This window comes from Pecten maximus, chromosome 7, assembly GCF_902652985.1.
Source record: "Pecten maximus chromosome 7, xPecMax1.1, whole genome shotgun sequence".
NCBI classification, from domain to species: domain Eukaryota; kingdom Metazoa; phylum Mollusca; class Bivalvia; order Pectinida; family Pectinidae; genus Pecten; species Pecten maximus.
In genome coordinates this window covers 4,061,583-4,205,761 of record NC_047021.1, presented here as the reverse complement: position 1 = coordinate 4,205,761, position 144,179 = coordinate 4,061,583, and the positions used below count along the sequence as shown (strand labels likewise).

The window sequence follows — 144,179 nt, the reverse complement described above, 5'->3', positions numbered from 1 at the left end:
CATCATAACATACCTCTGGTCCTACCACTGACATCATTACATACCTCTGGTCCTACCATTAACATCATTACATACCTCTGGTCCTACCACTGACATCATTACATACCTCTGGTCCTACCACTGACATCATTACATACCTCTGGTCCTACCACTGACATCATAACATACCTCTGGTACTACCACTGACATCATTACATACCTCTGGTCCTACCACTGACATCATTACATACCTCTGGTCCTACCACTGACATCATAACATACCTCTGGTCCTACCACTGACACCATTACATACCTCTGGTCCTACCACTGACATCATAACATACCTCTGGTCCTACCACTGACATCATTACATACCTCTGGTCCTACCATTAACAACATTACATACCTTTGGTCCTACCACTGACATCATAACATACCACTGGTCCTACCACTGACATCATTACATACCTCTGGTCCTGCCACTGACATCATAACATACCTCTGGTCCTACCACTGACATCGTTACATACCTCTGGTCCTACACCTGACATCATAACCTACCTCTGGTCCTACCACTGACATCATTACATACATCTGATCCTACCACTGACATCATTACATACCTCTGGTCCTACCACTGACATTATTACATACCTCTGGTCCTACCAATGACATCATAACATACCTCTGGTCCTACCACTGACATCATAACATACCTCTGGTCCTACCACTGACACCATTACATACCTCTGGTCCTACCACTGACATCATTACATACCTCTGGTCCTACCACTGACATCATGACATACCTCTGGTCCTACCACTGACATCATTACATACCTCTGGTCCTACCACTGACATCATAACATACCTCTGGTCCTACCACTGACATCATAACATACCTCTGGTCCTACCACTGACATCATGACATACCTCTGGTCCTACCACTGACATCATGACATACCTCTGGTCCTACCACTGACATCATTACATACCTCTGGTCCTACCACTGACATCATTACATACCTCTGGTCCTACCACTGACATCATAACATACCTCTGGTCCTACCACTGACATCATAACATACCTCTGGTCCTACCACTGACATCATGACATACCTCTGGTCCTACCACTGACATCATGACATACCTCTGGTCCTACCACTGACATCATGACATACCTCTGGTCCTACCACTGACATCATTACATACCTCTGGTCCTACCACTGACATCATTACATACCTCTGGTCCTACCACTGACATCATAACATACCTCTGGTCCTACCACTGACATCATAACATACCTCTGGTCCTACCACTGACATCATAACATACCTCTGGTCCTACCACTGACATCATTACATACCTCTGGTCCTACCACTGACATCATTACATACCTCTGGTCCTACCACTGACATCATTACATACCTCTGGTCCTACCACTGACATCATTACATACCTCTGGTCCTACCACTGACATCATAACATACCTCTGGTCCCAACACTGACATCATAACATACCTCTGGTCCTACCACTGACATTAGAGATTAACTGATGTACAGTGGTAGTGATGTACTGATGTACAGTGGTAGTGATGTACTGATGTACAGTGGTAGTGATGTACAGTGGTAGTGATGTACTGATGTACAGTGGTAGTGATGTACTGATGTACAGTGGTAGTGATGTACTGATGTACAGTGGTAGTGATGTACTGATGTACAGTGGTAGTGATGACTGATGTACAGTGGTAGTGATGTACAGTGGTAGTGATGTACTGATGTACAGTGGTAGTGATGTACTGATGTACAGTGGTAGTGATGTACAGTGGTAGTGATGTACAGTGGTAGTGATGTGCAGTGGTAGTGATGTACTGATGTACAGTGGTAGTGATGTACTGATGTACAGTGGTAGTGATGTACAGTGGTAGTGATGTACTGATGTACTGATGTACAGTGGTAGTGATGTACTGATGTACAGTGGTAGTGATGTACTGATGTACAGTGGTAGTGATGTACTGATGTACAGTGGTAGTGATGACTGATGTACTGATGTACAGTGGTAGTGATGTACTGATGTACAGTGGTAGTGATGTACTGATGTACAGTGGTAGTGATGTATTGATGTACTGATGTACAGTGGTAGTGATGTACTGATGTACAGTGGTAGTGATGTACTGATGTACAGTGGTAGTGATGTACTGATGTACAGTGGTAGTGATGTACTGATGTACAGTGGTAGTGATGTACAGTGGTAGTGATGTACTGATGTACTGATGTACAGTGGTAGTGATGTACTGATGTACAGTGGTAGTGATGTACTGATGTACAGTGGTAGTGATGTACTGATGTACAGTGGTAGTGATGACTGATGTACTGATGTACAGTGGTAGTGATGTACTGATGTACAGTGGTAGTGATGTACTGATGTACAGTGCTAGTGATGTACTGATGTACAGTGGTAGTGATGTATTGATGTACTGATGTACAGTGGTAGTGATGTACTGATGTACAGTGGTAGTGATGTACTGATGTACAGTGGTAGTGATGTACAGTGGTAGTGATGTACTGATGTACTGATGTACAGTGGTAGTGATGTACTGATGTACAGTGGTAGTGATGTACTGATGTACAGTGGTAGTGATGTACTGATTAAGTAGTAGTGATAGTCACGTTTGTCTTGTGATATTACGTACGTTCTAGGTAGAATATAACGATTGGTATTCATCCTTATAACTGGTGACATTCTAATAGGAGTACACCTGACTGATGACTTGTATATAATATATATATGCGTTACACACTTTATCATTGCTGATAAAACGATGTCGTCACACACACACAAACAAACAAGTATAAATATGAAAGCGAAAGTAGATTTATTGGGATTGCCGGATATCTCCGCGATGACGTTATGTCAATTATATGTAAACAAAAATGATGCAAGAGTATGAAGGCGGCGAAAACCACAGGAGTACAGTAAAGGAGGGTCAAGTCACTGTTAAATAAAGTAGTTATAGTCATAGGGGCGCAATACGTTTTAAAGACCAAGAATGAAAAATTAACTCCAGAGTCACTTCTTATTCTGTGTCACTGGAACGTGTCAAGCCCCTGTGTCAGAGAGTGGTCAATGGAGCGTGGATATATTAGTTATCTGGGAAACCCAGTAAATAGTTAACTCTATTAGATAAGTGCTGAGTTAGTTCTACATCATTAAATACTTTATGATAGTTTTCTGGTACTGATATCCTCTACCCTAGACACAAAACAACAGCAATTATTGTATCTGTAGATCATATATCACCCTTTTAATTTGTATGTAATATATGTTACGTAGCCATGGTGAAAATCCCTTTAAAGTGTGGTTATATCAGACACACAAACAGGAGCTTTAAAATTGTAATTAATCGGGTTAATACATTATACATGTAATGACGAAATGCTCATATCCTCTGCCGTCACAGATAAATATAATGCTATTTGATGATTGTGAAAAATAAAACTGTTTTCGTCATATTAGTGAAGAAGTGTATAGGGAACGAAATATTTCGGTGGAAAAATACAAAAAGGTCAAATTCTTTACCGTCAACCGACACTAATCTGTCATTTTCAGGTGTTTTATTAAATATTGTGTGGACAATAATGACCTTTATTTATACCTAGTAACACGGACCCCTATACTGTGAGGTGGCGTTGTTGTAGAGGACTTTACGTGACGCAGAACAACACAGTCCTTGTGTCATACACGTTACCTGTTGTTTTTGACAGTATGGAATGTGGCAACGAAATTAATTACTGATCAATCACGCCTCTGTTCTAACTTAATATTCCTCGTGTTAAACTTGTTAAGTCTGAACTTTTTAATATTCATCGTAGTTTGATATTAGTGCCAATCCTTAGCCAAGTCCGCAATGGAGGCAACATACCATGGTGTAGTTCGTTTTATTTATAACACTGCAAACTTTTGATCAATTATATTGCAGGTAATTTTTTTTTATTTATGTGACAAATTTCATATTACAGTTAATAAACTTTGGAGAGATAAACTGCTCATGCGTATATGATTACATGTATATTATCATAATCCCGATAAACGTATTAGCCGATCACAGCGTACGTATTGTAGAGGATAATCCGGTCATTGTTGATGACACGGCTTTATTTCATTCCTTAAAACTATGATACAATGTATTATGTCATGTTAATTATAGAACAATCTAGACCATCATCTGTCAGGTATGTGTTTAACCCTGTTTATACAAAACAATGGGTTAGTAGCGTAAACATTAATTACATAAGGGCGGGAGGAAACGGGGGAACGGAGGGCGGGAGGAAACGGGGGAACGGAGGGCGGGAGGAAACGGGGGAACGGAGGGCGGCCATTAGTCAAAGGTGGCTGGTTTAGAATGTCAAATGGACAGGAGTTTATGCCATCGACTTCCTCTTGTTTTAATGTCATATAACGGACGGCTTCCCTTGTGTTTGTAGTCTGGTGATGGCCAAGGTCGTCAACATAATACCACACTGATGTATACTGTCAAAGGTCACCATCATAATACCACACTGATGTATACTGTGTAAGGTCGTCAACATAATACCACACTGATGTATACTGTCAAATGTCACCAACATAATACCACACTGATGTATACTGTGTAAGGTCGTCAACATAATACCACACTGATGTATACTGTCAAAGGTCGTCAACATAATACCACACTGATGTATACTGTCAAAGGTCACCAACATAATACCACACTGATGTATACTGTCAAAGGTCACCAACATAATACCACACTGATGTATACTGTCAAAGGTCGTCAACATAATACCACACTGATGTATACTGTCAAAGGTCACCAACATAATACCACACTGATGTATACTGTCAAAGGTCACCAACATAATACCACACTGATGTATACTGTCAAAGGTCACCATTCGCAATAGTTACTGTCAAAATCGTCAACATAATACCACACTGGTGTATACTGTCAAATGTCGCCATTCGCAATAGGGAAATTCAAAATACGTCATAATAGGGTAATTCAAACTAAATGTTAAAAAAAAAGAGAAATTCGAATCACACGTCACAATAGGGACATTTAAGTTACCACGTTAGTGGTAAGTTGTCGCTGTAGAGAAGTGACAGGTGAGCAAAACGTAACATATATACCTAAACTGTAACATATATACCTAAACTGCTTCTCCATAAGGTTACTCTGTTAGAAGTGAAATGTTTATCCATTCGTTGTTTTATATGTGATGATTTAGCCATACCTTATTGATATATCGGTTATCACGTTGATTATTTCCGACATTCCTTATCATATCCGATAGTCAACATACATATTTCCTCTGTGTATGATTGATTGATATGACCATATCGAAGTAAACACTCGCCAATATTTTGCGTGATACGTTTTGAGGAAAATAACAGCATTGCACGTTGGTTATTGAGTCAAGTGAATCGTGAGGCGGTCAAATGTTTAAACTGACAGATTTGATATCCAATAATCATTTGATGATTTACCTATCACATGATTCATATTATCTAAATATGTGTAATCGCAAACTTTTCGTGATTCCGTGAGATATTTCATGACGGGATGTTTTTTTCGAATATCTTCTGCTTTCAACACCAGTAAACGACACAGATATTGAATAGAATTGTACACCGAAACAGCCTCGTATTGACAACTTTGTTTACATCCTCTAAATTAGATAACCAACAACAGCATTATAGTTATTTTTACATTCCATCTCACCCTCCCATTGTATAGCACTCTTTAGAAATAGAAATGGAAATGCTTTTATTGCTTAAACTGAAAGTTATTTGAACCAATCGTTTGCATCTATGAGCTATAAACGACGCAGAAATGGATATTTAAGTAACCATATGTACATGTTTGAGACGCGTATTAGTAGTCACGGGTGGTTTAGTGGAAGATTGACTTCATTAATTAGACATCTTGTCGGTTGATGGTTATTTTGAAATGCCATAATTTATGTATCTATTGATGTGCGAGAACGTTTATAAACACCAAGAGTTAATTAAAACCACTTTCCAACAGAATTAGATAATTTTGACAATACCTTGAACCTTTGACTAAATCTAATTAATATAATTTTTATGTGTCAAGTGATAATTGCTTAATAATGATATACCATGCATATTATCTTTTGTGTCAACAGGGGAAAATCACAAAACACTCAAATAACATTTTTAATATTTATTTATGAACAATGCATTGTATTTTCTCCTTGATGTGCGCCAACAAATGTGGTTACGAAAGATATTTCATCTATTTGCTAAATATAACTAATATAAATTACAAATAACTAGTCAAGAATGTGGCTGAGAGCCACCGGGTGATCCCTGGTAAAGTCGAGCTTTTCTACCTAACTACGACTTGTGTGTCTCGGACAACATAGACCAGGTACATATTACTTAAAATAGAAATCAGGTATCCTTGAGAAAAACGTACTTTAATCACACGCTTAGATTACACAAAGTCCGCGGTAAAAAGTTAAAGAGAATTCGTACTTAGTAAAATCACAGACTTATAATATTACGAAGTCCGTGGTAAAATATTAAAGAAAATTCGTAATTAGTTGAGTATTTTCACCGACGTATAATATTACAAAGTCCGTGGTAAAATGTTCAAGAGAATTCTTGGTTTAAAGTATAGACAATAGATATCGAATCGACGAACAGGGTCGTATCAATTATATAATGACGTAAAAGCGTCTAGGTGATAACGAGGCTGACCTCCGGCCAGTGGTGTGATCGGGTTTTATCGGAGCCGTTATCCAGATAACTATGTTATCGGGACTTTATCGATAGATGTCAAAATCTGGTTGTGTTTATTATTGGATATTGTTATCATTAAAAGATGTGTCTCCATCAAAACGACAACTTACAATGTCTAGATAATTAAAATGATAATGATCTCCTTCAGCATCGTAATACAGTTTCCTTGACTTAGTCCGTTCTAACCATGCATTAATCTTTCATATACTCTTAGCTTACATTGACTGTTCTTACAATCAGTCTTCGTGTTGTGTTCTGTAAGTAAACTCAGAACAAGTTCACGATTCCCCAAAGGTCCCTGTGTCTACACAAGTGTATGTATAGAACAGCGTTATTTGTTAGTCCACATCTTAAACCTCAACAGCTACTTATCCATAAACTATCATGGTCATTGCCTTAAAAAATATGCGCATTTTCAAATATATCTATCTTAATATGTTCCGGAACTTGGCAAACCGTGATGACTTTCCGGTTTCTCGAAAGTCGGGAACCGGAAAATGCTTGTTAAGATGTGACCTGGCGGACGGCGGTACATCATTCTCCTTGTCGTTGAGTTTGTCACATGTATTTATTGGCGTTAGTGAACTGTTCGGCTTCAAAAACAGGTGTTCGTTCGAGCAAAATAAATAACGGAAAATGGACATATTTTGCCTGAAAATATTACGATTCTACAGATAGCAGTCTCTTAGAATGTTAAAATTAGCGATTGCAGTCTGCAGTTATTAGTAATGGCAGTATGGCGTAATAAGCGATAACAGTATGGCGTAATTAGTGATAGCAATATACAACAATTAGCGACGATAGTAAGTACAAGTAATAGGTAGCGATGACAGTCTGCAGTAATTAGCGATGACAATCTGCAGTAATTAGCGATGACAGTATGGAGTAATTAGCGATGACAGTATGAAGTAATTAGCGATGACAGTATGGAGTAATTAGCGATGATATGCAATAATTAGCGATGACAGTATGCAGTAATTAGCGATGCCAGTATGCAGTAATTAGCGATGGTAGCATGCAGTAATTAGCGATGACAGCATGCAGTAATCAGCGATGGTAGTATGCAGTTATTAGCGATGACAGTATACAGTATTGGGTATTTTAATCTATTGTGTGTTGAAGCATATATAGATGTGCTTAAACGCGTGTGCCTATGCATAAGTATTGCAATATAAGCAACAACAAAAGGACAATATTACATGTCCTGACATTTCGGTAGAATGTTTACTGGAGCCAACAAACCTTTAACATTGCCACCATTTTCACCAGGTTCTCGTTAGCTAAGCGGTTTTCATTTTTTACATTCTAAATTTGGACCAGAGTCAAAATCTGGCTAAGAGCATTTTATCATTCAAGCGTCGTCTTCTACCTACATAAATTTGTATAGTATGCCCTTATGTCCTCAGGTAATACAAAACGTCACAGCTATAATACATGTATGGCCAGTGGAATGTATACAACGAGCCTCCGTAGGGTTCGGTGTATAAGACTGTTATTTAAATATTACAAGTGGAAAACTTCTCGATAAATGTTGGCTCCGTTCCAAATGGGATAGGCTCCTCTTATGTAGGCTGTCACGGTGTGGTTTCATAGCTCTGACATCACAAGATAATGGCCATATTTCAGATTTTGACATGAATTTAAGGTAGGAGATATCCGGCGGAGTTTTAAAGGCAGGGGGAGGGGGTGCTTATTTATTTACATCTATAAACTATAAGATAGTGGCTTGTTTGTGTGTAGGTATTCTGTATCAATATCGTAATACGAGTGACCTCACGGACGAGTGGAATGATTATGGCGAAGATACAAAATACACGTGTTGATTATATTTCGTAGACATAATACAACATAATCGGGTGAAAGATTTTCAATAGGCCGAGTTACTATATTTAGGATCACGCTAATAAAGTGGTATTGTAATTATCAAAGGAGTATTTCTTTACACGGTAATGGTGGACTGAGGACGACTCGTTCTCAAGTGTAAACATTACGTACCATAATGTATGGTCATACCGAACACAGACAACGCACGTGTAAATGGTTATGAGAAACACACACAACTCACGTGTAAATGGCTATGAGAAACACACACAACTCACGTGTAAATGGTTTTACTGAACACAGACAACACACGTGTAAACGGCTATACTGAACACAGACAACACATGTATAAATGGTTATACTGAACACAGACAACTAACATGTAGATTGTTATACTGAACATAGACAACGCACGTTTTTCAGATAAAATTATCACTACTGATGTTTGAGGTCTGGACTTCAGTCACACGTACATGACGGATGAATGGGCATACAGTGATACACTAACTAGTGTATAGGTAAATAAAACTGATTTAGCTCAGATTCTAACTCAGAGAGTTTCTGGATTTAACAAATGGTTCAAATTCGTTAAAAGGCTCAGATGGTGTTAGCGTGTCGCAATGAAGTGTGTCAAGGTTTAAAAACTCCATTAAAACTAAAAATACAATCATGAAAACTTGTGATTTTATCGAACGCCATTTTGAATCCTTCGCCAAAGATATTGATAATCATAACTATGAACACTCCAGGTATAAATTAAAGAAAAGAATGATTCACCAATCTAATATCTAAACAGACTGTATATGTGGATGATATCTAAACAGACTGTATATGTGGATGATATCTAAACAGACTGTATGTGTGGATGATATCTAAACAGACTGTATGTGTGGATGATATCTAAACAGACTGTATGTGTGGATGATATCTAAACAGACTGTATATGTGGATGATATCTAAACAGACTGTATATGTGGATGATATCTAAACAGACTGTATATGTGGATGATATCTAAACAGACTGTATATGTGGATGATATCTAAACAGACTGTATATGTGGATGATATCTAAACAGACTGTATGTGTGGATGATATCTAAACAGACTGTATGTGTGGATGATATCTAAACAGACTGTATATGTGGATGATATCTAAACAGACTGTATATGTGGATGATATCTAAACAGACTGTATATGTGGATGATATCTAAACAGACTGTATATGTGGATGATATATAAACAGACTGTATATGTGGATACATTATTAAACTGTACTACATAAGGAGACAAGCTTACACGGGTCTGAACTTACGTGTATCACGTGTATAAAGAGACATCAAAATTATCGGATTATTATAATACCACCGTATTAGAATTATAACAAATCTACTTAAATATAATTAAGCTTAATGTACACACATTACACCAGAACCCATAAATAGTAACGAACTACTGGGTAATTAATTAAAATGAAAGATGGTGTGGGAATAGAACATACAAACCCAGGAACAAACTCAAACTAAACAACACATACAAACTCACACTACACAACATACATACAAACTCACACTACACAACACATACAAACTCACACTACACAACACATACAAACTCACACTACACAACATACATACAAACTCACACTACACAACACACATACAAACTCACACTACACCACATACATACAAACTCACACTACACAACACATACAAACTCACACTACACAACATACATACAACTCACACTACACAACATACATACAAACTCACACTACACAACATACATACAAACTCACACTACACAACATACATACAAACTCACACTACACAACACATACAAACTCACACTACACAACATACATACAAACTCACACTACACAACACATACAAACTCACACTACACAACATACATACAAACTAACTCTACACAACATACATACAAACTAACTCTACACAACATACATACAAACTCACACTACACAACATACATACAAACTCACACTAACAACAACATACATACAAACTCACACTACACAACATACATACAAACTCACACTACACAACATACATACAAACTCACACTACACAACATACATACAAACTCACACTACACAACATACATACAAACTCACACTACACAACACATACATACAAACTCACACTACACAACATACATACAAACTCACACTACACAACATACATACAAACTCACACTACACAACATACATACAAACTCACACTACACAACATACATACAAACTCACACTACACAACATACATACAAACTCACACTACACAACATACATACAAACTCACACTACACAACATACATACAAACTCACACTACACAACATACATACAAACTCACACTACACAACAGACATACAAACTCACACTACACAACATACATACAAACTCACACTACACAACATACATACAAACTCACACTACACAACATACATACAAACTCACACTACACAACATACATACAAACTCACACTACACAACATACATACAAACTCACACTACACAACATACATACAAACTCACACTACACAACATACATACAAACTCACACTACACAACACATACAAACTCACACTACACAACATACATACAAACTCACACTACACAACATACATACAAACTCACTCTACACAACATACATACAAACTCACACTACACAACATACATACAAACTCACACTACACAACATACATACAAACTCACACTACACAACATGATACAAACTCCACACTCATCAACATACATACAATTCACACTAACACAACATACATACAAACTCACCCTACCAACCTACACACGGTTCCTCACAAACACACATAACAAACGCACATACTACACAAAATACATACAAATCACACTACAACAACATACATACAAACTCACACTACAAACAACATACATACAAACGCACACTACACAACATACATACAACTCACACTACAACACACTACAAACTCACACTACACAAAATAGATACAGGACGCAAACTACACAGCATACATAAAACTCACACTAACACAACATACATACAACTCACACTACACAACAACCCACATACAAACCCCTCACAACACCCTACAAACTCACACTACACAACTACATACAAACTCACACTACACAACACCATCACAAACTCACACTCACAACATACATACAAACTCCCTACACAACATACACAACTCACACTACACAACATAATACAACTCACACTACACAACATACAAACTCACACTACACAACACATACATACAACTCACACTACCAACATACATACACACTCCACACTACACACAACACATACAAACTCACACTACACAACACATACAAACTCACACTACACAACATACATACAAACTCACACTACACAACACATACATACAAACTCACACTACACAACATACATACAAACTCACACTACACAACACATACAAACTCACACTACACAACACATACACTACACTAAACTATCACCAACTAACAACACAACAAACTCACACTACCAACACTACAACTCACACTACACAACACATACAAACTCAACAACTACACAACACAACAAACCACAAAATAACACAACACATACAAACTCACACTACACAACATACATACAAACTCACACTACACAACATACATACAAACTCACACTACACAACATACATACAAACTCACACTACACAACATACATACAAACTCACACTACACAACATACATACAAACTCACACTACACAACATACACACAAACTCACCACTACACACACAACATACAAACTCCCCACTACACACATACATACAACTCACACTACACAACATACATACAAACTCACACTACACAACACATACACACAAACTCACACTACACAACATACATACAAACTCACACTACACAACATACACACGGTCTCACTAAACAACACATACAAACTCACACTACACAACATACATACAAACTCACACTACACAACATACATACAAACTCACACTACACAACATACATACAAACTCACACTACACAACATACATACAAACTCACACTACACAACATACATACAAACTCACACTACACAACATACATACAAACTCACACTAACACAACTACATACAAACTCACACCTACACAACATACATACAAACCACACTACACACAACATACAAACTCACACTACACAACATACATACAAACTCACACTACACAACATACATACAAACTCACACTACACAACACATACAAACTCACACTACACAACATACATACAAACTCACACTACACAACATACATACAAACTCACACTACACAACATACATACAAACTCACACTACACCACATACATACAAACTCACACTACACAACATACATACAAACTCACACTACACAACATACATACAAACTCACACTACACAACATACATACAAACTCACACTACACAACACATACATACAAACTCACACTACACAACATACATACAAACTCACACTACACAACATACATACAACTCACACTACACAACACACACTACAACTCACACTACACAACATACATACAACTCACACTACCCCACACTACATACAAACTCACACTACACAACATACATACAACTCACACTAACAAACAACCATACAATACATACAACACCTACAAACTAAATCAAAACCACATACACACTCCACTACAACACTACTACAACTCACCTACACAACATACATACAAAACTCACACTACACAACATCATACAAACTCACACTACACAACACATACACTACAAACTACACTACACTACACACATACATACAAACTCACTCTACACAACATAGATACAAACTCACACTACACAACATACATACAAACTCACACTACACAACATACATACAAACTCACACTACACAACATACATACAAACTCACACTACACAACATAGATACAAACTCACACTACACAACATACATACAAACTGGCTCTACACAACATACATACAAACTCACACTACACAACACATACAAACTCACACTACACAACATACATACAAACTCACACTACACAACATACATACAAACTCACACTACACAACATACATACAAACTCACACTACACAACATACATACAAACTCACACTACACAACACACATACAAACTCACACTACACCAACACATACATACACACCCACTCCACAACACTACAACAACTCACACTACCTACACAACATACATCAAACTCACACTCACAACATACAACTACAAACTCACACTACACAACATACATACAAACTCACACTACACAACACACACAAACTCACACTACACAACATACATACAAACTCACACTACACAACATACACACTACACAACACATACAAACTCACACTACACAACATACATACAAACTCACACTACACACAACATACAAACTCACACTACACAACATACATACAAACTCACACTACACAACATACATACAAACTCACTCTACACAACATAGATACAAACTCACACTACACAACATACATACAAACTCACACTACACAACACATACAAACTCACACTACACAACATACACACGGTCTCACTAAACAACATACATACAAACTCACACTACACAACATACATACAAACTCACACTACACAACATACATACAAACTCACACTACACAACATACATACAAACTCACACTACACAACATACATACAAACTCACACTACACACACATACAAACTCACACTACACAACATACATACAAACTCACACTACACAACATACATACAAACTCACACTACACAACATACATACAAACTCACACTACACAACATACAATAAACAAATACAACTACACAACATACATACAACTCACACTACACAACATACATACAAACTCACACTACACAACATACATACAAACTCACCACTACACAACATACATACAACTCACCAACTACACACATACATACAAACCACACAATACACAACATACAACAAACTCACACTACACAACATACATACAACCACACTCACACATAACACAACTCACACTACACAACATACATACAAACTCACACTACACAACATACATACAAAACACAAACAACATACACACTCAACCACAACATACTACAACTCACACTACACAACATACATACAACTCACACTAACACAACATCATACAAACTCACACTACCAACATACATACAAACTCACACTAACACAACATACATACAAACTCACACTACAAAACATACATACAAACACACACTACACAACAACATAAAACTCACCTACACAAAACAATACAAACTCACACTACACCTACATACAAACTCACACTACACAACATACATACAACTCACACTACACAACACTACAAACTCACACTACAACAACATATACAAACTCACACTACACAACATACATACAAACTCACACTACACACAATACATACAAACTCACACTACACAACATACATACAAACTCACACTACACAACATACATACAAACTCACACTACACAACATACATACAAACTCACACTACACAACATACATACAAACTCACACTACACAACATACATACAAACTCACACTACACACACACAAAAACTCACACTACACACAACACAACAACTCACACTACACAACATAACACAACTCCCCACTACAAAAACACATACAAACTCCACTACACAAAATACATACAAACCCTCACACTACAAACATACTACAAACTCACACTACACAAACATACATACAACTCTCACTAACACAACATACACACAAACTCACACTACACAACATACATACAAACTCACACTACACAACATACAACAACTCACCTACACCACACACATACTACAACTCACACTAACCCAACCTACACAACACATACATACAAACTCACACTACACAACATACATACAAACTCACACTACACAACATACATACAAACTCACACTACACAACATACATACAAACTCACACTACACAACATACATACAAACTCACACTACACAACATACATACAAACTCACACTACAACAACACATACAAACTCACACTCACACTAAACAACATACATACAAACTCACATACAACACATACAACTCACACTACACAACACATACAAACTCACACTACACAACATACATACAAACTCACACTACACAACATACATACAAACTCACACTACACAACATACATACAAACTCACACTACACAACATACATACAAACTCACACTACACAACATACAGACAAACTCACACTACACAACATACATACAAACTCACACTACACAACATACATACAAACTCACACTACACAACATACATACAAACTCACACTACACAACATACAACAACGGTCTCACTAACAACACCATACAACTCACACTACACACAACATACATACAAACCACACTACACAACATACATACAAACTCACACTACACAACATACATACAACTCACACTACACAACATACATACAACTCACACTACACGACATACATACAAACTCACACTACAACACATACAAAACTCACACTACACAACATACATACAAACTCACACTACACAACATACATACAAACTCACACTACACAACACATACATACAAACTCACACTACACAACATACATACAAACTCACACTACACAACATACATACAAACTCACACTACACAACATACATACAAACTCACACTACACAACATACATACAAACTCACACTACACAACATACATACAAACTCACACTACACAACATACACACTCACACTAAACAACACATACAAACTCACACTACACAACATACATACAAACTCACACTACACAACATACATACAAACTCACACTACACAACATACATACAAACTCACACTACACAACATACATACAAACTCACACTACACAACATACATACAAACTCACACTACACAACACATACAAACTCACACTACACAACATACATACAAACTCACACTACACAACATACATACAAACTCACACTACACAACATACATACAACTACACTATCAACATACATCACCACACTCAACTTTTACACTCATATACAACATAATCAACTACAGCTACACAACTAATCAAACTCACCTCACAACATATCTATACAAATCATCATAACCATACATACAAACTCACCCTACTACCACAGCACATATCTACAACCCCTAATTACAACATATCACTGCTACAACTCAACTCAACCAGTACTCACCTACACAACATACACTACTACAAACAAACTCACTCTACACACATAATAAACTCACACTAACCATACATCACCTTCCAATACAATCAGACTCCACAACTAATACATAGATACATACCATATAAACATATAGCTATATTACCTTTGACAATAACAATACCCAATTACACCAAGTTCATAATAAGTACGAACTCTCACCCACATAGTCAAATAATAACGATGATCATATATTACACTTTACTACCCTAACATAAACCCCACTCACAACACACATACAACCTCACTACTACCAACACATACAAACTCACACTACACAACACATACAACTCACACTACACAACATACATACAAACTCACACTACACAACATACATACAAAGTCTTACAACATAAAATACATACGAGGACATTATATTTTGATACAAATCTAATTAGTTTCATTAGTTTTAAGATAAACGAGTGTAAGACTATCGGTTATTACTTGGTTATTGCACAACGCGGCCGACACCGGGTCAGTGTGTCATCATGTGTAGGCCACACACTTGTAGATTACATTACAGTCTAAACCGTAATTTAAAACTTCAAGTTCTTTATCACCAAACTATAAATAGAGTACCTACGCAATATGTTGACACATATCGCTGGATAACGTACCAGGTACGACAGCCCGTACACAACGTAAACAGAAAGTCGTGCTTACTACAATATATACAAAGCATATTGTAATTTTTCCTTGTTAATTTATACGACTGGTAATAAAATAATGTAGCTGAATTGTCTGTCGTAGTTTATATATTCTCCACTAGACGGCGCTCAAAAATTTTTAAACTTTTTCCAATATGGCGTTTTGTCGTTTTCGCGGGGAATTCGAACTTCTATTTTAGTTAATCGCTCCTATTCAATTTATTTAGACTCATATTAAATTCATTTTGGGTCATATTTTATTTATTTTGGGTCCTAATTAAGTGATATTGGCTCCTATTAAATAAATTTTGGGTCATATTTAATTGATATTTGGTCCTTTAATCAATTATAGGGTCCTATTTAATTGATATTTGTTCCTATTTGATTCATTTTGGGTCCTATTTAATTGATATTGGCTCCTAATTCATCAATTTAGGGTCCTATTTAATTGATATTTGGTCCTATTTAATCTATTTTGGGTCCTTTTTAATTTATTTTTACTAGTTACTGTCCCATAGTATTCGTGATCAAGGACAATCCTAATTCCTACTGATCGATCGAATCATATATTTATAAGAAGCACACGCTTAACTGGTGTACCAGTTACTTTTCACCTTGCGATATACAATTTACAGATACACACATATATATACACATGTATATACATATGTACCGATATAAAATAGTATTTTATAACAGTATTACGTTTTAGTTGATCTAAGTCGTTTACAAGGCCTTAATGTCGATATAAACAATAAGTCTAACCGGAGTTGGTACACGAATTCTACCAGAGTTGGCACAATATTACTAACCGGACTTGGTACAATATTTATAACCGGAGTTGGTACAATATTTATAACCGGAGTTGATACAATATTTATAACCGGAGTTGATACAATATTTATAACCGGAGTTGGTACACTATTTATAACCGGAGTTGGTACAATATTTATAACCGGGAGTTGGTACAATATTTATAACCGGGAGTTGGTACAATATTTATAACCGGAGTTGGTTCAATATTTATAACCGGAGTTGGTGCAATATTTATAACCGGAGTTGGTACACTATTTATAACCGGAGCTGGTACAATACATGTATTTATAACCGGAGTTGGTACACTATTTATAACCGGAGTTGGTACAATATTTATAAACGGGACTTGGTACACTATTTATAACCGGAGTTGGTACAATATTTATAACTGGGAGTTGGTACAATATTTATAACCGGAGTTGGTACACTATTTATAACCGGAGTTGCTACAATATTACTAACCGGAGTTGGTACAATATTTATAACCGGACTTAGTACACTATTTATAACCGGAGTTGGTACAATACATGTATTTATAACCGGAGTTGGTACAATATTTATAACCGGACTTAGTACACTATTTATAACCGGAGTTGGTACAATACATGTATTTATAACCGGAGTTGGTACAATATTTATAACCGGACTTAGTACACTATTTATAACCGGAGTTGGTACAATATGTATAACCGGGAGTTGGTACAATATTTATAACCGGAGTTGGTACACTATTTATAACCGGAGTTGGTACAATATTTATGACCGGACTTAGTACACTATTTATAACCGGAGTTGGTACAATATTTATAACCGGAGTTGGTACACGTACACTACTAATAACTGGACTTAGTACACTATTTATAACCGAAGTTTGTACAATATTTATAACCAGACTTAGTACACTATTTATAACCGGAATTTGTACAATATGTATAACCGGGAGTTGGTACACTATTTATAACCGGAGTTGGTACACTATTTATAACCGGAGTTGGTACAATATTACTAACCGAAGTTGATGAAATATTTATAACCGGAGTTGATAAAATATTACTAACCGGAGTTGACACAATATTTATAACCGGAGTTGGTACAATATTACTAACCGGAGTTGGTACAATATTTATAACCGGAGTTGGTACAATATTACTAACCGGAGTTGGTACAATATTTATAACCGGAGTTGGTACACTATTTATAACCGGAGTTGGTACAATATTACTAACCGAAGTTGATACAATATTTATAACCGGAGTTGATAAAATATTTATAACCGGAGTTGACACAATATTTATAACCGGAGTTGGTACAATATTACTAACCGGAGTTGGTACAATATTTATAACCGGAGTTGGTACAATATTTATAACCGGAGTTGGTACAATATTTATAACCGGGAGTTGGTACACTATTTATAACCGGAGTTGCTACAATATTACTAACCGGAGTTGGTACAATATTTATAACCGGAGTTGGTACACTATTTATAACCGGAGTTGGTACACTATTTATAACCGGAGTTGGTACAATACATGTATTTATAACCGGAGTTGGTACACTATTTATAACCGGAGTTGGTACAATATTATAACCGGAGTTGGTACAATATTTATAACCGGAGTTGGTACAATATTTATGACCGGACTTAGTAAACTATTTATAACCGGAGTTGGTACAATATTTATAACCGGGGTTGGTACAATATTTATAACCGGACTTAGTACACTATTTATAACCGGAGTTGGTACAATATGTATAACCGGGAGTTGGTACAATATTTATAACCGGACTTAGTAAACTATTTATAACCGGAGTTGGTACAATATTTATAACCGGACTTAGTACACTATTTATAACCAGAGTTGGTACAATAATTATAACCGGACTTGGTACACTATTTATAACCGGAGTTTGTACAATATGTATAACCGGGAGTTGGTACACTATTTATAACCGGAGTTGGTACACGTACACTACTAATAACTGGACTTAGTACACTATTTATAACCGGAGTTTGTACAATATGTATAACCGGGAGTTGGTACACTATTTATAACCGGAGTTGGTACAATATTACTAACCGAAGTTGATAAAATATTTATAACCGGAGTTGATAAAATATTACTAACCGGAGTTGACACAATATTATAAACGGAGTTGGTACAATATTACTAACCGGAGTTGGTACAATATTTATAACCGGAGTTGGTACACTATTTATAACCGGAGTTGGTACACTATTTATAACCGGAGTTGGTACAATATTACTAACCGAAGTTGATAAAATATTTATAACCGGAGTTGATAAAATATTACTAACTGGAGTTGACACAATATTTATAACCGGAGTTGGTACAATATTACTAACCGGAGTTGGTACAATATTTATAACCGGAGTTGGTACACTATTTATAACCGGATTTGGTACACTATTTATAACCGGAGTTGGTACAATATTACTAACCGAAGTTGATAAAATATTTATAACCGAAGTTGATAAAATTTTTATAACCGGAGTTGGTACAATATTTATAACCGGAGTTGGTACAATATTACTAACTGGAGTTGGTACAATATTTATAACCGGAGTTGGTACACTATTTATAACCGGAGTTGGTACACTATTTATAACCGAAGTTGTTACAATATTTGTAACCGGAGTTGGTACAATATTTGTAACTGGAGTTGGTACACTATTTATAACCGGAGTTGGTACAATATTATAACCGGAGTTGTTACAATATTTGTAACCGGAGTTGGTACAATATTTGTAACCGGAGTTGGTACAATATTTATAACCGGAGTTGGTACAATATTTGTAACCGGAGTTTGTATAATCTTTATTCAGTGTCAGAACATATGTTACTGAATTTATTTAGACACGATTGGCTTGAAAGGGCTCCGTACATTTACCATGATAAATTCGATTTGGTCTGTGTATTATTTACAAGCCAAATAAAGCCGTGGTATTTATAATTAAGTCATGATTTATGATTGGGTCCAAATTATAAATCAAACGCCTACAAATTATAACAAACTATACAACAAGTGTCTCATTGAATCGGATGACGATCTGAGGTCATCCGAAGAGTACCTTAACCCTATCACCACTGTTGACGTTTGGCGACTTAACCACTACCTCCCGGGGTCTCGAGTAATCCGGCCGTTCCGTGGTCCGCTTTCTGGATTGTTGTGACTCGGATCAGTCACCTACACATCCGGGAACTCCAATAACCACAATCTGATTGTAAGATTATTGATTACATATACAAATACTTATTAAACATCGGAACACCCTCGCCCCCTGGACACCGCGACCGCCGGCCAGCGCACGGTCAGCTCCCAAGTTTGGAAATCGGAAAGAAAACATAAAACATTGCATTAAAACTCGAACCAATTAAGTGTGAATTATTATCTAATAGATATTTGAGTTGTGGCAGAATACCTCTCTTCCGGAATGGCTTTGATATGTAACGATATAAGTAACTCAACACCGATCTTAATGTATTTCGGGTTATCGAGTTTTAGTTGGGCCTTGGTCCATGTTATACATGAAAACTAAAAGAACAATCAGATGTCATATTGATAATTTGAAGTTGATATTAATGTATATCACGTGTACATGATTTACCTGTAAGCTAACCAGCACAAACCTAGAAGGTCCGCCCACTGACCTAACACATTCAGATGATTATCGTCATTACACATTTATAACAGAGTACAGGTATATTATATCAGAGGTCACATGACTTTATGACGCGTCAAATGAGGATGGATCTTGATCTGATTGTTATGATAAAATAAAGTTTTAGGGATACATGTTTACCATTCTTGTTTACAAAATGAACGTACGTATGTACATTTATTTATGTGAAACACATGTCAATTAATTCAAATTGTAGTACTCAGCATGAATTTGTTAATAGGATATAAAACACCCTTCAAATTTTACATACCGATCAAAAGATTTCCACTATACATGTACCGCTATATCAGGGGTCTATATTGTGTACATGTACCGTTATATCAGGGGTCTATATTGTGTACATGTACCGCTATATCAGGGGTCTATATTGTGTACATGTACCGTTATATCGGGGGTCTATATTATATACATGTACCGTTATTTCAGGGGTCTATATTGTGTACATGTACCGTTATATCAGGGGTCTATATTATATACATGTACCGTTATATCAGAGGTCTATATCATATACATGTACCGTTATATCAGGGGTCTATATTGTATACATGTACCATTATATCAGGGGTCTATATTATATACATGTACCGTTATATCAGGGGTCTATATTATATACATGTACCATTATATCAGGGTTCTATATTGTGTACATGTACCGTTATATCAGGGGTCTATATTATATACATGTACCGTTATATCAGGGGTCTATATTGTGTACATGTACCGTTATATCAGGGGTCTATATTATATATACATGTACCGTTATATCAGGGGTCTATATTATATATACATGTACCGTTATATCAGGGGTCTATATTGTGTACATGTACCGTTATATCATGGTCTATATTATGTACATGTACCGTTATATCAGGGGTCTATATTATATACATGTACCGTTATATCAGAGGTCTGTATTGTGTACATGTACCGTTATATCAGAGGTCTATATTATATACATGTACCGTTATATCAGGGGTCTATATTGTATACATGTACCGTTATATCATGGTCTATATTATGTACATGTACCGTTATATCAGGGGTCTATATTATATACATGTACCGTTATATCAGAGGTCTGTATTGTGTACATGTACCGTTATATCAGAGGTCTATATTATATACATGTACCGTTATATCAGGGGTCTATATTGTATACATGTACCGTTATATCAGGGGTCTATATTGTATACATGTACCGTTATATCAGGGGTCTATATTGTATACATGTACCGTTATATCAGGGGTCTATATTATATACATGTACCGTTATATCAGAGGTCTATATTGTGTACATGTACCGTTATATCAGGGGTCTATATTGTATACATGTACCGTTATATCAGGGTCTATATTGTATACATGTACCGTTATATCAGGGGTCTATATTGTGTACATGTACCGTTATATCAGGGGTCTATATTGTGTACATGTACCGTTATATCAGGGTCTATATTGTATACATGTACCGTTATATCAGGGTCTATATTGTATACATGTACCGTTATATCAGGGGTCTATATTGTATACATGTACCTTTATATCAGGGTCTATATTGTATACATGTACCGTTATATCAGGGGTCTATATTGTATACATGTACCGTTATATCAGGGGTCTATATTGTGTACATGTACCATTTTATCAGGGGTCTATATTGTATACATGTACCGTTATATCAGGGTCTATATTATATACATGTACCGTTATATCAGGGTCTATATTATATACATGTACCGTTATATCAGGGGTCTATATTGTGTACATGTACCGTTATATCAGGGGTCTATATTGTGTACATGTACCGTTATATCAGGGGTCTATATTGCGTACATTATATGCATGTAGTGTTATATCAATGGTCTATATTGTGTACATGTCCCGTCTATACTTTGATATATCGGACGGCAGAAATTGATAAAATCTCTCTTCATTAATGTATATACTAAGATACATTAATATATAGTGATATGTAACCTACGTGATAAAGTTCATGTCAAACGCACGTGGGAACAATCGATTGTCTGGACTGTCGGCTATACGGGAAGGTTGTGTTCCGTACTCGTCCTCAGACGTGCCCCTCCCCCGGGGAATGTCAGCTGGTACGCGGGATGGGCTGTGCCCCAAATGACAACATATTAGGTAATGGTAGTGTGAACACACAATATTGATTCCCCTCGAGAATCCTCACCCGACCATCCTGGATCAATGACACTTAGCCATGGTGTATTGAGTTACAGTTTCATTTGTTGGGCTTCAACACCAAACTTTTGAAATATTTCGTGTAATTCAATAAGTAGTAATTATCTCGAGGTGTGATGTTGAACACCAATAGAGTGTGTAATTAACTAAATAGTAATTGTCTCGAGGTGTGATATTACATACCAATAAATTGCGCACTCAAATAAATAGTAATTATCTCGAGGTGTGATGTTGGACACCAATAAATTGTGTTAATAAATAGATACGCGCTATCCATTAAACATCCTCGCGCTATCCATTAAACATCTCGAGCTATCTATTAAACATCTCGAGCTATCTATTAAACATCTCGAGCTATCTATTAAACATCTCGAGCTATCCATTAAACATCTCGAGCTATCTATTAAACATCTCGAGCTATCCATTAAACATCCTCGCGCTATCCATTAAACATCTCGAGCTATCCATTAAACATCCTCCAGCTATCCATTAAACATCCTCGCGCTATCCATTAAACATCCTCGCGCTATCCATTAAACATCCTCGAGCTATCTATTAAACATCTCGAGCTATCCATTAAACATCCTCGCGCTATCCATTAAACATCCTCGCGCTATCCATTAAACATCCTCGAGCCATCCATTAAACATCCTCGCGCTATCCATTAAACATCCTCGAGCTATCCATTAAACATCCTCGAGCTATCCATTAAACATCTCGAGCTATCCATTAAACATCCTCGCGCTATCCGTTAGCGGAGTGGTAGCGCACACGCTCCGTGTTTTGCTTAAGAGAGGTAATATCTGACAAAAATATAATATCTACCTTATCGTTTTTGGCTTTATTTGAGAAGTTATCAAACATGAAGACATCTTTAATTGCGTCTATTTTTGTTTGTTTTTGCTTTGTTCGTTTCAAACAGTGTTTTTACAGCGTTTGTGGCGTTAACAAACAGACATGGACATTTATTTATACGGGTACTCATCAAATGACAAACTATTGCCACTATAAAAAACACTGTTTGACGGACTGTTGGTTCACAAGGGAGACAACTACACATATCCATATTTGCTATGTTATAATGACCAGCGGATTTGACGGGAGTGTTGAAGGGATCGGCTCTCAATGAGTGTGGTAAACCGCAGACTATTGGTAAATATAAATACTACATCAATCCAGTCATTATGTATACTTTATCGTGTCGATTCATGTGGATTCTGTAAAGAGCAGTGCTTTCATGCATTAAAGGAGATAGGAGGTTTATCAAACACAGTTGGTGTCATTATATACATTTTGCAAATTCATGTTGATTTCCAAAGTACAATACGAGCTGAGATATGAGATTAAGTAGATGAATTTCGGATGTGAAAACTAAAAGACAATTTTGTTTTATTAGAATGACACATTTCAACTCGTTTTTAGTATACTTAAAAATGATACTGATAATATTATGTTGTTGGACACAGGGACTTGGTATATACTGGTATGTTGTGGAACACAGGGAATTGGTATATACTTGTATGTTGTGGGACACAGGGACTTGGTATATACTTGTATGTTGTGGGACACAGGGACTTGGTATATACTTGTATGTTGTGGGACACAGGGAGTTGGTATATACTTGTATGTTGAACACAGGGACCTGGTATATACTTGTATGTTGTGGGACACAGGGACTTGGTATATACATGTATGTTGAACACAGGGACTTGGTATATACTTGTATGTTGTGGGACACAGGGACTTGGTATATACTTGTATGTTGTTGGACACAGGGACTTGGTATATACTTGCATGTTGTAGGACACAGGGACTTGGTATATACTTGTATGTTGAACACAGGGACCTGGTATATACTTGTATGTTGTGGGACACAGGGACTTGGTATATACATGTATGTTGGGCACAGGGAGTTGGTATATACTTGTATGTTGTGGGACACAGGGACTTGGTATATACTTGTATGTTGGACACAGGGACTTGGTATAATACTTATATGTTGGGTAATGGTCACCAAGTTCATGTCCTGTGGAGTTTTTCTACAACACATGGTATTCGTATTAACACATGTACATGTTCCTTTGATATTAAAGAAAAAGGTGAGAATGACGATGTTGTACCGGAAGGTCGATGATAAGCGATCAGCGGTAGACGACGTGGACGATAATTAAGTAGGCGGATATTGTGAGGAAGATTTACTCCGGCCCTTACTGACAAGGAGACTTCCTTCATTACAACAGAACAGGATCGGAATCATGTGTGCTGTCACTTCCCAATACATGGCAAGGTTTATCTAGCGACGAACCTCACAGACCCTATCACAATGATCAGAATTTCGCTGTCTGAACCACACACGAGTGATTCGTTTTCTTTTGCACGCATCTTTCGTAAATATATAGTTAATAATGTTTAGGCAAAACTAATCAATAACGTGACTTTGCCTAAAATGTCCAGGTTTTATAACGAAATACTGCAAAACATCAGGACAACTTTGTGGTATTGTTACATCAGGGTCTATCATCTTATTTCAGGGCCCTGTCTACATGTACTTGTTTCAGAATCATGTATTTAAATTGGTATGTTCAATGGAGCACTAATATGACCTGATATCAATAAAAATGAAGTTTAAACTAAATCAAAATTTAAAGTGTCCGCATTACATCATCAACGGTGTGGGGAACGTCTAGTAAAACACGACATTCCGATACAAGTTCTGCTAGTGACGTATGTGATACAAATCGATGACACCCTAAATTTAGTTCTGTATAGTAATTTATCGTTCCCACTTAAACAGATCTAATAAGATCGTTAACGTATCGCCATCAAAACGAGTTTATCAAAAAAAATGGTTGATATTTTCGGTCTTTGGTCATCGCCATTGGAGTAGAGTTATTTCTCTGTAGGGCTAAGGAAACCTCATATAAACACTAATAACAGCTCAATGAGCGACAAAAATAGAAACTCATATAAGGGAAAATTATAGAATGATTTCAGGAACCTTCGGAAGCCCCCTCTGGTGGTATTTATCACACGTCCGTGATCAGCCTCGTTTTCGAATTACTGGCTCACAATTTTGACAGTCTGGGCGAGATATTGCGAAACGGCTAATTAAAGTGGACCTGTGACGTGATATTGCGATACAATTAGTCTAGTTACAGTAGACCTGTGACGTGATATTGTGATACTAGCTAGTTATAGTGGACACGTGACGTGATATTGTGATACTAGCTAGTTATAGTGGACATGTGACGTGATATTGGGATACTATCTAGTTATAGTGGACATGTGACGTGATATTGTGATACAAGCTAGTTATAGTGGACATGTGACGTGATATTGTGATACTAGCTAGTTATAGTGGACCTGTGACGTGATATTGTGATACTAGCTGGTTATAGTGGACATGTGACGTGATATTGTGATACTAGCTAGTTATAGTGGACATGTGAAGTGATATTGGGATACTATCTAGTTATAGTGGACATGTGACGTGATATTGGGATACTATCTAGTTATAGTGGACATGTGATGTGATATTAGGATACTAGCTAGTTATAGTGGATCTGTCACGTGATATTGAGATACTACCTAGTTATAGAGGACCTGTGACGTGATATTGTGATACTAGCTAGTTATAGTGGACCTGTGACGTGATATTGTGATACTAGCTAGTTATAGTGGACAGGTGACGTGATATTGTGATACTAGCTAGTTATAGTGGACATGTGACGTGATATTGTGATACTAGCTAGTTATAGTGGACCTGTGACGTGATATTGTGATACTAGCTAGTTATAGTAGACATGTGACGTGATATTGTGATACTATCTAGTTATAGTGGACCTGTGACGTGATATTGTGATACTAGCTAGTTATAGTAGACATGTGACGTGATATTGTGATACTAGCTAGTTATAGTAGACCTGTGACGTGATATTGTGAAACTAGCTAGTTATAGTGGACATGTGACGTGATATTAGGATATTAGCTAGTTATAGTGGACATGTGACGTGATATTGTGATACTAGCTAGTTATAGTGGACATGTGACGTGATATTACGATACTAGCTAGTTATAGTGGACATGTGACGTGATATTGGGATACTAACTAGTTATAGTGGACCTGTGACGTGATATTGTGATACTAGCTAGTTATAGTGGACATGTGACGTGATATTGAGATACTAGCTAGTTGTAGTGGACCTGTGACGTGATATTGAGATACTAGCTAGTTATAGAGGACATGTGACGTGATATTGTGATACTAGCTAGTTATAGTGGACAGGTGACGTGATATTACGATACTAGCTAGTTATAGTGGAGATGTGACGTGATATTAGGATACTAGCTAGTTATAGTGGAGATGTGACGTGATATTGTGATACTAGCTAGTTATAGTGGACATGTGACGTGATATTACGATACTACCTGGTTATAGTGGACCTGTGACGTGATATTGTGATACTACCTAGTTATAGTGGACATGTGACGTGATATTGTGATACTAACTAGTTATAGTGGACCTGTGACGTGATATTGAGATACTAGCTAGTTATAGTGGACCTGTGATGTGATATTGTGATACTAGCTAGTTATAGTGGACATGTGACGTGATATTGGGATACTAACTAGTTATAGTGGACCTGTGACGTGATATTGTGATACTAGCTAGTTATAGTGGACCTGTGACGTGATATTGTGATACTAGCTAGTTATAGTGGACATGTGACGTGATATTGGGATACTAACTAGTTATAGTGGACCTGTGACGTGATATTACGATACTAGCTAGTTATAGTAGACCTGTGACGTGATATTGTGATACTAGCTAGTTATAGTAGACATGTGACGTGATATTGTGATACTAGCTAGTTATAGTAGACCTGTGACGTGATATTGTGGTACTAGCTAGTTATAGTGGACCTGTGACGTGATATTGTGATACTAGCTAGTTATAGTGGACATGTGACGTGATATTGGGATACTAACTAGTTATAGTGGACCTGTGACGTGATGTTGTGGTACTAGCTAGTTATAGAGGACATGTGACGTGATATTACGATACTAGCTGGTTACATTCTGGAACATTTTCTTCGGGTTGGTAAAGTAAATATAATAGAAGTTATATGGCACAACCAATATGATATTTAAGAGTGTGACGTTTCGATGACTACATGGTCACCTCCATCAGACTATTGACCAATATGAAGCGTACTATCAGTGTCCGAGATGGTAAAAGGTTCGATCTCCTCTGAAGGATGTTTCGTCTTTATCATGATCCTATTGACACCAAGTTCGAAATAGTGTGACGAGATGATAAAAATAAAATAGAATCAAACAAGTGTACGATATTGTATGATGTACTGTAGTCGAATCGGCCACGATTTGTTTAACACGGGCCCATTACACGAGGTTAAATTGGGCGTCGTACGAACCCTAATCAACAGATGTGAAGCGATTGTCACAGAAGATCAAGAAAAGAAACAAGTGTAAACTCACATCAATAACGCTGTTTGTAAACTACCGCGTTTTAACCTTTTCCCAGAGGAAGTTTCGCGTTCCGCCATATTTCTGTCACCGGCAAAACTCCGAATGTTTCTGCGCATTCCAGAATTACTGTTCGACGAGGAAGATTTATTTTCGTAAGACGGGGAGTTTTATAAAACAATTATTTATTTTCATTTCTTGAACTCTTTGGATTCAGACACCAGGGTCGTAACTACATCAAAGTTTATAACTCTAGCAGTTAGGAAAAATTACCAAATCTCGGAAACTTTATTTTTTCACTGTTTTATTGTTTCTGAAACCAAGTGGGGTTTTTAAAGACACAATGCTTTTATGAAAACTATGTAAAAATGGTGCATAACATTTAAAGATACATTGAAATGTTTACTTTACTAAGTGTTAGAATTTAAGAGATCTCGTTAATTTGGTAGTAGAGGTGTGTAATAAAGATATCACTCAAACGACTGGCCAATCACATTAACTGGAGGACGATATGTTATCAAACAAACAGGAATATCAAGATAGCGAGTTATTCCTCAGGTATCCTTCTTTCGATACAATATATAGCCTCATTTATTTATAACGACTGTCATTATTTATTCAGGAAGTGGGAATAAGTTAACCTCAATTTTCATTTAAAAACTACACGTATATATCTTTATTAAATAGATAAGTCATTAAACGGATAAAGTATTTTCATTAGTCAATGAGATAGCTTAAATCAATAAGATCTCAAAAAATGAGACATCAATATATGTATTAAAATTGGTGTATTATATAGAGGGTGAAGGGTCCTTATACACAATACACGACATTTATTTGTCTATTTGTGTCGTGATGTTACATTCGATTGTTTACATGTCTAACAAATACTGGACTATTGACACTACTACTCGGTATACATTTACGCCTACACTTGTTTGGGCACATATTCTTTTTTGAGTTTGAAGTTGATAAATTTAAGCCAACAATATACCTGAGATATCATTTTAGTGTTACACAACGGAGCAGTTTTCTAAATATAACAAACTCTGAAAATTTCCAATTTGTGACTCATTACAAACATGTACAAAACCGACCAGCATGGAGGCAGAATCGAAACCAGATAAAAACTACACCAGGAAATATTTGTGTCGCGAGAGTACGGAGGACTTGAGGCACCCAATAACGAGGGAGACATTGGAAACAGAGGACCTGTTCGTTTATGCGGACAAACCGGTTCGTCGGTTTTTAAATATAATATTTCAAATATATTATACATCAATAAAGTCGTCAGTTTTTAAAAGTAATATTTCAAACATATCTCTTGACGGACCTGCAAATGTTAAGACAGGCCTTGGAAGTCTTTTTCAAGGCTCGTCAGAAAACAACATAAAAGCACCAGGTCCGTCTTTATATAATGTATGTGAGGTTCTGGACAAAATACCAAATTATGGACGAGGTGTCTCCGGTAAACAAGTCTGTCGGACTGGCCACTAGATGTCCGGTAAACAAGTCTGTCGGACTGGCCACTAGAGGTCTGGACACATTATCTAAACTATGGACGAGGTGTCCGGTAAACAAGTCTGTCGGACTAGCCACTAGATGAACTAGATGTCCGGTAAACAAGTCTGTCGGACTGGCCACTAGATGTCCGGTAAACAAGTCTGTCGGACTAGCCACTAGATGTACTAGATGTCCGGTAAACAAGTCTGTCGGACTGGCCACTAGATGTCCGGTAAACAAGTCGGTCGGACTAGCCACTAGATGAACTAGATGTCCGGTAAGCAAGTCTGTCGGACTAGCCACTAGATGTACTAGATGTCCGGTAAACAAGTCTGTCGGACTAGCCACTAGATGAACTAGATGTCCGGTAAACAAGTCTGTCGGACTAGACACTAGATGTACTAGATGTCCGGTAAACAAATCTGTCGGACTAGCCACTAGATGAACTAGATGTCCGGTAAACAAGTCTGTCGGACTGGCCACTAGATGTCCGGTAAACAAGTCTGTCGGACTAGCCACTAGATGGACGAGGTGTCCGGTAAACAAGTCTGTCGGACTAGCCACTAGATGTACTAGATGTCCGGTAAACAAGTCTGTCGGACTAGCCACTAGATGAACTAGATGTCCGGTAAACAAATCTGTCGGACTAGCCACTAAATGTCCGGTAAACAAGTCTGTCGGACTAGCCACTAGATGAACTAGATGTCCGGTAAACAAATCTGTCGGACTAGCCACTAGATGTCCGGTAAACAAGTCTGTCGGACTAGCCACTAGATGTACTAGATGTCCGGTAAACAAGTCTGTCGGACTAGCCACTAGATGAACTAGATGTCCGGTAAACAAGTCTGTCGGACTAGCCACTAGATGTACTAGATGTCCGGTAAACAAGACTGTCGGACTAGCCACTAGATGAACTAGATGTCCGGTAAACAAGTCGGTCGGACTAGCCACTAGATGTCCGGTAAACAAGTCTGTCGGACTAGCCACTAGATGAACTAGATGTCCAGTAAACAAGTCTGTCGGACTAGCCACTAGATGAACTAAATGTCCAGTAAACAAGTCTGTCGGACTAGCCACTAGATGAACTAGATGTCCGGTAAACAAGTCTGTCGGACTAGCCACTAGATGAACTAGATGTCCAGTAAACAAGTCTGTCGGACTAGCCACTAGATGAACTAGATGTCCGGTAAACAAGTCTGTCGGACTAGCCACTAGATGTACGGTAAACAAATCTGTCGGACTAGCCACTAGATGAACTAGATGTCCAGTAAACAAGTCTGTCGGACTAGCCACTAGATGAACTAGATGTCCGGTAAACAAGTCTGTCGGACTGGCCACTAGATGTCCGGTAAACAAGTCTGTCGGACTAGCCACTAGATGAACTAGATGTCCGGTAAACAAGTCTGTCGGACTAGCCACTAGATGTACTAGATGTCCGGTAAACAAGTCTGTCGGACTAGCCACTAGATGAACTAGATGTCCGGTAAACAAGTCTGTCGGACTAGCCACTAGATGAACTAGATGTCCGGTAAACAAGTCGGTCGGACTAGCCACTAGATGAACTAGATGTCCGGTAAACAAGTCTGTCGGACTAGCCACTAGATGAACTAGATGTCCGGTAAACAAGTCTGTCGGTCTAGCCACTAGATGAACTAGATGTCCGGTAAACAAGTCTGTCGGACTAGCCACTAGATGAACTAGGTGTCTGTCACACTGGCCTACCTCATTTGTTATTTACGAACAGGTGAGGCTAACTTATAACCTTAAAAAAACCCATTAATTTGTCATTTTTACGCCCTCGATATATAAGGGCGAGTAGATTGACTAACCCTAATAAAAACCACACAATCATTTAAGTGTTATTGACTAACCTCGGAGCAAGGGCAAGGAAACCACTAAAACCGAACGAGCCAGGTACACCTTTACTTCTCGCCAGTATCTGTCCCCGACAGACACTGACCACAGACCAGCAAACTGGTGTAACATTGTTTATTTCATTTATTTAGATACCTATTACAATAATTATTTAAATCTATTGATATCAGTAAGTGTTGCTATGATGCATGCGTATTTCATTTATACCACGACATATACAAAAATGTATATCTCAGAGTTTCGTACATGTAAGTCAAGATTAGCATGTATGAATATTCTAGTAGCGGAAAGGTGCACGAGGTGTGCGTGAAGGTATGGTAGAAAGCCATTCTAGCCAGAGTCCCGTAAGGTAAAAAGGTAGTCGGGGTAGAAACAACGACAAGTTTAATTGATAGTGTCCTTATAAGTACACAGAGATTATAGGTATTGGTCTCAGGATGGATGGAGTAAAAACGTCTACAGGTTTTCCAAGAGTCTCATTGATTCTCTAATGTTTAACCCTGGACGTTGTATATATTAGACATGTGTATAGGTCTTAATTCATATTTAACAGGGCGATATGAGAGAGAGTTGACATATATTTGTAAATGTATACATTGCCTTTACATTGTACATACATCAAAACCATACTGCAAAATAAAAGTCGGTCCATCAAATCTTTTGGACAGGCTACTTCCAGATTCGAATTGTTGGACCTGTTAAGGGCATAGGGGAGACAACTCTCATTCAAACAAAAACTTGTTTAACTCTTGCTAAAACGTTGGCGAAATAAAACCTTTTACACGAAAGTCCGATAACAAAAGTGTCCAACATCAGTCATGCGAAATGTGCAGATATAAGCCACCAAACAAATGTGTTTAATGCATCAAGAGTTGTTCTGGACTGATGGTCAGACGTCAAAGTCTCGCTATTCAAAAATATCAAAATTGTTTTACCACATGAAAACATCATTTGAAGCGAATCACCCTAAATTGCAACATTTCATATACAGTGCATTGCTATTTTTGTGGACATTACACTGCGGAGTTTTGTTCCATTACATAAGGTTCTCGAACTCTTCGGACAACTTAAATTTGTGTTTATATCATATTATCAGCTTTCATTCCAAGAAAGACGCCGCTGTGCCCTGCTATGCTTTGAAGGTCTTCTCGCTAATAAGTGGTCATAATAACGTTAAACAGTCCTGGTAACAAATGGTTTATAGAACTATGTCACTCGATATCATTCGATAAGCTACATTGGAGTGTACGATGACAGGTAGACATGAGAAATGTATAAAGCCCAGATCAATATCTCTAATTGAAACATAAAGTAAACAGTGATGTTTGTTGACACAGTACGCTTTCAAAATCAATCCGTGACTTTTTTTTCTGCATCTGCGATAATTTCGGCTCACTATTGTCTGGGGTAATCTATAGTAGATGAGAACTCTTTCTGTCTCGCTCTGGATTGCTATCGTGTAATCTAACCACGCTCAGTAGGTCTCAGTCACGGCCCAAAGTCGTCCTATGTCGTAATACAAGGTTGTTATCTACAAATGATCAATGACTTTAATCAGACACTGTACCGAGCCTTATAGTTATAATGCACGATCATTGTCTTCGACAAGTGAGCGACTAATGGCTGTGAGTAGACCGTGCTCTGAATACGTTAGACACTTCCGATTGTTGACACCATATTAAAAAGCAATAATTCTATATGGTTGATAAGGAACAGCAGGGAGCAGATCAATATGTAGATTATGTAAATGTATAAGTGCATGTAATGAAGTAATGACAAATCGTCATATGCACTTTGATGGATGCCTTCGTTAAAAATAAAGATGTCAATTGTGGACAGATTTGTGTAAACTGTATGTGCCTTGGTGTCAGATTTAATAGTATTGTTTTAAAGAGACGTAAGTTTGTCCATTGACGATAGTTCTACTTACAGTGTCTGACTAAGGTCATCCGTCATTTACTAGTCGTCTAACAGAGGTGTACCGTTTTAAAAGTACAATGACAATGACAAAATTTTATTCTCATAAACATATAAAGTGTAGAGAATTGCATACGTACAAAATTGTACAGGACATATGATGTAATACGTAGATACATTTGTTAAGATATTACATTACTTAGTGTTGAGTAGTATACATGAACAACCCAGGTAACAGCTATGTACATACATTTGGTTTGTTTTGTTTAACGTCCTATTAAGAGCCTGGGTCATTTAAGGACGTACCCGGTTTTGGAGTTGAAGGAAAGCCGGAGTACCCGGAGAAAAAGCCATCGGCCTACGGTCAGTATCAGGTAACAGCCCTACATTGGTTTCGAACTCGCGACCTAGAGGTGAAGGGCTAGCGTGAAAGTGTCGTGAAACCTTAACCATTCGGCCACCGCGGCCCCCTACATACAACATTACTCTATCATATATTTGTAACCTTTGGTATTCGTATTGACAGAAAGACCAGGTTCTGATTCAGGATTCTTTTATTACATAGAGACCTCCAACACATATAACATGGACGTAGTACATTGACCGGAACAATTAATAAAGAAATATGATACACTGTACTAACATCTAATGCAAAATCGTATTTATAATAAATGGAACTATGACAAGATGTGAGGAAAGATTAACACGGAAACCATGTACAGAATAGGATATAAGACCATGTGTTCCCGGAAGGTGAGCGTCTCCAGCGACGTCTTGTAAATCAAGATTCATAGTATTTATGACTACATCCATAGTATTATTGTTTATATATAACATCCATAGTATTATTGTTTATATATAACATCCATAGTATTATTGTTTATATATAACATCCATAGTATTATTGTTTATATATAACATCCATAGTATTACTGTTTATATATAACATATATAGTATTACTGTGTATATATAACATATATAGTATTACTATTTATATATAACATCCATAGTATTATTGTTTATATATAACATCCATAGTTTTATTGTTTATATATAACATCCATAGTATTACTGTTTATATATAACATCCATAGTATTATTGTTTATATATAACATCCATAGTATTACTGTTTATATATAACATCCATAGTATTATTGTTTATACTAGGGCTGATTGATATGCTGTGAGCCTCGTATTGAAGGAGGTACTCAAGAATGTTTTATTCTCTGACTACATGTACAAATGTATATAGGGCCGTGTCCCAAGGACTGGTCTCATTTGCTTAGTTTATATCGACGAGGTAGCACTAAAGTAAAAAATACAAGCGGCTTTTGCAAAATGGCCAAATTCGGTGAAAGAGCAGTGATCCAATATTTGCACAAAAAGGTTTAACTCCTAAGAATATCCAAAATGATATGGTAGCAACACTAGGGAAAGATGACCCTTCATATGCTACAGTGAAAAGGTGGGTGGCGGAATTTAAGCGCGGCCGACAGAACCTTGAGGATGACCCCTGTTCTGGAAGGCCTGTCAATGTTGCAACCCCAGAAACGGTCTGTAAAGTTCATGATATTGTTATGACTGACACACGAGTCACAGAAAGATATATAGCTAGTAGAATGGCATTTCACAGGAAAGAGTACATTTCATTCTGACCAAGGATTTTACAATGAGAAAGCTTTCGGTCCGATGGGTACCAAGACTTCTGACACTTGATCAGAAGCACACCAGGCGCACATTATCGCGTGTTAATCTTAACCTTTTTGAGAAAGATCCTGCCAAATTTCTTCAGTTTTGTTACTATGGATGAAACATGGGTTCATCATTTTACCCGAGGCCAAACAACACTCGAAACAATGGAAGCACCCTAGCTCATCCCCCGCCAAAGAAGGCAACGATTGTTCCATCAGCTGGGAAGGTTATGGTCTCAAGTTTTCTGGGGTGCAGATTGTATTATGCGGATAGATTATTTCCAAAAGGAAAACAATCAGTGGCACATGCTTCACTTCTGAGGCAGTCACGGAAAAATATCAAATCCGTGATGTCCGTCATATATGTTACTCGATAAACCACATTGTGATTCCCTATATATAAGATTCCCGTGAATTACTCTCCCAGTTTATTTTGGTTCCCGTTTTTTAAATTGTACTCAATTTACAATTTACAGGCCAAAACGAAAACAATCAATGGCACATGCTTTACTTCTTAGGCAGTTACGGGGCAGGCGGTTGACTTTCCATTGTCGCATCAACTAGAGTGTATACGAGTTACTTCCCCTCGCAAAAACAGGAAGCAAATGTATAATTTGCACAGAAAATAATTAGGAATACTCAGGGATAAAATTAAGCAGGTCATTATGTACGATTAAAGCTGTTTTTCTGTAATTCATTTAAATCCAACAAATATCTTCAAACATATAAAAAGTGTGAATCATATTTCTTATCGCAAACAAATACTTAGCGGAAGGAGACAAGATTTTCTAGTGTGTTTTTTGGGAAAAATTATCCCCGGTCCCATCCTGAACTCATCGGGATTTGTCAGTAAAATAAGCGACATTTTGATTCTCCTGAGAGTTCCGGATGAATTTGTTCAAGCAAAGTTTGGCGATGACCGCTTTAGGTTGCTGTTTCACAGCACCTAAAAAGACGGGAATTCCCCAGTGCACTGTAAATATCAGGGTTACTGTCTTTCGAGTACTCTTGTGCTCTTATATGCCATTAAACTTATACAATAACAGCATTTATCCAAAAGAAAAATCTTCAAACTTTAATTTGATATAAATTTCACATCATTTGAACTTCAAACGAGCGAATGAAAGGATGTGGTCACTAGTAATAGCATATAGTAAATTATTTAGTTGTGTGAGCCCTATAAGAAAATATCACAGGTTCTACTCTGGGTTCTAATAGACGAATAGTAATGGTCGTTTAAAAATGAACAATACAACAGCATTTTTCTTTCACATTTTTTATTAAAACAAGACGATATTTTATCGTATTTCCTTTGGGCTTAGTCACAAGCTGATGTATTTTGGTATATCTCCAATAATAGCATAAAATCCATTGATAGACTACAATTATCACTGCAATGTAGTCAACAAAATATCAGTAAACTGTAGTCAACAAAATATCAGTAAACTGGAGTCAACAATATATCATTACACTGGAGTCAACAATATATTATTACACTGGAGTCAACAATATATTATTACACTGGAGTCAACAATATATTATTACACTGGAGTCAACAATAAATCATTACACTGTGTTTTGGAATTCTGGACTGTCAATAGAATTTCTTATTTTAAAATCCAGCTTTTACTGAATGATAATCAGGCACATGCCTCTTTTTATAATCCAAATTCATAAATTGATATCCAGTATGACAATGTCACTGTACAATTGATATCCAGTATGACAATGTCACTGTACAATTGATATCCAGTATGACAATGTAAAACACTGTACAATTGATATTTAGTATGACAATGTAAAACACTGTACAATTGATATCCAGTATGACAATGTCACTGTACAATTGATATCCAGTATGACAATGTAAAACACTGTACAATTGATATCCAGTATGACAATGTCACTGTACAATTGATATCCAGTACGACAATGTAAAACACTGTACAATTGATATTTAGTACGACAATGTAAAACACTGTACAATTGATATTTAGTACGACAATGTAAAACACTGTACAATTGATATTTAGTACGACAATGTAAAACACTGTACAATTGATATCCAGTATGACAATGTAAAACACTGTACAATTGATATCCAGTATGACAATGTAAAACACTGTACAATTGATATCCAGTATGACAATGTAAAACACTGTACAATTGATATCCAGTATTACAATGTAAAACACTGTACAATTGATATCCAGTATGACAATGTAAAACACTGTACAATTGATATCCAGTATGACAATGTAAAACACTGTACAATTGATATTTAGTACGACAATGTAAAACACTGTACAATTGATATCCAGTATTACAATGTAAAACACTGTACAATTGATATCCAGTATGACAATGTAAAACACTGTACAATTGATATCCAGTGTTACAATGTAAAACACTGTACAATTGATATCCAGTATGACAATGTAAAACACTGTACAATTGATATCCAGTATGACAATGTAAAACACTGTACAATTGATATTTAGTATGACAATGTAAAACACTGTACAATTGATATTCAGTATGACAATGTAAAACACTGTACAATTGATATTGACAGCTACATGTAAACATCAAAGTTATCTCCATTTCCAGTGATACACTATCTTTATTCAGCAATACATAAAGTTAAAGCATATATCAGACCTGCCAGTCATATTTCTACAGTGGACACGTAATTTCAATATAATACCACACTGAACAGCACTAACAGCATTAGACAAAACTTACAATATACACAATGTGACCACTGTGACAACAGGAGTGTAACCCCACTACAACAATTAAACTGGACATTAAACTGGACATCAAACTGGACAAAATCTGTTTTAATGGCACATTAGATAATAATAATATGTGTAATCTCCGAGATCTAAACTTCAGTCCGTCTATCTCTGTTAAATTCCTCTTAGAAATCAGCTCAAATCCATGTGTAACAATTACAAATGTACGTTTCTATTAGCAGTTGAAATTTAAAACAACATTTGCAGGTCTACATTATCCTTGATTTTGACATAAAAACAATCTGGTGTCATGAGTGATATAGTACAATATAGTTTTGAAAATTAAAAGTATTTATACCTCTAGTATTAACATATTAGATATCATCCCTATAGTATTAACATATTATATATCATCCCTCTAGTATTAACATATTAGATATCATCCCTCTAGTATTAACATATTATATATCATCCCTCTAGTATTAACATATTAGATATCATCCCTCTAGTATTAAAATATTAGATATCAATGCTTTATAGTATTGATACATTAGATACCATATCACTATTGGTAACATATAAGATATCATCTCTATAGTATAAACATAACGGACCATATTTACCTGGCAATAGCTGCCCATGTCTGGTAATAAGCCTACACCTATCTATCACTGTTCAGTAGAATTACCTGGCAATAGCTGCCCATACCTGGTAATAAGCCTACACCTATCTATCACTGTTCAGTAGAATTACCTGGCAATAGCTGCCCATGCCTGGTAATAAGCCTACACCTATCTATCACTGTTCAGTAGAATTACCTGGCAATAGCTGCCCATACCTGGTAATAAGCCTACACCTATCTATCACTGTTCAGTAGAATTACCTGGCAATAGCTGCCCATGCCTGGTAATAAGCCTACACCTATCTATCACTGTTCAGTAGAATTACCTGGCAATAGCTGCCCATGCCTGGTAATAAGCCTACACCTATCTATCACTGTTCAGTAGAATTACCTGGCAATAGCTGCCCATGCCTGGTAATAAGCCTACACCTATCTATCACTGTTCAGTAGAATTACCTGGCAATAGCTGCCCATGCCTGGTAATAAGCCTACACCTATCTATCACTGTTCAGTAGAATTACCTGGCAATAGCTGCCCATGTCTGGTAATAAGCCTACACCTATCTATCACTGTTCAGTAGAATTACCTGGCAATAGCTGCCCATGCCTGGTAATAAGCCTACACCTATCTATCACTGTTCAGTAGACTTACCTGGCAATAGCTGCCCATGCCTGGTAATAAGCCTACACCTATCTATCACTGTTCAGTAGAATTACCTGGCAATAGCTGTCCATACCTGGTAATAAGCCTACACCTATCTATCACTGTTCAGTAGACTTACCTGGCAATAGCTGCCCATACCTGGTAATAAGCCTACACCTATCTATCACTGTTCAGTAGACTTACCTGGCAATAGCTGCCCATGCCTGGTAATAAGCCTACACCTATCTATCACTGTTCAGTAGAATTACCAACAAAATATATCACCACCTTGTCCTATCATAAGCCCATCCATGACTCAATAAGTTATAACATATATACTATTATTGTAACCCAATGTTGTATGTCTATGGTACAGTAGTAGGTTTTCTACCGTTCCCTTTGATTACAAGTAACAAGCACCTGCTGAATGCTAATCTAGTTAATAATTTACAATATACATGTATTCCCAAGCATTTGTTTTTGTACATCGACAGGTCAAAGGGAACACTTAAATACAGAGGAGAAATTGTGTTTTTGAGCCATACCTATTAGAGAAATTATAAATATAAGGTACCTTGTAATAGAAAATGTACATGTACAATGGTCAGGATCAAGGGAGACAACCTATCAACACAATATTTAACATTGTAGGAGAGTATGCTATGGGAGTATTGATATAATAAAAACTCAATAGAATTAAATCATGTACATCAATACACATTCTGATACACTGCCACCCATACAGTACATATACATTAACATTTCACCATGAGGGTAAACTATATACCCACCATACACAAACATTTCACCATGAGGGTAAACTATATACCCATCATACACACAAACATTTCACCATGAGGGTAAACTGTATACCAATCACACACACAAACATTTCACCATGAGGGTAAACTATATACCAATCAGACACACAAACATTTCACCATGAGGGTAAACTATATACCCACCATACACACAAACATTTCACCATGAGGGTAAACTATATACCAATCATACACAAACATTTCACCATGAGGGTAAACTATATACCAATCAGACACACAAACATTTCACCATGAGGGTAAACTATATACCAATCAGACACACAAACATTTCACCATGAGGGTAAACTATATACCCACCATACACACAAACATTTCACCATGAGGGTAAACTATATACCCATCATACACACAAACATTTCACCATGAGGGTAAACTATATACCCATCATACACACAAACATTTCAACATGAGGGTAAACTATATACCAATCATACACAAACATTTCACCATGAGGGTAAACTATATACCAATCAGACACACAAACATTTCACCATGAGGGTAAACTATATACCCACCATACACACAAACATTTCACCATGAGGGTAAACTATATACCCATCATACACACAAACATTTCAACATGAGGGTAAACTATATACCAATCACACACACAAACATTTCACCATGAGGGTAAACTATATACCAATCATACACAAACATTTCACCATGAGGGTAAACTATATACCAATCATACACAAACATTTCACCATGAGGGTAAACTATATACCCATCATACACACAAACATTTCACCATGAGGGTAAACTATATATGTGGTACCAACCCTACACTATATCTACTCTCATACATAGAGGAAGTGAATTTCTAACTTGATAAACTTCAGGCATGTTGGACTAAATACAGTTGTTCTACAAGGGAAGATATCTCTCATTTCTGATCTAGTTAGTTATTTTGTACCTTTACTATTAGATTATAAGCTGATTTCACACTTTTAAGATAACTTCTAATTCTTTGTATTGTATAACTGTTGCTAAGATTTATCAAAATCTGTCCATATCCCATTAAGTGTTGGGTAAGTCACATCCACAAACCAAAGTTCCTCCACAAACCAAAGTTCCTCCACAAACCAAAGTTCATCCACAAACCAAAGTTCATCCACAAACCAAAGTTCATCCACAAACCAAAGTTCATCCAGTCTTAGACTGAACCCTGTAGTTATGTATGGACTTCTGTTTGACTTCCAAGTCAGACTTATTAACCTGTGTATAGTGTATTGTTCCTATAGAGATCTCTTACAAAATCCAAAATTACTGACAACCAGAATCTCCCTGTAACAAAAGTCCATGCAGTTGATATTTGACAAGCTTAAAACAGATCTTTTGAATTTCAGCCAGATATATATATAAAATATCAAAATACAAGACTTTGTAGCTATAGGCCTTTCTGCCGTCTCTGAAGAAGCCTGAGAGGACAGAAAGGCCTATCGGTAGAGTCTTGTTTTTTGTTATTTTATATATATTAACCTTCTCAAGGACAGGTTCCTGTTTCTTATATTAGAAAATATGTAATTTTCACATTGTTCAGTTTAAAATATAGAAAAAGATTGACAAACTGTGAAGTCTTCATTAATCATTATATGTATATATTTGTTTTTCAATCTATTATATATATCCATTGATCTCATACTGATGAAAAGTTGTGATTTGTCACAATTTCATTATTTCACCTGAGGTAGACAAAATGCAGCATATCATTATAGCTATATTTGCTTGTAAAATGTATTCACATAGAAATCTTGATTTTTAACTGAGTTTAAAAACTCACATACATTTATTTTTGCAGAGTAACATATTCATTTTTTCAAGAATAAAAATGAATAAAAGGAAAAAGCATAGATTTTACATTACATAACTTGATACATGTAGTTAAGAAATACAAAATACAATACAGGTTAACCAACAGTTCCTCATACAATATCTATATAAACAATAGATACATCAATATCTATATAAACAATAGATACATCAATATCTATATAAACAATAGATACATCAATATCTATATAAACAATAGATACATCAATAGCTATATAAACAATAGATACATCAATATCTAAATAAACAATAGATACATCAATATCTATATAAACAATAGATACATCAATATCTATATAAACAATAGATACATCAATATCTATATAAACAATAGATACATCAATATCTATATAAACAATAGATACATCAATAGCTATATAAACAATAGATACATCAATATCTAAATAAACAATAGATACATCAATATCTATATAAACAATAGATACATCAATATCTATATAAACAATAGATACATCAATAGCTATATATAAACAATAGATACATCAATATCTATATAAACAATAGATACATCAATAGCTATATAAACAATAGATACATCAATAGCTATATAAACAATAGATACATCAATATCGATATAAACAATAGATACATCAATATCTATATAAACAATAGATACATCAATATCTATATAAAGAAAAGATACATCAATAGCTATATAAACAATAGATACATCAATATCTAAATAAACAATAGATACATCAATATCTATATAAACAATAGATACATCAATAGCTATATAAACAATAGATACATCAATATCTAAATAAACAATAGATACATCAATATCTATATAAACAATAGATACATAAATATCTATATAAACAAGATACATCAATAGCTATATATAAACAATAGATACATCAATAGCTATATATAAACAATAGATACATCAATAGCTATATATAAACAATAGATACATCAATAGCTATATATAAACAATAGATACATCAATAGCTACATTCATTTAAACTATATATACAATAGCCACATATAATAGCAACACACAAGTCTCCTACTCTACAGTATCACAATTCATACACTTTTCCCTTATAATGAGTATCCTGGGTTAACTAAAAATATCACAAATTATAAAGCAAAAGCTAAAATAGTGAGGCATTTCATCTTGACAAGATGGCGTTTTTTGTGATAAAAAATTACATAAGGATTAATTGACAATTGTAAGCTGTTGTGATGTCATAACAATTAGTTATGTGATGTCATAATAATATGCTTGCTACATAATCATCATCAAGGGAAGGGTTTCCAATAAGTTGTGCCCAATTCCATTCATAATAAGTCAATAAAATGTCGAAATCAAAATAATTATCATCATTCATAGCTGTTATTTTATCTTCAATAGTTTACAAATAAAAAAGATGTTGTAGTTGAGTTATAACTTAGTCACATAATAAACACACAAGGGCCAGAAATTTTTAAATCATATATAGTACAGATATGGCACCTAGGCCTAGTACAATAGTACGGGGTTGTAAACTGTACCAGAGGCATGCCCACAGTAGTGAAACATGAAACATCGTGGTCCAGACAGGCATTTCCATCAGTAGAACTAACAATAGATAAGCTCGGATAAAGTGTCAAAGCTTCGGACCACTTTTATCCACCGTGACACACTTCTTCAGTCCGCCCTTCTTGAAGCCGCTGATAGAACTAAGGAGAGCCCCTCTCTGTCCAGATGCAGGGGCCGGCTTGTCTCCAGACGGGGCAGTTGGGGGTGGGGGTGGAGGGGCAGGGGCACCCATAGGTGGAGGAGGGGGTGGGGCCGGTACCCCTGCAGAAGGAGGGTTGGCAGGGGGAGGTGGAGGGGGTGCTGCAAGATAGAAAAAAATCACAATATTAGATCATGAGATACATTATAATTACATATACAGTATACCAGTGGAATGTTATCATCATCACAGTCATTTTCTGATTTCTTTTGTGAAAAAATAACAAATTATTTATACTTCATTAAGTATAGATCTAAATGTGAATTTTTATTGTTCAATACCGCGATCCAGAGGCAGTACATTTAACAATGTCACCATTATATAAACATGTCCATTGACCTATACATATACAATACATGGTCATTGTCTTAAAATGTATGCTGTATATTGGCAAGGGTCAAGAAAGAGAAAAGTGGTGAACCTTGGCGAGCCAGATTTGTCTTTCTGTCCTGAGCCAAAACTACAGTCTAATACTTTAAGACACTGACCATGTATTCTATTCATCATGCAACAGTCATCAAAAATAAGCATTTCTAAGTGAAACAGTATCAACAATGTTCCAAATATGGCCTTTTAAACATGGAAAATCGGTGATCAGTTGAATTGATGCACATGCTAAGATTCTATAATACAACTGCTTTCCATCACTGCCGATTACAGCCAAAATATATGTGGTAGGTGTACTATCCGACAATGAGGATGCCAGTTGCAGGATAACATTGTTTATTTCTATTTCTTTGTGGTCAGTACATTAAACACTACATGACAAACTCAATATTTAATTGACAGTTATCCTTATATAATCAGCCCAGCAGTCAACACATGTATACACTCATAAGTCACACAGATAAGGATATGGACTGAGAGCAGGGCTAAGTAATAGCATTCCCCAACACATACACTCACACAGATAAGGATATGGACTGAGAGCAGGGCTAAGTAATAGCATTCCCCAACACATACACTCACACAGATAAGGATATGGACTGACAGCAGGGCTAAGTAATAGCATTCCCCAACACATACACTCACACAGATAAGGATATGGACTGAGAGCAGGGCTAAGTAATAGCATTCCCCAACACATACACTCACACAGATAAGGATATGGACTGACAGCAGGGCTAAGTAATAGCATTCCCCAACACATACACTCACACAGATAAGGATATGGACTGACAGCAGGGCTAAGTAATAGCATTCCCCAACACATACACTCACACAGATAAGGATATGGACTGACAGCAGGGCTAAGTAATAGCATTCCCCAACACATACACTCACACAGATAAGGATATGGACTGACAGCAGGGCTAAGTAATAGCATTCCCCAACACATACACTCACACAGATAAGGATATGGACTGACAGCAGGGCTAAGTAATAGCATTCCCCAACACATACACTCACACAGATAAGGATATGGACTGACAGCAGGGCTAAGTAATAGCATTCCCCAACACATACACTCACACAGATAAGGATATGGACTGACAGCAGGGCTAAGTAATAGCATTCCCCAACACATACACTCACACAGATAAGGATATGGACTGACAGCAGGGCTAAGTAATAGCATTCCCCAACACATACACTCACACAGATAAGGATATGGACTGACAGCAGGGCTAAGTAATAGCATTCCCCAACACATACACTCACACAGATAAGGATATGGACTGACAGCAGGGCTAAGTAATAGCATTCCCCAACACATACACTCACACAGATAAGGATATGGACTGACAGCAGGGCTAAGTAATAGCATTCCCCAACACATACACTCACACAGATAAGGATATGGACTGACAGCAGGGCTAAGTAATAGCATTCCCCAACACATACACTCACACAGATAAGGATATGGACTGACAGCAGGGCTAAGTAATAGCATTCCCCAACACATACACTCACACAGATAAGGATATGGACTGACAGCAGGGCTAAGTAATAGCATTCCCCAACACATACACTCACACAGATAAGGATATGGACTGACAGCAGGGCTAAGTAATAGCATTCCCCAACACATACACTCACACAGATAAGGATATGGACTGACAGCAGGGCTAAGTAATAGCATTCCCCAACACATACACTCACACAGATAAGGATATGGACTGACAGCAGGGCTAAGTAATAGCATTCCCCAACACATACACTCACACAGATAAGGATATGGACTGACAGCAGGGCTAAGTAATAGCATTCCCCAACACATACACTCACACAGATAAGGATATGGACTGACAGCAGGGCTAAGTAATAGCATTCCCCAACACATACACTCACACAGATAAGGATATGGACTGACAGCAGGGCTAAGTAATAGCATTCCCCAACACATACACTCACACAGATAAGGATATGGACTGACAGCAGGGCTAAGTAATAGCATTCCCCAACACATACACTCACACAGATAAGGATATGGACTGACAGCAGGGCTAAGTAATAGCATTCTCCAACACATACACTCACACAGATAAGGATATGGACTGACAGCAGGGCTAAGTAATAGCATTCCCCAACACATACACTCACACAGATAAGGATATGGACTGACAGCAGGGCTAAGTAATAGCATTCCCCAACACATACACTCACACAGATAAGGATATGGACTGACAGCAGGGCTAAGTAATAGCATTCCCCAACACATACACTCACACAGATAAGGATATGGACTGACAGCAGGGCTAAGTAATAGCATTCCCCAACACATACACTCACACAGATAAGGATATGGACTGACAGCAGGGCTAAGTAATAGCATTCTCCAACACATACACTCACACAGATAAGGATATGGACTGACAGCAGGGCTAAGTAATAGCATTCCCCAACACATACACTCACACAGATAAGGATATGGACTGACAGCAGGGCTAAGTAATAGCATTCCCCAGCATTCCTATAATAAGTTGTATGTGATATCAGGAGTGCCACATTAATAACCTTTAGAAATCTGTACATATTTGTTAGTAAATCTGAGGTGAAATAATCATTACAGCAACGTGAATGATAAACAGCCTGTCATGTACAAACCAATTTGTGACGTCTCATTTACCTTGTATCCTGTATATATACCTTGTATATGTAAGAATCAGCATATTTCTAAATTTACATGTTAACTTCTAAATCTTTCTTTTGATGTTTTATATTCTTCAGAAATTTAGAAAGATACAAGATTTACAAAACGCCTTTCAATCATATAATGAAAATGACTATAACCAACACAAACTCCTGTTTGTACTGTATAGTGACAATGACTATTACCTCTCTAAGACACAAACTCCCCTGTTTGTACCGTATAATGACAATGACTATTACCTCTCTAAGACACAAACTCCCCTGTTTGTATGGTATAGTGACAATGACTATTACCTCTCTAAGACACAAACTCCTTTGTTTGTATCGTATAGTGACAATGACTATTACCTCTCTAAGACACAAACTCCCCTGTTTGTACTGTATAGTGACAATGACTATTACCTCTCTAAGACACAAACTCCCCTGTTTGTACCGTATAGTGACAATGACTATTACCTCTCTAAGACACAAACTCCCCTGTTTGTATTGTATAGTGACAATGACTATTACCTCTCTAAGACACAAACTCCTGTTTGTATCGTATAGTGACAATGACTATTACCTCTCTAAGACACAAACTCCTGTTTGTATCGTATAGTGACAATGACTATTACCTCTCTAAGACACTAACTCCCCTGTTTGTACCGTATAGTGACAATGACTATTACCTCTCTAAGACACAAACTCCCCTGTTTGTATCGTATAGTGACAATGACTATTACCTCTCTAAGACACAAACTCTTGTTTGTATCGTATAGTGACAATGACTATTACCTCTCTAAGACACAAACTCCCCTGTTTGTACCGTATAGTGACAATGACTATTACCTCTCTAAGACACAAACTCCCCTGTTTGTATGGTATAGTGACAATGACTATTACCTCTCTAAGACACAAACTCCTGTTTGTACCGTATAGTGACAATGACTATTACCTCTCTAAGACACAAACTCCCCTGTTTGTACTGTATAGTGACAATGACTATTACCTCTCTAAGACAAAAACTCCTCTGTTTGTATTGTATAGTGACAATGACTATTACCTCTCTAAGACACAAACTCCTGTTTGTATCGTATAGTGACAATGACTATTACCTCTCTAAGACACAAACTCCTCTGTTTGTATCGTATAGTGACAATGACTATTACCTCTCTAAGACACAAACTCCTCTGTTTGTATGGTATAGTGACAATGACTATTACCTCTCTAAGACACAAACTCCTCTGTTTGTATTGTATAGTGACAATGACTATTACCTCTCTAAGACACTAACTCCCCTGTTTGTACCGTATAGTGACAATGACTATTACCTCTCTAAGACACAAACTCCCCTGTTTGTATCGTATAGTGACAATGACTATTACCTCTCTAAGACACAAACTCCTATTTGTACCGTATAGTGACAATGACTATTACCTCTCTAAGACACAAACTCCTCTGTTTGTATGGTATAGTGACAATGACTATTACCTCTCTAAGACACAAACTCCCCTGTTTGTATTGTATAGTGACAATGACTATTACCTCTCTAAGACACAAACTCCCCTGTTTGTATGGTATAGTGACAATGACTATTACCTCTCTAAGACACAAACTCCCCTGTTTGTACCGTATAGTGACAATGACTATTACCTCTCTAAGACACAAACTCCCCTGTTTGTACTGTATAGTGACAATGACTATTACCTCTCTAAGACACAAACTCCCCTGTTTGTATCGTATAGTGACAATGACTATTACCTCTCTAAGACACAAACTCCTCTGTTTGTACCGTATAGTGACAATGACTATTACCTCTCTAAGACAAAACTCCTCTGTTTGTATCGTATAGTGACAATGACTATTACCTCCCTAAGACACAAACTCCTGTTTGTATTGTATAGTGACAATGAATATTACCTCTCTAAGACACAAACTCCTGTTTGTATGGTATAGTGACAATGAATATTACCTCTCTAAGACACAAACTCCCCTGTTTGTACCGTATAGTGACAATGACTATTACCTCTCTAAGACACAAACTCCCCTGTTTGTACCGTATAGTGACAATGACTATTACCTCTCTAAGACACAAACTCCCCTGTTTGTATTGTATAGTGACAATGACTATTACCTCTCTAAGACACAAACTCCCCTGTTTGTATGGTATAGTGACAATGACTATTACCTCTCTAAGACACAAACTCCCCTGTTTGTACCGTATAGTGACAATGACTATTACCTCTCTAAGACACAAACTCCCCTGTTTGTACTGTATAGTGACAATGACTATTACCTCTCTAAGACACAAACTCCCCTGTTTGTATCGTATAGTGACAATGACTATTACCTCTCTAAGACACAAACTCCTCTGTTTGTACCGTATAGTGACAATGACTATTACCTCTCTAAGACAAAACTCCTCTGTTTGTATCGTATAGTGACAATGACTATTACCTCCCTAAGACACAAACTCCTGTTTGTATTGTATAGTGACAATGAATATTACCTCTCTAAGACACAAACTCCTGTTTGTATGGTATAGTGACAATGAATATTACCTCTCTAAGACACAAACTCCCCTGTTTGTACCGTATAGTGACAATGACTATTACCTCTCTAAGACACAAACTCCCCTGTTTGTACCGTATAGTGACAATGACTATTACCTCTCTAAGACACAAACTCCCCTGTTTGTATGGTATAGTGACAATGACTATTACCTCTCTAAGACACAAACTCCCCTGTTTGTGCCGTATAGTGACAATGACTATTACCTCTCTAAGACACAAACTCCTCTGTTTGTACCGTATAGTGACAATGACTATTACCTCTCTAAGACACAAACTCCTCTGTTTGTACCGTATAGTGACAATGACTATTACCTCTCTAAGACACAAACTCCCCTGTTTGTATGGTATAGTGACAATGACTATTACCTCTCTAAGACACAAACTCCTCTGTTTGTATGGTATAGTGACAATGACTATTACCTCTCTAAGACACAAACTCCCCTGTTTGTATTGTATAGTGACAATGACTATTACCTCTCTAAGACACAAACTCCTCTGTTTGTATTGTAAAGTGACAATGACTATTACCTCTCTAAGACACAAACTCCCCTGTTTGTATCGTATAGTGACAATGACTATTACCTCTCTAAGACACAAACTCCTCTGTTTGTATCGTATAGTGACAATGACTATTACCTCCCTAAGACACAAACTCCTGTTTGTATTGTATAGTGACAATGAATATTACCTCTCTAAGACACAAACTCCTGTTTGTATGGTATAGTGACAATGAATATTACCTCTCTAAGACACAAACTCCCCTGTTTGTATGGTATAGTGACAATGACTATTACCTCTCTAAGACACAAACTCCTCTGTTTGTATTGTATAGTGACAATGACTATTACCTCTCTAAGACACAAACTCCCCTGTTTGTATTGTATAGTGACAATGACTATTACCTCTCTAAGACACAAACTCCCCTGTTTGTATCGTATAGTGACAATAACTATTACCTCTCTAAGACACAAACTCCCCTGTTTGTACCGTATAGTGACAATGACTATTACCTCTCTAAGACACAAACTCCCCTGTTTGTATCGTTTAGTGACAATGACTATTACCTCTCTAAGACACAAACTCCCCTGTTTGTATCGTATAGTGACAATGACTATTACCTCTCTAAGACACAAACTCCTCTGTTTGTATCGTATAGTGACAATGACTATTACCTCTCTAAGACACAAACTCCCCTGTTTGTATCGTATAGTGACAATGACTATTACCTCTCTAAGACAAAAACTCCTCTGTTTGTACCGTATAGTGACAATGACTATTACCTCTCTAAGACACAAACTCCTCTGTTTGTATCGTATAGTGACAATGACTATTACCTCTCTAAGACACAAACTCCCCTGTTTGTATCGTATAGTGACAATGACTATTACCTCTCTAAGACACAAACTCCCCTGTTTGTATCGTATAGTGACAATGACTATTACCTCTCTAAGACACAAACTCCCCTGTTTGTACCATATAGTGACAATGACTATTACCTCTCTAAGACACAAACTCCTCTGTTTGTATTGTATAGTGACAATGACTATTACCTCTCTAAGACACAAACTCCTCTGTTTGTATGGTATAGTGACCATGACTATTACCTCTCTAAGACACAAACTCCCCTGTTTGTATCGTATAGTGACAATGACTATTACCTCTCTAAGACACAAACTCCCCTGTTTGTATCGTATAGTGACAATGACTATTACCTCTCTAAGACACAAACTCCCCTGTTTGTATCGTATAGTGACAATGACTATTACCTCTCTAAGACACAAACTCCCCTGTTTGTATCGTATAGTGACAATGACTATTACCTCTCTAAGACACAAACTCCCCTGTTTGTATCGTATAGTGACAATGACTATTACCTCTCTAAGACACAAACTCCTCTGTTTGTACCATATAGTGACAATGACTATTACCTCTCTAAGAGCCAAACTCCTCTGTTTGTATCGTATAGTGACAATGACTATTACCTCTCTAAGACACAAACTCCCCTGTTTGTACCGTATAGTGACAATGACTATTACCTCTCTAAGACACAGACTCCTGTGTTTGTACCGTATAGTGACAATGACTATTACCTCTCTAAGACACAAACTCCCCTGTTTGTACCGTATAGTGACAATGACTATTACCTCTCTAAGACACTAACTCCCCTGTTTGTACCGTATAGTGACAATGACTATTACCTCTCTAAGACACAAACTCCTCTGTTTGTATCGTATAGTGACAATGACTATTACCTCTCTAAGACACAAACTCCTCTGTTTGTATCGTATAGTGACAATGACTATTACCTCTCTAAGAGACAAACTCCTCTGTTTGTATCGTATAGTGACAATGACTATTACCTCTCTAAGACACAAACTCCTCTGTTTGTACCGTATAATGACAATGACTATTACCTCTCTAAGACACAAACTCCTCTGTTTGTATTGTATAGTGACAATGACTATTACCTCTCTAAGACACAAACTCCCCTGTTTGTACCGTATAATGACAATGACTATTACCTCTCTAAGACAAAAACTCCTCTGTTTGTATTGTATAGTGACAATGACTATTGCCTCTCTAAGACACAAACTCCTGTTTGTACCGTATGGTGACAATGACTATTACCTCTCTAAGACACAAACTCCCCTGTTTGTATCGTATAGTGACAATGACTATTACCTCTCTAAGACACAAACTCCCCTGTTTGTATTGTATAGTGACAATGACTATTACCTCTCTAAGACACAATCTCCCCTGTTTGTATGGTATAGTGACAATGACTATTACCTCTCTAAGACACAAACTCCCCTGTTTGTACCGTATAGTGACAATGACTATTACCTCTCTAAGACACAAACTCCCCTGTTTGTATGGTATAGTGACAATGACTATTACCTCTCTAAGACACAAACTCCCCTGTTTGTACCGTATAGTGACAATGACTATTACCTCTCTAAGACACAAACTCCCCTGTTTGTACCGTATAGTGACAATGACTATTACGTCTCTAAGACACAAACTACTCTGTTTGTATAGTGACAATGACTATTACCTCTCTAAGACACAAACTCCTGTTTGTACCGTATGGTGACAATGACTATTACCTCTCTAAGACACAAACTCCTGTTTGTACCGTATAGTGACAATGACTATTACCTCTCTAAGACACAAACTCCCCTGTTTGTATGGTATAGTGACAATGACTATTACCTCTCTAAGACACAAACTCCCCTGTTTGTATGGTATAGTGACAATGACTATTACCTCTCTAAGACACAAACTCCCCTGTTTGTATCGTATAGTGACAATGACTATTACCTCTCTAAGACACAAACTCCCCGGTTTGTATGGTATAGTGACAATGACTATTACCTCTCTAAGACACAAACTCCCCTGTTTGTACTGTATAGTGACAATGACTATTACCTCTCTAAGACACAAACTCCCCTGTTTGTACTGTATAGTGACAATGACTATTACCTCTCTAAGACACAAACTCCCCTGTTTGTATCGTAGAGTGACAATGACTATTACCTCTCTAAGACACAAACTCCTCTGTTTGTACCATATAGTGACAATTTATTTTCGTATTTTGATTTAAAATTACTAACTTTCTCATCAAGGTAAACATAAAAAGCATCACATGCTCATGGAAGAACCTATATGATAATTTCTTGAGTTTTCTATGTCATTACACTTGTTTAAACAGAATTCAAAAACAGCACATATAAATATATAAAATCACATGCACAAACCACAGATCTGAGTAATAAGCTACCAGCACCAAATTTAAATCTAGACTTACAACATAAAGAGAGCTTAAGGAAACATGCAATTTCATGTTCTCATAGATTTATTACATAAGTTACCATGTTCTCATAGATCTATTACATAAGTTACCATGTTCCCATAGATCTATTACATAAGTTACCATGTTCCCATAGATCTATTACATAAGTTACCATGTTCCCATAGATCTATTACATAAGTTACCATGTTCCCATAGATCTATTACATAAGTTACCATGTTCCCATAGTTCTATTACATAAGTTACCATGTTCCTTCCCATAGATCTATTACATAAGTTACCATGTTCCCATAGATCTATTACATAAGTTACCATGTTCCCATAGATCTATTACATAAGTTACCATGTTCCCATAGATCTATTACATAAGTTACCATGTTCCCATCGATCTATTCCATAAGTTACCATAGATCTATTACATACGTTACCATGTTCCCATAGATCTATTACATAAGTTACCATGTTCCCATAGATCTATTACATAAGTTACCATGTTCCCATAGATCTATTACATAAGTTACCATGTTCCCATAGATCTATTACATACGTTACCATGTTCCCATAGATCTATTACATAAGTTACCATGTTCCCATATATCTATTACATAAGTTACCATGTTCCCATAGATCTATTACATAAGTTACCATGTTCTCACAGATCTATTACATAAGTTACCATGTTCCCATCGATCTATTACATAAGTTACCATAGATCTATTACATAAGTTACCATGTTCTCATTGATCTATTACATAAGTTACCATGTTCCCATCGATCTATTACATAAGTTACCATGTTCTCATTGATCTATTACATAAGTTACCATGTTCCCATAGATCTATTACATAAGTTACCATGTTCCCATAGATCTATTACATAAGTTACCATGTTCCCATAGATCTATTACATAAGTAACCATGTTCTCATAGATCTTTTACATAAGTTACCATGTTCCCATAGATCTATTACATAAGTTACCATGTTCCCATAGATCTATTACATACGTTACCATGTTCCCATAGATCTATTACTTAAGTTACCATGTTCCCATAGATCTATTACATAAGTTACCATGTTCCCATAGATCTATTACATAAGTTACCATGTTCCCGTAGATCTATTACATAAGTTACCATGTTCCCGTAGATCTATTACATAAGTTACCATGTTCCCATAGATCTATTACATAAGTTACCATGTTCCCATAGATCTATTACATAAGTTACCATGTTCCCATAGATCTATTACATAAGTTACCATGTTCCCATAGATCTATTACATAAGTTACCATGTTTCTATGGATATATCACAAGTTACGATAAAAGAAAGAAATTTCTGTAGTTTATTTCCAGAAATCAATAGAAGCATGCACATCTCAGACCCTGTTCTTGTCACTATAATACACACCACCCTAGCTACGTATCAATTTAATGTCATTATAATACACAACACCCTAGCTACGTATCAATTTAATGTCATTATAATACACACCACCCTAGCTACGTATCAATTTAATGTCATTATAATACACACCACCCTAGCTACGTATCAATTTAATGTCATTATAATACACAACACCCTAGCTACGTATCAATTTAATGTCATTATAATACACAACACCCTAGCTACGTATCAATTTCATGTCATTATAATACACACCACCCTAGCTACGTATCAATTTAATGTCATTATAAAACACAACACCCTAGCTACGTATCAATTTAATGTCATTATAATACACAACACCCTAGCTACGTATCAATTTAATGTCATTATAATACACAACACCCTAGCTACGTATCAATTTAATGTCATTATAATACACACCACCCTAGCTACGTATCAATTTAATGTCATTATAATACACAACACCCTAGCTACTATCAATTTAATGTCATTATAATACACACCACCCTAGCTACGTATCAATTTAATGTCATTATAATACACACCACCCTAGCTACGTATCAATTTAATGTCATTATAATACACAACACCCTAGCTACGTATCAATTTAATGTAATTATAATACACACCACCCTAGCTACGTATCAATTTAATGTCATTATAATACACACCACCCTAGCTACGTATCAATTTAATGTCATTATAATACACACCACCCTAGCTACGTATCAATTTAATGTCATAATACACACCACCCTAGCTACGTATCAATTTAATGTCATTATAATACACACCACCCTAGCTACGTATCAATTTAATGTCATTATAATACACACCACCCTAGCTACGTATCAATTTAATGTCATAATACACACCACCCTAGCTACGTATCAATTTAATGTCATTATAATACACACCACCCTAGCTACGTATCAATTTAATGTCATTATAATACACACCACCCTAGCTACGTATCAATTTAATGTCATAATACACACCACCCTAGCTACGTATCAATTTAATGTCATTATAATACACACCACCCTAGCTACGTATCAATTTAATGTCATTATAATACACAACACCCTAGCTACGTATCAATTTAATGTCATTATAATACACACCACCCTAGCTACGTATCAATTTAATGTCATTATAATACACACCACCCTAGCTACGTATCAATTTAATGTCATTATAATACACACCACCCTAGCTACGTATCAATTTAATGTCATTATAATACACACCACCCTAGCTACGTATCAATTTAATGTCATTATAATACACACCACCCTAGCTACGTATCAATTTAACGTTCTAAACAGGATCATGAAAAAGAGAATAAAAAATATGCAGGTTAGCTAAACATAATCCTACAAGGGAAATCATACCCTGAAATCCTAACTGATAATTGGACTACAGCCTGAAATCCTAACTGATAATTGGACTAAAGCCTGAAATCTTAACTGATAATTGGACTAAAGCCTGAAATCTTAAAGGTAAATTTGACTACAGCCTAAAATCCTAAATGTATAAATTGGACTACAGCCTGAAATCCTAAAAGTTAATTGAACCATAACCTGTTAATCCTAAATCTACACTATGTTAACCTGATAGCAGGTTAGTAAGAATTTAAGTACCCTCTGGGGACCCCATACTCACCTGGTCAGGCCTGTTAATTATACTTTGACGAGATAGTAAAACCCTCTGGGGACCCCATACTCACCTGGTCAGGCCTGTTAATTATACTTTGAGGAGATAGTAAAACCCTCTGGGGACACCGTACTCACCTGGTCAGGCCTGTTAATTATACTTTGACGAGATAGTAAAACCCTCTGGGGACCCCATACTCACCTGGTCAGGCCTGTTAATTATACTTTGACGAGATAGTAAAACCCTCTGGGGACCCCATACTCACCTGGTCAGGCCTGTTAATTATACTTTGAGGAGATAGTAAAACCCTCTGGGGACCCCATACTCACCTTGTCAGGCCTGTTAATTATACTTTGAGAATATAGTAAAACCCTCTGGGGACCCCATACTCACCTGGTCAGGCCTGTTAATTATACTTTGACGAGATAGTAAAACCCTCTGGGGACCCCATACTCACCTGGTCAGGCCTGTTAATTATACTTTGACGAGATGGTAAAACCCTCTGGGGACCCCATACTCACCTGGTCAGGCCTGTTAATTATACTTTGACGAGATGGTAAAACCCTCTGGGGACCCCATACTCACCTGGTCAGGCCTGTTAATTATACTTTGAGGAGATAGTAAAACCCTCTGGGGACCCCATACTCACCTGGTCAGGCCTGTTAATTATACTTTGACGAGATGGTAAAACCCTCTGGGGACCCCATACTCACCTGGTCAGGCCTGTTAATTATACTTTGACGAGATGGTAAAACCCTCTGGGGACCCCATACTCACCTGGTCAGGCCTGTTAATTATACTTTGACGAGATGGTAAAACCCTCTGGGGACCCCATACTCACCTGGTCAGGCCTGTTAATTATACTTTGACGAGATGGTAAAACCCTCTGGGGACCCCATACCCACCTGAGCATTCATTTAAACAGAAACTTATTTACAGGGGATAAGAACAAGAAAAAATATAATTACCAAAGAAGAACATGGTTTTTTTTAAGGGTGGGACAGGTACTTTTTTATGTATACTACAATATATGTCATTATATTATACAAAATCCGATGAAGTCTTGACTGTATCTACTAATGTGTAATTAGATGATGACCAAATTGTGATACATTTTTTGCATGACTGGTTATTTAAATCCTGCCTGAGTTTGACAACCCTAGCCTACTACAAAGCTACACAAATGAATCTATTATACTCTCATTATGTAATTAGCTTGCAGAACTTTTTCTGGTAGCTTTTCAGTGCCAATAATAGGTCCCATTCCCAAATGAAATAGTTTCATATTTAAGCCAAACGAAAGCCCCCAAACTACTCTTGAAAAGATTCTTTCAGATCCACTAAATTAAATTTTCCTATCAAGGTAAGGCAGAAAGATTCCAACCTGAATCGGAGGACGAAAAACCTTGATTTAATTATCAAAAAATACTATGCTTAAAAACAATTCTAGTTAGTTACAAACATCTCAGTTCCTACCTACTACATGTAATATGTAAAACACTAGCAAAAAGTAATAATACCTACATAGCTGTACCAACTTTCCCTCATTTGATGCCCAGTGGAACAGCTAGCAAATAGAGGTCACTGTCACCTAGTTTTAGTGGTTACACATATGGACAACAAAAGGATGTCCTTTTTTTTAAGTGAGGGAGTTAGTACACAACAGATAGTTACAGTACTAGACATTAAAGTGAGGGAGTTAGTACACAACAGATAGTTACAGTACTAGACCAACAGTTTTAAACTATAGTTACAAACATTATAATTACTACTGCACACACAAATGTAACAGTTAGGCAGAAAAAGCTAGATTTAGTCACCAACACCAATCATGCAGTTATAGTATAGCAGGCACAAATAAGTAGTGACAAATAGTACCTAGCTAGTGAGGACCGGCTGGTCTGTCTCTTCTGAAATACATAGTTAACAAATTACTTTATATCATTCTTGATAAGAGATAAGAACCCAGCTTATTCTCTTAATGACACTTAAAGACATTTTGTATTTTGAGCTCTCCCCACACCTCCGCTCAATTAAACCTTATTTCCTAATTGTTTAGGTACAATTTGAGCTCTCCCCCTCCCCCCCCCCCCCCCCCCCCCCCCCCCATTTCCCCTTATTTCTTTTTTATCGCTCCCCCACCCTTTCCCCCAATTTACCTTATTTCCTAATTGTTTAGGTACAATTTGAGCTCTCCCCCACCCCTACCACCCAAATACTAAAGTACCTAGCCTTCTTGGATACTTAATGTGTAGATATGGTAAAAACCTCTCACATTCCTCCAACCTTATCTTACATGAAGGAGAAATCTGCAGCCCCCACCTAATATAACCTTACTCCACCCCAAATAAACTACCCCTCCCCCTTCAACATTGTCAAGGTCAACTTACAGAAACATTGGTAGTGAGTGTTTATGATCAATATAAACAATTCATTAATGGATTAAAACTTCAAATTTTTTATATTCATAACTCAAAAGCAAACCAAAAAATATATAAACAAAGCACTCTTCTACAAAAGCTTGTCTCCAAGTTGATTATTTGATTCTCTAGTTATTGAGAATTTGACTAATTAGTAATTAAAAAAAGAAATGAAAATCTTAATTAAACCATTGGCAGACCAAATGAAGATAAAGTGTTGCAGAATCTGATTATACAAGGTCACACACTAGACTACACACACACACTAGACTACACACACACACTGTATAATATTACGTAGCACCTCATTAATCAAAATTACACCAGCTTTTGTTCAGCAGCAAGTCAGATAACCACTTTTATCTGGCAAGTTTGTTATTATAGATATTTTCTAGATATTGAAAGACTCAAATGATATAGACCTGCCATCTGTTGGCATAGACATCGATACTGCCTGAACATCAGAAAAGGGTAGAACAAGAGTATCGCGACACAAAATACACTCATCAACTGTCATAGAGTAATAGTACCACGGATCGGACAAAATACACCCGTCAACTGTCATACAGTGTAATATACTATAGTACCACGGGGCAGAACAAAATACACCCGTCAACTGTCATGCAGTGTAATATACTATAGTACCACGGGGTGGAACAAAATACACCTGTCAACTATCATACAGTGTAATATACTATAGTACCAGGGATCGGACAAAATACACCCTTCAACTGTCATACAGTGTAATATACTATAGTACCACGGGGTGGAACAAAATACACCTGTCAACTGTCATACAGTGTAATATACTATAGTACCACGGGGCGGAACAAAATACACCCGTCAACTGTCATACAGTGTAATATACTATAGTACCACGGGGTGGAACAAAATACACCTGTCAACTGTCATACAGTGTAATATACTATAGTACCAGGGATCGGACAAAATACACCCTTCAACTGTCATACAGTGTAATATACTATAGTACCACGGGGTGGAACAAAATACACCCGTCAACTGTCATACAGTGTAATATACTATAGTACCACGGGGCGGAACAAAATACACCCGTCAACTGTCATACAGTGTAATATACTATAGTACCACGGGGTGGAACAAAATACACCCGTCAACTGTCATACAGTGTAATATACTATAGTACCACGGGGTGGAACAAAATACACCCGTCAACTGTTATACAGTGTAATATACTATAATAGTACCACGGGGCGGAACAAAATACACCCGTCAACTGTCATACAGTGTAATATACTATAGGTATACTATAGTACCACGGAGCGGAACAAAATACACCCTTCAACTGTCATACAGTGTAATATACTATAATACCACGGGGTGGAACAAAATACACCCGTCAACTGTCATAGAGTAATAGTACCACGGATCGGAACAAAATACACCCGTCAACTGTCATACAGTGTAATATACTATAATACCACGGGGTGGAACAAAATACACCCGTCAACAGTCATACAGTGTAATATACTATAGTACCACGGGGCAGAACAAAATACACCCGTCAACTGTCATACAGTGTAATATACTATAGTACCACGGGGCGGAACAAAATACACCTGTCAACTGTCATACAGTGTAATATACTATAGTACCATGGGGTGGAACAAAATACACCCGTCAAATGTCATACAGTGTAATATACTATAGTACCACGGGGCAGAACAAAATACACCCGTCAACTGTCATATAGTGTAATATACTATAGTACCACGGGGTGGAACAATATACACCTGTCAACTGTCATACAGTGTAATATACTATAGTACCACGGGGTGGAACAATATACACCCGTCAACTGTTATACAGTGTAATATACTATAATAGTACCACGGGGCGGAACAAAATACACCCTTCAACTGTCATACAGTGTAATATACTATAGTACCACGGGACGGAACAAAATACGCCTGTCAACTGTCATACAGTGTAATATACTATAGTACCACGAGACGGAACAAAATACACCCGTCAACTGTCATACAGTATAATATAGTATAGGACCACGGGGCGGAACAAAATACACCCGTCAACTGTCATACAGTGTAAGATATACTATAGTACCACGGGGCGGAACAAAATACACCCGTCAACTGTCATACAGTGTAATATACTATAGTACCACGGGGCGGAACAAAATACACCCGTCAACTGTCATACAGTGTAAGATATACTATAGTACCACGGGGCGGAACAAAATACACCCGTCAACTGTCATACAGTGTAATATACTATAGTACCACGGGGCGGAACAAAATACACCCGTCAACTATCATACAGTGTAATATAGTATGGGACCACGGGACGGAACAAAATACACCCGTCAACTGTCATACAGTGTAATATACTATAGTACCACAGGGCAGAACAAAATACACCAGTCAACTGTCATACAGTGTAATATACTATAGTACCACGGATCGGACAAAATACACCCGTCAACTGTCATACAGTGTAATATACTATAGTACCAGGGATCGGACAAAATACACCCGTCAACTGTCATACAGTGTAATTTACTATAGTACCATGGGGCGGAACAAAATACACTCGTCAACTGTCATACAGTGTAATATACTATAGTACCACGGGACGGAACAAAATACACCCGTCAACTGTCATACAGTGTAATATACTATAGTACCACGGGGTGGAACAAAATACACCCGTCAACTGTCATACAGTGTAATATACTATAGTACCACGGATCGGAACAAAATACACCCGTCAACTGTCATACAGTGTAATATACTATAGTACCACGGGGCGGAACAAAATACACCCGTCAACTGTCATACAGTGTAGTATACTATAGTACCACGGAGCGGAACAAAATACACCTGTCAACTGTCATACAGTGTAATATACTATAGTACCACGGGGTGGAACAAAATACACCCGTCAACTGTCATACAGTGTAATATACTATAGTACCAGGGATCGGACAAAATACACCTGTCAACTGTCATACAGTGTAACATACTATAATAGTACCACGGGGCGGAACAAAATACACCCGTCAACTGTCATACAGTGTAATATACTATAGTACCACGGAGTGGAACAAAATACACCTGTCAACTGTCATACAGTGTAATATACTATAATAGTACCACGGGGTGGAACAAAATACACCCGTCAACTGTCATACAGTGTAGTATACTATAGTACCACGGGGTGGAACAAAATACACCTGTCAACTGTCATACAGTGTAATATACTATAGTACCACGGAGTGGAACAAAATACACCTGTCAACTGTCATACAGTGTAATATACTATAATAGTACCACGGGGCGGAACAAAATACACCCGTCAACTGTCATACAGTGTAATATACTATAATACCACGGGGTGGAACAAAATACACCCGTCAACTGTCATACAGTGTAATATACTATAATAGTACCACGGGGCGGAACAAAATACACCCGTCAACTGTCATACAGTGTAATATACTATAGTACCACGGGGTGGAACAAAATACACCCGTCAACTGTCATACAGTGTAATATACTATAGTACCACGGGTTACACTGGATAGACAAACAAACTTTAACCACATTAAACAACCCCGTACCACAAAGCTCCTGTCAAAATTGATAGGTTTATAAAAATCTGCAGAAAAATAGCAAACTGTCCTACAATGGATATTCCTAATGTCTCCCAATAAACAAAGGCCTGCCACTTCCCCAGCTTCACACCCTTTATTATTGGTGGTATCAGTAAAATCTTGTATATATTCACAATAGACTTTTGTTTACCCACATCATATAAAAATAAAACAGAAGTATGTATTAGTGAGGGAAGAGCCATCTTCGCTAGCCAAGGCTTCTGATTACGTTACACTCCACGAACCCTTGGCGGATACAGTCGTGTTCAAACCGTCGCGCCCTGGAATCCCAGGGCACCCAATCAAATCGCGTTTTACATTCTGGCTTGGTTTCGCAGTAAACAAAACAAGAGATCCCAGAGGGATCTTGGCGCCCACCATTGAATGATCTTTATAGGTTCCATGTCAGATTGATCTTTTCCCTACTTTTCCCTTCCTCTAAGTCTTACTTATCTGTGTAAATTCAGAAACAGCCCTCGAGTACTATTCAAACAAGGGGAACCTATATATAGAATTTAAGATTTAGCTATAATGGCTGTCTGTCGGCCATGTTGTTTTCGTATTGGTCCCAGTATGCAAAACTAGGCACTGAGGGGAACCTACATATGAAATTTGAAAAAGATCCCTTCAGTACTTTCACAGAAATAGCGATAACAAACTTCAATTGTCAAAATCCAAGATGGCTGCCTGTCAGCCATGTTGTTTTCTGATTAGTCTCAAAATGCAATATGCATAACTAGGCACTGAGGGGAACCTGCATATGTAATTTCAGAAAGATCCCTTCATTACTTTCTGAGAAATAGCGATAACAAATTTTAATTGTCAAAATCCAAGATGGCTGCCTGTCAGCAATTTTATTTTCCGATTGGTCTCAAAATGCAATATGCATAAGTAGGCACCAAGGGGAACCTCCATATGAAATTTGAGAAAGATCCCTTCAGTTCTTTCACAGAAAAAGCGATAACAAATTTCAATTGTCAAAATCCAAGATGGCTGCCTGTCGGCCATGTTGTTTTCCGATTGGTCTCAAAATGCAATATGCATAACTAAGCACTGAGGGGAACCTGCATATGAAATTTCAGAAAGATCCCTTCATTACTTTCACAGAAATAGCGATAACAAACTTTAATTGTCAGAATCCAAGATGGCTGCCTGTCGGCCATGTTGTTTTCTAATTAGTCTCAAAATGCAATATGCATAACCAGGAACAAAGAGGAACCTGCATATGAAATTTGAGAAAGATCCTTTCAGTACTTTCACAGAAATAGCGATAACAAACTTCAATTGTCAAAATCCAAGATGGCTGCCTGTCGGCCATTTTGTTTTCCGATTGGTCCCAAAATGCAATATGCATAACTAGGCACCAAAGGGAACCTATATATGAAATTTGAGAAAGATCCCTTCAGTACTTCCTCAGAAATAGCGATAACAAACTCAAATTGTCAAAATCCAAGATGGCTGCCTGTCGGCCATGTTGTTTTCCGATTGGTCCCAAAATGCAATATGCATAACTAGGCACCAAAGGGAACCTACATATGAAATTTGAGAAAGATCCCTGTAGTACTTCCTCAGAAATAGTGATAACAAACTCCAGTTGTCAAAATCAAAGATGGCTGCCTGTCGGCCATGTTGTTTTCTGATCGGTCCCAAAATGCAATATGCATAACTAGGCACCAAGGGGAACCTACATATGAAATTTGAGAAAGATCTCTTCAATACTTTCTCAGAAATAGAGATAACAAACTTCAATTGTCAAAATCCAAGATGGCTGCCTGTCGGCCATGTTGTTTTCCGATCGGTCCCAAAATGCAATATGCACAACTAGGCACCAAGGGGAACCTAAATATGAAATTGGAGAAAGATCCCATCAGTACTTTCTCAGAAATAGCGATAACAAGAATTGTTTACGGACGGAGGGGCGGACGGACGGACGGACGGACGGACGGACGGAGGGAGGGACGGACGGACGGACGACGGACCACGGACGCAGGGCGATTTGAATAGCCCACCATCTGATGATGGTGGGCTAAAAATGCGGCACCCAGTACAGAGCTACAATGTCGACTATGTCATGGCATTTTACCTAAATACAAAAATCACAATCTTTGGGGGAACATTCGCAGTGTTTGATCAATTCATATAAGTCATTGATCACATATCTCATCGAAATGACACCAAACCTCGATGTGTGTTTGTAAACATCACCGATGAAGTAAATCGGTAACGCTTGTTTTGATTGGTAGAAAATTTCATGCGTGAAGGGTGAAAATTTCGAATCACCGCTAGAGGGCCAGAACTGACGCCTAATTCTGCCAAGGGTTCGTGGAGTGTAACGTAATCAGAAGCCTTGGCTAGCGAAGATGGGGAAGAGCATGATCCAAAGCCTCAAATCTCAAAATGCCATTCGTACATGAATACATGATGTAATTATAGAGCTAGCCTTACCTGGTACAGAAGGTGGTGCCGTCTTTGTTGATGAACTACTGGATGACACAGTGGAATCTGATGAAGTGGCAGTGGTTGGCTCCGGTACTCCATTCTCTAATGCTTTCTGTAACAACAGGTCAATGATCAGTAGGGGTAGGCAGGTTACCACACAAGCATTTTATCATTATGAAATCTAAGTTTTATTATATGACTTAAATGTATAATGACTGACAAAACTATAGATTTATCAATTTATACAAATCACATTTGTTTGTTCAAATGAAAGTGCACATGTGGTCTTAATGTGAGAGGATACCAAACTGTCTAGAGAGGTCACCAAACTGTCTTAGGAGAGGACACCAGACCAAACTGTCTAGAGAGGACACCAGACTGTCTAGAGAGGACACCAGACCAAACTGTCTAGAGAGGACACCAGACCAAACTGTCTAGAGAGGACACCAGACTGTCTAGAGAGGATACCAAACTGTCTTAGGAGAGGACACCAGACCAAACTGTCTAGAGAGGACACCAGACCAAACTGTCTAGAGCGGACACCAGACTGTCTAGAGAGGACACCAGACCAAACTGTCTAGAGAGGGCACCAGACCAAACTGTCTAGAGCGAACACCAGACCAAACTGTCTAGAGAGGACACCAGACCAAACTGTCTAGAGAGGACACCAGACTGTCTAGAGAGGACACCAGACCAAACTGTCTAGAGAGGACACCAGACCAAACTGTCTAGAGAGGACACCAGACCAAACTGTCTAGAGAGGAGACCAAACTGTCTAGAGAGGACACCAGACCAAACTGTCTTAGGAGAGGACACCAAACTGTCTAGAGAGGACACCAGACCAAACTGTCTTAGGAGAGGACACCAAACTGTCTAGAGAGGACACCAGATCAAACTGTCTAGAGAGGACACCAGACCAAACTGTCTTAGGAGAGGGCACCAGACCAAACTGTCTTAGGAGAGGACACCAGACCAAACTGTCTTAGGAGAGGACACCAGACCAAACTGTCTAGAGAGGACACCAGACTGTCTAGAGTGGAGACCAGACCAAACTGTCTAGAGAGGGCACCAGACCAAACTGTCTTAGGAGAGGACACCAGACCAAACTGTCTTAGGAGAGGACACCAGACCAAACTGTCTAGAGAGGACACCAGACTGTCTAGAGAGGACACCAGACCAAACTGTCTAGAGAGGACACCAGACCAAACTGTCTAGAGCGAACACCAGACCAAACTGTCTAGAGAGGACACCAGACCAAACTGTCTAGAGCGGACACCAGACCAAACTGTCTAGAGCGGACACCAGACCAAACTGTCTAGAGAGGACACCAGATCAAACTGTCTAGAGAGGACACCAGACCAAACTGTCTAGAGAGGACACCAGATCAAACTGTCTAGAGAGGACACCAGACCAAACTGTCTAGAGAGGACACCAGACCAAACTGTCTAGAGAGGACACCAGATCAAACTGTCTAGAGCGGACACCAGACCAAACTGTCTAGAGCGGACACCAGACCAAACTGTCTAGAGTGGAGACCAGACCAAACTGTCTAGAGTGGACACCAGACCAAACTGTCTAGAGAGGACACCAGACCAAACTGTCTAGAGAGGACACCAGACCAAACTGTCTAGAGTGGAGACCAGACCAAACTGTCTAGAGAGGACACCAGACCAAACTGTCTAGAGAGGACACCAGACCAAACTGTCTAGAGTGGAGACCAGACCAAACTGTCTAGAGAGGACACCAGATCAAACTGTCTAGAGCGGACACCAGACCAAACTGTCTAGAGAGGACACCAAACTGTCTAGAGAGGACACCAGATCAAACTGTCTAGAGAGGACACCAGATCAAACTGTCTAGAGAGGACACCAGACTGTCTAGAGAGGACACCAGACCAAACTGTCTAGAGTGGAGACCAGACTAAACTGTCTAGAGTGGACACCAGACCAAACTGTCTAGAGAGGACACCAGATCAAACTGTCTAGAGAGGACACCAGACCAAACTGTCTAGAGTGGAGACCAGACCAAACTGTCTAGAGTGGACTCAAACCAGACCAAACTGTCTAGAGAGGACACCAAACTGTCTAGAGAGGACACCAGACCAAACTGTCTAGAGAGGACACCAGATCAAACTGTCTAGAGAGGACACCAGACCAAACTGTCTAGAGTGGAGACCAGACCAAACTGTCTAGAGAGGACACCAGACCAAACTGTCTAGAGTGGAGACCAGACCAAACTGTCTAGAGTGGAGACCAGACCAAACTGTCTAGAGAGGACACCAGACCAAACTGTCTAGAGAGGACACCAAACTGTCTAGAGAGGACACCAGACCAAACTGTCTAGAGAGGACACCAGATCAAACTGTCTAGAGTGGACACCAGATCAAACTGTCTAGAGAGGACACCAGATCAAACTGTCTAGAGTGGAGACCAGACCAAACTGTCTAGAGAGGACACCAGACCAAACTGTCTAGAGAGGACACCAGATCAAACTGTCTAGAGAGGACACCAGATCAAACTGTCTAGAGTGGAGACCAGACCAAACTGTCTAGAGTGGACTCAAACCAGACCAAACTGTCTAGAGAGGACACCAAACTGTCTAGAGAGGACACCAGACCAAACTGTCTAGAGAGGACACCAAACTGTCTAGAGAGGACACCAGACCAAACTGTCTAGAGAGGACACCAGACCAAACTGTCTAGAGAGGACACCAGATCAAACTGTCTAGAGAGGACACCAGATCAAACTGTCTAGAGCGGACAACAGACTAAACTGTCTAGAGAGGACACCAGACCAAACTGTCTAGAGAGGACACCAAACTGTCTAGAGAGGACACCAGACTAAACTGTCTAGAGAGGACACCAGACCAAACTGTCTAGAGAGGACACCAAACTGTCTAGAGAGGTCACCAAACTGTCTAGAGTGGAGACCAGACCAAACTGTCTAGAGTGGAGACCAGACCAAACTGTCTAGAGAGGACACCAGACCAAACTGTCTAGAGAGGACACCAGATCAAACTGTCTAGAGAGGACACCAGACCAAACTGTCTAGAGCGGACACCAGACCAAACTGTCTAGAGAGGACACCAGACCAAACTGTCTAGAGAGGACACCAGATCAAACTGTCTAGAGTGGAGACCAGACCAAACTGTCTAGAGAGGACACCAGATCAAACTGTCTAGAGAGGACACCAGACCAAACTGTCTAGAGCGGACACCAGACCAAACTGTCTAGAGAGGACACCAGACCAAACTGTCTAGAGAGGACACCAGACCAAACTGTCTAGAGTGGAGACCAGACCAAACTGTCTAGAGTGGAGACCAGACCAAACTGTCTAGAGAGGACACCAAACTGTCTAGAGAGGACACCAGACCAAACTGTCTAGAGAGGACACCAGACCAAACTGTCTAGAGAGGACACCAGATCAAACTGTCTAGAGGACACCAGACCAAACTGTCTAGAGAGGACACCAAACTGTCTAGAGAGGACACCAGACTAAACTGTCTAGAGAGGACACCAGACCAAACTGTCTAGAGAGGACACCAAACTGTCTAGAGAGGTCACCAAACTGTCTAGAGTGGAGACCAGACCAAACTGTCTAGAGTGGAGACCAGACCAAACTGTCTAGAGAGGACACCAGACCAAACTGTCTAGAGTGGACACCAGACCAAACAGTCTAGAGAGGACACCAGATCAAACTGTCTAGAGAGGACACCAGACCAAACTGTCTAGAGCGGACACCAGACCAAACTGTCTAGAGAGGACACCAGACCAAACTGTCTAGAGAGGACACCAGATCAAACTGTCTAGAGAGGACACCAGACCAAACTGTCTAGAGTGGAGACCAGACCAAACTGTCTAGAGAGGACACCAGACCAAACTGTCTAGAGAGGACACCAGATCAAACTGTCTAGAGAGGACACCAGATCAAACTGTCTAGAGCGGACACCAGACCAAACTGTCTAGAGAGGACACCAGACCAAACTGTCTAGAGAGGACACCAGACCAAACTGTCTAGAGAGGAGACCAAACTGTCTAGAGTGGACACCAGATCAAACTGTCTAGAGAGGACACCAGACCAAACTGTCTAGAGTGGACACCAGACCAAACTGTCTAGAGGGGACACCAGACCAAACTGTCTAGAGTGGACACCAGACCAAACTGTCTAGAGAGGACACCAGATCAAACTGTCTAGAGTGGACACCAGACCAAACTGTCTAGAGAGGACACCAGACCAAACTGTCTAGAGTGGACACCAGACCAAACTGTCTAGAGAGGACACCAAACTCTTAATAATATTGATCAAATGATGTTTGGTTTATTAAAGTAGTGTTAATATTATGCAAGTTAATGAATTCATAGAATGCAGAGTATACAAGTACAAGAAATAATTATCAAACTATCTAAATTAGTTCTAATACTGATTGCAAATTAATGTACCTGTTGCTATACCTCTGAGCTAATTAATGTACCTGTTGCTATACCTCTGAGCTAATTAATGTACCTATCGCTATACCTCTGAGCTAATTAATGGACACGATAAAGGATATTTACTTCTTTGTATACCTAATTATGGTTTTACTTGTTGATTGAAATAAGAATGATATAGTTTTTAATATCATCCAGTTGACACCAGCCTTATTGAGGACATAAAAATTCTATTTTTAAAATCAAGTTATACCAGTTGACCTAATATGAATAACACCTAGTATACAAATTAGATGTCCTGACAGATGGTTAGATGAAGGACAAATTCCTATGGAATATCCTCTATCTTTTGGACCTGACAGATAGCTTGATGAAGGACAATTCCCTATGGAATATCCTCTATCTTTTGGACCTGACAAATGGCTAGATGAAGGACAATTCCCTATGGAATATCCTCTATATTTTGGACCTGACAGATGGCTAGATGAAGGACAATTCCCTATAGAATATCCTCTATCTTCTGGACCTGACAGATGGCTAGATGAAGGACAATTCCCTATGGAATATCCTCTATCTTTTGGACCTGACAGATGGCTAGATGAAGAACAATTCCCTATAGAATATCCTCTATCTTTTGGACCTGACAGATGGCTAGATGAAGGACAATTCCTCATGGAAAATCCTCTATCTTTTGGACCTGACAGATGGCTAGATGAAGGACAATTCCCTATAGAATATCCTCTATCTTTTGGACCTGACAGATGGCTAGATGAAGGACAATTCCTCATGGAAAATCCTCTATCTTTTGGACCTGACAGATAGCTAGATGAAGGACAATGTCCTATGGAATATCCTCTACCTTTTGGACCTGACAGATGGCTAGATGAAGGACAATGTCCTATGGAATATCCTCTATCTTTTGGACCTGACAGATGGCTAGATGAAGGACAATTCCCTATGGAATATCCTCTATCTTCTGGACCTAACAGATGGCTAGATGAAGGACAATGTCCTATGGAATATCCTCTACCTATTGGACCTGACAGATGGCTAGATGAAGGACAATTCCCTATAGAATATCCTCTATCTTTTGGACCTGACAGATGGCTAGATGAAGGACAATTCCCTATGGAATACCCTCTATCTTCTGGACCGGACAGATGGCTAGATGAAGGACAATTCCCTATGGATTATCCTCTATCTTTTGGACCTGACAGATGGCTAGATGAAGGACAATTCCCTATGGAATACCCTCTATCTTCTGGACCGGACAGATGGCTAGATGAAGGACAATTCCCTATGGAATATCCTCTACCTATTGGACCTAACAGATGGCTAGATGAAGGACAATTCCCTATAGAATATCTTCTATCTTCTGGACCTAACAGATGGCTAGATGAAGGACAATTCCCTATGGAATACCCTCTATCTTTTGGACCTGACAAATAGCTAGATGAAGGACAATGTCCTATGGAATATCCTCTATGTTTTGATCCTGACAGATGGCTAGATGAAGGACAAGTCCCCATTGAATATCCTCTACCTTCTGGACCTGACAGATGGCTAGATAAGGACAATTCCCCATGGAATATCCTCTACCTATTGGAACAAGTAAAAATTGTTTAAAGATTACCTTCTTTGACTTTCTTCTTTTCTTTTTTTCTTCCTCAGACATATGGAATTCTTTTGCTTTGGAAATTCTCTTAATTTTGTGAACCTGTTTGATAGAAAACATCCAGTCTGAGTGATTGACTAAATGTGTTTAACTTCTGTTTCTACTATGTTAAAACATCCTCGATATATAGGTATTCTTTAATCACAGGAATTTGTTAATCCAACAGCAAGATTTCATATGAAGGAAATAATTATACTGCTAAATTCAAGCTAAAGCATGCATTTAATTCAAAGTATTCAATGAACACAATGTACTCACATAAATATGTTTGTTATATATACATATAGGCTAACACAGTTGTCCATGGTCTTCCAACAAACATTTTTAATTTCCAAGTTATTTATGTTTTTTGTAAGAAATCGGAAATTATCGTCTGGCTTTTCGTTTCCATTTTTCCTTTCGACAAAATTCTCAGTGATTTGACATAAGGATAATTTTTATCATCAATGCCAATACATGCACTTAAAAACTCACGGTAATTAGTCAGTCCATCAATCAATAGTCTTACATGTATGAGTACATTTCAAAGGTGACCTTCAAATACACCGACACCTGGTCTGTCTATGAGATAACTGAACACTGTATGTAGTGTTGTTTTGACAAGAGTGTGTTGATTCAGACAACAGTTTTGTTAATAACAAATGTGGGTGGGGACATCCTAGAAAATCATTTTGTTGTTTTAGTTAATGCGTTATTTCACAATTTGTTGTTTCAGTAAAATAAGACATATAAAGGATAATTAGTGATGAAAATCAGAAACATGAAATTTATTTCTGAATCATTGTTAACAAAATTACTTCATTATCTTCAATGCCGACTGTATTTACAATACTGTACTTAATCTACACTAACACAACAACACAAAAATATACTCAGTCTATATTGTACACTGACATCAGGATATACAATACTTAGTCTATATTGTACACTGACATCAGGGATATACAATACTCAGTCTATATTGTACACTGACATCGGGATATACAATACTCAGTCTATATTGTACACTGACATCGGGATATACAATACTCAGTCTATATTGTACACTGACATCGGGATATACAATACTATACCCAGTCTATATTGTACACTGACATCGGGATATACAATACTCAGTCTATATTGTACACTGACATCAGGATATATAATACTATACTCTGTCTATATTGTACACTGACATCAGGATATACAATACTGTACCAATACTCTGTCTATATTGTACACTGACATCAGGATATACAATACTGTACCAATACTCTGTCTATATTGTACACTGACATCAGGATATACAATACTCAGTCTATATTGTACACTGACATCGGGATATACAATACTCAGTCTATATTGTACACCGACATCGGGATATACAATACAATACTCAGTCTATATTGTACACTGACATTGGGATATACAATACAATACTCAGTCTATATTGTACACGGACATCAGGATATACAATACTCAGTCTATATTGTACACTGACATCGGGATATACAGTACTCAGTCTATATTGTACACTGACATTGGGATATACAATACAATACTCAGTCTATATTGTACACTGACATCGGGATATACAATACAATACTCAGTCTATATTGTACACTGACATCGGGATATACAATACAATACTCAGTCTATATTGTACACTGACATCAGGATATACAATACAATACTCAGTCTATATTGTACACTGACATCAGGATATACAATACTCAGTCTATATTGTACACTGGCATCGGGATATACAATACAATACTCAGTCTATATTGTACACTGACATCAGGATATACAATACTCAGTCTATATTGTACACTGACATCAGGATATACAATACTCAGTCCATATTGTACACTGACATCAGGATATACAATACTCTGTCTATATTGTACACTGACATCAGGATATACAATACTCAGTCTATATTGTACACTGACATCAGGATATACAATACTCAGTCTATATTGTACACCCTATGGAATATTTTATACTGACATCAGGATATACAATACTCAGTCTATATTGTACACTGACATCAGGATATACAATACTCTGTCTATATTGTACACTGACATCAGGATATACAATACTCTGTCTATATTGTACACTGACATCGGGATATACAATACAATACTCAGTCTATATTGTACACTGACATCAGGATATACAATACTCAGTCTATATTGTACACTGACATCAGGATATACAATACTCAGTCTATATTGTACACTGACATCAGGATATACAATACTCAGTCTATATTGTACACTGACATCAGGATATACAATACTCAGTCTATATTGTACACTGACATCGGGATATACAATACTCTGTCTATATTGTACACTGACATCAGGACTCTGTCTATATTGTACACTGACATCGGGATATACAATACAATACTCAGTCTATAGTGTACACTGACATCAGGATATACAATACTCAGTCTATATTGTACACTGACATCAGGATATACAATACTATACTGAGTCTATATTGTACACTGACATCGGGATATACAATACTATACTCAGTCTATATTGTACACTAACATCAGGATATACAATACTATACCCAGTCTATATTGTACACTGACATCAGGATATACAATACTATACCCAGTCTATATTGTACACTGACATCAGGATATACAGTACTATACTCAGTCTATATTGTACACTGACATCGGGATATACAATACTATACTCTGTCTATATTGTACACTGACATCAGGATATACAATACTCAGTCTATATTGTACACTGACATCGGGATATACAGTACTATACTCAGTCTATATTGTACACTGACATCAGGATATACAATACTATACTCTGTCTATATTGTACACTGACATCAGGATATACAATACTCAGTCTATATTGTACACTGACATCGGGATATACAATACTCAGTCTATATTGTACACTGACATCAGGATATACAATACTCAGTCTATATTGTACACTGACATCAGGATATACAATACTCAGTCTATATTGTACACTGACATCAGGATATACAATACTCAGTCTATATTGTACACTGACATCGGGATATACAATACAATACTCAGTCTATATTGTACACTGACATCAGGATATACAATACTATACTCAGTCTATATTGTACACTGACATCGGGATATACAATACTATACTCAGTCTATATTGTACACTGACATCAGGATATACAATACTATGCTCAGTCTATATTGTACATATACAATACTTTATTCAGAAGTTTCATTTATTTGTTTTTCTGCTCGTTTAAATCTTATACTCACAACTTTTTGTTCTTCCTGAAGACGACTCTCCATGTCCTCCTTAGCTAGACGGATAGCTTCTTTCAGTTTACTAGGGATCTTAAGGATGGGTTTGTCTGTTGTAGGGAGTGTGACATCACTGAACAGTCTGTAATACACACATCAAACCGTCACTATTTGTGACATCAATAGGATAAGTACAGGTTATTTAGTAATGAGATAGGTATAGTTGGGACATACAGATTCTGTGATAGATATAGTTGGGACATACAGTTTGTGATAGATATAGTTGGGACATACAGTTTGTGATAGGTATAGTTGGGACATACAGTTTGTGATATATATAGTTGGGACATACAGTTTGTGTGATAGATATAGTTGGGACATACAGATTCTGTGATAGATATAGTTGGGACATACAGATTCTGTGATAGATATAGTTGGGACATACAGTTTGTGATAGATATAGTTGGGACATACAGTTTGTGATAGGTATAGTTGGGACATACAGTTTGTGATAGATATAGTTGGGACATACAGTTTGTGTGATAGATATAGTTGGGACATACAGTTTGTGTGATTGGTAAAGTTGGGACATACAGTTTCTGTGATAGATATAGTTGGGACATACAGTTTGTGTGATAGATGTAGTTGGGACATACAGATTCTGTGATAGATATAGTTGGGACATACAGTTTGTGATAGATATAGTTGGGACATACAGTTTGTGATAGATATAGTTGGGACATACAGTTTGTGATAGATATAGTTGGGATATACAGTTTGTGTGATAGATATAGTTGGGACATACAGTTTGTGTGATAGATATAGTTGGGACATACAGTTTGTGTGATAGATATAGTTGGGACATACAGTTTGTGTGATAGATATAGTTGGGACATACAGTTTGTGTGATAGATATAGTTGGGACATACAGTTTGTGTGATAGATATAGTTGGGACATACAGTTTGTGTGATAGATATAGTTGGGACATACAGTTTGTGTGATAGATATAGTTGGGACATACAGTTTGTGTGATAGATATAGTTGGGACATACAGTTTGTGTGATAGATATAGTTGGGACATACAGTTTGTGTGATAGATATAGTTGGGACATACAGTTTGTGTGATAGATATAGTTGGGACATACAGTTTGTGTGATAGATATAGTTGGGACATACAGTTTGTGTGATAGATATAGTTGGGACATACAGTTTGTGTGATAGATATAGTTGGGACATACAGTTTCTGTGATAGATATAGTTGGGACATACAGTTTGTGTGATAGATATAGTTGGGACATACAGTTTGTGTGATAGATATAGTTGGGACATACAGTTTGTGTGATAGATATAGTTGGGACATACAGTGTGTGATAGATATAGTTGGGACATACAGTTGTGTGATAGATATAGTTGGGACATACAGTTTCTGTGATAGATATAGTTGGGACATACAGTTTCTGTGATAGATATAGTTGGGACATACAGTTTCTGTGATAGATATAGTTGGGACATACAGTTTGTGTGATAGATATAGTTGGGACATACAGTTTGTGTGATAGATATAGTTGGGACATACAGTTTCTGTGATAGATATAGTTGGGACATGCAGTTTCTGTGATAGATATAGTTGGGACATACAGTTTGTGATAGATATAGTTGGGACATACAGTTTCTGTGATAGATATAGTTGGGACATACAGTTTGTGTGATAGATATAGTTGGGACATACAGTTTGTGTGATAGATATAGTTGGGACATACAGTTTGTGTGATAGATATAGTTGGGACATACAGTTTGTGTGATAGATATAGTTGGGACATACAGTTTGTGTGATAGATATAGTTGGGACATACAGTTTGTGTGATAGATATAGTTGGGACATACAGTTTCTGTGATAGATATAGTTGGGACATACAGTTTGTGTGATAGATATAGTTGGGACATACAGTTTGTGTGATAGATATAGTTGGGACATACAGTTTGTGTGATAGATATAGTTGGGACATACAGTTTGTGTGATAGATATAGTTGGGACATACAGTTTTGTGATAGATATAGTTGGGACATACAGTTTGTGTGATAGATATAGTTGGGACATACAGTTTGTGTGATAGATATAGTTGGGACATACAGTTGTGTGATAGATATAGTTGGGACATACAGTTTGTGTGATAGATATAGTTGGGACATACAGTTTGTGTGATAGATATAGTTGGGACATACAGTTTGTGTGATAGATATAGTTGGGACATACAGTTTGTGTGATAGATATAGTTGGGACATACAGTTTCTGTGATAGATAATGAATGAATGAATGAATAATCTTTATTTCCTCCAATTACATGAAGATTAATTTTTCATACAAACACTATACAACACAAAAAATATATACAAATGATATATGCATCACGTGACTAATACAAAAACATGTCCATAGAAAAGTAGTTAAATCATATAATATACAATTACATGACCTCTTTCATAGTTATTTTTTCAAGTTAATTGAAGGTATATTTACAAGTTTGAACATTTTTCCTCATTTTCATCCTCATCGGCTCTATCATTTTTGCAATATTTAACATAATATTGCGCCAATCTTCACAATTTATACTTTGTGTTACATCATTTAATCCGCCAAGTAAAAAAGCCAGTATTTCATTATCATTTTGATTAAAAAGTTGAACTGATTCAGTGACAGGTAGAATGTCAACTATCATGTAAAAAATTGCGTTTCTTTCTTCAAGTAGTTTCCAACAGTTCATCATTAAATGTTTTATAATATCAGCAGAAGCCATTCCACAAAGAAGACAGACGCCTGGTGTAATAGCCATACATCCAAGTTTAAGAAGATATGTTAATTGTTTTCTAAGATCGGTATGATTTGACAGCAGTGCAATAAGACGATGTTCTTTTAACTCTGTATGAATTAAACAAAATCGTTCAAGGTCTAATCTATTTTTAACTTTGTTTTTCCACATCTCTTCCTCATGCTTAAAGATAGCATTATTAACAATATTTTTCCATGGCAGTTTTGATGGAAAGTATCCATCTTTGATAAATTGTTCTATAAAAAAAAATAAGCTGATATTTGATAACAATATTCATCAGATTAAAAGTAATTGAATTTGAACAATCTGTATGTCCATTAATAATACATCCAAGAAGGTAATTAAAAATTTTCTTGTGGGTATAGTCATATTTGGCATTACTTAATCTTTCGAAAAATAACATTTTGTTTTTATCTATTTTCCCCTGGACTGACCAGAGTCCAAGTGAAGAAACTGTAGCGTCTACTGGGGAAGTTGAATGAAACTCTAGAATAAACCTCACGAAATATCTTTGTGTTATTTCTAGTGTTTCACTGAGTTTTGGGGATAAGTTATTCCATGTTTCACATGAGTACAATGCAGCAGGTAATATAACACGTTCCCAAATACATTTGGCTGAGGTTGGTAGCATCCCTGAAGGCTTCATGCCAACATCATATAAAGAATGTAATTTTTTCTTCATTTTTTTGGATGCCAAATTAACAGTGTTACTTCCGTCATGCTTCGCTGACAATAATGTACCAGCATATATCGTTGAATCTTTTTCAAAAACTATACTATTACAAAAATTCAATGTCAATTTAGGAGATGGTGTTTTTGTATTGGTACATCTGAAAACAATAAGTGAACTTTTGTTTCCATTATAAGTCAATCGCCATTTGTTAGCATAATTTTCTACGAATTGAAGAAGACACTGTATGTTACGTACAGATGATGAAAGTAAGGTAGTGTCATCTGCTAACAGTACAGAGGAAATATGTGTGTCTCCAATAATAAGACCACTTTTACTTTTTTCTAGGGAATACATCAATTGGTCTATATATACAGAAAACATCCATGATGACATTACCCTCCCTTGACCGACACCTTGTCTTATATGGACCTTTTCACTTAGAAAAGAAGTATACCTCACTTCACATGAAGCTCCATTGTATGTATTATGTACTAAATTCCACAATTTACCTTTTATATTTAAATCATAATACAACTTATAGAAAAGACCATTCTGCCAGATTCTATCAAATGCTTTCTCGTTGTCTAAGAAACAGCAATACACATTAGAATTTCTGCCATTGTAGTAATTAATTAACTCTTTAACTACATAAATTGCTGGAATAGAACCATGTTCTTTACGAAAACCAAATTGACATGGATGGGGAAATGTTATTTTCTGTTCAAGAATTCTATTTTCTATTCGAACGAGTAATATTTTTTCAAAAAGTTTGCCTATTGCTGATGTTAATGTTATAGCTCTGTAATTAGCAGGGTCTGATTTGTCTTTGTTTTTCCCCTTATACAGCGGTATAATCGTGCCTTGTTTGAATGAAATTGGAACATATTCACATTCAAAAATAGCATTAAAGAGATCCTCTAGGCATTGTAACATACCATTTCCAGCAAAAATCATGTGCTCATTTGTTATAAAATCAGGGCCAGGTGCCTTTTTCCTTTTAGCTACTTTTAATATGTTTTTAATCTCAGTCATTGTAACGTTAAAGCTATCCGTAGATAATTTATCATTTATTTTTTCTTTTTCGGTCAGATTTGCTATTTCGTCATTGACAGAACTATAAAAATATTGGTCAAAATTTGGACGCATTGTCTCAGAGTAAAGATCTGAGAAGTATACACCCCATAAATTGCAAATGTCACCTGCTGATGTAGCATTTTGTCCATTGTATGTTAACTTACTATTTACAGAATTAGATTTTCTGTGTTTTTTCACTGTTCTATAAAAAAGACCTATTTCCAATTCAGCAGCTTCCCGAATCTCTTCAAATTTTTCATCTTGCCACATTTTTTCAGCTGCTCGTTTTCGCTTTCTGAATTCTCTCTTTTTATCTTTATAGACTGTATATGAATGATTATCATGACCCCTCGGTCTGCCCTCATTCTTCCATATTTTTCTAGCCGCCCTTTGTTCATAATGAAAGTTGTTTAACTTGTTTGATTTCCAATAGGGTTTCAAAAAAGATCTATATCTACCACTAGATATATACATTTCAGAAGCTAAATGCATACCTTGAACCAACAGATTACAATAATTTTCTATATTTTCAGGATTGGGAAGTATTTTTGGCATGCAATTACAATATCTATCTAATTCTGTTTGGTACAATTTCCTACTTACAATATCAGTCTTATCCCAGTTAAGTACACAATACTTCATTCTTTGCTGTGATATTTTAAGCATGGTTAAGTCAAATGATGCATAAACAGGAAGATGATCAGATACATCATAGGGACATCGTTCATCTATCACTACTGCCCAGCAAAGTCATTACAAATCTATTACAAACCCATTACAAAACCATTAAAAACACTGATTCCATTAAAATTGGCCATTATTTCTCGTTTCCATTTTTGGGACAAACCTGGAGTTAAGTAATGTAATGGGCATTATTTTTCTAAATTTCAATTACTTTCCTATTAAGATTTTCTTTGTAATGGTCATTAACAAAATAATGGCCATTACTTCATGTTTTGTATTTTTCTTAATGGCCTTTATTCTGTTTGTAATGGCCATTAGAGTGGAGTCATCATAATGTTATGGCCATTACTAACTGTGGATTTTATGTACTCCCATAACATTTTCCATTTAATGGCCACAACAAATTATGATCACAATGTAATGGCAATTATTTATTGGTAACTTCATGTAATGCCCATTACATTTTCCATTTAATGGCCATAACAAATTATGATCACAATGCAATGGCCATTACTTATTGGTACCTTCATGTAATGCCCATTACATTTTCCATTTAATGACCATAACAAATTATGGTCATAATGCAATAGCCGTTACTTAATGGTACCTTTATGTAATGCCATTACATCTGTTATTCTGATGTGCAATTCCTCATAAGTGACATTTTTTTTCTTGTAATGGCCATTACAAATATTACAAATATCATCACATCATATTGTAATATATATGACAATGTTTAATATACTACCATGAATTGTTGACCTTAAATTAATGTATTATTTCAGTATTTTATTTTTCATTATATTGCTATTGTTGAATTCCATGTCTATATTACAATTTTAAAGAAGAATAAGGAAACTGTACAGGCTTACTAAACCCCTTCACAATAAAAAAAAACTTCAAATTTCCCGCCAAATTTTTCCCGCCCAATAACTTCAAGCAGGAGAGTTCCAATACATGGCAGCCATGAGGCTTTTCTCACACATATGAACAACATGTTATTTTACAAATGAAGGGAAGTATTTATCTTTAATACCTGGTTCATGATTAATACAAGACTACCAGGAAATGAAATATTCAACTCTGGAAGTATGTCAACCTGTTTATAGATAAGAATTAACTTAAAACCAATCACCATGCATGTGACCTAAATTTACATAGTGTACATTATATTCAAACAGCTTTGGCATTTCTTAAATTGTATTGCCTATTCAACCAAATTGTACAAACACACATCATATGTACATTGAGAATTAATGCAATAATGAACATAAATCACTCTTACATGTATCTGAAGAATATTAAAAGGATTTTGGGTCCACATGATTGTGTACTGTGAATATCCATTTTTGAAGCAGTTATCAATTTGAAACAAATGATGGATCACTTTGAATGCAATTTTTAATGGAAGGACTACATGTACAACGATATTGTCAAACATGCATAGTGATACAGTTCATGATGAACTTTGATGAAATTAAGTGGTAAAATGCATTTTCTAAATTTTCTGAATGCGTCTAATGTAATGGTCACATGTAGGTCCATTCATTTTGTATACCTGTATATATATAATGGCCATTACACTTTTGTTTGTAAAAACGTAATGGCCATTACCATTGTGTTGATCTTTAAACAGTTTTTGTACTTTAAAAGTAATGGTCATTATATTTGTAAAAATTATGGCCATTAAAGTGTATTTTCTTGTAATGGTCTTTTAGTTTTGTACACCTTTAATGGCCATTACACCTTTTCTGACGAAAGGTAATGGCCATTACAGAGTACACTTCAGAAAGTAATGACACCGTTAATGGGCATTACAAAAATGGTTTTGCTCCAAACCTAATGGACATTACATTACACCAAAATGTTTAATGCCCATTACACCATAAGGTTTGATGCCCATTACATTGAAAACTAATTATTGATGGCCCTATTACATTGTAATGGCAATTACTTAGTGAAAACTTTAATGGGTTTGTAATGGGCAATTTGACATTAGTGATAAGAGTTAATGACTATTAATGTTTTTGTCAAACCATTAAAATCCTTAAAATGCATTTAAATTGTATTGGGTTTTTTTCAGACCCATTAATTTTGTACCTTTAATAGTCATTAATGTTAAATTAAAAGCCATTATTAAAATAATTAATGATCATTATAAATGTTTTGTTAATAGCCATTAAAATGTATTAATTAAGTACCATGAACTAATTGATTTATTTCAACCCTTTGATGATCATTAAAATTGAAAACTGTCACATTTAAAGACTATCAAACTTGTATTAAAATTTTTCAATTAATAGCAATTAAAGGTACAAAATTAATAGCATGATTGATGGTTTTATGATGGGAAATTTTAATGGGGTTTTTAATGGCCGTTTTAAGGGCTTGGGTATGCAGTAGTGTATGTTACAATTAATCACAGACGTTTTGAAAAAATCTGGTATAAATACATGATCAATCAAAGTTTTCTGTGTAAGGTCTTTGTTCCGGTAAGTATAGTTTACACCATTCGTACATGGTAACAAGCACACCGAAATAAGATTTCTTTCCTTTAGGAATTCAAAAACAAATTTACTTTTGCAGTTACTTTTTTGTGATAAATCAACATTGATATCTCCACATATAATTGTAAGTCCAGTTTTACAAATTTTATCGTATGTTTCAAAGACTTCACAGACTATGTCCCTATATGTATTTATTGATACATTAGTTGATGGGAGCAGAACTCCTATTACATTAATAGTTTGAACATTTGGAATTTCTATCTTTACACATGCAATTCTTGATGATTTTACCTCAATCGAACTTACCCTCATGTTAATAGTTTTTCTGGTATATATACAAACCCCACCAGAACCTCGCCTACCAGATATTGTACAATCATTGCGTATTTCAACAGTTTTGGAAGAAGCTATAAAATCATCATGAATTTGATCTAGAACTTGTACATTAGTCGAATTCAACCAATGTTCACTTATTACACAAATGTCTGTTTTGTCTAAAACACTTTGGGTGTATGAGGTACCATACATAATACCCCGTATATTCCAGGTTGCAATACGCAGGGTACATAGTGACATCATCAGAATGACATATAATACTAATTTTGAATACATACTTTTAGAATACATAAAACAAAGTTACGAAAAATTTGAGGAAAGGATATTCTCCCGTCTGTTGGGACATGCAGCTTGTGTGATAGATATAGTTGGGACATACAGTTTCTGTGATAGATATAGTTGGGACATACAGTTTGTGTGATAGATATAGTTGGGACATACAGTTTGTGATAGATATAGTTGGGACATACAGTTTGTGATAGATATAGTTGGGACATACAGTTTGTGTGATAGATATAGTTGGGACATACAGTTTGTGTGATATATAGTTGGGACATACAGTTTGTGATAGATATAGTTGGGACATACAGTTTGTGATAGGTATAGTTGGGACATACAGTTTGTGTGATAGATATAGTTGGGACATGCAGTTTCTGTGATAGATATAGTTGGGACATACAGTTTGTGTGATAGATATAGTTGGGACATACAGTTTGTGATAGATATAGTTGGGACATACAGTTTGTGATAGATATAGTTGGGACATACAGTTTGTGTGATAGATATAGTTGGGACATACAGTTTGTGTGATAGATATAGTTGGGACATACAGTTTGTGTGATAGATATAGTTGGGACATACAGTTTCTGTGATAGATATAGTTGGGACATACAGTTTGTGTGATAGATATAGTTGGGACATACAGTTTGTGTGATAGATATAGTTGGGACATACAGTTTGTGTGATAGATATAGTTGGGACATACAGTTTGTGTGATAGATATAGTTGGGACATACAGTTTGTGTGATAGATATAGTTGGGACATACAGTTTCTGTGATAGATATAGTTGGGACATACAGTTTGTGATAGATATAGTTGGGACATACAGTTTCTGTGATAGATATAGTTGGGACATACAGTTTGTGATAGATATAGTTGGGACATACAGTTTGTGATATATATAGTTGGGACATACAGTTTCTGTGATAGATATAGTTGGGACATACAGTTTGTGTGATAGATATAGTTGGGACATACAGTTTGTGTGATAGATATAGTTGGGACATACAGTTTGTGTGATAGATATAGTTGGGACATACAGTTTGTGTGATAGATATAGTTGGGACATACAGTTTCGTGTGGATATGTATTTTCTGGGATAACATAGCTCTTAAAGAGACATTGTTAACACATTGTATCCTGTTTGTCAAAATTAAAGAGATGATCAGATTGATCACACTGATGGTATTATGGAGCTGAAACTCCCTGTCAGTTTGAATACTTACGTGTGAGACAACAGATCTTGTACTGTAGGGAGTCCATTTTTACAAGCTTCAGTCGTCAAAATGGACTCAAGAACTGATCCTAAAATACAACAGAATATTTGCCAATAAGTACTTCATCACATCATGGCAGTGAAATGACATCAATGTTAACATTATTTTAGAAATAAGTCTACGATGTAGCCAGAAATAATTTGTAGTTTACCAATACTGAGCTGGGGAGGACAGTTGGGGGGGGACTTGTCACCAATACTGTACATACTGAGCTGGGGGGGGAGGACAGTTGGGGGGGACTTGTCACCAATACTGTACATACTAAGCTGGGGGGGGGGGGGCAGTCGGGGGGGGGGGGGGGGTGTGTACATACTGAGCTGGGGGGGGGGGGGGGGGGGGACAGTCGGGGGGGGGGTGTACATACTGAGCTGGGGAGGACAGTAAGGGGGGTCTTGTCACCAATACTGTACATACTGAGCTGGGGAGGACAGTCCGGGGGACTTGTCACCAATACTGTACATACTAAGCTGGGGGGGGGTGTACATACTGAGCTGGGGAGGACAGTCCGGGGGGACTTGTCACCAATATTGTACATACTGAGCTGGGGGGTGGGGGGGGGGGGGGGTTGTACATACTGAGCTGGGGAGGACAGTAAGGGGGGTCTTGTCACCAATATTGTACATACTAAGCTGGGGGGGGGGGGGGTGTACATACTGAGCTGGGGAGGACAGTCCGGGGGGACTTGTCACCAATATTGTACATACTGAGCTGGGAGGTGGGGGGGGGGGGGGGGGGGGGTGTACATACTGAGCTGGGGAGGACAGTCCAGGGGGACTTGTCACCAATATTGTACATACTGAGCTGGGGAGGACAGTCCGGGGGAAACTTGTCACAGGTAGGCTGCTTCAGCTGCTCACCAAAGTACATCTCATATACCAGGTGTCCAAAACAGTAAACATCCACAATTTCAGTTGTCTACAAATCAGCAAAAAAAACTCAGACATGTTATCTAAGGACATCAATATCAAACAACATTGTCCATGATATATTTATATATCTATATGGGAGTGATTATTGACAATAACACTGATCATTAATTGTCTAGTGTATAAAGATGTGGAAGCTCTCTAAATCCCCTAATCATAACTATTCTATCACATTTCATTTCCATAACTTGTTTTTATTTTAGCTTTTAATCATGGTAAATACAGGTAAATAACATTATATTGTCTCCACACTTCATCACTATCAAATCTTACCTTGATCTTTTTGAACTGTATAAAAAATGGTCTGTAATATGATGGTAGACCCAGTAATGAGTTGTGTAGCTCCAGTAACTGACACTTCTTACCATTGAACAACAGGTTACCTGCATGGAGGTGACCTAAAAATACAAGTAAATAGCAGGTAACAACAGGTACAGAGGGCCTGTACGTATCAAACACCAGGTTACCTGCATGGAGGTGACCTACAAATACAAGTAAAGAGGCAGGTAACAACAAGTACATAGGGCCTGTATCAAACAACAGGTTACCTGCATGGAGGTGACCTACAAATACAAGTAAATAGGTAGGTAACAACAGGTACAGAGGGCCTGTATCAAACAACAGGTTACCTGCATGGAGGTGACCTACAATTACAAGAAAATAGGCAGGTAACAACAGGTACAGAGGGCCTGTATCAAACAACAGGTTACCTGCATGGATGTTGCCTGACCTACACAGTGATTTATTAATTACAAAGTTGTTATTTTTCTAGTTGGCATAAACATGATAATCCTTTTGATTCATCATTATGCTGTATGGCAAGCTCAAACATCTGAGGTTAAGTTAGTCTACAATCATGCTAAACCAGCTTATAAGACTAGTGTAAATATATATAAGACTCCACAAGTATATAAAACAACAAAAAAGTTAAGATTACAATTAAACGATTAACAGCCTGAGTATCCACTTACCATAAGGTAGCCCCTTCTCATGTAGAAACTGTAGACTCTCTAGAATCATACGTCCCAGAGTTTTAACCACACCCAAGTCTACAGGAATGAATGTCTTGGGCTTACAATACTTTTTCAAGTAGTGAGTCTTCGGTTTACATTTACACAACATATCCCGCATCGTCCCACGCTCCACATATTCCTGGATCACCATGCCACCGCTCTCAATACACCCAGCAAACGGGTATGGAAGGATGTAAGGGTGCTGAATATAGAGTGTTCAATAAACAAGTTCAACACTCACAAACCAACAAATATAGTTCTGTCCAAATTGAAATATTTGTAACATTATATTAAGTACAGCTGTTCTTGATTGTTTTTTAATTGCATGGTCACCTGTTTATTTACACAAAAGTTTATAAAACGTTTTGGAAACAAACAGTCACATGAGACACCGTCTAGATGTGCCACCAGACCCTAAATTTGTGTTAAGAATTGATTAGCTAAATTCTGATACTAGATTATCTCCCCCTAGTTTGAAACTTAAAATCAAACATATCCCCGAGACCAAAATCATAAAGCTCAATTATATCTATAATTTTGGTATTCTAGAGATAAGGGCCAGTATAGACATGACCAATTTAAGCAGGCACATATTGTACACAACATTGACATTTCTATGTACACATGTTTAGGACAAAACTAATTGTTTTGTTTCTACTAAGATCCAATTAAAATGTTAATTTTTAATTCTGTAGAATATATCTACAAAGGTTATTTAGTTCTGTAGAATATATCTACAAAGGTTATTTAGTTCTGTAGAATATATCTACAAAGGTTATTTAGTTCTGTAGAATATATCTACAAAGGTTGTTTAATTCTGTAAAATATATCTACAAAGGTTATTTAGTTCTGTAGAATATATCTACAAAGGTTATTTAGTTCTGTAGAATATATCTACAAAGGTTGTTTAATTCTGTAGAATATATCTACAAAGGTTAACTTGTAATTCTGTAGAATATATCTACAAAGGTTAACTTGTAATTCTGTAGAATATATCTACAAAGGATAACTTGTAATTCTGTAGAATATATCTACAAAGGTTATTTAGTTCTGTAGAATATATCTACAAAGGTTATTTAATTCTGTAGAATATATCTACAAAGGTTATTTAGTTCTGTAGAATATATCTACAAAGGTTATTTAGTTCTGTAGAATATATCTACAAAGGATAACTTGTAATTCTGTAGAATATATCTACAAAGGATAACTTGTAATTCTGTAGAATATATCTACAAAGGTTATTTAGTTCTGTAGAATATATCTACAAAGGTTATTTAGCGTCAATCTCCGACAACACTTATATTCTAAATAAGAGTTTTATTAATTACACATAAAAAAATTAGCTCGGGTCAGAGGGGAAATCGAAAACACAACAGCCAGAACTGTTTTCATCATGAATTTTGTACAGAATTAACATATACATTAATACTACTAAATCATGTCAAAGCAAAATAGATTTTCATGATTACGACCAGCAAATGTGAAGTACTACTAGTATTCCAATCTGGCCAATACATATGTGAAAATACTTGTTCTGAAATCTGACAAGTGTTTTTCCACAATATACAGTAGATCTGGAAGTAGTTTTTTTTTCCACAATATACAGTAGATCTGGAAGTAGTTTTTTTTCACAATACAATTGTATACAAATTGTATATACAATGTAGATGGTATGATTACATTAACAGTGTGCCAATTGTAAAATCATGTTATCATGTAGCTGGGGACATTCACCACACAAAGTGTTGGTCTATTTAAACTCTACCTGTATTGTGGGAAACAGTTTCAATACAACAGCTAACTTACCTGTATTGTAGGAAACAGTTTCAATATAACGTACATCTAACTTACCTGTATTGTGGGAAACAGTTTCAATATAATAGACAACTTACCTGTATTGTGGGAAACAGTTTCAATATAACAGCTAACTTACCTGTATTGTAGGAAACAGTTTCAATATAACAGCTAACTTACCTGTATTGTAGGAAACAGTTTCAATGTAATAGACAACTTACCTGTATTGTAGGAAACAGTTTCAATATAGCAGCTAACTCTTTATCTGGAATGTTCTTGTCTGGTCCAAAGTCCACCTGGTCAGAAAAATAAATTTATTTCAACTAAGTTTCTAAAACAAGCTTCTAAACACATATTAACAAAATTTTAACTCCACATGATTAACTGTTATGATAAGTTTTTTTTTAGTTTTTTTTTTTTTTTTTTTAATTTTTTTTTTTTTTTGAAAGTTTCAAATTCAAAATCAATAATCAGAAAGATTGGAGTAATTCTTATGATGGAAAAATCACATTTATCATATTTGTCTCTCTAAACTATACAGTCAGTAATACAAACTGGTGGATGTTTATTACTTTGTGTGGATTACCGGTAAATTACATAATTAAAGGTAGATTAACTAGCTGATTAAACAAGTGGCAGGTAAAGGTCTATCAGATTGTTACTTAGACATCAATGTATAACTAATAGATACAACAAGGGAACTGACCCAGGACAGAAGTTGTCTCTGTTTTGGCTGGTCAACAGGCTTCACCATCATGTAAGTCTTACGGAGTCTCGTGCCCAGGTCCGGCAGTGTCTCGACCACCTCCCACCTCTTCTCCGATCGGAACACCATTGACACATGTTGGAGGGCTAGAACTGTAGGCATAGCATATAAATCATATGTAACCATTGTTTTTATTCATTAATGAGTCCATTCCTAGTAATAAGTGAACACGTTTAATCTAATTTATTGTCCCATAATACGGCCACCCCTAAAACTTGAGTCAGCAGTTATGTACATGTAGTGACTTACCAGTTTATTAGGGGCTATTTATGATAATGAATTACGTATAAAGTCACAGCCCAATTACAATATAATAACACAAGACCAAATGTATTAACTAAATTAACTAATGTGAATAAAGTTCAACATTTCCCAAGAAAATGTTCATTCTTTAATGTACGTCATGTATAATATGTTGACAATTACCTTCATATAAACGTAATTTGAAACAAAATGAGAAGAAAACTTTTCTTAAAAATCACATTTTTATTTCACAATGAAAGTAATCTTATCAACTATACAAATTTACCTGAAATACCTGCATTTGACTGTATATGCCTGTTGTATATACTTTTGAGGAAAACAAATTTTACCTGGAATGTTGTCAGTATAGTTGTCTGGATCGAGGAACTGTTTGACAAACACACAACTAGCCAGCAGAGGTTCAGCAAGTACTGCATTCAGGTAGGTCTGGTCCAACAAAACATAGTAAGGATATATATCAAAAGTATATGTATAGTCCCCCGCGCTGGTTTGGTTCAAATTGTCTCAAATTGTTGATTGGCCATAAAACATTACGTACCCAATACTCCTCATCAGTTATAGATTATAGTGACATGCATGTAATTATATATAAAATGATATCATTATTAAATACATGTATCATAATTAATTAGATCAATCTAAAATAGTTTTTTTTATGTCTTTATACAATAAATAGTCACTTGAAAAAGATTATTGCATCAAAAAATATTTGTCTTAGAACAAAAAAAATATATACATTGATCCATTTAACATATCTTTTATAGTATAATGAGTAATCACCACCGTGTTTTACACTTGTGACAATAGCAAATTTAAAAGGTTTGATACAAAATCAAAATACCTGTAAACCCTGCTGCCGTTCTGCAACAAACTCCCTGCTGAAGTTCCCAAATACTTTCTTGGGGGGAAGAGTAATTTCTATATTAGAAACTTTGAGTTGAGAATCAAGAGATGCAAAGTCACTGTATCTCTTAGTAAGAGTCCATGAATTCTCTGGTTTAGGGCCTCTCTGAACACGAAGGGTATAGGCCTTCAAAAAGAGATTAAAATTATATTTTTTATCTTATGATGTAAATGTTTCAGTTTTTAAAAACTTTATAACATACATTTTGTATCAAACTCCTAAACCTGAGCCAATATTGTTACTATGACTAGTCTGATTTAAGGGTAACATTCTCATTTTCTAACCAGATTTAATTTTGATCTGTGTCAGGACAGGATGAATTCATTATCACATAGCTTTAGCTACATTAGCATATACATTACGTAACTTACACTTGTCCTGGAAGTGTTTTGATAAACTTAGTAATTATAACTACTGCATAGTAGCCCATTGTGTATTAAATACTTGTGTTCTCTTTTTGAATTAATACGTCTCTGTGATTAATGTATTGTCACTTTACTTCCTGTGATAGTTATATTGTGATTCAAGATAAAGTTAATTCTAATGGAGAAAATATTCTTATTTACTTGTATCTAATTTAGTCCATTTTCTTAATTAAATTATTAACAATAATTTAATCAAAGCAGTCCATAATATCAATGACACAGAATACAGCTGACAGCAAATCGACATGACACGTGTCTTGTTACATATGTCCTATAGGACTCTGTATAGTACGTATACGTGAATATTACACATATAACAACATACAGATACAATTAAATATCCGCATCTTTGTACTCAACGAAAGGTAAACAGAAAGTGAAAACTTACAATGTAATCAGATTTCTTCTCTGCAGTGTCGATCACACACGAAAGATTGACAGTGTCATCTAGGGTTACTTTTAGGATTTTTTTCTTCTCAAATACCGCCATGGTGCGACATGCATTTTTGTTATCGCTATTTACGTATCAGTTCGAGTCAGCATCAATCATCAACGCCTTCCTGGGGGCGTATACAAAATTTGTTAATGGAGATTCTAAAATTAGAGTCGGTGGACTGTGGAGATTATCATTTATAAACTTATGTTTTATTAAATTAACGACGTTTTCAAATTGCATTAAAAAGAATTGAAATAAATGTATATTATAATAATGACACAATGTTTCCTCTCTCTGAATTGTTTTTACATTTGCTATTCATTATTCAAAATGCATCCGTTATCCGGAAAGCTGATACTTTTTCGTTTTTCTAGTATTATTAACAGGTGCCGTCAAGAGCAATGCAGCGCTTATTTTTAAAGTGTCGATAGTGAAGACTTTTTACGACATTGAAGAGATGTAAAAAAAACACAACCACTCGAAACTAGTCTACTTTATTACTTTAGTGCGAAAAAAGCGAATTTAAGGAAATGCAATTCGTGAACAGTTGATTAATATGGTTGATAATGAAAAGGTAAGTATGAATGATGTGCCGTGCTCATGCAATGCGTTCGAAAAGTTTATGGTTTTACGAATGAAAATTATGTCAGATGGAGAGATGGGCGTGGGTCAGTGAAATGGTCAATGTATAGATCCTTGATCCTTACGTTGGTTACAATTTCACAATTGACGCCATATTGCTGACTATGTAGGTCGTAGGCGGTCTAATCTCACCTGCATCCCTATCAGTGCGCGATGTAGTGAAAAGAAAAAAAAAATACAACATTATTTCTATAAATTAAGTGTACCGCACACATATAATTTGTTAATGATGTATTCTTGTATTAAATATAACAGGTTTTGGAAAAATAATAAGCTTAGTTATCTTGATTTAATCTATGTAAAAAGAAAAACACGACAAATGATATGTGGTCTTTTCGGTCCATTTCGTTCTGATTTGGGTAGCGCGAGTTTTCTGGCCCTGACCCCATGTCTGGTGCAGGGCCAGAGTGCACTACTATATGAAAGTGTGCAGTTATCCGACACCATTTGGTGTTTTATTCTGTCTGTCCGTCCTATATGTAGGTCGCGGGCGGCCTTAAATTACCCTAATCAGTGTGTGATGGAGCGAAAATTAAAGAAAAAAACTACACAACATTTATTTTTATATATTTTACCGCTTTTGATTTATAAATAATGAATTTTTGAATTGAATATAACAGGTTTTGGGAAATAATAAGCTGAGTTTTCTTAATTTAAACCATGTAAGAAGAAAAAAACAATAAATGATATGTTGTCTTTTCGGTCCATTGCGTTCCGATTCGGGTGGTTAGTCGCAATGTCACTTACAAAATGGCAGGTAAACAGTATGAAATTTTGACAAGCGTAAAGCGAGGGTCTATACGGACAGAATACGAGCTTCCCATTGGAATATTTCCCCGGTTTTACTGGGACACCCTCCCATTGGAATAATTCCTCTGTTTTACTGGGACACCCCCATTGGAATAATTCCTCTGTTTTACCTAGACACCCTCCCATTGGAATAATTCCTCTGTTTTACCTAGACACCCTCCCACTGGAATAGTTCCTCTGTTTTACCGGGACACACCCATTGGAATATTCCTCTGTTTTACCTAGACACCCTTCCACTGGAATATTTCCCCATTTTTCCTGGGACACCCTCCCACTGGAATATTTCCTCTGATTTACCGGGACACCCTCCCACTGGAATATTTCCTGTTTTACCTAGACACCCTCCAACTGGAATATTTCCCCGGTTTTACTGGGACACCCTCCCACTGGAATATTTCCCCGGTTTTACTGGGACACCCTCCCACTGGAATAATTCCTCTGTTTTACCTAGACACCCTCGAGCTCCCATTGGAATAATTCCTCTGTTTTACCTAGACACCTTCCAATTGGAATAATTCCTCTGTTTTACCTAGACACCCTCCCATTGGAATAATTCCTCTGTTTTACCTAGACACCCTCCCATTGGAATAATTCCTCTGTTTTACCTAGACACCCTCCCATTGGAATAATTCCTCTGTTTTACCGGGACACCCCCATTGGAATAATTCCTCTGTTTTACCTAGACACCCTCCCATTGGAATAATTCCTCTGTTTTACCTAGACACCCTCCCATTGGAATAATTCCTCTGTTTTACCTAGACACCCTTCCACTGGAATATTTCCCCGGTTTTACCAGAAGACCCTCCCCCATTGCCACACTATATATTACACAAGTATAGTACTTATATTCAGGAAGATACAATATTTTTACAGGATCTGCTTTAGAATTTACACAATTGTATATATATACTGATCCTCAGTTTTAAAATTGTTAGAGTTTTGTGTGTTGTTACAGAGCCAGTGTTACCTTGGAGAATCTTGCTGTGGGTGAGATATGGATCCTCTTCATTCTGTTGGCATCAGTTGCAGAGGGAAAGTACACAAAACTGGGTAAATTTTTCTTCTTAAAAATCTCCATGGATTATTAGTGATTTTAATTGATTACATATAATTAATTGCAGTATTTTTCTATATTAGTGTAGTATTTTTCTATTTTCTGTTATACCATCTTTGCTTTAGGAATTTTAATAGCCCGTCAATCTGTTGACCGTTGGTAATTAGATGGGGGGACATGTCGGGATGCTAATTCGTGAAGTAATCAATTCACCACGCCTGTGGCAGTAATCATCTGCCCGGCTCCCGTTCATGTTTTTTGCCCCTGTCAGAGAGGTATTAATCGCCTCTCATCCCTATTACCCACTACAAATGGCTGGACCTGTCTGGGAGCTCCAGCGATGCCCCATCTATATAACACATGGTCAACATTTACTCGTGGCTAATTGTTTTTCTAAGTGTTATGTACATTGTTAATTACACATTTAAGTCACCGGAGCGGAAGGCTCCGGTACAGGTGTGCACCACTCCGGCACCGCTCCGGTAGCGCTCCATTAGGTTTTGGTATAAAAGGGGTGAAAGCGAGAGCGGAGGTGAGTTCGTGGAGTTGAGATCGGGGAGTTCAGTTCAGAGAGGGAGTTCGTGAAGTGGAGTTCGTGGGGGGGGGGGGGGGGGGGGGACTTCGTGGAGTTCAGAGAGTTAGTTGAAGTTCAAGGGAGAGTCCGAGTTGGAGTGCCTAGGTGTTACTTTGCTGGATGTTGCTACGTATGCTGATGAAAGCGAGAGCGGTGTTGCCATTTATATATGCCCTGTACACTGCTGATGTTGCTGAATACATAGACTGAAAATTTATGACGGTGTTGAGTTGTGATTGTGATTCTCGACGACCCACACTATTTATTTCCAAACTCGGGTATTGTGGCGGGTGTCTGACGCTACCTCGAGGACACCTACCGAGGGCTGCGGGACTTTGTTTATAGTTCCCCGGCTATTTTTGCTACATAATGATAAATACTTATACTATTGTATACATTGTGTTGTAAAGGAAATTAACATATAATTTAAGTGATGAATATCATAGGTAAATTATGAAAAGTACAAGAACAGGGTCATTTTTCGCCTGTTTTTTGCAGATGATATAACAACATTTTCGAGTCTGTAAAATTTACTAAGTATGTATATTTTTACATCCTAACATAATGCAGTGAACTTTTACAGTCATCACATAAAATATTTTCCAGAAACCAGGTTTTTAATTCCTGGTGAAGGTATGGTCAAATGTAAAAAAAATTATTCCCTTAACTTTTAATCATTTTGATTATTATTTTCCTGCACAATTAATGAAAAGAAAAAAAAATGTCTGGGTTCAGGAAATTTAGGGTGAGTCATAGGGCACAGGGCTTACTTAACCAATGAAGTATACAGAATCATTTTACTATTTTTAGGTCATTTGACCCAAAGGGTCAAGATGAACTATAGTGATTGTGCTTCCTCCGGCGTCATGCGCTGTGCACCATCTGCCGTGCGCTGCCTGCCGTACATAAACTGTTCACATTTCAAACGTCTTCTCAAGTTCCACAGCTTGTGGGAATGAGCTAAAACCTGCCTAGAATGATCCTGAGATGGTCCTGACCAAGTGTTGTTATTTCTTCAGTTGGTCCAAAATACATTCTAACTTCTTCCCCAGTCCCATTGGTGCCATTGTGCTTGAAATCGGTGAGGTTGTTAAGGAAGGGAAGCAAACATAGTGTTGTCATATTAATTATTTTTCAGCCTGGTAAAAACTTTGGACATGGTAGCCACAGCGCCTATTTTAACATGATCGTGCAATCATGATCTTCCTGAACAATACCTATTTTACACTTTTTGTCAAGTTCCACCAGTGGGGTTCAGCTCTAATTATAACTTACCAGAAATGATCCTGAGATGGTCCTGACCAAGTGTTGTTATTTTTCGGGTTCGTTTGAAATCCAAGATGGCTGCCATGTCCGCCATCTTGAAAACCACATTTTAAGCTTCTGCTGCAGTTCCACTGGTGCCGTTGAGCTGTAAATTGGTGAGAATGTTACAGAAGGGAAGCTAACTTATTTTCAAGCTGCTAAAAACTTTGACATGGCAGTGACAGGAATCATTTTGTAACATATGATTGCAGAGTCATGGTTTTCCTGAACAATACCTATTTCAAACTTCTTCTTAGGTTCCACCAGTGACATTCAACTCAAACTTAGCTACAATGATGTTGAGATGGTCCTGACAAAGTGATTTGTTAATGCTATATGCATACATGTACTTAACATAAGTCAAAATCGTTTTGTATTTTGTTGATCATTTTAGTTGGAATGGATAAGAAAAAAGTCTGTCGAGACAAAAACTCTGTAATGGTTGATTATCTAAAAGAGACAGAGTCAGCATTGATATTAGCCAAGACAGTGGAGTACAAAGATGCATCGGAGGCCAAGGACTGCAATGTTATCCTGGGTCCCGACAGTGACAGTGACAAACAGTTTCTACTCCTCGAATTTGAGAGTTTTCACATGCCTGACTGTGACGTCGAACTCATTATCCATCAGTGTCCATTTGTTACATTTGATCGGGACATCATTCTCATGGTAAGTTGACCAATTTTAAGCTCACCTGGACCAAAGGTTTGGTGAGCCTATGAGCTTAAATCCTTCATCCATCGTCCATCCGTCAGTCCGTTGTCCGTCAACATTTTGCTTTAAATCGCTACTAGTCATAAAATACATTTTTAACCAAATTTGGTCGGAAACTTCCTTGAGGGAAGGGAAACAGATTTTGCATAAATGGTGACTCTGACCACCTGCAGGTAGGGCGTAAGAATTGTACCTGCTGCCCCCATTGCATGATCGTAAGAGGTGACTAAATTTGGGATCTGATCTTTTCTCTTATTTCTTAACAACTTTCTTCTTCCTAATGTCTCCCTTGACAATGCCTCACTTTTGGCCTTTAGTTGAGCGTCACCCCTGTGAGGAAGGCTTTGGGTTCTGTTCCCTGGCCGAGACATACCAGAGTCTTTAAAAATGGTACATTTTGTAGTTGCTACTCCTGCTTAGCGCTCAGCATATTTGGAGTGGAATGACTGGTTCGCCCGTTGTCAGTATAATGTGACCGAATGGGGTGTGCTGCTGGGTGTCTTCGGCAGTATGCTTCAGTGAGGTAGCACTATAAAGCGACAAAAGTTCCGGCCTATCAAAAGGAGACTTAACACGAACATACCGCAGCCTCTCAAACCACACACACGCACTCACCACACACATGGATGTTGCACGAATGGGAGGCTGTCCTTAAATGACCTAGCTCTTAATAGGACGTTAAACAAAATAAACCAAACCAAACTGACCCCCAAGGGGCCAAGGGGTGGGGCCCAGTAGGGGAAATAGAGGTAATTGCTTTAAATCGCTACTAGTCATAAAGTTAAGAATGGATTTGAACCCAATTTGGTTAGAAATATCCATTGGGAAAGCAAAACAGATTTTGCATTAATGATGACTCTGATCCCCAAGGGGCCAAAGGGGCGGGGACCAATAGGGGAAATAGAGGTAATTCCTTTAAATCACTACTAGTCATAAAGTTGTGAATGGATTTGAACCCAATTAAGTCAGAAACATCCTTGGGGGAAGGGGAACAGATTTTGCATGAATGGTGACTCTGACCCCCAAGGGCCAAAGGGGCTTGCTCAACAGTTGTTATACGTCGGAAATGGCAGCCCGTGCTGATCACTGATAAACATGTACAAACCATATTTATTTACACCTCTGAGGCTCTGCCATAAATGTAATTTCACTGACCCTCTTTATAATGACAGTGGGTGTCCACACTTATGGTGGCAGTGTAATTATATTGATCAAAATACATATACTTTAATAAATGATGAGGTTAATTAATGAGATTAATTTATTTCCAGAGACGTTTGGGCTGTAAGGACAGAAATCCTAGATCGTTGATGACAAAGAAGAAACACAATGTGAGGTTTATACTGCACAGAGAGTATGTGACACCAAAGAGGGTGTACAACTTCAGGATCAATGTTACACTCACAGGTCAGTTATGTGGTGGCAGGATACTTTGTGATATATACAAGTGATTTTTGAATGAGAGACACTTATTGAGGGAGATTTACGTCAGAGAGACACTTATTGAGGGAGATTTACGTCAGAGAGACACTTATTGAGGGAGATTTATGTCAGAGAGGCACTTATTGAGGGAGATTTATGTCAGAGAGACACTTATTGAGGGAGATTTACGTCAGAGAGACACTTATTGAGGGAGATTTACGTCAGAGAGACACTTATTGAGGGAGATTTATGTCAGAGAGACACTTATTGAGGGATATTTACATCAGAGAGGCACTTATTGAGGGAGATTTACGTCAGAGAGGCACTTATTGAGGGAGATTTATGTCAGAGAGGCACTTATTGAGGGAGATTTACGTCAGAGAGACACTTATTGAGGGAGTTTACGTCAGAGAGACACTTATTGAGGGAGATTTACGTCAGAGAGGCACTTATTGAGGGAGATTTATGTCAGAGAGGCACTTATTGAGGGAGATTTACGTCAGAGAGACACTTATTGAGGGAGATTTACGTCAGAGAGACACTTATTGAGGGAGATTTATGTCAGAGAGACACTTATTGAGGGAGATTTACGTCAGAGAGGCACTTATTGAGGGAGATTTATGTCAGAGAGACACTTATTGAGGGAGATTTACATCAGAGAGGCACTTATTGAGGGAGATTTACGTCAGAGAGACACTTATTGAGGGAGATTTACGTCAGAGAGGCACTTATTGAGGGAGATTTACGTCAGAGAGGCACTTATTGAGGGAGATTTACGTCAGAGAGACACTTATTGAGGGAGATTTATGTCAGAGAGACACTTATTGAGGGAGATTTACATCAGAGAGACACTCATTGAGGGAGATTTACGTCAGAGAGGCACTTATGAATGAGATATACAATGTATAGTTCTGTTATGGATACATGTACATACTTATTGAGGGAGATTTACGTCAGAGAGACACTTATTGAGGGAGATTTACGTCAGAGAGACATCTTGTGAATGAGATATACAATGTATATTTTCATTATGGGTATTAGCAAAGGAGGGGTACTTACCAAGGGAATACTTACTGATAATCATTGGTGATTTCCTATTATGGCAACTATTACACATTTTAAAGAACATTTATTTTATCTACCTATATGTATATATATGTAATACAAATGTTTCAGATGGTATGAAGAAACATGAGGACAACATGTCATTGGGTCTGAAAATTGGAATTGTTGGTGTGAGTGTGATCGCGGCCATCATTGTGGCTATAATGGTGTTTAAAGCAGTTCGACTGAGAATGATAGTACGACAAGAGTATCACCATGAGGAGGAACACGAGACTCATCACGTCCTTACCAGTCTATCTAACAGTCGCCAACGTCTCCAGCCGAATAGCTATACAGAACTCACTGACCACGGACCTATGGGTAAGCTAGAGCTCATTGACCACGGATCTATGGGTAAGCTAGAGCTCATTGACCACGGATCTATGGGTAAGCTAGAGCTCACTGACCACAGCCTATGGGTAAGCTAGAGCTCACTGTCCACTGACCTATTGGTAAGCTATTATAGAACTCACTGACCACAGACCTTTGGGTAAGCTATAAAACTCACAGACCTACATGTATGGGTAAGTTATAGAGCTCACTGACCTTGACCTTGACCTTGATGTAAGGTCACCAGGGATCCCACCAACCTGCTGGGACCATGTCTATTTGATTGTTGTTAGTCAATTTATTAATTGGTTGTCAAAGAGTATTTGGTCTGTATATTGTCTGAAATTCAAGAAACAACTCAAATTGTTAAGTTAAATTCCAGGCTTAGTAGGTCGATCAACTTCTAGGCAAAATTCTACACCTGAAAATGATACAGGTCAGGCCATGTACAGTCAGCGCCAGAAAATAATTGAAACGTTTTTATTTGCAAATAATGAACTGTTGATAAAAACTGATAAATTTATATTTTCTTGTCTGATATTTTGAAATAATATAGACTAATTAAACATGTTGTCATTGAATATCATCAATTATAATTATACAGAAGATCAGGTATGTAATGTAAGATCAACACACGTTAACAATGTGTCTCCTGTCAGATCAACACATGATAATATTGTGTTTCCTGTCAGATCAACACACATTAACATTGTGTCTCCTGTCAGATCAACACATGATAACATTGTGTCTCCTGTCAGATCAACAGACGATAACATTGTGTCTCCTGTCAGATCAACACATGATAACATTGTGTCTCCTGTCAGATCAACACACAATAGCATTGTGTCTCCTGTCAGATCAACACACAATAACATTGTGTCTCCTGTCAGATCAACACACATTAACATTGTGTCTCCTGTCTGATCAACACAACTTAACATTGTTTCTCCTGTCAGATCAACAGACGATAACATTGTGTCTCCTGTCAGATCAACACATGATAACATTGTGTCTCCTGTCAGATCAACAGACGATAACAGTGTGTCTCCTGTCAGATCAACACACAATAACATTGTGTCTCCTGTCAGATCAACAGACGATAACATTGTGTCTCCTGTCAGATCAACACACAATAACATTGTGTCTCCTGTCAGATCAACACATGATAACATTGTGTCTCCTGTCAGATCAACACATGATAACATTGTGTCTCCTGTCAGATCAACACACGTTAACATTGTGTCTCCTGTCAGATCAACACAACTTAACATTGTGTCTCCTGTCAGATCAACACACATTAACATTGTGTCTCCTGTCAGATCAACACACATTAACATTGTGTCTCCTGTCAGATCAACACATGATAACATTGTGTCTCCTGTCAGATCAACACACGTTAACATTGTGTCTCCTGTCAGATCAACACAACTTAACATTGTGTCTCCTGTCAGATCAACACACATTAACATTGTGTCTCCTGTCAGATCAACAGACGATAACATTGTGTCTCCTGTCAGATCAACACATGATAACATGCATCATATATAGTAGACTGAAACATAATTTTTTTTTTCTATTTTACACATAGATAATCAGTTCATGAATGCAGACCCTCTGAACCAGCACCCAGTGGAGGTACAACTGGCAGTTACAGTCGACGTCCCCAGAGGTAATGTCAGACATGTATCTCCAGCTGTCCCCAGAGGTAATGACAGACTCGTGTCTCCAGCTGTCCCCAGAGGTGACAACAGACAGCCACCACCAGCAGACCCCAGCGTCACTCACACATATGCAAATACTCACCAGGCAGAACCTCCAAGGGAGGGAACAAGGCCTAATCCTGCCCTACCCTCGGAAAGACAGCTGTCAGATTCCCAAGGGCAGGGAACAAGGTCCACTTCTGTCGCACCCCAAGGAAGAAAGCTGCCAGAGTCCCCGGGGGAGGGAACAAGCCTCACTGCTATCCGGCCAATAGAGGAAGGGTTGCCAGAGTCTCCCCCCTCCTATGAAGAAGCTATTGATATGCCAATCCCCATCCCTGCTGCAGTAGTTATGGACGACCCTTCCCCGCTCTATCAGAATCTTAACACCACTGAGAGCTGATAACAGGTGGAAGGTCGCAGGGAACTGATCTTTCTGCTGGTCATATAAATTGTAACATGAAAATAATATTATGTATCATCTGATTGTAAAGTGGTAGGTGTTCTGTGCACACACTGATGTATAAAAATGGACTGTAATAACTCAATCAAATTTCCTAGTCTCTATTAATAATCTGTAAAAAAAATTCCTAGTCACTATCTATAATATGCCATAAAAATTTTGTAGTCTCTATCGATAATATGCCATAAAAATTTCCTAGTCTCTATGGATGATCTGCCATAAAAATTTCCGAGTCACTATTGAAGGTCAGCCATTACAGCCAAACAATATTTATACCCCCGCAACAAAGTAAGGGAGGGTGGTGGCTATACTGGAAACAGCCTGTCTGTCCGGCTATCGGCCCATCATCTTGTCCGGACATCTCCTCCTAAACTGATGGGCCGATTCTAATGAAACTTCACACAAATATAAAGGATCATGTGTAGATGTGCATGCAGCTGTTTAAATTGTTTAGATAAGGGGGGGAGGGGGGGGGGGGGGGGTTGTTGGTCACCCATTGGCTTACAGTTAGTCATGCTTAGTCATGCTTAACTGTAGTGAGGTAGAAGCCACTGCATTTCACCAAAGAAGCAGAACAGGTCGGTTTCAGTCTGTATGTTCATTTTAAGGTTTAAAACTGTTGGAGAGACTAATTTATTACATTTTTACCAGTGCAATATCAAAAATTATTCATTCTATAAAAGTGATATTTTTCACTATTGAAGAATATCATATTTTTCACTAGTGAAAAATATCACTTTTTGCTGATTTGACCAATGAAATTAATGATTAGAAAATACCACAATAATTGACCAATCAGAAAGCCCGACATATATGTCAGCACCTGGACAGGGGGAACTACTTTTTTTTGTATGCAAACTTTCGCTGTAGGCCTAGTTAGCATACGGGGTAGGGTTTTCGTTGATAAAAAATGTAATAAACAGAATATCTAACAGTGTCTTCAGTAATACCAAATATATTTCACTCGTGCGGCTAATATTTTGATATTTTTCACGAGTGCGGAGCATTCGTGAAAAATATCAAAATATTAGCCCTACTCGTGAAATATATTTGGTATTACTGAAGACACTGTTAGATATCCTCTATTTCCTTTCCTTTGAAATGAAATAACAAACTGAAACAACCTGTTTTTCTGTATTGATATTAATACCCACCTTGATGACTCTACTATGGCAGGTTATCTGTACTATATTAACAGCTATACATATAATTAACAATATTTCTCTGTTTTTAGCTAATAAGCAATTTTCTATATAATTGTTATTTATTTTTTATCTGTTTTTACAAGATTGTTAAATGTTTATTGCAAAGTATTTTTCTTGCCAATGATGTTGATAGATATGAAGCTTGTTTTGCTATATTACTGTCTACAGTATGTCTATCTGTGTGACTTGTACACAATACTTGTTTGATGATGGACAGAACAAGTTATTTGTTGGTCCTTAATCGTTCTTTCAAAATTATTGGTGTAAGAGGTATTTACAAAAAACCCATTTACTTTTGAGAGATTCTATCACATGAACGGCTGCTGGTCGGCCAATTTATACCTGGACATTATCAAATTGTTGAGACTGTAAACTTTAATTTGTTTATTTTACAACAGTTGCGAAACTTATATTAATCATGCTTGTTGGCTAGATGGAAGGGTACAAATTAAAGGGTCTTACTGTTGGAGGAAATTGTAGAACCTGTGGAAAACCCACATGGTTGGGCAGGTGACCGATACCTTTTCATGTCCAATCAGGAAATTGAACACTGGCTGAATAATTGAAAGGCAAGTTTGTTATGAGTATGTCAACCGAGATTGAAACCTTATAAGTCTGTCTCATGTGGTCTCTATATTGATGGACTAGATTGAGAGGATGATTTTTCAACAGTGATAGTAATTATATAAAAATATTAAAAGAAAAATACAATTTTGTGAAGGAGTCCTTGCAAGTTAATGTAAAATTTAATTGATTGTAAAATTAGTGATTTACGTAGTGAGTTAGAACAAAAAGTAATATTTACTTAATGTGTTGTTATTGACGGTTTTTCCCAGGCTTGATGTTACTTTAGACCTGTGTTGTATATTTTATTCCTGGTTGTAATAAGAGTTTGTATGTTATATATCTCAGTTTTAAGTGGCATTTGTTTTCCCCCTTAAATAGAGTTAAAACATGAAATGTTTGATAAGTAACCAATACTCACCTTTTAAATGTTATTTTTCGCCTTGTTGATTTTTAACTATCATTTTTTATTTATAATTTTATGATACTTTGTGTTCAAAAACTGTGTTCATTTATATATTGATACTTGATATTAACCATATTATATTATTATGAAATTATTTCAAAGACGAATGATCTGATTTATGACCACAAATCGTAGCATAACCTGATGTTAAATGGGAAAATATTTATTTAGAGCCCACAGAGTAATAAGCCACCAAAAAATCACAACATTCACTAAAGTTTGACCTTTTCGAGGGCTTAATTAATGGTCACCAGTAAATCCAAACATTCAGTACAGCTAGACTTTAGATGATATCGCCACTAATAGGGTTACATGTCCATCCCATTACAAAATTCTTAGTTAAAGTGGGAAAACATTTTGATTATGAATTTTGAAGTTATATAAGTTTGTCTTCCTGATACGTGTAAGTCATACTGTCTCAACACTTGGTAATATATTTGCCTGAAATGCCATGTTATTTGTTAGATCAAAGTTTATCATATAGACTATATTTTATACATAGGTTTTCCCTAGAGAGTCATCAGTACTGTAAACTAAGAACTTGTACTGAAGTGGTTATTTCGTATAAATGTGATCCCTGGTTTGTGTATGGTACAGTAAAACCTCAGTGTAATACTATCTACACTGTATTAATGTGATCCCTGGTTTGTGTACGGTACAGTAAAACCTCAGTGTAATACTATCTACACAGTATAAATGTGATCCCTGGTTTGTGTATGGTACAGTAAAACCTCAGTGTAATACTATCTACACTGTATTAATGTGATCCCTGGTTTGTGTATGGTACAGTAAAACCTCAGTGTAATACTATCTACACTGTATAAATGTGATCCCTGGTTTGTGTACGGTACAGTAAAACCTCAGTGTAATACTATCTACACAGTATAAATGTGATCCCTGGTTTGTGTATGGTACAGTAAAACCTCAGTGTAATACTATCTACACTGTATTAATGTGATCCCTGGTTTGTGTATGGTACAGTAAAACCTCAGTGTAATACTATCTACACTGTATTAATGTGATCCCTGGTTTGTGTACGGTACAGTAAAACCTCGGTGTAATACTATCTACACAGTATAAATGTGATCCCTGGTTTGTGTACGGTACAGTAAAACCTCGGTGTAATACTATCTACAATGTGATCCCTGGTTTGTGAATGGTACAGTAAAACCTCGGTGTAATACTATCTACACTGTATAAATGTGATCCCTGGTTTGTGTACGGTACAGTAAAACCTCGGTGTAATACTATCTACACTGTATAAATGTGATCCCTGGTTTGTGTATGGTACAGTAAAACCTCGGTGTAATACTATCTACACTGTATAAATGTGATCCCTGGTTTGTGTATGGTACAGTAAAACCTCGGTGTAATACTATCTACACTGTATAAATGTGATCCCTGGTTTGTGTACGGTACAGTAAAACCTCGGTGTAATACTATACTGTTAAAGTGTTGATAATATTTAAGATGTGTAAAGGGATGAAGATTGATGGTAGAAGAAAGGTAGACAGAGAGCAATCATGTATGCATTATCGATGTCAAGGTTTTACTAAGGATACTTGTTATTGTTATGATGTTCTCAATTTGCTATTAAAGTTTTATATTATAGGATATTGAGCTTATGTTTGTAAAGAACCTGTCTTTACAGATAATAAACATGTTGTCATGTCTAGTGATATACTGGATCACTGTACATTTGATGTGTGATCGATTACTTATACTTGGGTGGAGTGAAATAATTATCTAGTAGGGCTTGTTGTATAAGAGATTTCTAACATTTACACATATCATCAGAGTAGTAGATATCCGTCTCCATAGTAACATGATTAATATTTTTTTTAAATGCCGTTATGTGTAGATACTACTTAATTAGGGCCTGCCAAAAGTGCCAATCGAACTCAAACTTCATACAATGCTTTCTTATTGAAAGTGCCTGCATGGGATTGCTTTTCTATGTCAAAGGTCAAGGTCACTATTGCTGAATACAGAAAATCAGTTTCCATACAATAACTTCAGTTTGCTTTTGCAATCAAAATGATACTTCAAAGCGATATACCTCAAACTGCTTGCTTTGGATTGCTTTTCAGTGTCAAAGGTCAAGGTCACTGTTACTATAAATAGTAAATCAGTTTCTAAGCAATAAGTTTAGTTTCCATAGGCCAATGTAACTCAAAATTCACACTGCTTCCTTATTGAAAGAGCATGCTTAGAATTGCTTTTCAGCATCAAAATCACTGTTACTAAATATGAATAAACAAATCACCTTCTATGCAAACTCTTAAGAGTCTCTAGTGACACGTCCAGTAGAGTCTCTAGTGACACGTCCAGTAGTAGAGTCTCTAGTGACACGTCCAGGAATAGAGTCTCTAGTGACACGTCCAGGAGTAGAGTCTCTAGTGACATGTCCAGGAGTAGAGTCTCTAGTGACACGTCCAGGAGTAGAGTCTCTAGTGACACGTCCAGGAGTAGAGTCTCTAGTGACACGTCCAGTAGTAGAGTCTCTAGTGACACGTCCAGGAGTAGAGTCTCTAGTGACACGTCCAGGAGTAGAGTCTCTAGTGACACGTCCAGTAGAGTCTCTAGTGACATGTCCAGTAGAGTCTCTAGTGACACGTCCAGTAGTAGAGTCTCTAGTGACACATTCAGGAGTAGAGTCTCTAGTGACACGTCCAGTAGTAGAGTCTCTAGTGACACGTCCAGGAGTAGAGTCTCTAGTGACACGTCCAGTAGTAGAGTCTCTAGTGACACGTCCAGGAGTAGAGTCTCTAGTGACACGTCCAGTAGAGTCTCTAGTGACACGTCCAGTAGAGTCTCTAGTGACACATCCAGGAGTAGAGTCTCTAGTGACACGTCCAGTAGTAGAGTCTCTAGTGACACGTCCAGTAGAGTCTCTAATGACACGTCCAGGAGTTGAGTCTCTAGTGACACGTCCAGTAGTAGAGTCTCTAGTGACACGTCCAGGAGTAGAGTCTCTAGTGACACGTCCAGGAGTAGAGTCTCTAGTGACACGTCCAGTAGTAGAGTCTCTAGTGACATGTCCAGGAGTAGAGTCTCTAGTGACACGTCCAGGAGTAGAGTCTCTAGTGACACGTCCAGGAGTAGAGTCCCTAGTGACACGTCCAGTAGTAGAGTCTCTAGTGACACGTCCAGTAGTAGAGTCTCTAGTGACACGTCCAGTAGTAGAGTCTCTAGTGACACGTCCAGTAGAGTCTCTAGTGACACGTCCAGTAGTAGAGTCTCTAGTGACACGTCCAGTAGAGTCTCTAGTGACACGTCCAGTAGAGTCTCTAGTGACACGTCCAGGAGAAGAGTCTCTAGTGACATGTCCAGGAGTAGAGTCTCTAGTGACACGTCCAGGAGTAGAGTCTCTAGTGACACGTCCAGGAGTAGAGTCCCTAGTGACACGTCCAGTAGTAGAGTCTCTAGTGACACGTCCAGTAGTAGAGTCTCTAGTGACACGTCCAGTAGTAGAGTCTCTAGTGACACGTCCAGTAGAGTCTCTAGTGACACGTCCAGTAGTAGAGTCTCTAGTGACACGTCCAGTAGTAGAGTCTCTAGTGACACGTCCAGGAGTAGAGTCTCTAGTGACACGTCCAGTAGAGTCTCTAGTGACACTTCCAGGAGTAGTCTCTAGTGACACGTCCAGTAGTAGGGTCTCTAGTGACACGTCCAGTAGTAGAGTCTCTAGTGACACGTCCAGGAGTAGAGTCTCTAGTGACACGTCCAGGAGTAGAGTCTCTAGTGACACGTCCAGGAGTAGAGTCTCTAGTGACACGTCCAGTAGTAGAGTCTCTAGTGACACGTCCAGGAGTAGAGTCCCTAGTGACACGTCCAGTAGAGTCTCTAGTGACACGTCCAGTAGTAGAGTCTCTAGTGACACGTCCAGTAGTAGAGTCTCTAGTGACACGTCCAGTAGTAGAGTCTCTAGTGACATGTCCAGTAGAGTCTCTAGTGACACGTCCAGGAGTAGAGTCTCTAGTGACACGTCCAGGAGTAGAGTCTCTAGTGACATGTCCAGGAGTAGAGTCTCTAGTGACACGTCCAGTAGTCTCTAGTGACACGTCCAGGAGTAGAGTCTCTAGTGACACGTCCAGTAGTAGTCTCTAGTGACACGTCCAGTAGAGTCTCTAGTGACACGTCCAGGAGTAGAGTCTCTAGTGACACGTCCAGTAGTAGAGTCTCTAGTGACACGTCCAGGAGTAGAGTCTCTAGTGACACGTCCAGTAGTAGAGTCTCTAGTGACACGTCCAGTAGAGTCTCTAGTGACACGTCCAGTAGTAGAGTCTCTAGTGACACGTCCAGAGTAGAGTCTCTAGTGACACGTCCAGTAGAGTCTCTAGTGACACGTCCAGTAGTAGAGTCTCTAGTGACACGTCCAGTAGAGTCTCTAGTGACACGTCCAGTAGAGTCTCTAGTGACACGTCCAGTAGTAGAGTCTCTAGTGACACGTCCAGTAGTAGAGTCTCTAGTGACACGTCCAGGAGTAGAGTCTCTAGTGACATGTCCAGGAGTAGAGTCTCTAGTGACACGTCCAGGAGTAGAGTCTCTAGTGACATGTCCAGTAGTAGAGTCTCTAGTGACATGTCCAGGAGTAGAGTCTCTAGTGACACGTCCAGGAGTAGAGTCTCTAGTGACACGTCCAGGAGAAGAGTCTCTAGTGACACATCCAGTAGTAGAGTCTCTAGTGACACGTCCAGTAGTAGAGTCTCTAGTGACACGTCCAGGAGAAGAGTCTCTAGTGACACATCCAGTAGAGTCTCTAGTGACACGTCCAGGAGTAGAGTCTCTAGTGACACGTCCAGTAGAGTCTCTAGTGACACGTCCAGAGTCTCTAATGACCTAAAATTTCTTTTGCATTTTCATAGTACTTAACTTTTATGCTTTAGTTAAAGAAATTGTTTCACTTCAAATTAAGGTAGAGATATGCTGGTTTAGCTAACCATGTAAGAATATTACTAGATATGCTTGTCAATTTTGACAGTCAAAGATGTGTTAATGTTGACTATTATAAACTTTATTTTGTGGACACTAATGTCTCAGAGAATAAATATTCTAGCATCATTCTGAAATCAAATGTCAGTGTATATACGATGTATTACCTTGTCATTATGAAATAAATAAACCATAGATTTGTCTTGTTGTTGTGTGGTTTTGTAGCCTTCCAGTCAATGATGGGAAGATGTTGTATACCATTCGTCCTCAAGCTTTTCTTTAATTTCTTTAGTTTGACATGTCAGGGGAGGTATTTATAATGTAGATACAATATGTACTTATCTCCTTTGTTTTGACAGGTAATGATACATCTCTCCCTTCGTCAGCAGTAAACTCTGGCTGCGAATAAATTAAGGTAAACACTGAAAAAGGCTCAGCGAACTAATATGCGCAAATATCAGCAACATAATCATGACATCTCTGTGTGACATTATGAAACATCAACTAGACAACATCATTTAGAAAGGACTGATCAACGCAATTTTAGTGCCTGTTACCCCATGATCTCTGTACAAAAAGTATGTCAAGTGAGTATTTTGTCAAAAACTAAACTGAATATTGCAGAAATGGGTGCATATTTAACTTCTCACTAAGGTAGGCTAACAAAATTGACTGAAGCTTACATTGACTACTAAATCTGTATCAACACACTGCTTGACAACCATAGCTATTCTGAGACGGAAATTGTGAATATATCAACTAATTAAAAATGTAAAGGGCATTAAACACAGATGTAATTGAGTTGTTTCTTTTATCATTGTTTACAATACTAGCTGGTGTCTTTATGTTGATTCACTGGAAATATATTACTTTCGTATCTTAGCAACGACAGCTGCCATACACTGTTGTTACCAATGCCGCAACATGTCCCAACTTTTATTTTCTTCCAACGTTATATCAACAATTTGTTTGATGTAAATGTGTTTACGGTGGTATGAATGCAATGGGATACGAACATATTCAATATAATATAGCACATTACGTGCTCTATAAAATATGTCTGTATCCCATTGCGACCATCTTGGAGTTTGATTATTAAAATTTAATGCTGTTATTCCTCCAAACATCCGCCATAGAAATTTCTCAAATTACATTATAGTATGTAGGGTTCCCCAATGGTCCCTGGTTGTGCATGAAACTGATCAAAATTAAAGAAAATGGCAAACAGGCCACCATCTTGGTTTTTAGCCCACCATGATCAGATAGTGGGCTATTCAAATCGCCCTGCGTCCTTGGTCCGTCCGTCCATAAACAATTCTTGTTATCGCTATTTCTCAGCAAGTACTGAAGGGATCTCTCTCAAATTTCATATGTAGGTTACCCTTGGTGCCTAGTTGTGCATATTGCATTTTGAGACCAATCAGAAAACAAGATGGCCGACAGACAGCCATCTTGGATTTTGACATTTGAAGTTTGTTATCTCTGTTTCTCAGAAACTACTGATGGGATCTTTATCAAATTTCATATGTGGATTGCCCTTGGTCCTTACTTATGCATATTTTATTTTGGAACCAGTCGGAAAATAACATGGCCAACAGGTAGCCATCTTGGATTTTGATAATTGAAGTTTGTTATCGCTATTCCTCAGAAAGTACTGATGGGATCTTTCTCAAATTTCATATTTAGGTTCCTCTTGGTCCCTAGTTATGCATATTGCATTTTGAGACCAATCAGAAAACAAGATGGCCGATAGGCTGCCATCTTAGGATTATGACAATTGAAGTTTGTTATCGCCATTTCTCCGAAAGTACTGATGGGATCTTTATCAAATTTCATATGTAGGTTGCCCTTGGTCCCTAGTTTTGCATGTTGCATTTTGGGACCAGTCAGAAAACAACATGGCCGACAGGCAGCCTTCTTGGATTTTGACAATTGAAGTTTGTTATCGCTATTTCTCAGAAAGTACTGATGGGATATTTATCAAATTTCATATGTAGGTTGCCCTTGGTCCCTTGTTATGCATATTGCATTTTGGGACCATTCGGAAAACAACATGGCCGACAGACAGCCATCTTGGATTTTGACAATTGAAGTTTGTTATCGCTATTTCTCAGACAGTACTCAAGGGATCTTTCTCAAATTTCACATTAAGGTTTCCCTTGGTCCCTTATTATGCATATTACATTTTGGGACCAATCGGAAAACAACATGGCCGACAGGCAGCCATCTTGGATTTTGACCATTGAAGTTTGTTATCGCTATTTTACAGAAGGTACTAAAGGGATCTTTCTCAAATTTCATATGTAGATTACCCTTGGTCCCTCGTATTGCATTTTGGGACCAATCTGAAAATAACATGGCCAACAGACAGTCATTATCGCTAAATCTCAAATTTCATATACATGTTTGTATAGGTTCCCCTTGTTTGAAAAGTACTGGAGGGATTTTTCTCAATTTACACAGATTAGTAAGAGGAAGGGAAAAATAGAGAGAAGATCAATCTGACATTGAACCTATAAAGATCATTCAATGGTGGGCGCCAAGATCACTCTGGGATCTGTTGTTAACAGTTAAAGTTTGTTATTTCTATTTCAATATGTCTCACTTAAAAACAAATCAAAAACGTTTTCATTTGTATGGAGCTTTAATTTTAAAATAATGTGTCATTTTAATCTCCAACAATCCAACAATTGAGTATACAATGACTAGACAATGTCAGGCTAAACTTTAAATATCTAACAAATTTGGTATACACCTGGTACAATATAACACTGACACACCAATACTACAAAATAATCTCAGGTCATCAATCATGTTCTGACACCAGCAGATTTCAGAAAACTTCTCTTAAAATACTCAATAAATTAACAACATATTAATGATTTATTACCTGATGCAATAAATGCATTAGATTTTGGGTACCACATGTGGTGCCCTTTGACAATGAATCGTCTCTTCTGTCACCTGGCTGTTCAAACCAGTACTAATTTTTTCTTTAATTGTTAATTGATGAAGACTTTTTGACATCTGAATGTAATGAATACATTTATTCAAAAAGCAGCAGGACAGATAATAACTCATTTATACACTTACTTCTGCTTGAATGCAAATGTCAGTCAAACAGAAAATGTTGATCACAGCAACCTACTTTCTACATTGTGGTGTTGTACATCTGAAGCAGAATTGACAAATAAGTTGACTAGGAAAAACTGTGTCATAGATTTTAGAAATTATGATTAAAAGTATTTACCAAGACAAGCAGGGTGTAGTGGTTGGTGCAAAGTAAAGTTTTAAATTATAAATCTGTACTTTTTGGCAAATTAATAAAAACAAGAATATGAAAGCTATAGGTTTCCTACTCCAATGACATTTCAGGAAGTCTCAAGTTGTTCCATGTTTTCTCACGCGAGGACCTATCCATGCCATGGAAGACAAAATCTCCAGTGCTTTAGGTTAGGTTTATTTTATTTAACATCCTATAAACAGCCAGGTTCATTTAAGGACGTCCCAGGTTATGGAGGTGGAGGAAAGCTGGAATACCAAGAGAAAAACCACCGACCTACGGTCAGTACCAGGCAACTGCCCCGCGTGGGTTTCGAACTCACGACCAAGAGTTGGAGCCTAGTGATAAAGTGTTGGGACACCTTAACCACTCGGCCACCGCAGCCCCTCCAGTGCCTCATAACATTTTTTTATATATCTCGAGTGCCTAATACACATTTCTGTGTATGTCTCGAGTGCCTATTACACATTTCTGTGTATGTCTCGAGTGCCTATTACACATTGCAGTGTATGTCTCGAGTGCCTAATACACATTTCTGTGTATGTCTCGAGTGCCTATTACACATTTCTGTGTATGTCTCGAGTGCCTATTACACATTTCTGTATGTCTCGAGTGCCTATCACACATTTCTGTGTATGTCTCGAGTGCCTAATACACATTGCTGTGTATGTCTCGAGTGCCTAATACACATTTCTGTGTATGTCTCGAGTGCCTATTACACATTTCAGTATATCTCGAGTGCCTATTACACATTTCTGTGTATGTCTCGAGTGCCTATTACACATTTCTGTGTATGTCTTGAGTGCCTATTACACATTTCTGTGTATGTCTTGAGTGCCTATTACACATTGCTGTGTATGTCTCGAGTGCCTATTACACATTTCTGTGTATGTCTCGAGTGCCTATTACACATTTCTGTATATCTCGAGTGCCTATTACACATTTCTGTGTATGTCTCGAGTGCCTATTACACATTGCTGTGTATGTCTCGAGTGCCTATTACACATTGCTGTGTATGATATAGGTGTTGCTTTCCTCTTGTCATTATGATACCTTTGTAAGCATATCATTGAGCAATCTCCACAATACACTACAACTTATATATAGTGATTCCATTGGGGATCCATCATATACCACTAATATGATATTCTGTTGAACAGCTTTGATACTTTACTACAGCGTGTCTTGGAAAATGAAATTGAATTAGATTCAAATTAATATTTATGAGACTGATAGTTGATTCATTGTAAATTATAACACATTTACTAACACAACTGTTTTTCAACATGCAATGTTTCAGTTTAAAACTGGATTAAAATTTAATGACTGTGAATACTTATACAGTGACAGTACAATCTGTATTAAAATGCAGTGCACCGTTATGCCATTTCTCCACTCAAAAGATCTGTCACATGGTCACCTCTTCCTTCATCCTCCTCCTCTTCCTCCCCCTCATCATCCCTTTCTGTAATGTCATCATCCCCATCTGTCAGATCTACAGACTGTTCCAGGTCCACAGACTGATTCAGATTGTCTGCACTTGTTGACCCTGTCATCTCTCCAACCCTTAAATCTGTACGCATAGGCCAGGAGGGCATTCGGAAGTGTGTTTTCCGATGTCGATGAAGATTCCAACTCCTTGAGAAACGTTTGCCACACATATTACAAGAGTGTCTAAGGACATGATTGTATCTGTGGAATTTTAGAGACTGAGCATCTTTAAAACCTTTACCACATGTTCCACATTTAAAAAGTCCACCACCCCCCTGCACCACTGCTGACGACAAAAGTCCAGATACTGGCTGATGGCCACGTTGATAAAAATTTGGCGAGGGTTGTTTGACTGACTCGACAGAGGAGTTAAGAACGGATCCCTGTGGTATGGTAGGAGGCATGGCAGTGCTCTGGTGAACAGCCATATGTCGAGTCAGGGCCTCTGCACTGCTGAACAGTACATGACATACACTACAGGTAACGGTCACTTGTTGCTTTCTGTCATCTCGAGGTACATCCTGAGACTGCTCACTGTCCACTGGACCAGATGGAGACTGAATGTGAACACTGATACCATCACTTTCTGGTGAGGCATTACCCACAATATCCTGGCTACCTTCTCGGTATTGTGATATCTGTCGAGCTAGAGTTGCCTCCCCCTTCGGAGACATGAGCTGGAGGGTGGGAGGTCCTGTAGGAACTAACATTGGGTGCATGGTAAGTAGTGTGGGGGACATCTTTGACATGTCGATGATGCTGTGTGATACTGTTGACATCCCAGGTCTGTGACTGTCGGCTACAGGACTTTCTGGTCCCTCCAGGTATACAACTCTTCCACGAGACTGGTGGGACAGTTGGGCGTCTGGAATGTAAAACTAACGGTCAATAAACTATTTTCAGTGGTATAGGATTGTAACATAAACAGAAAAGACTAACTCTGGCAACTTAACCCTCTGGCCAATGAAAATCTACCCTGTCTAAGTCCACTTAACCATAGACAAGACTAGGTTTAGAATTTATAGTAGAATATCAATAATCCTACTGTACTGAGACTGTGTTTGTAACACTGTAATGATTTCCAGTTGTAAAGGCACTTCAAGCAAGTCACATATTATATAACTGACAGTAGAGTTGTGATTCCTAACTAAGGTCACAAAAATGTTTTGTCTGTATCTAGGATAGGAGATTGTCTATAGTATAACTCATATTATTTAAGCTTTATACCAACCATAATCCACAGGTGGATCTGGGGTCTCTGTTTTTACTGCAATAACATCTGAGTCCAAGTGTACTGTGTCTGGGTGGCCAGTGGATCCCGTCTCTGAGGATGGCTGCCCTGATGTTGATACATTCGGACTAAACCTCTCAGAACTTGATATCTCCACCAAGGTTGACTCACGTGAATTACCTCCCCTTCCTGGAGATACTGAAGCTAATGCTGAAGGCCTCGTATCCAATACCAACTGTAGATGGAATACAACACCTATAAATAACATCCAATAACATGTCTAATTCATAATACAGCAAGCTATCACTACAGCTACTTCTCAGAATATACAAGGATCAACTTATAAACAGTTAATCCTTAACTCTGGAGTTTTATGTTGTTCATACAAAATGCAAATTAAAAAGAAGAGGAGCCCATGGGCCTAGATGGTCATATTATATATATATATATAAAACACCATTACTGGTTTAATCCCACTGTTATTCAAGATGGTGGCCAGACTGGCCATTGACTAACCAAAATATAAAAAGTAGGTATACCATCTCGGGATTATTTCATGTAAATTTGAGCTGAATTCCATTGGTTGAACTTGAGAAGTTTTAAATATGTCTTGTTCAGGAAAGCCATCACTGCACAATCATGTTACAACATGTCCACTGTGGTGGTCATGTGGAACTTTCAATAAGGTAAAAACCTCGCTACCAATTTACAGCCCAAAGGCAGCTTTGGAAATTGAGAAGAAGTTTAAAATGTTTTTTCAAGAATGTGACCAACTTGGATTTTGGACCTGCCAGAAAAATGTCAGAAGACAACATAGCTCTTGGAGAGGGTTGAAAAGAGTTATTTTTTATAGTAGGTCAAAGGTCACGGTCAAGGTCAGCAGGTCTGCAAATGTTGTGGTCAAGGTCAGCAGGTCTGCAAATGTTGTATCAGATGTTGTGATTTGAGGAACACATGTACATGTCACATATGAAAACCCTTATCTTCTACTGTGGTCAATTAAGGTTATTTGTTTAACTTTGGTCAAAGGTCATGGTCAAGGTCAGGAGGTTCACACATTTAGTACCAATGGAAAGGTCTTATGACAAGGAACATACATGTGAAACACCTAAACTGTATCCTCATTAGTATTGACACTGTTTTAAAAGTTTTAACCTAGCTGTCTACGGACGATTCCGACAACATAGACGTTGGGTGTATAGCAATAGCTCCCCTGGACTTCATCTCAGAGAGCTAAAATTAGACCCGGACACTTCATATTTAATACCTCAGATGAGAAACTCCTCTGTGCATTTAGGAAGGTAACACACAACTTCTCCACCTCTTTCACTTGCAAAGCTATAGCCACTCCTAGGATTTTGTCAGCTGAGGAAGAATCAACAGTGATTACCCCAGTGTAGCAATATTCAATCAGACTCAACAGAGAGATATAGTCAACATTTGGCAGAGTCAATTCCAGCTGTCGACGCTCAATTGACCAGCTCTCTCCTCCAAGCATCTGATACAAAAGCGGACTGAACGCTGCGATTATGACACTATGGACACGGATTCTACAGTGAGAGGTCACAAGAACCACATCACAAAATGTTCCCAGACGGTAAAATCCATGTAATGTGCGGAACAGCACAGGCAGTTGTTTGTCACTACGGTAAACCATGGAGAGAGGAGCCTGGCTCATCGTCTATCCGCAGATCAGTACATGCAGTCACTACAACAGATATAACAACAAAATTATGGCAAATATCTAATTACCGTTTATAAATAGTGTAGGCATACATCCTGTTTTCCTGCAGATTGGAATGTGAACTAGGAGATATCCATTAATTAACAGTGACTGTCTTCCTTTTCCGCTACAACAGTACATAGCTAAACAAATTCAATATATACTTTACATATGAAAAAGTATTTAAACTTTTATTTGTATGCATTAAGATATGAATAAGAAGGGCTGTCACAAATTGAAATGTTGTTGAAGAAAGCACAACTACATTACATATAGCCTGAGTTTCCTTTGGCCCCGACACCATGTCTGGAATAGGGTCGGGGTACATTACTAAATGAAAATGTGGAATTGGTGTCCCTTAGACAAAATAGATGACATGACAGAACACCTACCTTACATATACAGATAAATTGATAATTTATTTACCTAAAAACACTCAATTATCCCATAACAATGGTTTATCCCGTACGACTAGCCTCTCACTTCCCCTGCTCAAATTTGTACACTCTTGAACCGCCATTTTGTAAGTGACAGTGCAACTAAACACCCGATGGTTTTAATAAAGAAAACAAAGCATATTATTTCCTCAAATCTGTTATATCTCATGCAAGAATACATTTTTTACATATTATAACAAGTAGAATATATAGAAATAGATGTTGTATTTTTTTCTTTTCATTCCATCCTGTTCCGATAGGGTGATTAGGCAGATCACGACCTATGTATATATAGCTTGCAATATGGCGTCAAATCAAGTGTGAAATTTTGACCAGCGTAATGTGTGGTCTTTACAGATGGAATAGAATATCAATGTAGCACAGTGTTTGTTTGCTATATTATATATATATATGCAATCCATTGTGTTAATCCTCGCTCCGCATTGTTGGTGCTTAGAATCTTATTACATTATGTATGTTCCTATGATCCGCACTCCGTACCGCCGTACACGCGATGTCACGTGATTGCTACTTTCGTTTTATCTATGTAAGTTATTGTGTGACGTAATGTTTGTGTATCTGTCAATCATATTGTCTCGTGACTGGACTGACTGACCACGGACACCTTGTGCGTCATGACTTGGGCGCATTTCTTTTCCCGCCGTCTTCCCTTCTTTCTTTCCCTCGACTCTCTCTCTACCGCACTTCTCAGCCAGACGTGGAGCTGTCCACATATACATACGGTCTCGGGCCATGGTTACGGAACCACTATAGCTATTTTGTCTACACTTTGTGCCGGGTCCCCAGCACCATATGCAGGGTGAGTACACTGAGTACAGCTAGTGATATTTTGTTAATTATTTCTATTATATTCTATAGGATTTTTATATATTTTATATTAAATAATGCCGTATCGGTTATTGTATTTTCTAATAATTCTGGGCCGAAGCTAGATATAGTTTCAGTACATTTCATAGCCAGTTTATATACATATTTCTAACTATCCTTATTAGCTAGGCAAGTTAATATATTTCTGAACCGTGTAATAATTCAGCCAGTGTGCGCGGGTATGTAAGTCCGTGTGAAAGCCACGCTAGTGTTTTGTATGTGTTTATTGTCTATACGTCAGGTGCGTTCGTATACGAAGTTCGTTTATATATATTTGTATTTTTAACATTGCAGGGACCATATTTGTTACGAATAAAAGGAATAAGAACCGACGAACGTTTTGGTCATTCTTGCAAAAGAACCCTAATACCACATCAATATGAGACTAAATGGGTGTTTTGTGTTAAGCAAATATATTTTTATCTATAAATGTAAGGTAGAAGATGTTATTTCACATCTGATTTTATTCTATCTGCAGCAAAATCTTAGTAAAACCAAACGATGCCAGAGAATTCCACGTTTTCTTACAGTAGTGCACTCTGGCCCGACACCAAAGTGACCAGACATATAGTGTGTGGGCCAGAGGAAACTGGGGCTATGTACATGTACCATCTCATACAAAGATATTTTTAAAAAATCAAGTTTCAGAGCGGTCAACCATCCAATTGCTGTCCCTCTCGACGTTGCTTAACTTCGGTACATACAAAATGTAGACACGAAACTCAACCGCAGTCGACAAAGCTAGCTATTGGACTATGCACAGGTGCCCGACTCTAATAAAACGAGTCAGGCACCTGTGGACTATGCAGCTGAAATGCCCATCTATTGATCGCCACCTGCCAGCTGTCATTTCGTGAAAACGTCATTTTGAACGTCAACCCCAACAAGTGGGTGTGTCGCATCATGTGTATCATTTGACGCCCTTCTCAAGCATCTACATACGGATGAATTTATCAGCAATAAATATCGCGAAATATAAGAACATGACTTACCGTTATCACTTCGATAATGCTGTTTTACGACAACATTTCATTAATTAACAGCTGTTTGGTGCTCCAAGTTCGTTTTTAAGTGTATGTCTACGTCTATTTAAAGCTTAATGTCGACTGCTATTTTACCGAGCTATCGAAACGTTTGTCGTACCTTTCAGTCAACTCTCCTAAATATAAGTCTGCTTCCGGGCTGACTGTTAAAATCCGGATTAAAGGTAATCTAAATTGAACAAATTATAGATTTTAGTCGAAGACCATCGAGGAAAAAAGTGCAATGATAATAAATAATTAATTAATTCTCAAATTAATTTATTCTCAAATACAATTTATTTTGTGGGAAGAGGGTTAGAGGGGGGGGGGGGGGGGGGGGGGGGAGGGAGGGAGGGGGGTAGCATTTTTATGTCAGTATGGAAATTCGATAAAAAATTTTCAATGAAAATATCTATTTTTGTTGTGAATGATATTACCTTTCTTAGAGTGTTTGTTTAAGATAGATATTATATCATGGAAGAATGAAAACATTGTCTAACCATGAAAATAAAAAAAGTACAACGAATTCTTGTCACGTTTCTTTTGATCACATAATGTTGATGTATCCCCTCTTTATATTTCATCATGATGTTCTGTCGTTTTTATGGTGCCACAGATCAGCAGGGCTCCTCATTATATTAGCATATCAGTGTTCACAGTGGGAATTACACTTACAAACTGCAGTGCTCTAACGTAGGTCTGACGTTCTATCCTTTTTTCGGGTTAGAAATTTATGAGTGATGTTGATGATGATGATGATGATGATGAATGATGATGATGATGATGATGATGGTGATGATGACGATGATGACGACGACGACAACCAAGTTTAATATAAACTTTATTTTATACATTCAATTCATACATATACAATACACAACCAAGTTTCTTTTCATTATACAGCCGCATGCTCCATTGTTCCACACTGTATATTTTTCTTTTGTTTTTTCCCGTCTTCCCTATTTCATTTGACGTTCAAAAATAAGTTTCTGTCACTCATGTACATATACTTTCTTGTATTGCATTACAACTTCCACACAATATAATAACTTAAGTCATATTCGACAGGATTACTTTATTTACATAATGTATATAAATTGAGGGTACTGTGTGTTTTCACCGAAATAGATAGTAATTCTCCTTTTTACTATAATATTGAAGGGTATTCATTTCATAAGTTATACACACATTTATAACAGAGACCTTCACCCAGATAAAACATTATTCAACAAGAATTCTTAGTTTAAGAAAATAGTTAACAAGGTTATTATTGCAAGATGACCAAAGTGAACACTTAAATAATGAAAAAGCTCCATTTTGAGCAATAATCAATTGACAGGATCAGCTAGTGAATATACAACTTCAGTAAATGAACTATGAGTTGGTTTAAGACTTGACTTGTACGCCCAGAGCAACAATTAATTACGTTTTGTTTATAGAGGTTTGCCACGGCGTAAGAATTGCAACTGTTGCCCCCTTTGCAAGGTAATACGACTCAACCAATTTTGGGATTTTATTTTTTCTCTTCTTCCTGAACAATTTTCTTCGTCCTAATGTCTTCCTTGACACTGCCTCACTTTTGGTAAGGAAGGCTTTAGGTTCTGTCCACGGCATAATTCTGATCCTGCTTAACGGCATTTGGGGTATATATAGGATGAAAGGTTTGTCTGTTGTCAGCATAATGTGACCTGGTGGGATGTGCTGTTGGATGTCTGCGACACCAGTTAAAGTACTCATAACCTATCATAAACGACCGTAGTACTCATATAATTTCATATACATAGTAATAATGTATATAAAATTTAACATGCAAGCTTCACAGACAAAAATCAATATTGTGCACACATTATATAGCACTCGCCTATATAATTAAATCATACATAATACACGAATACGTAAAATAAGTAAAAATAATGTTTCAGTGTGTCCTTTAACCTAGTAACGTGCGAGTCTGTGTCCTTGAACCTAGTAACGTGTGAGTCTATGTCCTTCACCCTAGTAACGTGCGAGTCTGTGTCCTTGAACCTAGTAACGTGCGAGTCTATGTCCTTCACCCTAGTAACGTGCGAGTCTATGTCCTTCACCCTTGTGACAGTTTGTTTCCTTACACCTAATGACGCATGTGCCCATGTCCCTACTACTCCGAGGATCTGTGACTCCATGTAGGTATATGCCGGTCAAAAGGCATCAGTCGTCCATGAATCCGATCAAGGTACTCTTTACCTGGTTCCTGACGGTCTGGTTCTGAAACACGACAACTTATACATAATTCTGTGTCAACCAAAATTAACAAATAAACATTTGTTTCTGTTTTTATGATGAAAAGTAAACGACAGAGGATATCAGCTACATTTAAGCGTGTTTACCTTGATGCTTTCGTAGGCGGCAGTAAAAATGGCGATGAGGATGTTGACGGCCACGATGGTGAATATGGTAGTGTACAGGGTGACGAAGACGGCACAGAACCACCAAGGAAAAGAAAACTGATCGTCGATAGCGGCCAGTGTCACGTAGATCTCGTCTCCAGCGATCAGACCAAATAGACACCGAAACGTACTGTAGATTGAGGTGAACTAAAACACATTGTGAACATTATTAGTTTTGTTCGTAAAGATTTGTTGTGAAAATCTGATTGAAAACCTTTTAAAGATTAGTTTATAATTATATATTTTTTCAATTACTCTCCAAAATGCAAAACAGAAAAAAGAGCAATGTCAAAATTGTGTCTTCATTTCAATAAAATCAAGAAAACGATAGCAAGAAACTGGTTTGCACGATCAGAAAACCGACCATACAGGTACTGAGGAGACACCAAACATACCAAGTAGACCATACAGGTACTGTGGAGACACCAAAGATACCAGGTAGGTCATACAGGTACTGAGGAGACACCAAAGATACCAGGTAGACCATACAGGTACTGAGAATACACAAAATATATCAGGTAAACAATATAGGAGACACAAAAATTAAAGGTAGACAACACAGGAACTCAGTAGACCCCAAAACTAAAGATGAACAATACGGGAACTGGGAGAACAGGAAAATTAAGGTAGACAACACAGAAATTCAGGAGATACGAAACATAATGGTGAACAACAGGAACTTAGGAGAAACCGAACCTAATGGTAGACAACTAAAGATTTGAGTTGACATCAAAACTAAAGGTAGACAACTAAGGATTTGAGGTGACACCAAAACTAAAGGTGGACAACACAGGATTTGAGGTGACACCAAAACTAAAGGTGGACAACACAGGATTTGAGGTGACACCAAAACTAAAGGTGGACAACACAGGATTTTAGGTGACACCAAAACTAAAGGTGGACAACACAGGATTTGAGGAGACACCAAAACCAAAGGTAAACAACATAGGAACTAAGATGACACCAAAACTAAAGGTGGACAACACAGAAACAGAGTCCGTCTTTATAAGACCCTAGCTATTGGTGTCTCATTGAGACCATCTTCATAAGAAATGTAGATGTTAGTGTCTCCCTGAGCCCGTCCTTATAAGACTATAGCTGTTAGTGTCTCCTTGAGCCCGTCCTTATAAGACTATAGCTGTTAGTGTCTCCTTGAGCCCGTCATTATAAGACTATAGCTGTTAGTGTCTCCTTGAGCCCGTCATTATAAGACTAAAGCTGTTAGTGTCTCCTTGAGCCCGTCTTTATAAGAAATGTAGATGTTAGTGTCTCCTTGAGCCCGTCCTTATAAGACTATAGCTGTCTGTGTCTCCTAGAGCCCGTCCTTATAAGACTATAGCTGTTAGTGTCTCCTTAAGCCCGTCATTATAAGACTATAGCTGTTAGTGTCTCCTTGAGCCCGTCATTATAAGACTATAGCTGTTAGTGTCTCCTTGAACTCGTCCTTATAAGACTATAGCTATTATAGTGTCTCGTTGAGCTCGTCCTTATAAAACTATAGCTATTGGTGTGTCTCCTTAAGCCCGTCCTTATAAGACCCTAGCTAATGGTGTAAGGCCCTGGTTGTTTCGGGGACATTAAATTTTGTAGAGCAATTGTATAAAGGAAACACTACAATTATTTCTAAGCACCTTAATATGATAAGGTCCCAACACGATCCAGCCACACAGAGCAAAGCTTACGTACAGTATTGCGGCACAAGCTAAGAACCGTAACACTGGCAGCACGGATTTCCCCATCACGTCAAACAATATCTGTAACATAGTCATACATGATTGACATGCGAATCATTGTTTACTTTAAATAATATTTCTGTCAATCATTGAACAATGGCATAAACTTTCATTGGTTCCGCTCCCAAATTGATTAATTTCCTTTACTTTTTAGTATTTGTGAAGACGTTAATACCCTAACATACAATGAATAACAATTTTACATTTAAGAACATACATTCCGGTATTTTCTATTGGAAATCTCATAATAATGAAGGAATGTCTGCGGTACATTTTACACTTCCTTTCTCATTACCCAGATTAATAAAATACTATGATTATTAAAACTCTTAGTGATACCTACCATTGATACAGGTAAGTCTTTTTTTAAACATTCACCTTAGGGTTACTCTAAGCAATGCTTATTATCATGCATTCAGTTTGTCAGTGCAGTAAGAGGTACTCACATGGAAACCCTTGCTAAATGAGAGGAAGTGGACGGCTCCGAAACATACGAGGATGAAGCCAGTGGCAAACAGGACACTACATATGTCATACCAGAAGGCCGGCGACTGCATCACCTGAAGTAAATAAGCGCATACTTGTCCGAAAAGATAGCAACATTGAATGTCTACATTGAATGTCTTCATTGATTCAAGTCTATAATTAAAACTCGATAAAATAAGGGAAAATACGGCCAAAAGCTAAGTTTGCATGGAGACCCTTTAAAAAGTAAAAGGGTATGTATACCTGTACACCGGATATTGGTATCAGGAAGGTGGCGCACAGACTACATACAGAGAGGTATAACAAACATTTGGATTATTTTATGCATTTACACCGTCTGTAGATATAAACCTATTATATATGTGATCCGTAGACACCCAATTTTCCTAAAAGATATGTGAACAAGTAGTGAAAACAAGCTGTCAGGTAGCAATCACAGCTCACACAACGATGAATCAAGATAATGGATTATTAACATCTGCCTGACTACATTTCTCTTGTCATTTATACATATGCCCGAAAGCGTCATTGTCGTTATGAATGGAATGTTTATCCAGGACGAACAAAAAATGACTTTATAAGTTCGGGTTTGATAATTGGATATACAGCGTGTTTAGTAAAGCAAACAGCTGTACACCTCATTGCATACCTTCTCGATCTCTCAATGCGTCAATATTATCAGCCAATTTCCCAGCATCCTTTATAAGGATTCATGTTCAGCTGGTACTACGCAACATGTGTCAACTTTGACCCCCATGTTACTCCAGAATGTGTCTAATACAGAGGGTCTAAGAATCACATATAGATCACAACTATAATGGGTTCGAATGGAGTAGTAGCTGCATATTGTATTAATGCATACAATAATGCACATCTTAGCAAAAACTTTCAATTTTTGGTTTACGGTTATACACAGTAAGACCATGTGTTCCTGAAGGGAACACGTCTTCTACTTCATCGCCGACACTCGCCATAAAAACCTGGGTCAAATCCGTGTAACTCAGCTATCAGTATTAATGGGTTTCCTGTATAACTATTGCGCTGATTATCTGTTAGTTAGCCATGGTATAGGTAAAAGCTATAAATAGTAAGTAAGGAGCTTACGGTTGAGCTGAGTGCGATGAAGAGGAGGAGAGCGATCAAGAGGATGACGTCACCGACCATGGTTATAATTTCCTTTGTGTTAACGATCTCCAACTGATCGGACAGCGATAAGGGAGTGCCAAGTTTTGCCCGCATGTATTTTCCCGTTTTCTATAAATATATAAAAATAAATTTACATTTCTCCTTTCTTCAGCTTAGTAACCTCTGACTGCTTTACAATTAGCGTAAAACAGTGAAAAAAGGCTCAGCGGATTGATAAGCGCTGGAATCGGTAACATAATCATGACGTCGTCTCTTTTTGACGTTACCGGAACGTCAACTAGACGGCACCAGTTTCAATGGACTGATCTACACAATTTTAGCGTTTTTTCCTGTTACTCGATGATCCTGGTTCAAAAAGCTAATGCCAAGTGAGTGATTTGTCAAAAACTAAACCGAAGATTGCGGAAATGAGTGAATATTTAACTTCTCCATGAGGTAAACTAACAAAAAATGACTGAAGCGTACAAGGTCCTGTAGAATAATCGACCATGTCACTACTAAATGTCTCAATACCTGCTGTGCTTGACAAGCATAGTTAATGCTAGACGGAAATTATGGATTGTGAATATATTAATGAATTGAAAACGAAAAAATATATTAATGAATTGAAAACGTAAAATGTATTAAACAAAAATGTTGATTTTTTTTTTTTTTTTTTTTTTGAATTTTTTAAACAATACTGGTGTCTTTGCGTAGATTAGAACTATATTACCTTAGCAACCGCGACTGCCGTAGTTACCAACGTCGCAACACATCACGGCCTTTATTTTCTTCGCACGACATTTCAACAAATTGCTTGATGTAAAGATATGTATTGAACAGTGTTTTTTATTGCGTTTACGGTGGTATAAACGCAATGGGATGCAGACATATTCTATTTAGCGCTACGCAATTGGGTACAGACATATTCTATATAGCGCTACGCAATGGGATACAGACATATTCTATATAGCGCTACGCAATGGGATACAGACATATTCTATATAGCGCGCTAACGCGCTATATAGAATATGTCTGTATCCCATTGCGTTCATACCGCCATAAATGCAATGAAAATACCGTTCAAATCCCCATAAAAAGCTTGTTACTATTTAGTAATTATAGTCCCCGGACTAAAGTATATATCAAATATATAATGTTAATATTGAATAGAGCGGTGGTGGTGGTGGTGGTGGTGGTGGTGGTGGTGGTGGTGGGGGGGGGGGGGGGGGGGGGGGTATAAAAGATCTGGGGAATCCAATAAGAAGTCTATCAGAAAGAGCAGTGTAAAGATATTGATTTCCACAATCTCCCCACGTAAAATTACTTAACATTGTTAGATATGTCTTTATGGGTCACTAACGGGCTGAAGATACACAATCTATACTTACACAACACAGATGTACCGACTTGAACACGGAGCGCGAGTACAGCACGAGGCTGAAACCAGTGAGCAGGATGGTGATACTGGCCAGTACAAACACACTTGTCTCACCTACAACAGGAAAGTATAAATATTTCGTTAAACACACGACTATTGCCCATAGGGATTTCCATGAGTTTGGTGAATAGATATTCCAACAGACTATTGGTTTACCCATGGGAACAAACTGTACTCCTATGTTGGCTGACCTGATCTTAGTTTTCATACCAGACTGATTATATTAAAGAGCTTATCAGAACAATTAACAGAGACCTTGTTATACCTTTCATTTTACCTATAGGTATATTAACGATGTTTTATCTTTAAAGAACAAAACATTTATGATCATGTCAATAGAATATATCTTGTAGAAGCTGAAATCAAGGACATCACTCAACATCAGCTGCTAACCTCGATCTAGCCAACATCAGCTGTTAACCTCGATCTAGTCAACTTCAGCTGCTAACCTCGATCTAGCCAACACCAGCTGCTAACCTCGATCTAGCCAACACCAGCTGCTAACCTCGATCTAGCTAACATCAACTGTTAACCTCAATCTAGTCAACATTAGCTGTTAACCTCGATCTAGTCAACATCAGCTGCTAACTGCGATCTAGTCAACATCAGCTGTTAACCTAGATCTAGTCAACATCAGCTGCTAACCTCGATCTAGTCAACATCAGCTGCTAACCTCTATCAAGTCAACATCAGCTGCTAGCCTCGATCTAGTCAACATCAGCTGTTAACCTCGATCTAGTCAACACCAGCTGTTAACTTCGATCTAGCCAACATCAGCTGCTAACTTCGATCTAATCAACATCAGCTGTTAAACTAGATATAGCCAACATCAGCTGCTAACCTCGGTCTAGCCAACATAAAATGCTAACCTCGATCTAGTCAACATCATCTGTTAACCTCAATCTAGTCAACATCAGCTGTTAAGCTAGATCTAGCCAACATCAGCTGCTAACCTCGATCTAGCCAACATCAAATGCTTACCTCGATCTAGTCAACATCAAATGCTAACCTCGATCTAGTCAACATCAGCTGCTAACCTCGATCTAGCCAACATCAGCTGCTAACCTCGATCTAGCCAACATCAAATGCTAACCTCGATCTAGTCAACATCAAATGCTAACCTCGATCTAGTCAACATTAGCTACCGACCTATATTGTAAATCTAGTCAACATCAACTGTTAACCTAGATCTAGCCAACATCAGCTGTTAACCTCGATTTAGTCAACATCAGCTGCTAATCTCGATCTAGTCAACATCAGCTGTTAAGCTAGATCTAGTCAACATCAGCTGCTAACCTCGATTTAGTCAACATCAGCTGCTAACCTCGATCTAGTCAACATCAGCTGCTAACCTCGATCTAGCCAACATCAAATGCTAACCTCGATCTAGTCAACATCAAATGCTAACCTCGATCTAGTCAACATCAGCTACCGACCTATATTGTAAATCTAGTCAACATCAACTGTTAACCTAGATCTAGCCAACATCAGCTGTTAACCTCGATTTAGTCAACATCAGCTGCTAATCTCGATCTAGCCAACATCAGCTGTTAAGCTAGATCTAGTCAACATCAGCTGCTAACCTCGATCTAGTCAACATCAGCTGCTAACCTCGATCTAGCCAACATCAGCTGTTAAGCTAGATCTAGTCAACATCAGCTGTTAACCTCGATCTAGTCAACATCAGCTACCGACCTATATTGTAAATCTAGTCAACATCAACTGTTAACCTAGATCTAGCCAACATCAGCTGTTAACCTCGATTTAGTCAACATCAGCTGCTAACCTCGATCTAGCCAACATCAGCTGTTAAGCTAGATCTAGTCAACATCAGCTGCTAACCTCGATTTAGTCAACATCAGCTGCTAACCTCGATCTAGTCAACATCAGCTGATGACCTTGATCTAGTCAACATCAGCTGCTAACCTCGATCTAGCCAACATCAACTGCTAACCTCGATCTAGCCAACATCAGCTGATGACCTTGATCTAGTCAACATCAGCTGCTAACCTTGATCTAGTCAACATCAGCTGCTAACCTCGATCTAGTCAACATCAGCTGATGACCTTGATCTAGTCAACATCAGCTGCTAACCTCGATCTAGTCAACATCAGCTGCTAACCTCTATCTAGTCAACATCAGCTGCTAACCTCGATCTAGCCAACATCAGCTGCTAACCTCGATCTAGTCAACATCAGCTGTTAACATAGATCTAGTCAACACAAGCTGTTAACCTCGATCTTAACTTACAGCGTAAACAGCAGGGACAGCTTATGATTTTAAATTCGCGATGGTTAATTGTCCATTTCTTTATAGTAATTCCCTGTTTGTCCTACCTACGGTGTGTTTATGTCCCAGTTGATTCGATTACCCTTGTTCCCATTATCACTATATCCGTTACAACACAGGCTTTTGATAGATACATGTTGATTTCAACCATGGAGAAGTTTCATGACCGAAAATATTATCTCAAACAGAAATAGTTTATTCTCTTGTGTGATATGAAGGCAGACGTGTTCAGTGTTTATTGATATGTCTAATAGTTCCGTTGTCACCACCCAAGTTCTCATGTGATTCCTTGATTTAGTCCGAATTATGTAAGATGGGTGTCGTGTATGAATCAGAAGACGCATACACTCTCGGAACACATGGTCCTTGTACTTTTCAAGAGTCTCCATGCAAATATAGACGTTTTGTTCGTATCTTGCCCTAGATTTATAACATAAGGATTTTCTAATCTGTATTTACTCCGACTTGACGTGGTCCCGTTAAGCGTGCACACCATTTCCCGTACGTCTGACTGTAACTGGACTGGAATCTGGCCATTTATATCGGAGTTATCAAATAATATCTGTAATGTAGGAAATAAAAAAAAAATTAATAAATGAAAAATAATTCAACGGAAATTATTTTACTAATGGGTTCTCTTAACCTAAAGGATTTAAGCAGTAAAGCTGTTTTAAGAAAGATTTATATAGCTTGAATCCTACTCAATTACAAGATGAAGATTATTAAGCTTTAGTGGTTAAAATACTTCATATAAAACCTAAATTTGTCACACGCATAAAAGCTCTACCTTCATTCCATCTAAATTTTCCTTTCTATTAAACAATAAAATAAAATAAAATTAATGGTCTATATATATATATACATCAATGGACGTACTTTTCCTTCAATACGGAAGCACATTGGACTGGTTTCTGTATTCTCCATGTCTATATGGACGGAATCAACGATGAATTCAACTTCTACTCGAATAAGTCTGGGTTTGGAAAACAAGAATTTATACCAATTAAAAAGGTAAGGGTAAATCTATTTGTGAGTAATGATTATCTGTAAGTATTGATTCTCTGTGAATAGTGATTATCTGTAAGTATTGATCACTTGTGAGTATTGATTATCTGTAAGTATTGATTATCTGTTAGTATTGATTATCTGGTAATATTGATTATCTGTAAGTATTGATTATCTGTTAGTATTGATTATCTGGTAATATTGATTACCTGTAAGTATTGACTATCTGTTAGTATTGATTATCTGTTAGTATTGATTACCTGTAAGTATTGATTATCTGGTAATATTGATTATCTATTAGTATTGATTATCTGTTAGTATTGATTATCTGGTAATATTGATTATCTATTAGTATTGATTATCTGTTAGTATTGATTAACTGTTAGTATTGATTATCTGGTAATATTGATTATCTGGTAATATTGATTATCTGTGAGTATTGATTATATGAGTGAGGCTAGTTATAAATCTAATGTTTTGTAGACTTGAGTGAGGCTAGTTATAAATCTATTGTTCTGTAGACTGTAGTGAGGCTAGTTATAAATCTATTGTTCTGTAGACTGTAGTGAGGCTAGTTATAAATCTATTGTTTTGTAGACTTGAGTGAGGCTAGTAATAAATCTATTGTTCTGTAGACTGTAGTGAGGCTAGTTATAAATCTATTGTTCTGTAGACTGTAGTGAGGCTAGTTATAAATCTATTGTTCTGTAGACTGTAGTGAGGCTAGTTATAAATCTATTGTTCTGTAGACTGTAGTGAGGCTAGTTATAAATCTATTGTTCTGTAGACTGTAGTGAGGCTAGTTATAAATCTATTGTTCTGTAGACTGTAGTGAGGCTAGTTATAAATCTATTGTTCTGTAGACTGTAGTGAGGCTAGTTATAAATCTATTGTTCTGTAGACTGTAGTGAGGCTAGTTATAAATCTATTGTTCTGTAGACTGTAGTGAGGCTAGTTATAAATCTAATGTTTTGTAGACTGGAGTGAGACTTGTAATAAATCATGTATTTATAAAACATCAGAACTTAAGAAAAAGACAGCAAGGGTTTAATTGATATTAGAGTTGTGTTTACTAGCTATAAAATACTCTTTTGATCAATGAAGTGCCCATAGAAGATTACTTCATTTTTAGGAAAGTGGTTATTGCTTACATATTTTTACAGGGGGTACTATATCATTCGATATGTTTACTTATGTAAGAGATGTCCGTTTTAGAAATATAAGGTCTTCTGTTCTCGACAAGTTTCATATTGCTACTACCAGAACGTATCATCTGAAGCGTTCATTAGTACACACCTGGTCTGTTTTATTAAATGAAAATATTTGAAATGTCTGTAATGTTGCAACTTTGAACCAAATTTAACTTCAAGGTTTTTTCTCAAACCCCTAATTTTGTTCTTTTTCTTTGATATACGAGGAATGATTGATATGTTGTGAGCCTCGTATTGAAGGAGGTACCCAATGATGTTCTTTTTAAGTCCTACAATTCTCTGACTATATAGGGCAGTGTATCCACGGACCAGTCTCATTTGGTTAGTTTATATCGACGAGTTAGCACTCTAAAGTAAACAAGACAAGCGGCTTATGTAAAATGGACAAAATCGGTGAAAGAGCAGTGATCCAATATTCGGATAAAAAAGGGTTTAACATCTAAGAGTATCCATAATGATATGGTAGCAACACTAGGGAAAGATGCCCCTTCATATGCTTAAGTGAAAAAGGTGGGTGGCGGAATTTAAGCACGGCCGACAGAGACTTGACGATGACCCCCGTCCTGGAAGGCCTGTTAATGTTGCAACCCCAGAAATGGTCAGTAAAGTTCATGATATTGTTATGACTGACAGACGAGTCACAGAAAGATATAGGGCCAGTAGAGTTGGCATTTCACAGGAAAGAGTACATTCCATTTTGGCCGAGGATCTTGCAATGAGAAACCTTTGGGTCCGATGGGTAACAAGACTTCTGCCAGTTGATCAGAAGTACACCAGGCGCACATTATCGTGTGCTAATCTTAACCTTTTTGAGGAAAATCATGTCAACTTTCTTCAGAGATTTCTCACTATGGATGAAACATCCACAGAGGCCAATCCAAAAATCGAAACAATAGAAGCACCCTGGCTCTCACCCGCCGAAGAAGGCAAAAACTGTTCAATCAGCTGTGAAGGTTGTGACCTCGGTTTTCTGGGAATCATATGGTATTCTGCTGATAGATTATCTCCAAAAGGGACAAACAATCAATTGCACATACTATGCTTCACTTCTGAGGCAGTTACGGGAAAACATTAAATCAAAGCGCCGCGGAAAGCTCACTAAAGTTGTGTATTCCATCAAGACAATGCTCTTGTTCACGAGTCTGTCATTGCCATGGCTGTCATTCACGATTGTGGTTTTAAATTGAATGTGCATCGGCCTTTGCACCTGATCTCGCTCCATCAGACGTTCATCTATTTCCAAAATTGAAAACAGTTATTTCAGACACCCACTTTCAGTCCGATGATGACGTCATACATGCAGTCGGTGACTTAATCACCGCTGGCAAAAGTGTATAGATACTGAAGAGGATTATGTTGAAAAATAATACAATATGTCCGGCAATTCAAATACTTCAATATGAGGCTCACACCATGTCAATCAGCCCTCGTACCTACTTTCTGAGTAAGAAGTTTGCTTGTGTTTAATATATATGTATCTAAAGATGTTTTTATGTAACACCCACGTGTAGGTTTTTCTGCGATATCAATACGCATTGATGCAGGGCCATATTGTAAATATGACATGTCTAGATATCGAGCCTTGGATAGATAAAAGATGTCATTATTATCATTATTATCATTATTAGATTATGTGACTGTTCACCTACCTGACAAGCGCCCCGTTGTCGCCGCGCATCAAATCCGAAATACTAGGGTTCAAGTTAAAATCGTCACTGGAGTTGGTGCCAACATTACTACAAACTGATCAAAATGATAATGTCACACATCACGTGTAATGATCGTGAGTATATGACTTAAATTTGAGGTCATTTTCCTTGTTTATATCTGATTGCTGCTTAATTTACTGTAACTCGGATGGCTTCAAATTGTTTGTGGAACACAATATCATACAGTCAGTCTACTTGTATTAACTGATATTAATTAATGATGATATCAACATCTACATATCCCATAATTGTAAACTCACCTTTCCTTTTCGTCTGGTCAAGCAGAATATCTTTGGTCGTTTTGTTGTATACCCCAAAGCCATAGTAATCAACACATATAGTGACTGGATGATCTTCGTTATTGCTGGCGAACAAAGACCCTACTGATGTCAAATGTAAATTGGATACCTACAAAACATACAAACAAAGACCCTACTGACGTCAAATGTAAAGTGGATATCTAACTAAACACACAAACAATGACACTACTGATGTCAAATGTAAAGTGGATATCTATAAAACACACAAACAACGAAACTTCTGACATCAAATATAAAGTGGTTATCTAACTAAACACACAAACAATGACAATACTGATGTCAAATGTAAAGTGGATATCTAACTAAACACACGAACAATGAAACTACTGACGTCAAATATAAAGTGGTTATATAACGAAACACACAAACAATGAAACTACTGACATCAAATGTAAAGTGGATATATAACGAAACACACAAACAATTAACCTTCTGACGTCAAATATAAAGTGGATATCTATAAAACACACAAACAATGAAACTTCTGACATCAAATATCAAGTGGTTATCTAACTAAACACACAAACAATGACAATACTGATGTCAAATGTAAAGTGGATATCTAACTAAACACACAAACAATGACACTACTGATGTCAAATATAAAGTGGATATCTAACTAAACACACAAACAATGACCCTACTGACACCAAATATAAAGTGGATATCTATAAAACACACAAACAATGAAACTACTGACATAAAATGTAAAGTGGATATCTAACTAAACACACAAACAATGACACTACTGACGTCAAATGTAAAGTGGATATCTAACTAAACACACAAACAATTAACCTTCTGACGTCAAATGTAAAGTGGATATCTAACTAAACACACAAACAATGAAACTACTGACATCAAATATAAAGTGGATATCTAACTAAACACACAAACAATGACACTACTGATGTCAAATGTAAAGTGGATATATAACTAAACACACAAACAATGACACTACTGACACCAAATATAAAGTGGATATCTATAAAACACACAAACAATGAAACTACTGACATAAAATGTAAAGTGGATATCTAACTAAACACACAAACAATGACACTACTGACGTCAAATGTAAAGTGGATATCTAACTAAACACACAAACAATGACACTACTGACATCAAATGTAAAGTGGATATCTAACTAAACACACAAACAATGACACTACTGATGTCAAATGTAAAGTGGATATCTATAAAACACACAAACAATTAACCTTCTGATGTCAAATGTAAAGTGGATATCTAACTAAACACACAAACAATGACACTACTGATGTCAAATGTAAAGTGGATATCTATAAAACACACAAACAATTAACCTTCTGACGTCAAATGTAAAGTGGATATCTAACTAAACACACAAACAATGACACTACTGATGTCAAATGTAAAGTGGATATCTATAAAACACACAAACAATTAACCTTCTGATGTCAAATGTAAAGTGGATATCTAACTAAACACACAAACAATGACCCTACTGACACCAAATATAAAGTGGATATCTAACTAAACACACAAACAATGAGTCTACTGACACCAAATATAAAGTGGATATCTAACTAAACACGCAAACAATGACACTACTGACACCAAATATAAAGTGGATATCTAACTAAACACACACACAATGACACTACTGACATCAAATGTAAAGTGGATATATAACGAAACACACAAACAATGACACTACTGATGTCAAATGTAAAGTGGATATCTAACTAAACACACAAACAATGACACTACTGACATCAAATGTAAAGTGGATATATAACGAAACACACAAACAATTAACCTTCTGACGTCAAATGTAAAGTGGATATATAACGAAACACAAACAAAGACCCTTCTGACGTCAAATATAAAGTGGATATCTAACTAAACAAACAAACAATGACACTACTGATGTCAAATGTAAAGTGGATATCTAACTAAACACACAAACAATGAGTCTACTGACATCAAATGTAAAGTGGATATCTAACTAAACACACAAACAATGAGTCTACTGACGTCAAATGTAAAGTGGATACATAACGAAACACAAACAATTAACCTTCTGATGTCAAATGTAAAGTGGATATCTAACTAAACACACAAACAATGACACTACTGACGTCAAATGTAAAGTGGATATATAACTAAACACACAAACAATGACACTACTGACGTCAAATGTAAATTGGATATCTAACTAAACACACAAACAATGAGTCTACTGACGTCAAATGTAAATTGGATATCTAACTAAACACACAAACAATTAACCTGACGTCAAATATAAAGTGGATATCTAACTAAACACACAAACAATGACACTACTGACGTCAAATGTAAAGTGGATATATAACTAAACACACAAACAATGACACTACTGACGTCAAATGTAAATTGGATATCTAACTAAACACACAAACAATGAGTCTACTGACGTCAAATGTAAATTGGATATCTAACTAAACACACAAACAATGAGTCTACTGACGTCAAATTAAACTGGTTTATCCTACGATGACGTCACTTTGCCGGTTCTTAGTTAAGGACTGACCTTGTGAACGGTATGGTTGATGTGTCCGATGAACTCGTCTATACTATACAGGGCATACTGACCAGTGGCCGGAGGATATGGCATTGTCTCGTAAAGAATTGACCAGTCCTGTAGTAGCAAATGCTTCAGAGCCAAGTTGTTGCGATCAATGTATTTGGCGATACTAGCACGCTTATTTCCAAACTGAACCAACTGCAAATACACTACATTTTTTTATATCAACTACTTAAATAAACCAAATCCATGTAGCTACGACTAATCATTAGTATAAAGTACTAAACTACTGGAAGGGAACGGAAACACAATAAGAAATTGCTGGGTTTACTACGGGAATTAAAAAGATGTTGACGAGGGTGCTAAATATCTATGGATAAAATTTTCACAAATTACATTTTTGAATTACACTATTATTACATTCAGTAGCATGTTTTTATTTCCGTAAACCCGGACATTTTATTATCATGTTTCCTTTTAGTATATACGACATCACCAGCCTTAACTGTTTCCTAATCTTATCAATTAGGATATGTTTCCTTGTCATGATCTGGATTTATTAACGAAAACATAATCACAACAATATCCCATTGTTAAGTCATTGTATTGTATTGAACATTTAACTATTGTTCATAAGTCTAATTAAAGTGTAATTAAATCCTACCCCACATTTCCTTTTATTGAGTATGTTCTCTATAATAAAAACCCATGTGGTACGGGTGACAAAGTTTACAAGTAATTGATTGAATGAAAATCATTCTATAGTGTTTATGGCACTTACTACATATTAATTAACATATTTTTACCGTATTAGGCATTGTTTCCTGTCTTTGTATTAAATATATATACATGTATCTAAATCGTACATAACTGTGACAATAATGAAGATCAACTTGGTGGCTAGCACCACCAGTTTCACCGATATCCCGCCAGGTCTGCAAATTCTTCTGCTGTCACAGTTACTGAAGGGATTTTGGAAGTGCTTCTGTAGATCGTATTTCAGGCTTTGTTCTAGAGCCACTTCCGGTTCTCTTCGGCTCTGGTAATTGTTATCATTTTGCAGCCCATCTTCCGATGTAGATTTCATCTCAAAGGAGGCCATCCTGTTTTTATAATTACCAATCATCGGAATATCTCGTGAAAACAAAAAGTATATCAGAATACATCACGAAATTAAAATAAAATCACAGACGGAGCAATACACGACAGCTTGTCAACTATATCTATGAAATCAGAATGTTCGTACGTTCTAAACGTTTATTACATGCAGCTTTAATCGGCCTTTTACATTGTCCCTCTTTTCGACCGGTCTTAATATACCTGGCGATGTCATTTTCTTAAGTATGATATGTACATTTTATAGAAGTTACATAACACAACCAATATGATATTTAAGTTACATAACACAACCAATATGATATTTAAGAGTGTGACGTTTCGATGACTACACTGTCACCTTAATCAGACTAATGACCAATGTGAAGCGTACAAGTACTGACATATTTAGTGCCCGAGATCGTAAAACACTCTACCGACATTATAAAAAAGACATGAAAGGATTCAGAAACAAACACTTAGTACTTATGTAAATCCGTCTCCCTATGTTTATAGAAAGGCTATAGAACAGTACTGACAAGTTCACGTGTTATAAAAGTTTGAAAAGGGATGATGCTTAGGGCATTTGATTTCAGGAACAAACGAGGATTACATGATAACATATAATGTATGACAATAGATCCATCAGGGCTGTCTAGACTACCATATACTAAGGTATTAACAATATAATCTGGAGAACGACTCCGAAAACATTGCATTCTTAGCTTAGTAGTTGGGGACAATCGAGGAGGAAATGCTCGGTAGTTTCAGCAGACTGATTACAAGAACACATAGGACTATCGACTAAGTTACGTGTGTAGAAGTGACTATTTAAGGAGCTGTAATTCATCATAAGTCGTGCATGATGGATCTGGCCGTGTCTACTTCTGCAGTAATAGTAGTGTGAGGGAACAGTAATAGCATCGGTATTTAGGAAATGTTTAAGGTTAGTTATTGAAGGATTATATTTTATGTCATTTGGAACTGCGTTCCATTAATCAACTGCAGATGGCTAGACAACTTCTGGTATTATGGGAATGTATATTAGTATGACGAGCAGGTAGAGCATTGGTTAGGTAGAAAGGGCACTGACCATGAACAATCTTATGGAATTGGACAATTTTATGTTTCTTCATTCGTACTTAAAGAAGGTCCCAGCCGGTCGTGAATTGTGAGTTTGGTAACACCTGTCACGATTCTAGCTGCTTCGAGTTGTATATTTTCAAGCATCTGACATTGGCATTGTATGTTGTCCCATACAATATTGCCATACTCTAACAAAGGTCTGATAAAAGTAGAATATATTGTTTGAAGACATTTCCTGCCAATACTGTACTAAATTTAAGATTCCTAAACCGACCAAGTTTTTATAGGCTTTACTGATAATGTATTGTCCTATATGGTCAGTCCAACTTCCGTTAGCTGAGATAGTGATATCGATGTGTTTATGGCACGTGACTTCTGTTAATGAAATGATGCTCATAAATAAAGAGAGGTGAATCGGTTTATCAGTAGTTAAGTTATATATTAAGTTATATATTAAGTTATATATCAAATTATATATTAAGTTATATAATTTACCTTAAATTCTCCTCCAATGTATTGGCTGTCCTGTTTGGAAGTTTCGCTGGTATTAAGCTTTCACTTCTGTCGATTCTCAATATAACACCCATCTAACTTCCGTATCCAGATACAAATGTGTCTGTTAGATAGCTTTATGTCCCACTAGGTACAAAGTATGTGTGTTTATTATTCATCGGGATTATATTATTTTTTTTTTATTTCCCTGTAAACTCGGAATAAAAAATCACGGAAATGATAATATTGAATAAATTCGATGTCGTGATACAGCGGTACATAAAACAAATGATTACTGTCATTGTTATATGTGATTATATCAGACAATATAGAATAGTGTCCTGGGTGTTGACTTTCATTTTGTGGGCAGTTGGAACTCCCCAATAATACATATGTAGCTGTTCCTGAGATAGATACTTGTAATACTAAGAAAAAAGTCTGTAGGAGTGAAAAGAAAAATCTATGGTTCTACAATGAGATAGCAGGTCAACTTTGACTTTATCCATTTCTCCTAAACAGCATCACGGAAATTCCACCAATGTTTTGGTGTTTAATGACAGGGGGCCTAGACTGAAGTCACTTGTCACATGTAGTTAAATCACTTTATAGTTAGGAGAATATTGTGATTATGATGACAGGATTTATCGGGTAGTTTCCCGCGTCCTCAACTATTGCTTACATAATATGCATTTACAACACAGCAAGAAGATATGTAACAGTGACTTAATGGGGAAACACATTACACAACTGAGTTAAATGAATAATACATGAGTTTCATATTTCCGTATAAAATATGCGTGTGACTGGTGAAAATGTTATAAACAATTCTACTGTGCTAAACTTCCGCATATGTTACAGGTAACAATAAAAACAATAATAATGCTCATTACTGGGGAGCAGCGGAAATTTGGGAATTCCTTAAAGAAATACATATTTCCTGATTCCTTATATCTAGCTTCAATAATTAACATATATCCCATATAATGTGTACGCAAACATGTCGTGAACTATTGTTCTCCATCGGTATTGGTTGTCGGCATGGATATTGTTATGCTTTATTCAAATTTCTACTATAAAAACTACCTTATTCCAATGTCTTTCGAGTGAAGAAAACCTTAATCAGCATACGGAGAACTAATAATATATGAAGTTCTCCACAGAAAATTAACAACTGCCTGTAACGAGTTGTTCAGAAGCCTCAATATATCAATTGGAAAGCGTCATTAAAAGATAGAATACAAGTACTGGGGTTACTCATAAGGGCATGTTTGGGCTGTGTCATCAGTACCACCCATGATATCGTGAAAGATTTTTGTGAGAAGGTTGTCATTATGTGGAGAGGATTGCACGAATAGTCATCAAGAAATATTATTGTCAATAATAGAGAGAGAAGAAAGTTTTCCTTCAGGATTTATATGTGATACTTGTGACTCGTAATGCTGTCAATAAATGTGACACATTAACAATAACCAGATCCTTTAGATGATAAGGTCCCGACCTTAAAACGCAGTTTTATGGAATTATTAATAATCGAGTGTCGTGGACACGTAATCACTGGGACGTGGGGAAATTCCGGTTCTAAACTCTAGGTAACACTTTTACAGAAAATGTGTAAAGGTCGTCAAAGACACCACCTAAATAAGATGTACATTCAGTGAAGGGTTAAACCTTCGGTTTGTTTCCTTTTGGTTGTGTGTTTGTGGTAGGCTAATATGGAATTCGTATACACACCCTCTCCCCTACCTTTAAGGACGGGGAGAAACATTAACGCATGCCTTATACCATACATGTTTATTAATACACGGCAGATGGCGACTACTGACGGATAAATTAACACTTCGAGATTTAATCAAAACCATGGGAATATCTAATGGTCGAAATTATAATCTTATTTGAAAAAAAAATCCATGTGTGATATGAAACAAGACGTGTTAGATATTTGTTGATATGCGTAATGGTTGTCACCACCCTAACACTCGTTTGGTAAAGGGACTTAGCCGGACCGTGTATGACGGGTGACGCAGAAGACGCTTACTCTTCGGAACGCTTGGTTTTATTGTCATCTTACTGTTTTCGATGTTTTATAGGTAAGTCCTTATTTTTTATATTTTGACCTCATTTTATCGATTTTTAATTGAAATTACCGTATCGCTATCATGTTGGTATATATGAATTGTGTTTTTGTTGATAATGGTACTTATTACATCAGCTAATTAACAAATAAAACATCAATGTTACTTGAATAATAAGACATCAGTGTGGCGGGAATGATGAAATATTAATGTTACGTAAATAATTAAAACACCAATGTTACACAAATAAATAAAACATAAAACGTGAATAATCAAACATCAATGTTACTGAATAATAAAACATCAATGTTACGTGAATAATGAAATATTAATGTTACGTGAATAATTAAAACACCAATGTTACACAAATAAATAAAACATCAATGTTAAGTACATAATCAAAATATCAGTGTCACGTGAAAAATCAAAGACCAATGTTACGTGAAGAATCAAACATCAATGTTACTGAATAATAAAACGTCAATGTTACGTGAATAATGAAATAATAACGTTACGCAATAATTAAAACATCAGTATTATGTACATAATTAAAATATCAGTGTCACGTGAATAATCAAAACCAATGTTACGTGAAGAATCAAACACCAATGTTACGTGAATAATCAAACGTCAATGTTACGTAAATAATAAAACATCAATGTCACGTGAATAATGAAACATCAATGTCACGCGATTAATCAAAAATCAATTTTACGTGAGTAATTAAAACGTTAATGTCACATGAAGAATCAAACATCAATGTCATGTGAATAATAACACATTAATGCTACGTGATTATTTAAAACATTTATATTACGTGAATAGTAAAACATTTATGTTACCTGAATAATTAAACATCAATGTAACGCAATGATAAAATGTCAGCTATTATCTCTTACCCGCCCTAAGGTCATTTACAATGTAAACACCAGTATTATATAAATATTATCTCTCACCTGCCCTGAGGTCATTTACTATGTAAACATCAGTATTATATAAATATTATCTCTCACCTGCCCTGAGGTCATTTACTATGTAAACATCAGTATTATATAAATATTATCTCTCACCTGCCCTGAGGTCATTTACTATGTAAACATCAGTATTATATAAATATTATCTCTCACCTGCCCTGAGGTCATTTACTATGTAAACATCAGTATTATATAAATATTATCTCTCACCTGCCCTGAGGTCATTTACTATGTAAACATCAGTTATATATAAATATTATCTCTCACCTGCCCTGAGGTCATTTACTCTGTAAACACCAGTAATATATAAATATCATCTCTTACCAACCCTAAGGTCATTTACTATGTAAACATCAGTATTATATAAATATTATCTCTTACCCGCCCTGAGGTCATTATTATGTAAACACCAGTGTTACTTACATATTATATCATACCTGCCCTGAGGTCATTTATGAAAGCTAGGCGGCAATTAACATACGTATGAAATATTCTTCAACACAGAACAAAATGATGACTTAAATTTCTTGATAAAGAACATTGACCCCAACGTACTTTTAACATTGATTTTTCCGATAATTGGATAAAAATTGGATAAATCGTGACGATAACAAGACATTGCTATCAAGCTCCTGAGCTCTTCAGTCTAAATCTCGTTATGCCATACACGTTACATTAATTTACACAACAAATAATCCTAAGATATGCACATTTAGTCTAATTTGGTTTAAGGGTGACTGTGTTTGGTGCGACGTGGCTAGCAGTCCCGATGATATAGTAGTTGATTCGCCGTTAATTTTCTTAATTATCTCATTAGTCAACCTAACGAAAACACACGCACAACAGGATTCAGTATCATTAACAGATTGCCATCTTCCTGATTGGTCTAAAAAGAAACTAATTTGAAAAACGTTTGTCTAACGAAGCATTATCTAATGGATCCTTTGTTAGTTAATCACACATCGCCTGTGATGTTGAAGATTACGGCGGCAGTGACGTATGTAGATAAAGATAGGGTACGTGGGCGTGGTATGTCACGTGGCTCGGGATGACACGAGGAGACACACAAGCCATACACAAAGTATATCATGAACTCTGGATTACCGTTTATTGATATCAGCTTGATGTAAACGTCACATTGATGTATTTACATTTACATCACAGCATTGATCTATATTGTCAGACACATATTAATTGTACAGAAATTCTAGCCAAGATGATCAGAGTCTATCCTCGCATATTTCTGTTCTTACACATCTTAATACTACTGACAAATATATATATTGGTTCTCGGCCTCCGATTTCTAATATCTTCGATGTCTCCAACAGATGTCACCCACCTTTCCATTGTTTCGTCGTAAGTTGAAATATCTAATTTGATAATATAAGTAGATAGGTTTCAACAAAATAAGTAAATAAATAAATGAAATTATAAGTCATAAAAATCATCAAGTTATAAAAGTGGATTATTTCATATTCGACGCCATGACTGTTCAGACAGTATTTGTTCTGGTCTTGGAGTTTGTACATGTACATTATTGATTTTACAGAAGTTGTCTGCATTGTCTTCATGGAATGTTTCTTTGTCCTGAGGTGACGTTTTGTCTTTGGCTTTCAAAGAGGATGTCTTATCTCCATGTAATTTCTTTAAGTTCAGAGCTGATCCTCTTAAAGAGGAGATGGCTTGTCTTCATGCAATGTTCCAATGTTTTGATGGGACCTTTTTTGTCTTGGTATTTAAAGAGGAAGGCTTATCCCACAGCAATGTTCCTATGTCCAGAAAGGACTATTTTGTCTTGGTATTTGAAGAGGATGGCTATCCCACAGCAATGTTCCTATGTCCAGAAAGGACTATTTTGTCTTGGTATTTAAAGAGGAAGGCTTATCCCACAGCAATGTTCCTATGTCCAGAAAGGACTATTTTGTCTTGGTATTTAAAGAGGAAGGCTTATCCCACAGCAATGTTCCTATGTCCAGAAAGTAATATTTTGTCTTGGTATTTGAAGAGGATGGCTTATCCCACAGCAATGTTCCTATGTCCAGAAGGAACTATTTTGTCTTGGTATTTGAAGAGGATGGCTATCCCACAGCAATGTTCCTATGTCCAGAAGGAACTATTTTGTCTTGGTATTTGAAGAGGATGGCTATCCCACAGCAATGTTCCTATGTCCAGAAGGAACTATTTTGTCTTGGTATTTGAAGAGGATGGCTATCCCACAGCAATGTTCCTATGTCCAGAAGGAACTATTTTGTCTTGGTATTTGAAGAGGATGGCTATCCCACAGCAATGTTCCTATGTGTAGAAGGGACTATTTTGTCTTGGTATTTGAAGAGGATGTCGTATCTCCATGTAATGTATTTAAGTTCAGAGCTGATCCTTCTTTAAAGAGGAGATGGCTTGTCTTCATGCAATGTTCCTATGTCCTGATGGGACATTTTTTTGTCTTGGTACATGTATTTAAAGAGGAAGGCTTATCCTGATGGAATGTAATCACCTGATGGGACTATTTTGTCTTGGTATTTGAAGAGGATGGCTATCCCACAGAAATGTTCCTATGTCCAGAAGGAACTATTTTGTCTTGGTATTTGAAGAGGATGGCTATCCCACAGCAGTGTTCCTATGTGTAGAAGGAACTATTTTGTCGTAGTATTTGAAGAGGATGGCTTATCCCACAGCAATGTTCCTATGTCCAGAAGGAACTATTTTCTCTTGATGTATAAAGATGAAATGGTTTGTCTTCATTGGATGGTTTTATGTCCTGAGGTAGCCTTTTGCCTGGGGTTTTAAAGCGGAGATGGGGACTTTTTTGTCTTGGTATTTAAAGAGAATCTCGCTGTGTATCCAGGCAATGTGGCTATGTCCTGGGGTGACATTTTCCGGCGCGTTTGAAAGATGATGTGGGGACTGTTTTGCCTTGGTATTTATAGAGAATCGCGTCGTGTATCCATGAAATGTTCTTATATTCCGGTGTGACTTTTTTGTAGTGGTACTTTCTGTGCGATATATATGGAGTGAATTTTTTCTATTATTGAGTACATACGGCAACTGGAAGGCT

General features: G+C 37.2%; 5 protein-coding genes and 1 long non-coding RNA gene across 7 annotated transcripts; 1 reads left to right on the top strand and 5 right to left on the bottom strand.

Moving 5' to 3' along the window:
* Nucleotides 1-37,992: 37,992 nt before the first annotated feature.
* LOC117331386 lies at nucleotides 37,993-43,496 on the bottom strand. Its single transcript, XR_004533520.1, has 2 exons — nucleotides 41,004-43,496; nucleotides 37,993-40,808 (listed from the first exon to the last, which is right to left on the bottom strand). It is a non-coding gene; the product is annotated as an uncharacterized LOC117331386 (long non-coding RNA).
* An 893-nt stretch (nucleotides 43,497-44,389) lies between these two features.
* LOC117331385 (PX domain-containing protein kinase-like protein) lies at nucleotides 44,390-91,899 on the bottom strand. 2 transcript variants are annotated; one of them, XM_033890086.1, is made up of 14 exons: nucleotides 91,701-91,899; nucleotides 90,825-91,013; nucleotides 90,313-90,409; nucleotides 89,660-89,811; nucleotides 89,175-89,249; nucleotides 87,118-87,361; nucleotides 86,420-86,544; nucleotides 86,018-86,135; nucleotides 85,170-85,248; nucleotides 75,576-75,702; nucleotides 72,248-72,331; nucleotides 66,195-66,300; nucleotides 59,556-59,587; nucleotides 45,166-45,258 (listed from the first exon to the last, which is right to left on the bottom strand). In XM_033890086.1, exons 1-13 carry the CDS (start codon nucleotides 91,800-91,802, stop codon nucleotides 59,556-59,558), a joined length of 1,530 nt encoding a protein of 509 aa, XP_033745977.1. In that variant the 5' UTR covers nucleotides 91,803-91,899; the 3' UTR covers nucleotides 45,166-45,258. The 2 variants fall into 2 exon arrangements, with proteins under 2 accessions (XP_033745976.1, XP_033745977.1); XM_033890085.1 differs by lacking the exon at nucleotides 59,556-59,587 and having other exon boundaries at nucleotides 44,390-45,258.
* Nucleotides 91,900-92,209: 310 nt separating this feature from the next.
* Nucleotides 92,210-101,889, top strand: LOC117331384. Its single transcript, XM_033890084.1, has 6 exons — nucleotides 92,210-92,322; nucleotides 94,156-94,250; nucleotides 96,528-96,802; nucleotides 98,119-98,254; nucleotides 99,446-99,694; nucleotides 101,292-101,889. The coding sequence occupies exons 1-6, from the start codon at nucleotides 92,315-92,317 to the stop codon at nucleotides 101,804-101,806; spliced, it is 1,278 nt and encodes a 425-aa protein (XP_033745975.1). The 5' UTR covers nucleotides 92,210-92,314; the 3' UTR covers nucleotides 101,807-101,889.
* A 3,108-nt stretch (nucleotides 101,890-104,997) lies between these two features.
* LOC117331011 lies at nucleotides 104,998-108,116 on the bottom strand. Its single transcript, XM_033889604.1, has 3 exons — nucleotides 107,720-108,116; nucleotides 105,529-107,685; nucleotides 104,998-105,336 (listed from the first exon to the last, which is right to left on the bottom strand). Exons 1-2 carry the CDS (start codon nucleotides 108,114-108,116, stop codon nucleotides 106,364-106,366), a joined length of 1,719 nt encoding a protein of 572 aa, XP_033745495.1. The 3' UTR covers nucleotides 104,998-105,336; nucleotides 105,529-106,363.
* Nucleotides 108,117-111,661: 3,545 nt separating this feature from the next.
* Nucleotides 111,662-119,288, bottom strand: LOC117331383 (zinc finger and BTB domain-containing protein 44-like). The gene is made up of 4 exons (XM_033890083.1): nucleotides 119,082-119,288; nucleotides 116,309-116,749; nucleotides 115,042-115,276; nucleotides 111,662-114,675 (listed from the first exon to the last, which is right to left on the bottom strand). Exons 2-4 carry the CDS (start codon nucleotides 116,717-116,719, stop codon nucleotides 113,699-113,701), a joined length of 1,623 nt encoding a protein of 540 aa, XP_033745974.1. The 5' UTR covers nucleotides 116,720-116,749; nucleotides 119,082-119,288; the 3' UTR covers nucleotides 111,662-113,698.
* Nucleotides 119,289-119,939: 651 nt separating this feature from the next.
* Nucleotides 119,940-138,143, bottom strand: LOC117331382 (mucolipin-2-like). The gene is made up of 12 exons (XM_033890081.1): nucleotides 138,081-138,143; nucleotides 135,411-136,507; nucleotides 132,797-132,944; nucleotides 132,477-132,570; nucleotides 129,488-129,584; nucleotides 129,071-129,173; nucleotides 126,273-126,376; nucleotides 124,861-125,010; nucleotides 123,717-123,830; nucleotides 123,169-123,291; nucleotides 121,478-121,684; nucleotides 119,940-121,355 (listed from the first exon to the last, which is right to left on the bottom strand). The coding sequence occupies exons 2-12, from the start codon at nucleotides 135,492-135,494 to the stop codon at nucleotides 121,299-121,301; spliced, it is 1,281 nt and encodes a 426-aa protein (XP_033745972.1). The 5' UTR covers nucleotides 135,495-136,507; nucleotides 138,081-138,143; the 3' UTR covers nucleotides 119,940-121,298.
* Between the last annotated feature and the right edge of the window lie 6,036 nt (nucleotides 138,144-144,179).

Coding starts and splice junctions, on each gene's coding strand:
- LOC117331385 (XM_033890085.1), bottom strand. CDS start 91,802: ATGGCGGTATTTGAGAAGAAAAAAATCCTAAAAGTAACCCTAGATGAC. Junction 89,812..90,312: donor CTATACTGACAACATTCCAG/GTAAAATTTGTT, acceptor CTATGCCTACAG/TTCTAGCCCTCCAACATGTG. Junction 66,301..72,247: donor AAAGAAGAAAGTCAAAGAAG/GTAATCTTTAAA, acceptor CTGTTGTTACAG/AAAGCATTAGAGAATGGAGT.
- LOC117331384 (XM_033890084.1), top strand. Junction 96,803..98,118: donor ATCGGGACATCATTCTCATG/GTAAGTTGACCA, acceptor ATTTATTTCCAG/AGACGTTTGGGCTGTAAGGA. Junction 99,695..101,291: donor CACTGACCACGGACCTATGG/GTAAGCTAGAGC, acceptor TTTTACACATAG/ATAATCAGTTCATGAATGCA.
- LOC117331011 (XM_033889604.1), bottom strand. CDS start 108,116: ATGTCACTAGAGACTCTACTCCTGGACGTGTCACTAGAGACTCTACTC. Junction 107,686..107,719: donor ACTAGAGACTACTCCTGGAA/GTGTCACTAGAG, acceptor ACGTGTCACTAG/AGACTCTACTCCTGGACGTG.
- LOC117331383 (XM_033890083.1), bottom strand. CDS start 116,719: ATGAGCCAGGCTCCTCTCTCCATGGTTTACCGTAGTGACAAACAACTG. Junction 115,277..116,308: donor AGAGGAGTTTCTCATCTGAG/GTATTAAATATG, acceptor TTCCATCTACAG/TTGGTATTGGATACGAGGCC. Junction 114,676..115,041: donor AGATCCACCTGTGGATTATG/GTTGGTATAAAG, acceptor TTTACATTCCAG/ACGCCCAACTGTCCCACCAG.
- LOC117331382 (XM_033890081.1), bottom strand. CDS start 135,494: ATGCCATATCCTCCGGCCACTGGTCAGTATGCCCTGTATAGTATAGAC. Junction 132,945..135,410: donor TCAACCATACCGTTCACAAG/GTCAGTCCTTAA, acceptor TATGTTTTGTAG/GTATCCAATTTACATTTGAC. Junction 129,585..132,476: donor GACAACGGGGCGCTTGTCAG/GTAGGTGAACAG, acceptor TTCCAAACCCAG/ACTTATTCGAGTAGAAGTTG.